This window comes from Mytilus californianus, unplaced genomic scaffold, assembly GCF_021869535.1.
Source record: "Mytilus californianus isolate M0D057914Y unplaced genomic scaffold, xbMytCali1.0.p SCAF_1, whole genome shotgun sequence".
Lineage (NCBI taxonomy): Eukaryota > Metazoa > Mollusca > Bivalvia > Mytilida > Mytilidae > Mytilus > Mytilus californianus.
Genome location: NW_026262581.1, coordinates 122437564 through 122557056, shown reverse-complemented (window position 1 = coordinate 122557056; position 119493 = coordinate 122437564). Strand labels below are relative to the sequence as shown.

Sequence of the window (119493 nt, the reverse complement as noted above, 5' to 3'; positions counted from 1 at the left end):
TGAACTTTAGAATTTTGGCCTAAATATACTACTGCAACAGTTTGTCATCACAACTCCTCTGAAAACCACACAACAGAATTTCATGAAACTTTGTAGATAGTAAGGACATACTATGTAGATGTGCATATAAACAGGAAATTATGATTCAATTTTTTATCTAGGAGTTATGCCCCTTTTAACTTCGAATATTCGCCTAAATATACTACAACAACAGTTTGTCATCACAACTTCTCTGAAACCACACAACAGAATTTCATGAAACTTTATAGATAATTAGGACATTTTATGTAGATCTGCATATCAACAGAAAATTATGATCCAATATTTTTACTAGGAGTAATGCCCATTTAAAATTTCAATAGAATTTTTACCTAAATATACTACTGCAACAGTTGGGTATGCGAGCGCGCTCACAAAGGTTCACTAATTGGCTTTGAACTAGCTTTCAGTAACTGTGAGTACTCTTTATTTCAATGCTTTGTGTCTACTGTTTTTATGTAAGTTGTTTTTGTGCCTCATAGTTGTGTATCTTTTTATTTATTTTACAGTTTTCCCTTTATTTGTCTTTGTGCTATTATGTTTATTTTGGTTGTATGACTTTTGGCGTATACTTGATATTTATGTATCCATCAGGTTTGTGACTTTAGGCATTCCTGGTGTAGCTGGGTCTTGGGGTTTGGACACAGGAGGTTTTTCATTGTTGTTTCCATTTTTTTTTACCTTGTATTTTACTTAATTCAAACTTTATTGAGAAAGTGTATACCATATACAGTATTTACTACTACAAAAACTTTTTCATCAGTGTATTTGTCAATATGCCATCAATTGCAAAAACTTTTTACTATCAACTACAGCAACGTTTTTGTTAGATTTATTTATATGTTTTTATGCTGTCGTATATTGGTATGACGTCGGCGTCGTCGTCCGAAGACACATTGGTTTTCGCACAATAACTTTAGTTTAAGTGAAAGATCTCTATGAAATTTTACCATAAGGTGCAATACCACAAATGGAAGGTTGGGATTGATTTTGGGGGTTATGGTACCAACAGTTAAGGAATTAGGGGCCAAAAATAAGCATTTTTGTAACTTCCAGACAATAACTTGTGTGTTAGTGTATGGATCTTTCTGAAATTGTACTACAAGGTTCCATATCACGAAGGGAAAGCTTGAATTGAGTTTGGGGGTAATTGCCCACAACGTTAAGGAATAAGGGGCCAAAAATAAGCATTTTTCTAGTTTCCAGACAATAACTTGTGTTCAAGTGTATGGATCTCTCTAAAATTGTACTGCAAGGTACCATACCACAAAGGGAAGGCTGGGATTGATTTTGGGGGTAATTGCCTCAAAATTTTAGGAATTCGTGGCCAAAAAGGGGCAAAAAACAAGCATTTTTCTAGTTTCAGGACAATAACTTCTGTGTAAGTGTATGGATCTTTATAAAATTGTACTACAAGATTCCATATCACAAAGGGAAAGCTGGGTTTGAGTTTGGGGGTAATTGCCCTAAACGTTTAGGAATTTGGGGCCAAAAAACAAGCATTTTTACAGTTTCCAGACAATAACTTGTGTTCAAGTGTATGGATCTCTCTGAAATTGTACTGCAAGGTACCATACCACAAAGGGAAGACTGGGATTGAGTTTGGGGGTGATGAATCATTAGGGGGTACCAAAAATTGGGGGAGGGGGGGTTTCCCCTTTTTTTCCTTTTTTTTTTTTTCTTTAAAATTTTCCATTTTAAATTGGTTATTTTTTATTTATATATAAAAGCAAATAATAATGATATGGTTTGATTTCATCAAAAATTGAAATATTGGGGTTCTTTGATATGCTGAATCTAACCGTGTATTTAGATTCTTAATTTTTGGTCCCGTTTTCAAATTGGTCTACATTAAGGTCCAAAGGGTCCAAAATTAAACTTAGTTTGATTTTAACAAAAATTGAATTATTGGGGTTCTTTGATATGCTGAATCTAACCGTGTATTTATTTAGATTTTGGATATTGGACCATAATAGGTAAATTAAAAAAATTTAAGTTCTTAGACCACATTCATTCTGTGTCAGAAACCTATGCTGTGTTAAATATTTAATCAAAATCCAAATTCAGAGCTGTATCAAGCTTGAATGTTGTGTCCATACTTGACCCAACTGTTCAGGATTTGACCTCTGCTGTCGTATCAAGCTGCGCCCAGCGGAGCATTTTATTTTAATTTTTTAGTCAGTTGTGTTGCATGTCTGCAATGTAATTTTGTCAATATAACAGAACTATAAACAACTGTCATAAAAGGGGAGGGTTAGCTAGCTATAAAACCAGGTTTAACCTGCCAATTTATTTGAAAAATGCCTGTACGAAGTTAGGAATATGAGTTATATTTCACTCGTTTGGTTGGTTGATAACTCTTGGTTTTGTCAGTTTTTATGGACTTCCCCCTTTTTTCAAATTTACCTTGGAGCTCATTATTTTTATTTTACTTTTTATTCACGTACTGATCTTTTGAGTTAAGCCAAATGCATTTTTACAGTTTGTTCTTATGTTGTGCTGTTACACTACTGTCCCAGGTTAGGGGAGGTTTGTGTTCTCACGAACATGTTTAAGCACACCACATTCTTTATGAGCCTATACAGTTTAGTGGTTGTCTTGGTTCATATCTGTCTATATTATTATTCGTTGGATACCAATTTTCATGGATTTCGTGTGTACAGGGGAACTGGAAAAATTCAAATGCTCAATGAATGGCATATTTTCTATAGGTTGTTTGCAGACTTTGTCAATACACGAAAGTGAATATCCATAAAAAGTCCACTTTTTCTCAATCCACGAAAATTGACACCCAAAAAAATAAATGAATCCACAGTATACTGTATGGGATTTTCTCATTGTTGGTCTGTATGGTTGTCTGTAATTGCTTACATTTACTTCTTTTGAACTCAGGGCCCGGTTGTTCAAAAGGCTGGATAAAGTTATCCACTGGATAAATTCTGTATCCACTGGATAACTTTTGTCCACTGGACAAATTCGGTTGTTCAAAAGTTGTCCAGTGGATAAAATAGCTTAACCATGGACAAATTTTGTCCAGTGTCTGGGGGTTCGGATAAGTTCTTATCCAGAGGTTAAATATGGCTGCCCGCTTGCTGTATGATGTACAGCAAAGGTATAAACCACGTATTTATAGGGAATTTCTTGGTGCAGAACCATACACAGAGTCTGAATTTCAGGCAAGGTATAGGTTTTCGAAAGAAAGCATTCAAATTCTAACAAACTTGCTTAATGATGATCTTAAAAGACCTACCCACAGAAGTCATGCAATTCCGCTAGAAACTCAGATTAAAATTGCATTAAGATATTATGCTTCTGGCAGCTTTATGCAAGTCATTGGAGATACGTTCGGGTACAATAATTCAACCGTTTCAAGGATTATTCAGGCAGTGACGGGTGCAATATGCTCTCATGGGGCAGATTTTCTTCGTTGGCCTGAGGAGACTTCCAAACCAGCCATTATAAATGGATTCTATGACATTGCCAGATTCCCATGTGTTATAGGAGCAGTGGATGAAACTCACATTCGCAAACAAGCACCCAGTGATAATGAGTATGCATTCGTCAACAGGAAAAACTTCCATTCCATCAATGTTCAGGGTATCTGTGACCACGAAGGTAAACAAATGAAATGTTAACTTAGCTATTTTCAATAAAATGCTTCGCTGGGGCGCTGCTTGATACGACCGCAGAGGTCGAAACCTGAACAGTTGGGGCAAATATGGACACAACATTCAAGCTTGATACAGCTCTGAATTTGGATTGTTATTAAATATTTGACACAGCATAGGTTTCTGACACAGAAAGAATGTGGTCTAAGAACTTGATTTTTTTTAATTTACCTATTATGGTCCAATGTCCAAAATCAAAATACATGGTTAGATTCAGCATATCAAAGAACCCCATATATTCAATTTTTGTTAAAATCAAACTAAGTTTAATTTTGGACCCTTTGGACCTTAATGTAGACCAATTTAAAAACAGGACTTAAAATTAAAAATCTAAATACACAGTTAGATTTGGCATATCAAAGAACCCCAATAATTCAATTTTTGATGAAATCAAACAAAGTTTAATTTTGGACCCTTTTGACCTCAATATGAACCAATTTGATAGCGGGGCCCACAAGTAAAAAAACTAAATTCATGGTTAGATTCAGCATATCAAAGAACCCCATATATTCAATTTTTGTTGAAATCAAAAAAAGTTTAATTTTGGACCCCAACTTGGACCAACTTGAAAACTGGGCCCATAATCAAAAATCTAAACACATGTTTAGATTCAGCATATCAAAGAAACCCAAGAATTCAATTTTTGCTAAAATCAAACTAAGTTTAATTTTGGACCCTTTGGACCTTAATGTAGACCAATTTAAAAACAGGACTTAAAATTAAAAATCTAAATACACAGTTAGATTTGGCATATCAAAGAACCCCAATAATTCAATTTTTGATGAAATCAAACAAAGTTTAATTTTGGACCCTTTTGACCTCAATATGAACCAATTTGATAGCGGGGCCCACAAATAAAAAATCTAAATTCATGGTTAGATTCAGCATATCAAAGAACCCCATATATTCAATTTTTGTTGAAATCAAAAAAAGTTTAATTTTGGACCCCAACTTGGACCAACTTGAAAACTGGGCCCATAATCAAAAATCTAAACACATGTTTAGATTCAGCATATCAAAGAACCCCAAGAATTCAATTTTTGTTAAAATCAAACTAAGTTTAATTTTGGACCCTTTGGACCTCAATGAAGACCAATTTAAAAAACGGGACCCAAATTAAAAATCTAAAAACACGGTTAGATTTGGCATATCAAAGAACCCCAATAATTCAATTTTTGATGAAATCAAACAAAGTTTAATTTTGGACCCTTTTGACCTCAATATGAACCAATTTGAAAGCGGGGCCTACAAATAGAAAATCTAAATACATGGTTAGATTCTGCATATCAAAGAACCTCATATATTCAATTTTTGTTGAAATCAAACAAAGTTTAATTTTGGACCCCAATTTGGACCAACTTGAAAACTGGGCCCATAATCAAAAATCTAAATACATGTTTAGATTCAGCATATCAAAGAACCCCATATATTCAATTTTTGTTGAAATCAAACAAAGTTTAAATACTGGACCCTATCTTGGACCAACTTGAAAACTGGGCCCATAATCAAAAATCTAAACACATGTTTAGATTCAGCATATCAAAGAACCCCAAGAATTCAATTTTTGTTAAAATCAAACTAAGTTTCATTTTGGACCCTTTGGACCTTAATGTAGACCAATTTAAAAAACGGGACCCAAAATTAAAAATCTAAATACACGGTTAGATTTGGAATATCAAAGAACCCCAATAATTCAATTTTTGATGAAATCAAACAAAGTTTAATTTTGGACCCTTTTGACCTCAATATGAACCAATTTGATAACGGGGTCCACAAATAAAAAATCTAAATACATGGTTAGATTCAGCATATCAAAGAACCCCATATATTCAATTTTTGTTGAAATCAAACAAAGTTTAATTTTGGACCCCAATTTGGACCAACTTGAAAACTGGGCCAAAAATCAAAAATCTAAATACATGCTTAGATTCAGCATATCAAAGAACCTCATATATTCAATTTTTGCTAAAATCAAACAAAGTTAAATTTTGGACCCTTTGGACCTTAATGTAGACCAATTTGAAAACTGGACCCAAAATTAAAAATCTAAATACACTGTTAGATTCGGCATAACAAATAAATAAATGTGATCAAAGATTTTACAAATCTAATGCGCCATACTGTGCAATTAAAGACTTCTTGAAATTTTCCAATATTTGAAATTTGAAAAAAAAATAATTTTTGAAGAATAATTCTTTTTAATTTCTGAAATCTGAAATGAGAAAAAATTGACCCCCCACAATTTCTTTTTATCCCCCCCCCCTTTTTTCCCCAAAAAAATTCTTTCCCTCAAGATATGGTCATAATCTCAATTCAAATTTCCAATGGAGTTGGCAACCATAATTACCCATTTAAATTTACCATAGTGCTAACTTAATCTATTTTATAATAGAATAAAAAATATAGTGTCAAATCTTTCATATGGATTTTTTTGTAAAAAAAAAGATGCAACATTTGCAGATATTTTTACTGGTCTTCCTTTATAAATATGCATTTCTTTAAACATAATTTAAAAGCAGTATAAGGGAAGTAACCAAAACGTTGTATTTGGATTACCTCCCTTACACTGTTTTAAATTATCTTTATTGTTCATTAACCATTACTTTATACATAATTTAAAAGCAGTGTAAGGGAGATAATTTCAATGATGTATTTGATTTATCTCCCTTACACTGCTTTAAATTATGTTTTGTACTTAATTAATTGTCCATTAACCAGGACAACCCTGTTTTTCCCCCTTTTTTGCCCTAATTCCTAAACAGTTTGAGCCATAACCCCCCAAAGCAAATCCTAACCATCCCTTTGTGGTATGGAAACTTGTAGTATAATTTCAGAGAGATCCATACACCGTTCCACAGTTATTGTCTGGAAACTAGAAAATGCTTATTTTTGGCCCCTTTTTGGCCCCTAATTCCTTTACTGTTGGTACCATAACCCCCAAAATCAATCCCAACCTTCCTTTTGTGGTATTTAACCTTATGGTAAAATTTCAAAAAGATCCACTCACTTAAACTAAAGTTAGAGTGCGAAAACCAATGTGTCTTCGGACGACGACGCCGGACGACGACGACGACGACGACGACGCCAACGTCATACCAATATACGACCACAAAATTTTTTTGCGGTCGTATAAAAAGGAGAGTTTATACAGACAAGAAAAAAAAAATTGTTAGTCGATGTACAAAATAGAAAAGAATATTTTCGACCATAATTAATTTGTTACTGTTTGGTTTATTTCTTTTTAAAATTAAAGTGTCATTCATTTTTGACAAATCTCAAGAACGTTGTTTTTATAGGACGTAAAAAAAGCAATTAACTAAGAGATGCTTGGTCAGCGCAATTATAATTTGGTGATGATTAATTACGTTCGAGTTGTCTCTCTTATACTAGTATAACCTTTCTAGGCACAAGCTATAGTTACGTTGAAAACTAATTGCCGTAATGCAAGATCGGATTGGGACCCGATAAAATATGAGCCATCGAAAGTTTTATCCGACAATATTATATATAAGTGAAATAAAATATTCTTAGTTGGTTTATTCATGCATGCATCCGGCATGGAGGACAGAAATTTACTTCAGTTGATGAAATTATAAGGGTAAATGTATGTATGTCAAATAATTTTTGACATCAATAACATAGCAGGTCGTACATTAACCTTTAACTGCTGTGTTTTGGAAGGATTGGGACTCGTACCAAATCTTCTTATTTTTATATTTACAGCTGATTTAATGATATATTATTGACATTTTAAATTTCGTGTTTCAAGGGCGACTACATTCATTTTTAAAATGGGGGTTCCAACATTTGCATATTGTTATTATATTTAAACGGGGTCCAACCACATCACCTCAAACAAAAGCATACACAAGCGGTTGTTAATCCACCACTGAGTTTCATTTAAATGCGAATGTTTTCAAAGTTTTGTCATATTTGTAGAATAAATCATATCTAAGCAAACTATCAAACCACGTCATGAGTTCAATGGGAACACAAATAGAAAATTCATGGATATAACTGTGTCGCATTTGATAGCTGAGGACCCCATAATAAGATTTTGCGTGTGGGAATGAGTTTCTTGCAACGGTTAATTGCGATAGTAAAAATGTAATAGTTTTGTAGGAAAGTACTCAGATTCAATATACTTCTCTAACTGAATTACAAGATTATATATATCAATTTCAGGAAAATTCACCAACATTGTTGCCAAGTGGCCAGGGTCAACACATGACAGCTTCATTTTCCGAAATTCTGATGTTGGGATACACTTGGATCAAAACCACAGAGGATTTGATGTTGATGGACTGTTGTTAGGAGATAGTGGTTATGCCTGTAAACCTTATCTCATGACTCCTTATTTAAGGCCTTCAACACGGTAAATTGTTTTTTTACCTTATTTTTCACAAAATCATCAACTCGCTATATATATATCTTTAAATATTGCGTCTTTGCAATGTACGTGTATATATGCGAAATTGTATTGCGTAATCGAAACATCTTGAGTATCTTTGAAGTACTGCAAATCATCAAAATGGCTTCATAAGGGAGCGAATCTAATGTGAAACCAGTGTACATTACATTAAACTAATTGTAAATATGTTTACTGTACATGACGTTTGGTGTGAACAAGGCCTTACTTGACAATAATTTGTCGTTTAAAAAAGAGTTGTCTCATTGACACTAATGTCGCATATGTTTATAATTAAATTTACTTGTAGCTTCCATGTTATATAGCAACTGCGTTTTTATCTTATAATCAAATTGTGTCATGAATCTAAGTTATTAGGGTCGCCCTATAGTGGTCAGTTTGTCCGTCCGTCAGTTACACAATTATGTTTGCCATATATCTTGATTACCGTTATGATTTATTTCACAGTGTTTGCTTTACATGTACATTAACCACTACCAGAGCGTACATCAAAACGTTTGTAGGTCAAAAGTCAATGTTAAAAACTATTTTAGTATAGAACCCCATGTTCTATGGTAAAGATCTCTTCTGCTATTTTTCATAAAAAACATTCTGATTTTAAAGTTTATATTTGACATTTGTATGAACCAACTTTGTAGTGCCAAACAAAACTAGTCTTCTGAATTACATAGAACGAAAATATTATCAACTTTAGAACACATCTAAAAATCAAATTACAAATTCAAGATAATTAGTGAATTAATTATTTGAAAATATTTGTATATAAATTTTCTAAATGAGTTACCATAGCAATACCTTTTTCAGACAACAAGAGAGATATAACAGTGCTCAATCCAGGACAAGGTCCGTGATTGAAAGGACTTTCGGACGCTGGAAAAGACGGTTTCATCTGCTGCATTCAGAAATCAGGTTGACCCCGGACAGAGTCTGTAAAGTTATTGTTGCCTGTGCCATTTTATTTAATTTTGCTATTTTGCAAAAAGAGCCAATGGTAGATGACCGGGAAATAGAAGATGTTGATGTTGGACAAGATTTGGGACATCAAAACGGAATGAATATCCGTAACTTAATTGCCACAACTTATTTCTAGTGTAATATAAATTGAATCAAACAAACTGATGAAATAACATTTATTTTTATTTTCATGATGCTGGTCATTTCTAGCACTGATTTCAATTTGTAAATCTCTTTGTTTTGTTACAGTTTATTCATACAAATAATTTTTGGAAAGCTTTAAAATGTACATGTGCAATATGGTTTAATGCTACATTTTCTTAACGTAGATAGTACAAAATTACAATTGTTTCCCTAATATAATGAGGATAAATCTTTTAGCTTCATGCAGACTGTACTTGTATATAAATTGTTTTCACAGAATATAGTTTTTTTTTTTTGCAGCAGATTAGAAAAAGACTCAAAAAATCAGTCCACACTGATTTTACAAAGAGAAATATTAAAATTTTCACAAATTATTTTTTTATAATCACTAATTTGTTAATCACACAATTAATTGAAGATCTAACAATTGATACTGGAATGTAAAGTCTCACTGTTCATTATCATTTAATTCCTGTTTCAATTTCTTGATCTTTAATTTCAGGAGAGTTTTTTTCTAGCTCTAGCTTTTCTCGTTCAGATATAATTTTTCTTTTCTCTTGAAGGATTCTTGTTTTGTCCAGCTTCAGAACTTCAATTTGAAGCTCCTGGTAGGTTTGCTTTTTCTTTGGCTGGGTCACTGATACCGGTTAAGTTATTGAAGATTTAGCCTTTGTTGTTATTGGTGCTACAACGGAACTTACAGAAGCTTGCTGCAAATACATAAAAAAAAATGTTTTTTTTAATTATTATGTTCATCCTTCATATGAAATATTAATCGTTTGCACCCCGTTATTGCTGAGAAATATATCTGAGTAACATGAACTGACACAGCATAGAGTTTTAAAGGCAAATATAATAACAATAATAGGACATTATGTAAACTTCAACAATAACAATAAAATGCTCCGCTGGGACGCAGCTTGATACGAACGCAGAGGTCGAACCCCGTACAGTTGGGGCAAGTATGGACACAAAATTCAAGCTTGATACAGCACTGAATTTGGATTGTAATTAAATATTTGACACAGCATAGGTTTCTGACACATAATGAAAGTGGTCTAAGAACTTAAAAAATTTTAATTTACCTATTCAAACCATATCATTATTATTTGCTTTTATACATAAATCAGAAATAACCAATTTAAAATGGAAAATTTTAAAGAAAAAAAAGGAAAAAAAAATCCCCCCCCCCAAATATTTTGAACCCCCTTATGATTCATCACCCCCAAACTCAATCCCAGCTTTCACTTTGTGGTATGGTACCTTGCAGTACAATTTCAGAGAGATCCATACACTTGAACACAAGTTATTGTCTGGAAACTAGAAAAATGCTTGTTTTTTGGCTCTTTTTGGCCCCAAATTCCTAAACGTTTAGGGCAATTACCCCCAAACTCAAACCCAGCTTTCCCTTTGTGATATGGAACCTTGTAGGTTCTGGGAAATGCGCAGAATGCATGATTTTGCATACATTTTTCTATAGCTTCTTCGGGCCTTCAGCGGCCCCAAAACAATGCGCACGAAATTTGTTTAGTTTTTTTTTAATATACTTTATATTACTTTTAAACCAGGCTAGTGCCATTGTTTTACATAGATATAAGAAGATGTGGTATGAGTGCCAATGAGACAACTCTCCATCCAAGTCAAAATTTATAAAAGTAAACCATTATAGGTCACAGTACGGTCTTCAACACGGAGCCTTGGCTCACACCGAACAGTAAGCTATAAAGGGCCCCAAAAAATTACTAGTGTAAAACCATTCAAACGGGAAAACCAACGGTCTAATCTATATAAAAAACGAGAAACGAGAAACACTTATGAACCACATCAACAAACGACAACTACTGAACATCAGATTCCTGACTTAGGACAGGTGCAAACAAATGCAGCGGGTTTAAACGTTTTAATGGTACCAAACCTTCACCCTTTTTCTGAAACAATAGTGTAACATCACAACATAGAAAGACACACTATAACTGAATATCAACTGAAATAGCTTAACTCAATCAAAGGACATATTAACACCATTGAACATACACTGAACAAATAAATTTGACCTATGACACAATGTATGTTAAATTATTGAGAGAAAAAATATATAATTTATTTATAATTTATCTATACATTTATGAAAATGGAATTACAAAATAAAAAATACCTGAATATATATAGAAAACACTGATAAACTATATACCTAAGTTGGAACAGACTATATAATTGTGCGCTCATTAAACCTTTTGTCTTTTTTGTTTTCTTTACTAATAAATAATAGGTGTAATTAAAAGTGGGCAAACCAGGAGTAAACCCCTCCGGATATAGTTACCTTTTCCTGGTTCGCTGTTCATTTCGAAAGAAAAACAACATTACTGTACGATTACCAGAAGCTTATTTTGATTTAATTCTCTATGATTTGATTTAAAGGAAAAATTAATTGAAAAAAGGTTATATCCATATATTTCTGTATACTGGTATTACTGATACATGAACTTAGTCTTTCAGAGTTCACAAGTTTTTATATGAGTGCTAACAAATTGAGTTCGTATACTGTGAAAGTACTTTTATTCGTGGGGTACCAATTTTCGTGGTTTTCGTGGATGGCTTTATCCACGAATTTAACTGTCCAACGAATATAATAACTGTTGTCCAATTCCAGACACGGAAAGATCCCCATGTAGGTTTGATTACATGGATACGGTCATATAAACCAACGTACTATGAACTAAATATAAATTTTTTTTTGTACAACTTCAGACCGGATTTTACCCATTTAATCTTTAAAAAATCTAAAATTTACGACTGTTAACATTTTAATTCTCACGAGAAATATTTTTTTATCGATGAAAGTCAGATGTCCGGTGATGATATGCGATAATGAAATGTTCCGTTTTTCATAATTCTCATACGAAAAAAAATACTGATTTCATTTTGGGCTTGCTTTTTTATGTCATAATAATTGATTCCACAATTCAAGATATTATGAATTTGTTATCTATGAAGGACGAACAAGTTAGTGAAAATGAACACCTTATTTAACAATGCCCCACAAATCATTATAAAACAACATATGATTAATATCACGAAGATCCGATTCTGAAGTCTTCAAATTCATCACTCGATTTTTTTTTTCAGAAAACTAAAATCCACGAATTTAAGAACCCACGAACATGTAACTTTTGCTGAAACCACGAAAATTGATACCCACGAATAAAAATACTTTCACAGTATTGCTATCACGTCGTCTTCGGCGGCATCCGTGGAAAGATTGGTTTCCGGACAATAACTTTAGTTAAAGTGTATGGATCTTTGTGGAATTTACCAAAAGTTTTAATACCACAAAATATATATATATTTATCCCCACTGTTAAGAAATTAGAGGCCAAAAAAGGGGACAACAAACAAGTGTTTTACGGACGATTAATGTACTTCAGACATAGTCTACCTCATAGGCGGCAAGACACTGTAACACTGAAAACATAAACAACAGCATAGGAGGCAAGACACTGGCATGAAGAAATACGTACACAACTTGGGGATTCTTGTCCTAACACACCTTTCACCCGAAGTGTTGGCAAATCGACAGTGGCAATAATCTCTCTTTGCTCTGTGTTGCAGGCAACATAATTACTTGGGTAATTTAGGACCACGAATTCAGAAGCATCATTTTCTGCAATAAACAAGAAATATTAGCAAAGTTATTTTGTTATTGATGCGTGGGATAGTTTCTATATACAATTATATTTATATTGCATTTTTCTATAACAACTTATTTACTGTTTTATCTTCCAGTTACGTCATGATATGTGTCTGTTGTACGTCCTCTGTTGTGCACAGTGTATCCCAAACTCTGTCTGACCGACAAAATGTCAGACAAAAAATCATTCGGACAGACAAAAATTTAAAAATATTTTGGTTGAATATATAGTAGAAAAGTCCAATTTCTCTTTCGGTCAGACAAACCCTAAAACAGTTTAGCACAGACTGTGTGCAGTACAATACAAATTTCTGTTACTCTGTTAAATTAATGACATTGGTTTATAAACATAAACGACCGGCTTATCATTTTTGTCTCGCCTTGACGGAGTCAAAAAGCGAGACATAGGTATGCTGTTTCCGGCGACGGCGTCAACAATGTATTAGTTTGTGATTAGGTCTAGTTCATGGTGAACCACTAGTGGTAGGTCAATGATATTTGGTATGCAGTTGTATTAGCATTGGCACATCTCATTACCATGGAGATTATTTGGCCCCGCCCCCTCAGTCAAGGTCTATTGACTTTGAAACTTTTCATAGTTTACATGTATTAGTTTGTGATTAGGTCAATTTATGGGGAACCACTAGTGGTAGGTCAATGATATTTGGTATGCAGTTGTATTAGCATTGGCACATCTCATTACCATGGAGATTATTTGGCCACGCCCCCTCAGTCAAGGTCTATAGACTTTGAAAATTTTGCTAAGTTAACATGTATTAGTTTGTGATTAGGTCAGTTCAAGGGGAACCATTAGTGGTAGGCCAATGTTAATTTGTGTTCAGTTGTATAAGCATTAGCACATCTCATTTCCATGGAGAATATTTGGCCCCGCCCCCTCAGTCATGGTCTATTGACTTTGAAACTTTTGCTTAGTTTACATGTATTAGTTTGTGGTTAGATCAGTTTAAGATGAACTGCTAATGTTAAGTCAATGATATTTGGTATGCAAATGTATTGGCATTTGCAAATATCGTTTCCATGGAGATTACATAGCCCCACCCCAGATCATGATTCATTGACTTTGAAACTTTTACATAGTTTACAAGTTAATGTTTGTGTTTAGGTTTGTTTAAAGGGAACAACTTATAATAAGTCAGTGGTATTTGGTATGCAGTTGTATTAGCATTGGCACATCTCATTCCATGGAGATTGTTTAGCCATGTACCTTCAGTCATGGTTCATCGACTTTGAATATTTGCATAACTTACATGATAAAGTATTGCTATTTTAATTTCAACATTTGCATTATCAAAATTACAAAAAGGCGAGACATATCTCTGTGATAACAGTTTATTTTGTAATATAGAAAATGTTACAGATTTCTGATTAAGTTAGCATTTTGTTCCAGTACAATGAATTTTTAACCGGTAGGGGACTATGTACTGGTATTGCCATGCCATACTCTCAGAATGCTTGGTAGATTTAATCATCCTAGTACCTGTTTGAAGCTTCTTTTGATAAATAACAAACGTTTTCTATTGCATTAAGGTCTGGAGACTGTGCAGGCCAGCTCATACAGTTAATTCCGTTCTGGGCTACAAAAACTTGAGTGGACAATGCATGATTGACAGAGGCATTGTCATCCTGGAAAAAATAATTACCTCTGGTAAAAAGACGAACTTTCACTGGCCACAAATATTCTTGATAACCTTAAGTGCATTAAAATTGCCCTCTATAGGAGCAAGTGTACTGACACCATTCCTGCAAATACACCCCAAATCAATTTTGTTTGTGATGTCTGCAGTTGAACAAGGCCCGGTCTCCACCCATCGTTTGTTTTTTCGCTATCGTAAACATGTTGATCATGTTTTAAAGGGACTCACTAAAAAGAGTCACTCAATGGTTACAGTCAAATTGGCATTTTTATAGATCTTTTATTGCTTATCAATTTTGCTACTTACAGTTTCTACCTACTCTATCTATTACACTTTTTGAGATAAAAGGCAAAAAGACAAAAGAAGGTATGATAAAAAGGCCAATTTTTTAGTTCTCTATAATTTGAAAATCAAACAGTATTATAAATCTATTTAATCACATCCTTCAGATGTTCATAAATCATTAGTCTGACATACATACATCAGCATTCATAGTTCAAGGGATCCCTGTCTGACAGACACATATACGTTGCAATTATTCAATATACCTAATGTAGTTGTACTATTACTAATAATAACTGAATAAAATCAAGTCATAAATAGGTTTTCAGCAGTCAGTGAACCATGAAAATGATTTCACATTTGCCAGAGATATATTTAAGACCATAGTATACAAGTTGCGAATTATTCAGCTATTCTACTTGCTGTAATATGAAGCATTATACATGCAGCTACTTCTGGATTATCATTCCTTTGTATCACATCCTTCTACATTCTTTATAGGTGAAACAAAAAATCCTGATATCTGTCTGAATTTGGAATATATGTAGGAAGTGATTAACGATATATGCTCTGTCCATTGGTGCATGAAAAAGACAATTTTAAATTAAACAAATTTGCTATGTCATAGGAAAATGTCCCCTGTACAGTAAAAATGACCATTAAAATTGAGTGTCCCAATGTGTCAATTTGGTATGATAGTCAAAATATGGTAAAAGTCCAATAATTACCATAATCAAAGAGCTTGTGAGCAACCTGTTAGTCAAATGCGTTTTGTTTAAATATACTTTTTCACTCTTGGTCTTTTGGAAAATGTTGTTTGTGCTGTATTTAGACCCCTCTACCAAGAAATTTGTTTTGTATAAAAACTGTGGTTCTTATCCAACGCAATCATAGGTTTGAACATTGTTTTCAATTTAGACTTATTTATATATATATATGTACTTAACTAAACAACAAAAGAAACACACCACCTCCATTAATTTCTTTAGAGTAAAAATTTCTTTTGTACCAAACTTTTAAAAAAATGATTGAAATGAGTCCAAATTTTTATACATTTCTGAGGTCATAAGCATTAAATTCTTAGAAAAAGAAAATTTTCTTTATTTTGACATCTCAAAAAACTTTTTTAACAACAAAAAAATGTTGCCAAATTTGTGAAAACTCAAGTCAAATGTTTCTTTTGATTTTCAGATTCTTTATTAAATTATTGTCCAGTGATGATTTTCAGTTTCTTTATTAAATTATTGTCCAGTGATGATTTTCAGTTTCTTTATTAAATTATTGTCCAGTGACCAATTGAAATTCACTTATCTTGGACTTTATTTTTGACTTTAGTTTTATTCCTGGATAGAATGTATATAATGTGCTCAATGCACTGTTAACTAATCTCTCAAAAGTAGTGTGTCTGAAAAAATGATAACTATCAAGCCAGCTACATAAGGGATTGATGAATGCATGAATGCAAACTTGACCACAAAAATGGTCAAATCAAAATGATGTATAATATGATCAACTACGCAATGACATGATGGCAAACAGTCCTAAGTATAAGAGCTTTCTTTCAAATTTGTCTTAGATGAGTGGCGTTCACAAGGTGACACTTACAACACTCCATATAATAGTCAAATAACTCCAGTTCAAATGGTCAGATCAAAATGAAGGTAAAAATATGGTGTAGACCAATCAAAATGAAGGTAAAATATGGTCCACACCAATCAAAATAAAGGTAAAATATGGTCCACACCAATCAAAATGAAAGAAAAATATGGTCTGCTACATATGATTGCAAACAATATACCAAGTATGAAGGCTTTCTGTCAAATGGTGTCAGAGGAGTTGCATTCACAAGGATACACTATTAGTAGTCAATGTGCAATAACTGCATTAAAATGGTTTGATCAAAATGATTGTAAAATATGAACAACTACACATGATGGCAAACAATACTGAGAGCTTTCAAGAAAAGGTCACAGAGGAGTTGAGTTCACAAGGTGCTGTTGTCACAATACTAAATAAAAGAAAGTGTCCATGGGACACAAATACCCCTGCTTGTAAACAGGGCTTCCAAAATTTTTTTGAGCCAACCGGACATTTCATATCTTATTCCGATTTTTTATCCCTTTAGACTTAGTAAATTAGGCAACTATGATAATCAATTGGCCATCATATATGATATAACCAATGATTGACATTAAAACGATATTAAACTTTACTTTGATATAAATTCGATGTTCTGACGTAAAGTGTTAAATTGAAAGTGCAGCATTTGAAGTGTGCAACATCAGCGTACTAATTCTGCTTTATTCTGCTTTACTCTTTATTTGTGCAAAATAAAGCTGTCAAAAGCTTTATTTTCGTTTTTAAAATCACATTTTCCTAATGCCGGATGTTGACTTGATAATGGTAAATCACGGCTCAGAGACGGATACGAAATATCCGTGTAAGTGTACGATTGAGTTAAGTAGCCTTTTCAAGTTATTTCTTCAAGAAAATACTCAAAATGAACGTTAGATAAAGGTATCAATGATAATTTTAGCAAGTTGTAAATACATGCATTAATTTTCCATAACTCTAGAACACTATATGTTACCCCACCCAAAATCTAACTTGATCTGTGGTTGATGGTAATAAGCATTCTGTATAAGTTTCATAACATTTTGTTGAGGCAAACTAAAGTGAGAATGCAGAAACGGCAAACTTGACAATTTTTCCATTTATAAAGGGACATCAATCGAGAAAGGTGAAGACAACGCCACCCATATTCAAACTTATCTGTTTTTGGTGGTAATAAGTATTGTATATTAGTTTCATAACATTTGGTTGAGGCAACTAAAAATAGAGTGCGGAAATGCCAAATTTAGCAATTTTTCCATTTATAAAGGGACACCACCCAATTTTGAACTTGATCTGTGTTTGGTGATAAAAAGCAATGTGTATATAAAGTTTTTAACATTTGACTGAGGCAAACTTAATTTAGAGAATGTAAACTAATTTTGGGGCGTACTGACAGACAAATAAGGGTAAAACTTAATGCCCCCTCTGCTAGAGCAGGGCATAAAAAAATTTTCAAAGTCCAATAACTCTTGTAACATTGGTTGAATCAAACTGGTGAAACAGCACGATCAAGAGAATATGACGACAAATAATCCTACCAAGTATTAAACCTTTATCTCAAATGGTCTGGAGTATTGATGTGTATGGACGGACGATGATGTAGACCATTACTATATCCCTGCAACACAATGCTCTGTGGACAATTATGTGATGCAGGGTTTAATTGCATAAGAAAATAAAAAGACAATATGGTTGAATATTTTTTTTATATTTCTAATCATAACAATTTGACATTCGTCAATTGACAGGATGTTGAATGGATAGATAGGATCTGCGACATGACGAACACATATCATTTTTCATTTGTGTACATTTCATGCCACTTTCACATAAAAACAAACATATACTTTAAATCATGTTTCACCAATTTTTTTTTTTGTCAAATTTTTCAGATTTCCCCCCCAATCTAGATCAAAAGTTAATATTTCTTCTCTATCATTTTTATTATAGGATAGTTTTGTGGTACAACTATATTATCGTTTCCTCACAGAAATCTTGAAAAGTTCGAAAACAAGTTTACGTAGAGGAATAATCCATTACTTTGTCACATTTTTCACAAATATATAGATTGGTGCAACATATTTATAGCAATGCTGATTTATCAATAAATTAACAACTATACTGTTAAAAAGCCTTATTGCTTTTTCACAACAGTTGATATTACATCTCTGAAATGACAAAAAAGAGAAATAATTGACATTGTATAATATTTAAAGGATTAATCTTTTCTATAAAAAATGTTTTACTTAAAACTTTCATCTATGTAAATAAGTCTACTCTAGCCATTTGGTAAATAATTGCCAAATAATTATTCAAAACTCAAAACTTAAAAAAATTCCCTTATCAAGGCCAAATTGTGTATTTGAAAAATTTTCAAAATATAAACAATTACATTTCACATCATTGTATTTGAAAAATTACATTTGATCTTCAACCATTTGAAAATAGAAATCCAATCTATTTATCTATCAATACATTCTTTTTTTTTTTCTTCACTTTTATAATATTCAATTACAGTTTGAACATAATTTAATCTTAACTGTGTCAGAATTTTAATTTTGTACCATTATTTTCATGAAAAGCATTAGCCCAGTAAATATTTTAAAATTCAACAAAATGTATCTATATATATAAAATGTATCAAATATAACATATATAATCAGGATTCTACAGATGTCAACTAAGTATAAAAAGTGAATCAACATAAAAAGGAAGGTGAATAATATAAAAGCCATTGTAGCATGCAAGCGCTCAACACGTCATTAATCAGAAATAAAGTAAGCTAATCTTAAAATTCCTAAAAATTCATTTTAATATATAAATAAGAGCTTAACCTGAGCTCTATGCAAATATAAATATTAAATAAAAGACTTAAGGATTAATACAAAATTTAAAACAAAGCAAGAAGTAAATATTTTCTTCTATTCAACGCCTGTTGGTTATGGTATGCACTATGAAGCAGGAATCAGCAAAACTATTCAATGATCTACAAATTAACAGATGAAACTGTACAAAGTAGCAACTTTGGTATATTTAATGCTTTCTATTTTGGAATAACATGAAATAATTTATTTCAGTATGCAAGTTTTCAGTTTTGGGTTTTTTTCAACAAAATCTAAACTTACCAGTTAGCAAAAGATAAAATACTACTTTAACAAACTCTCCAAGATGCTTTAGTTATTTGCTAAAACAGATACAATGTGCGTGATAAAAGGCACAATGATGAATGTATATTGTTAACAATCTGATTTAAAACAAGGTGATTATAACACTTTTAAAAATTCCTTTTTTTGTTTTAAAAACTGTTGGAATTAAATATACAACTTGGGTCCTTCAAAACTGCACATCAACAACAAATAATAAAATAAACTTTTCTCAAAACATCATGTAAAAAAACATTATTCATTTTAAAGATAACCTACGAATCTCACACCTCTCAACAATACAGACTATACAAATATTTCAACACTTTACAAAAATGTTGTAAAGTTAATAAATAAAATATGTATTTATATTAATAGGCCTGATATGGTCATCATAAAAGTCTGTTAAATGTCAAAAATATAAAACTTGCTTTGATTAATACATTATTCTAAAAGGAGAGAGTTTAAGAAGAAGACTAGAGACAAACATTTGTGTGACCATGATCAGTTATGTACAATTACAAAAGGAGATCACTCTCCAGTATATTACAATTTGGTTTCATAAGCAGGTTGTGCTATATTACAAACTGTACACAATCAATTAACTCCAGTTAAAACAACACTAAAAAGTCTGCATAGGTAGACATTTATCACAGTTACCACCATTCTCATTCACCTTATTAGCGTGGCTTTAGTACTTCGAGTAAGAGGAACCGACCTGCAAAGATAAAATATATTTGTCAATAAAAAGAATCTTGGTTTTAAGAAATGATGCCATAGTACCTGAATACTCCATTCTCTATTCTCTTCTGTGATCCAATCAAATACTGAATTGTTCTTTCAGATGAGCCCACTAGAGTTACTACAGAAAGTATGATTTAATACATTACCATCAACATGATTATAAACAAGTTACAACAGCTGTTATATAGATAACACTGTATTACTGTATCAACACACACCCATTCTAGCATGCATATACTAAATCACTGCTCAATAGAAATAATAACATTATACATGATATACTGATACCATCCTGTTTTTCATTGTTTACCACCTTTCTCACAAGAATAATGAACAACTAATCTTTGCCAGCTTCAACTCTTATGTCTGTGCTGAGATATTGTACAGGTACTCTATACATATTTTAATATTTAGATGTAGCATACAAGAGAATAAATAATTCTGGCAGTATTTGGCATCCATCATCGTGGTAAAAATACTTAAGCCTAAATTATACATTTCCTTAAACACCTGACCAATATTTCCCTAAAGCAGTTACAAAGATGAAGACTAAAATGAGAGATGAAATTTGTCCAAGGTCATTCTCCCATTTTAAAGGATGGCATCAGTAGCCCATGATATATTACTTGACACTATTGTTACATTGCCTAAATGGCAAAATGATTTTAGATGTTTTACTGAATATAAATGGTACAATTACCTTTTACAATGTCAAACAAACACTTACAGAGATTGTACGATAGTTTTCAAAATCAAAAGGCAGCTAATATTTCATACAAGTTAAATTCACTAATCAAAGCTATATCTATTCTAAAGTAACATCATTTGTAAAGTTAATTTTTCCTTCTGAAAAAGATTTGCCACACCCTTCGACTTAAATGAATTTGTTATAAAATGATGCATATGGGTGAGATACACATCTTAGCAAAACACATGGTGGTCCATCATGTGACCAATGTCAACTGACCCAAAAACTATCTATTTTAACAAGACAATAAGTAAAGATAATTATTTCAATCTTATAAGTGCACAATTATGACATCATTTCTGTTTTAATTCATCAGAACTTATTGTTTTTGTATTTGTCAGACATTTTTACTAAACTTTTCATCAAAAGTTTTCTATTTTTATTGAAATTAATATTCAAAGAAATTTTAAGACCAATATCAAACCTTAATGTACCTTGCATTGCAATCATAAAACCAACTAAAATTATAATAAAACTAAGTAAATGAGCAAATTAAAACTGATCAAAAAGTTAGACTAATTTAATCGATGTAACACGTCAGACAGACATGAACACCTTACAACGATTCTATAAACCAAATATTGTACTTGAATTAAAACACCTCCATCACAAATACATTAACTTAAATAAGTGAACTAGGACATTTGTTTGTGACATAATAGGAATGGCCTCTGTCAAATTTACTACTGTTTCTCAAAATTATCAAGTGCTCTACAACAAGTACCCAACAAAGCCAACTTTTCCTTGCAACCATGTCAACCAAAATGTGCTTTCTATTATGGGAAATAATCATCTTTAAAAATTAACACCTCACTCCATCTGCAATAGAATTCTGGTTCTCTTCAGGGTGAATTTGTATACTAAGTTTGAAAAAAATCGTAAGGGTTCCACAGAACCCAGTGTCTCGCCTACTTTTGCGACAAAAATGGGGAAAAAATTATTAAACTTTTTCCTCTAGATACTATCTTTTGATTGTAAGAAGCTTCTCCAAGTTTGGTAAAAATCCAGGCTGGTTTATGAATCTAATAAATGATTTAAAAACTTTAACTGCAGACTGTATGTAATGTTAACTGGAAGAAAAACTAAGTCCATTTATAAGTATATATACGGAAAAACAGGAAATAAATTTTTACAAAATTTCCTTCTAGATACTAGCTTTTGATCATAAACAAGCTTCTGTCCAAGTTTGATACAAATCCAGGATAGTAAGAAAGTTATTAAAATTTTTAAAACTTTAACCAGAGTGAATGGAATGTTAACTGGCAGAAGTCCATTTATAAGTAAAATACGGATAAACAGGATTTTTTTTTTTTACAAAACTTATTTCTGGATACTATCTTATGATCATAAACAAGCTTCTGTCCAAGTTTGGTAGAAATCCAGGATAGTTTAAGAAAGTTATTAAAATTTCAAAAACTTTAACCACAGAGTGAATATTTGTGGCCGCCGCCGACAACAGAATGTAGGATCACTATATCTTGCTTTTGCGACAAAAGTCGCAGGCTCTACAAAAAAAAAGAACTGTATTACAACAATCTTTTATCATGGACCCTTGACCCCTAAAAATTAATATGGCCCATCTTCCACTCATGAAAATTATGATAAACTAAGTGTTATTTAACAACCTTTTGATATAGACGTGACCTCAGATTAACCCTATTTCCCTGACCTTGGAAATAATAAAGGGTCATTTTCTTTTTATGAAGAGTTGATAAAGCTACATCAAACTGTTCCGCTTGTATCTTTTTGACAAGATTTTGACCATAAAAATCAACTCAGTTGTACTTTCTGATACAGGATTATAAGTAAAACGTTTGGAGAAGATTGATCAAGGTTTTTGGTCTCTTTCATCATGACTACTCAAGGACTAACTGATGCACACAACACAAATGTATCAAGACAGTAAAGCTTGCTTTTACAGAAAATACTGTCATACTATAGCTATGCATCAAGTTAATAATATCTCTTTATAAAAAAAAGTTAAAAATAACAATTATCACTATTAAGTTTTTTTAAATAAATAAATTGAGCATGTTAAATTCAGTCAGGTATTAGAAGAAAATATAACACTAAAAAAGCACCATCAGAAGTCCCCAATTAAACAAGACAGTTATAGACTCATTATGGAAGTTATATACATTTTGTCCAGGTTACAACATTTACGATAACCACACAAGTATATATATATATAATACATGCAATAGAAGATCAGCAGTGTTACAACAGAAAACAGTTATTAAACATCACGTTCATGACTTCTAAGAGTCCAATGGAATCATTTTCCTTGTCACTTTGTCACTTTGTATTCATATTCAAAATGGAATCAATAAAAATGCACAATAGTATAGAACAATGTGTGAAAAACACACAAAAAGAGAAATATTTTATTTCAAACCTGTGAAGCGAACATGTCTTAACCATGGGCTTTCTTTAACTACATATACACAGTTATTGTTCAGTTAAGATTGTCTACAATGACTGACTTTAAAAGGGAACTGACCTCTATCTTGAAATCCTTTTGAAAAAAAAAAAAATAAATGCATTTACATCACACTTCTGTATTCAGTTTCAAAGATACTTTTTACAGAATTTGAACCTTTCAAAAAAGCTGAACATCAAAGAGAACAAGCAGCTGAGAGATGAAATAAGACCTGTACAGTGTTTGTTAATAAATTTGGTGTTTTTATTTCAATGCTTCAAATAATAAGTATGTTATGACCTATTAATAAATTAATAAGTTTTTTTTTCTTTTTGTTTGTTTCCTTTCCTATATAATTATTAATTTTAATTTATTCATTCATTTATTTGAGAAAAAAAAATTCTAAATCAATTGAACATTTTGTATTTCCTTCAAAAAAAAAAGAAAAAAAAGCAACATATATTATTCAATGCTTCAAAGTTAACAAAAATATATCTATACATGTACTTCATATAAGGAAGTTTGTTACATGCATTTCATGCAAATCTGATTTTTTCCCCTTTGAATTTCAAATCAGTTTCATAACCATACTGATAATAGACATCTAAATACTCAAAAATGTGTCCAAAAAATTCACATATCCATTAAATTTACACATAAAACTTTTAAAAGACTGCGATTGTACCACTTGGCTTTTATCAAAGTACCATTTTTTTCATTTCTTCTCACTTCCATTATATAGTAAATCAGTACAACAATTTGGGTATAAAATGGATTGTTTTTGTTAACATACACTATACAGGTCTAATGTGGATGGTGAAGGGTTAAACATGTTAGTGAAACTTACTGTATTCATAAACTGATATTTGTAGGGCCAACCTCGACTGCTCGTCAGGCCCAAGTTGTCACTGGATGTCTTATTACGAAGGAGGTAGTCGAAGGAGCTAAAGCACAAAAGTGACATCAGAAATTAAAGGAAGAGAAACATTCATTGTTATAACTCTGACAAAGACACAATTACTCAACAACTTAGTATGCCTTTAAAGTGTTCAGCATGATATTGCACATATCTATAATGAGAAAATCTAATTATTGCATGCTTAAAAACTAAGATCATACAAAATGCATATTCCTTATGTCACTTAATTTGTCTTGTTGATGTAAGTGAAGCAAATAACAAATGAATTAAAAAAAAAAACTAAGTCAATTAGGATGTCTTTTTTTCACGTGTTGTAAGATTACTTCCAAACATTCATACCACATCTCTTTTTGACAATATGATTTTTAATATCATAAACAGTCAGATAAAATGGTGAGTAGACCAATTAATCAATAGAGGTATGCTGAACACCCTATTGTCATACAGGTCGGTTAGTCCCTAATCTTTTCTCTCAAAGTTGTGAAAATGCATTTCTAATTTTTAAAAACAGTGTTATAAAAATCATGTGAAAAATATTTAATATTAAGCATAGCCATGCAGCTAAGAAAAAGAAAGAGAAACAAGTAAAAGCAATCTGTGTACTCCTATCAAATAATTATCTATCAACCTAATGGAACAAAACTAAATCTTGAGAATGGTTGGTTTTAATTATCACAGTAAGACGAAACATTCACCCAACCAGTCAAAAAACATATCAAATATTAACTCCCTGGTTTATTCACCCATCACTTCACATATAAACAATTGTTAATATTAATTACACATCAAACAATTAGCTTACAAATGTTGTTTACCATGAATCTGTAAGGGGAGGTAACTAGGGAACAAAATAAAGTAAATCTTGGAAATATACACATTTTGCTAAAGACATTGTATATATATAATGCAACCACTTAACTTGAAGAAGACCATGTTTAATTGGCCATTAAATATGGTAACTAATTATCATAATAGGTCTGCATTATTTACAGTATTTATGGTTCAAACAGGATTATACTTTTTTAATAATAAAAGATAATGCAAAACCTTGTATTTAATAACCAGAAATTTCAAGTAAAAACACATTGAAATATGTGATTTAGGGGTAACATGTGGATTTTTTTTTGCAGATTTTTATTTTTCGCAGTTCATAACAAACATTTAAAAAAAAAAAGATAATTAACAAAATATAAACTGATAAAAAAAAGCACAAAACAAGAAGGCCATACAGCAGTTGAATTGTTACAATTGATCAAGTGAAAATAAATAGAACTGAATGAATAAATTGACATATTTATTAAAAAACTAAAATATTGAATGATAATCATTAACAAGTAGATTTTTAATACAAATTTTTAACAACAAAATTGCTATGTTTTAGTCCCCTTTCCCTCATAAAAATGCACTCCGCCTGGAGCAGCTGGATACGACCGCAGAGGTCGAACTCTGAACAGTTGGGCCAAGTATGGACACAATATTCAAACTTGATACAGCTCTGAATTTGGATAGTGATTAAATATTTGACTTATTACAGATTTCTGACACAGAATAAATGTGGTCAGATAACTTTAAAATTTGAAATGGGACATTTAATCTACTAAATGGTCCAATATCCAAAATCTAATTCCATGGTTAGATTCAGCATATAAAAAAAAAAAACATGAATTCAAACAAAGTTTAATTTTGGACCCTTTAAACCTTAATATGGACTAATTTGACAAAAAATCTGAATGCACAGTTAGATTCAGCATATCATAGAACCATTAAGAATTCAGTTTTTGATAAAATCAAACAAAGTCAAATTTTGGACCCTTTGGACCTCAATGTAGACCTATTTAAAAATGTCAAAATATCCAATATAGTAATACATGGTAAAAACCTCAAACAATTCAAGACTTTAAATTAATCCTCATTGAAATTGGTTAAAAGATTTGTATTTATTTTCAATTGAAGATTTCTTGCTTTTGTGCAATACACTGTGCTGTTGCGCAATACTTAGTAAATCTGTTTTCAGACTATATACAAAGAATTAGGAAAATAAATTGTGACCCCCAATTTTTCTTTGGAAAATTGATAATTTCTTAAATCTTGAGAAAAATATATTGACCCCCCCCCCCCCCCCCCCTTTTCCAAAAAAATTAATTATTTAAGAAATTTTCTTTCTAATTTCTTAATTCTTGAGGAAAAAAATTGCCCCCCCCCCCAAAAAAAAATTTTTTTTTACCTCCCCTCCAGAAAATTTTAATTACCCCCCCCCCCCCCCCCACTTTTTCCAAAAAAAAAAACATTTGAAGAAATTTTCTTTTGGTAAAATGTGGTACCATTCAAGAGACATCAATACACTAAAACATAAGTTATTGTGTGAAAACTAGAAAAATTCTTGTTTTAAACCCTTTTTGGCCCCTAATTCCTGAACGGTTTGGGCAATTACCCCCAAAATGAATCCCAACATTCTACGACAACGTGATAGCAATATACTACCCCAAAATTTTTTTTGCGCTCGTATAAAAAGAACAGATAACCTGAAATAATGATTTAAGTACTAATAAATTATGTATTTATTTCGCTTTCCCCATACTTTCTAAACTTATTTAATACCATAAAGGATATTTCATTGCAGATTTAAATTTGCCCTGTGGTATTATATGAAAATATAATAACAGGCAATGGCTGAAAAGTATAACTGTAATGTCAATAACTTGAACCTTCAGTCCATGTAAGCTAAATACATAATAATCAAACCTTGTAGCACTTAAAAGTCTGCTACTGCAGAAAAACAATTTGTTCAAAGGAAGAACTGCGAGTTATTTTGTTCATTCAAGGTTTAGATTTTCCCTCATTCAAATCAAATTTTGTAGACAACTGAATAGACATGTTCATGTTATCCTGCAATTTACTATTTTAATATACAAATAGGGATACATAAACAAAAATGTTTCCTGTTATCTGACTCAAGTTATGAAAGATGTTAAAAGGGGCATTTACATTTAACTGCAAATATAAAAGTGTCATTTTGTTACCCTGTGGTATAGGTGGAGGCAATGTTCATTTCTTTGAAAGTGGGGTACAATACTTTTTATGTTTTCAAATCTAAATAATTGCAGGAAAAAAAATTTTGGTACATTGTCAGAAAACATATCATTTATTCACAATCTGCAAAACCTCTGAAAAGGTTTACTTTTCTTACAAATGATTCATACATTTTCTATCAATATACAACTATGGTATATTCAATACTTCATTTACTCTGTGATAATTTTAAATCATGAGTATGATAATATTACACTTCATTCAACAAAAGAAAAAAAACCTAGCAACATCTCATAACAACAGTTATCAAAGCTCCAATTATAAATTATAAAGCAAACTTAATCCAAACTGAAGAGTTAGCATGCGCTGGTGAAATAAATCAGCTTGACCAAAATTAGCAAACATAAATTTACAGAAACTGTTGCCCATTAATGACTATACTGGATCATACCTAGGGCCTACAGCTTTCCTCAGACTATATGTATGCGAGTTGAATTTTCTACAAAAAGGATTCATTCTTTTATAATATGTAACAGTTTGGGGGACATAACGATTAGTTTGACATTAAAAAAATACCATACATATCATCTGTAATCTAGCCTAAAAAAAAATTCATTATTTTCATGTTATGATTTTGCATCTGATCAGAATGAAAATGATCTGAGGTGTTGATTAGTAAAAGAAATGTGAAAGGAAAGTGCAGCCATTTATAAAACTAGACTCTTACTGTATATATACTTTTTTTAACAGACTGGCTGCTATGAATAGGATTTTTTTTTTTTTTAATTTTAAGTCCACAAGTGCATAAAACCCAATTAATATGATACCACACAAAAATTAGAAAACCCAAATGTGATTTAGTGATGATAAGGGAGGTAACTCAGTTATATTGTTAATTTGTATTTACCCTGTTGTGCCTTCTGACATACAAATAAAACTAAAAATATCATCTTACAAGATTTTAATAAACTGATGGATTACCTCCCTTTTATCAATGCATGATGACTGATGAGTGATGTCTGAGAAACCTACCTTTTGGCACTAGGTGTAGAGCCAGTAGTATGCCGTGTACCACGTTTCATACTTGAAGTATTTGTATGGTGGGTATTACTTGTACTGGTTTTGGAGGCTTTTAGTGGCGATGAAGGAGTAGTGTGAGCACTTTTTGAGCCGCCTGAACGATATGACTGTGTTGTGCCTCTCTTGTGACTCTTCAAATCATCATGCCTATTGTACAGAATATCATAGTAACTCACCCAAATTTTGAAAAACCAATTACCCTGACACCTGTTTTATTTCATACATCACTTGAGAACAAAATAATACCTTATATTTCTTCAATATATTCAGCGTTGTTATATTTGTTCTAAATATTATAAATTTACTTTAAAATGAAAAAAAAAGTCTTGATTGTAACATATAAAATATTTCCTTTAAGGTAAATAAAGGAATTTCTAAGACAGAAATATAGAAAAAAGAAATGAGAGTTAGATGCATCCTCTTCAAAATATAGAGAAACAATTAAATATATTTCAAACTATTGTTCTTTTGGAATGTTGAAAAGAAGTTTTCCTCACCATCTGGGGTTAAATGAAATACCATTTTTGGTACTATTCTTGTTAACATATATTTTTACTCATTCTTGGAAACAATAATGTTGGTTGAGTTGAAATATGTATTGTGTGCAACTGCTCTACTGAAATACTCAACATGTATCCATTTTTTTAAATTGTAAGAAAGAGGTTTAACACTACTGCAATGACCTTTTCTTCAACAATAGCATACAGCATTCAGTAATAGCACTAAAACTATTCAATATGCAAATCTGTTCAAATGATTTATATTAGACATTTTTTTTTTTGTAAATTGAAGTACTAATAAGGTATATGTACATATCTTTCCACACTATTATTGTCAGGTTGGTGCTAATTATATTCCAAACTGGATGGTTGAAGGGTTAAGCAGCATGTGACATGCCTAGCCACACCCATAACATGCAGTGTCTTAATACTTACCCAAATGCACCAGTCGTAGCAGATCTGGCATGGTTTCTTCTCAGAACCTTTAACTGGTTTAATTTGTCTCCCTGAGTCTCTATCATACTACCACGTGTTAGTGGGCCAGTGTACATCTAAAATTTACACAGTATTATCTTGTAATTAAATCAAAAGTGGTAGATATAAAGGCAAACTTCATTGATGTCTTGCTTAATCACTCAAAAACTAATACTACATTCTTGCTTCTTTTTTTACAGAATTATTTAAATGAACTTTTAGATTTGTATACAATCCATTCTGATTTTATTTCAAGCTAAATGGGCTCTACTTGCAATATATCTGATGCACACTGAGGTGATGGTAAGCAGTAATTAATCAATCTATGAAACTAAATTAAAACACTGAGGAATTTGAAACTATGATAACCATACTCTACTATCATATACAAAGTCAGGTGGCCTTTTCAGCCTGAATTCCGAGGGCGTATATTTGACCCTGATATGGTTATAATGTTATAAAACTGTAGTTAATAAAAGTTAATAAATATAATTACATCATCATCTGACTGATAATGATAATCAAATGCATCCTGTATCCTCATATCATCTACACCTGACAAAATCTTTGACACACTGTGATGACGATGTCTCGTACGATCTTTATCATTTGACTTAGCTCTGTGTAAATCACCTTGCATCCACATCCAGGATTGCTTCCTACAATAGGTTTAGTGTAAAGTTATACAGTTCATATTCTAATTCAGATTATCTGATGTAAAATCAGTGCTGTAGATATGGTTAGTTCGATGAGAAACAAGTGAACAGGAATAGCTCACTCTTTTTGAAGCACCAGCAATTGGTGTTATAAAACAATATTTTATCTGTTTGTGTAATACTTATTCTTTGTTTTTTTTGTTTGTTTTTTTTTTTATATCTAAAGAAAGGTATTTTTTGTCTTTCAGACGTTATCTTATTGTTTAAATGCTTTTTTGAACCTTGAAATCTTTAATTATCATTGAAATAATATCATAGTTCATAATGCACTTGCCTTACAGTTAAAATAAATTCTATTTAAAGAACTTGGTGTATCTCGCATGACAAAGAAACATCCACTCTGCCTCAATGATACTGAACTTAACACAACAAAGTTCTTTTGGTTATAAGATGTATTTTACAAAGTGTAATAAGTACCAATTATCAGGTTGTCTGCATAATGATATCGTAAAATATCAGCTGCGAGACACAATATAAAGCTTTTTGTCGAGTGAGCGCACCAAATGAGATCAAAAAGGCTTCATATTGTGTTGAGCAGCTGATATTTTACAATATGAATATGCATACAACCAGATAATCGATTTATGGGGTTGTATTTCATATTTTGCATGATAGAAACAAGCGTTTTCTTTATTTCACCAGCAAACCAGAAGATGACGTGATAAGTTCGGGTCAAACTTATCAACATCGGTTCATATATTATGACGTCGGTGATATGTCCGGGTCAAAGTTATTAAGGCAGGGTCAACGTATTTGACGTCACAAAGCTGTGATATGCAATTTTATTAAGAGCTGAGCAAAGTGATACAGAGAGGGACGACCGATAAATATTTATTTCAGTGCTTTCAAACCCACAGCCCACAACTACAACCTTTTTCTATATCATCTATATAGTGAAGGACATTTTTTTATATGAATATACTAGACTTACTCCTCTAAGAAATTTTGTTGTGGTCCTATCACGGATCCCGGTCGACATGTTCTACACCAAGCTATACATTCTGCTGCTGTGAATTTATAATGCTTCATCATATAACATGCAATTAAAGTTCCAGTTCTACCTAGGCCAGCTGAAATTTAAAGAGAAGTTCATAAAATTAGATAATAATCAAATCATTTATAACACTCTACAAATAATTCTTTGAAGTTATTTACTCAGAAAACACAGTTTGAACTTCAACCGCTGAATAACCATGTGGTGTTTTAATGTCAATATTAAATTATGTATTCATGCCCAATATATATCTTTTATTACAGAACCATAAATTTGACATTTAAATGCATAAAAGATATAACTTTTGAACAACAGATACATTTTTAGTGACTGCAAATTATAACCATTAAATTTTAAAAACATATAAAAAGAATGTTTTACTTGAACAGGTCTACGGGGCAAATAAAATGATTAGATGCTCAAAATTGTACAAAACTTATTAATCAATATCATGAATTTATACACCTAGTTTAAACTTTATCATGATAAGTTGTTTGATGTATGTCATTTAAAAGACATTGCGTTAGAAACAAAGATAGCATATATTGGAAATGATCTTTGCCTTAACATTTATATTGCCAAATAATTGTATTAACCTAATATTTTTTCTGACCATCTGGGCTTTTGTCCAAATGTCAAACTTGTAAAATGACTAAAAAGTCATGAAAAAAGAAAATGAAACCTTCATCAAAACATTTTCAACATTTTCAACCTTTATTCAGTTCTTATGGACAAATTAAAAGTTAACTCTATGTGACATTAAGCATATGCTTTACCACTGCCTGCACCAAGGATACTGTATAAATACATGTAGATAGTTGTTTAACTAAATACAAATGTTAACATGTCTTACCTTTACAATGAACTGCAATAGCACCATCAGCATTCTCAGATAAAATCTATAAACTGTTAACATGTCAATCTTACCTTTACAATGAACTGCAAAAGCACCATCAGCATTCTCAGATAAATCTATAAACTGTTAACATGTCAATCTTACCTTACAATGAACTGCAATATCACCATCAGCATTCTCAGATAAATCTATAAACTGTTAACATGTCTTACCTTTACAATGAACTGCAATAGTACCATCAGCATTTAGATAAATCTATAAACTGTTAACATGTCAATCTTACCTTTACAATGAACTGCAATAGCACCATCAGCATTCTCAGATAAATCTATAAACTGCCGTACTATATTATCTGTAGGACAACTACCATCAGTGAAAAACAGATCGAAATGATCAAAACCAGCATCTGTAAATCTTCTAGCATCATATATCTTCTTATTTAATCGAACTATTGTTGATACATTGTGCTTCCGAAAATAAGGAAAATATGCCTCTGGAGCATGTAGTGGATAGCCTGAAATGATACACAATTCAAAGTTATCAAGTTACATAAAACTAGTTGAGAATATATTTAGTTGATACTATGTTAAAAAGGCTCCTTTGTCTTAATAAGTGTAGAAAACTTGTATACTGTTTTCATGACACTTTTTTAAAAATAAAAATTGCAATTCAGTCCCATAAAATATAGTTCTGACACAGTTCTTCATACATCTAATGAGACAGTCTTACAAAATACATGAACAACTCAATGTGTTTATTTTCCTTACAAAATTTTGATATTTCAATTACTTTGATTAATTTTACGTTAGTTATAATGCAAAAACCAATTTAGGAATGAATGGATAAGATTAATAAATAATGTCTAACATGCCTTTTGACAGGAGCAGAAAATTACTATAAAATGGAAATAATATTTTATTTGTAAACCATGGAAACCTCATGAAAGAGTTTAATTTGATCTTACTTAATTCATACTTTTGACTAAATCTAGACTACACACACATTAATATATTTAATTAATCAATAGGCAGGTAGTGTACAAGATTTACCAAATACAGATGACAAGGAGTTATACTTGTAATACTTATTAAGATTAAAGAGATTAAAAATTATATATGTAAAAAGATCAAGGAGAAGAAAAGAATCTTGTTGGAAGCTTGCACTCTTACCAAAATCCATCTGATACCTATTCTAAATATCTCTTTTCTGGTGTAAAAAGTTTGTTTCCCTTATATCCCAAATATGGCCTCCTTCGTAATGTGCAGAGTAATAAATCAACCTATAAATGTACTAGTTTAACTTGTTGTGTGTAAAGAATAATTTCTGAAAATTTCATCATCAGAATCTCAAAAGGTAGAGATAACATGAAAATGATAAGTCTAGGACTACATAGAATATTAACTGTTGACACAGATATCTCTGGCCTGTCAGCATAAAATTCAGAAAAAGACAATCTGATGGACAGCAACATGGTTTATTAATTCAGTCGCTGGACCATTATCTAGTGGGCAGGGCCTGGAAATAGTCACCAAACTGATATGAATAAATAGTAATGCAAATTCATACAAAATATCATTGATCTATCACAAGTACATCCTATCAAACTAACTCAAGCAGAAAATTTAACATTGAAAATTGCTAATTAATTCAAAGTCACTGGACCATGACCTAGGGGGCAGGGCCTCGAAATAATCGTCAAACTGATATGTACAGATGTTAATGCAACTTTATATTAAATATAAATGATCTATCACAAGTAGTTCCTATCAAACCAACATAAGCAGAAAACTTAACAATTGTTGACGCCGTCGTTGCAGTCACAGTCATCACCAGAAAAGCAATCCTGATGTCTCGCTTTCCGCGACAGGCAAGACAATAAAAATAAGGAAATTTGGTTTGTAAACCTTGAGATGGTATTCCCCCTTAGTGAGTGCCAAAAAGAGGTCAAAATGTTAATTTCCCAGACATTGGAATTCTAAATTTTGACAAGCACTGAAGATGACACAGCATTGTATCTTCTTATTCCAAACATGCCAAAGTGAGATATCTAGACATCAGCAAGTAATATTATATAATTTCGGAATTCACTTTTATCCTCAAATATTAGCTGTCAAGGTTTTCTGTTGAAAATGCATTGATGCTGTTCATTATGTGTAATATGCTACTTCATAAACAAATAAACCACTATATATATACAAAAGAGTAAACCATTTAAGAATAATAGTATTGTATGATTTACACTACATGTACAGTATATTAGCATGCACACAGTTTGATATAAAAAAAACTGAAACAGAAGACTACAGTTTGGATAAAAGTCTTGTCTAAAATGCATGCACATTTAGCAAGATGTTTTCACAGCACAACTAGTGAAAAAAAAATCTTTTAATGCTGCCATGAACACCATTGAAAAAGCTCAGCCAATGATCTCTTTCAATTGAAATGGTTAAAAATGTGCATATATATGTTCATGAAAAAATATAGCACTGAAAAATACTACTGAAAAGTGACCAAAGAAGCTACAATTTTATTCCTAAGTGAAGATTACAATTTTTTCTTCAATTTTCAGACATGAATGAAAAGCAAGCATTTCAGACTAGCAGTTTTGATGCATTTCATACCATTCTCAATCTTGCTCTTGGAATGTGGACCACTAAAAGCCAACATTTTATTGGGAATGATCCAATTGAAATCCCCATTTTCTACCCGCTGTAGGAGAAACAAACATAAAATAAAAAAACACCAGTAAAAATTTCAATCTATTACTTTAAATAACATGTACATGTCACATGATTTGAAGGTAGGTTAACTAGTCATCATTTTTGGACTGCATCCATCAATATCTTGAAGAATCAAATTTGAAAAAAAATAATCATTGCACTAAAAATACCAAAACAGTATTAAAAGATACACTTCCTCAAACCCCATCAGATTTTTTCTGTCATAATCCCCAAATCTGTCTTAAAAATGAATACTGATGAACAGACAAATATGTATTACCATACCTTCAAATATGATGTACACTTATATCAATCAATGTCAAACTGAAGTCTGAGTTACCCCAAACTGCAGTTTATAGAACATGCTGTCAATCTTTTAACCACTGCCAACCACATGCAAGCATTCACCAAATACTTCAATTATCATGATTATGACAGCATGTTCAAACACAAAAACACATTTCAAGCCTACCATTTTCTATCTTGGTTTTAGGATGAGGTCCACAGAAAGCTAAAAATTTATTTGGCACTATCCAGTTGAAATCTCCATTTTCTACTTTCTGTAACATACAAATTCCGTGGTAAAAAATTTGCAATTTTATTCAAATACATTCAAAGCTGATAGCCTCGTTTTGTTTGTGATGAACTATATGGTCTTCAATGTTACTATCTATATCCTTGTGAAGGCATAATGCAACTATAACAATATACTGAGGTCAATAACAGTAGTAAATTACTTTCTTTTATTGTGGACATTTCCTTATACTTGGGGTTGACATTTTTAACAGTTTAGTTCTGCAATTAGGTAACAGTATATTCAATGTCACTACTTAGCAACAATATTGTGATCTATGTAGTATAGATAAAGATTTCCTTATAATTGATAGAAATGACCTTATGCTAAATATTTACATTTTCTCATAAACAAACAACTTCGGTGGTCACATGGTAGCGTGTTCACCTCGAGTGTGGGATGTCGTGTGTTCAAACCAAAGACTACTTCTCCGCTAAGCATGCGACATTAAGGAGTAAGAGTAAAGACTGGTCGGCTCGGAGAAATGTGATGTGTCTTCCTGCAGACTGTTACCTTGTGAACTAGCACGTTAAAAATCCAGCTCAGCCTGTCGATCTAGTACAATGCAGGGTTAATATTCATATTACATTAGCATGTTCTCGTCCTGAATATGCATATTAATTTGTCGCTGGACGTTAAGCAGTCATCCGTCATCATCATCTCATAAACAAACTGTATTTATTGCGGTGGTGTATCCATTTATTGAACATAGTTAAACTGTGTCAGTGTGTTGTCAACTTTGAACATGCATTTTACAAATGTAATTAAATTCAGTTCACTTATATACCTTTGATAAGGACTAAGGGAGCAAAATGTAAGTATATCCATTCAAATAATATTCACTATCCAATTTCACAAAACTTCCTTTACATTATGAGTGATTATTTTTTCAGTTTTGTGATATACATTAGATTGTTTACATGATAAATGATTTAACATGATGGTACTGAGAGTTACAAACTTACCTCATAATGTTCATACTCATCCACATCAAAGGTATCGAAATTAAAGAATCCATTTGCTAGTGCTTTACTTAAACCATGTAAACAGTCTAATAAAGTCAAGTTATATGTACATGCACCAAATGAGGCATCTCTGTAATATAAAACATTTATTTGAAATGATATAAGCCTGTATAATGATTTAAATACGGATGTTGAGAAAGCAAATATTCAATTAATGTTTCTTGGTTTTGTTTGTATTAAGAAACAATAAAAAGATCTACATATTCTGAATACTGTTTTTTCAAAAAGTTATTTCATTTTAGAAAAGTTCATGTTCATTAAAACAGAAGCATGTAACAAAGACCTATCTGCCTGGTTTTGGTGGATAATTGTCGCTTTGGTAATTAAAATACATCTCATTATTTCTATATCCAGTGATGCTTTAACTATTCACTTGAAATGTTGTAATCACTGTAAAGAACCTAGTTCTGTTAATGTCTTAAAAATTGAAAATGTCTAATATTATAGTCAATTGCTTTCATGTACATTTTTGTCAAATACTTTCATAGGTATCAACACATACTTTTTAATGTAGCAATTGTATCTTTTTTTTATTTTAATGAATCCTATTGTATGACTTACCTAAAAGGAAGAAATGGCGGATTTGAACCAGCAACTAACGGCCTATAAGCTTCTTCTGGTGTTTTCTTTAAATAAATAACCTGAAACAACCAAAGCCATTAATTCATGGGATGTTTTTTCTATATCTCAGTATAGACACATCACAAAGGCCATGTAGGTGAGTTGAAGTCAAAATTTACCTGTTCTTTTACAATCCCCTTAATTAAACTGTTCAATAATAAACATTCAAACACATCACAATTACCTGTAAAGCCTTATGATGAAATAAAAAAAAGTCTTTGTTCATTTTTGTCGAGCCTGCGACTTTTGTCACAAAAGCGAGACATAGCGATCCTACATTCTGTCGGTGTCAGCGGCATCCACATATATTCACTCTGTGGTTAAAGTTTTCGAAATTTTAATAACTTTCTTATATCCTGGATTTGTACCAAACTTGGACAGAAGCTTGTTTATGATCAAAAGCTAGTACCGGTATCTAGAAGGAAATTTTGTAAAAATTTATTTCCTGTTTTTCCGTATATTACTTATAAATGGACTTAGTTTTTCTTCAAGTTAACATTACATACAGTCTGCAGTTAAAAGTTTTAAAAACATTTATTAGATTCATAAACCATCCTGGATTTTTACCAAACTTGGATAGAAGCTTCTTACAATCAAAAGATAGCATCTAGAGGAAAATTTTTAATAATTTTTTCCCCATTTTTGTTGAGCCTGCAACTAACAGCACAAGTAGACGATACACTGGGTTCAGCGGAACCCTTACAAATTTTTTAAAATATATATTTACAATGTTGAATGCCTGTTCTCTCTCTATAATAAACAGCTGCCCATCCAGCCCAAGATACAAGAATCCCCTTATTTCAAACAGCATGGTAACATAGCTTTATAATATCATACTATATAACAAATATCAAGTCAATATCTTAAAGCATGATGAAAAAAAGTGTGGAAAACTGATTAAGTAAATTTCTATGTCCAAGGACCATAACTCTGCACAAAATCATCAGACCAGAACAAAATTCAAACTTGATCTGTAACTTGTCATGATAAAACTAAAACTATATACCAATTATCAATTCAATATCTTCAAGCATGACGAAAAAAGTGCGGAAAACTGATTATTTTAGTGAATTTTCTAAGTCCAAGGATCATAACTCTGCACAAAATCATCAGACCGGAACAAAATTTGAACTTGATCTGTAATTTGTCATGATAAAACAATACACCAAATATCAAATCAATATCTTCAAGGACGAAGGAAAAAAGTGTGGAAAACAGATTTGCCGGACTGACGGATGGATGGACAGACAGACAGATGCAGTGCAAACTTAAAGTCCCCTTCGACTTCGTCAGTGGGGACTAAAAATTGAAATGGATGTAGTTATAAACAGGTTGTAAGATAGATATCAAATTTCATAGGATTTAGTATTGAAATATGTTTTTATTTAACCCTTAGACTGCTGCATTCATTTCTATTGTACTTTAGTGTATTGCTGATGAAATTGTTAATCACTGATGAAATAAAATTGCTATATCTTTGTATTTTTTATTTCTTTTTATTTTTTGCGTGTCTTTGGACATTTTTTACCTGTACAGGTGCAAATAGAGGTAAACAAAGGTAATTATTTAAAATTTTATGTTTTATTAACGAATCCATCAATGTTATAACTTTACAAAAGTATCCATTACTTCAGAATTGAACCAATATTGTTGAAAATCTCTTTTATGAACTAGTTCCATTGTGATTATCAAAAGAAAAAACTTTCATCTCGGACCAGCAGGATTTTTTATGCGACTATTTTCCTTCCGACTTTCACTGCGCCAACTTTTACTTCCAAGTACAAATAAGTTTAACCAACAAGTTCATTGATAAAGGTTTTGTCAATAAATAATCTTAAATGAACACAAAGTTCGGAAGTATCAATGTCAGTGATCAAATATGTTTCACAGTTGACAGTGCAATGATAAACATCACAATCCTGTTTAATGTCCATCCGTTTCGTTCATTGTCTGGGAAATCCCTGTGGTTTTCACATGAAAAGTCTTCTGCTGGCAGATTTGCTATAATGTTTCTATTTCCATCCATCATATCTTCTGTTACGGTCCAAATCCTTCAAATCGGCTGCCGCTACGACGTCATTATCATTGAAATAATTCTGAACTTGTTGGCCATCACTCCAAACAATATCCGCCATTTTGTTACTTTTTCATTAAAAATTTTTCACCCTTGCTTTTATTGCTTATAGCTGATTTAAAGTCAAGAGAAACTCGAAAATAAGCTGAATTTTAACCTATCGAAATCAATACAAGTCTAAAATGCCAAATTTCATGAATATTGACGTAGCCCATTCCATGGTACAAAATGTAACTGTGTAAGCAAACAAGTTACGGAAACAATTGTTGCACGCAGCAATGGCGGACTGTTTTATCAAAATGACAATAGTCGCGAAGAGCGGTCTAAGGGTTAAGGCAAGTGTTTTTAGACACATGAACAAAATAAATCAGTCTACATGTACAGATGGTCTTTAAACAATGAAGTCATATACAAAACTATGAATTTCTTTTCTTTTGTAGCTTCTTTTTAAGAAACTGATGTTCAATCTTAATGTATAACACTATACTCTAACATTACTTTTTTGTGGCAATCTGTAAAATACTTACTGAATATGCAGAGATCAGGAATGCTGCATTTGCTCTCTTTCTTGCATCATAACTTGTATAATGTATTATTCTCTTCTTAGCTAATGAAAAAGACTGCAATAAAAGGTAATTAAATGAATGATGAGAATAGTCATTTCTTGCCTCATAAAAGTAAAATTTTGTGCTGCAAGTGTTTACCAACATTACTTGTAAAAGACACAGGAAGCAAATTAATGCTTTTGGTGAAAACTGTTTTTTTATTCGTTCTTGACAATAAAAGTCACTTTAAGACCTCATAAACATTACTGTCCCATTAAAATCGTTAAAAAAGTTTTATCAATTCAAAAGGGGTCAACATATTTTCTTTTTGGTTATGTCCTAAAATGTGCACAGGTAAATGGAATGTAATATTCTTTTTCTAGTGTTCATGTTAAAAATTTGTGGTCTGTCATTCATTTGTTTGTTAGTTTAAATTGTTTGTATTGTTCACACATAAGTTTAGTTTTCCCCCTTTTTATGCTTCATAGATATCCTTATCTTACACATACACAAAATCAAGTTTATCATGTCCAATTTGAAATTAGTGACAAATCTCTATTCATTCTTCAACACCTGTTTTTCTTATTGCAAATGACAAAGTAACAAATATTTGGCAACAGACTAAAGAACACCTAGGTTAATCATTTGTACCCGAGGCAGGTAAAAGCCAAAGGTTACCTGGAACACAGCCAAACAGAGTTTTAATACTATATGATTTAAATTTCTTTACTGTAAACTACAGTCTTAGGTCAAAAGTGTATCACCTATTGGAAATTCCCCTATTATTTATCATAAATGTGTACAATTTTTGTATGGTTATTATGAAATATTTTTATGACGTCATTTCTGAGAAATCATTATCTGTATACAAATATTGAAATGAAGTGTCATTTTTTTCCTATCTAGCCCTATGATTTTTTCGAGCAGAAATTCATATTTCTCTTTGAGCAGCGATTTCCCTTAAAATATATAATTGATATAATAGATTTCATAACTATTGCAGGAAAGTACAGACATTTCTGTATTTAATGAAGAAGAAAAAAAATCATTCAATTCGGACAAGAAATATCTCCAGTAGAATTTTGATTAAAAATGTGTTTCTATATAATAGGAAAACTTCTAATAGGTGAAACACTTTTGACCTAGTACTGTATTTTTAATATAGATGATATGAGCAAAAGTTTGTACACTGTATAGGTTTGAACTTTACCCCCATTTTAAGAACAAAATACTACAGCGCACTGCTGTAATAGTACAATTTCATATAAACATGTAGTACATCCTGATTCAAAATAAGTTTACCTTTAACTTCTTGTTCAGCTTACAGCAGTATCTATATAGTTGTGCCAAGTTCAATGGCCCAAAATCTGCATAAAAACTGAAATATTCAAAGAATAAAATGTAATTTGTAATCATCTGTTGATTTTACAAATGTATTTAAAATTGTGAAGACAAAAGAGCCAGAAATTGTGTACCTGTAGTCATGTAACATTTTTTTTCCATCAGAGAACAGATGAGTCAATATGGTTTTTTAACTTGTTAAAGGCCATTGTTAAGATATTTGAGAGCCTCAATTTACAATGCACTTGAAGAAACTGTAGGTTTACATAAAAGCGAATTTGTTTAAGAGTTTAATTTCAGGGTTTACATTCCATGTTTACAATATAACAAGATTGATTTTCCTTCCTCATCTTTTCTAAATATATCAATTCATCAAGACAAGGAAATAGTGTTCATTTCAAACTATTTGTTTGAAAAAAGATAAATTTTCATCTCAGATAAACATTTTGTTCATTGATGACTGGTATTTTGCTTGCTAAGCTTGGTCTGATAATAAGGCATATAACTGCAATGTTATATTACACCAATTGTACAGCACATATGTACAATCTTTTATATTACATACTGTTGATTCATTATTTGTGGATACCAATTTTCTTGGATTTTGTGAGTAAAGGTGAACTACGAAATTGAAATGTACAACAAGGTACACGTTTTCTATTTGCAAAATAAACTGTTATCACAGAGATATGTCTCGCGTTTTTGTAATTTTGATAATGCAAATGTTGAAATTAAAATAGCAATACTTTATCATGTAAGTTATGCAAATATTCAAAGTCGATAAACCATGACTGATGGTACATGGCTAAACAATCTCCATGGAATGAGATGTGCCAATGCTAATACAACTGCATACCAAACACCACTGACTTATTATAAGTTGTTCCCTTTAAACAAACCTAAACACAAACATTAACTTGTAAACTATGTAAAAGTTTCAAAGTCAATGAATCATGATCAGGGGTGGGGCTATATAATCTCCATGGAGATGATATTTGCAAATGCCAATACATTTGCATACCAAATATCATTGACTTAACATTAGCAGTTCATCTTAAACTGATCTAATCACAAACTAATACATGTAAACTAATTAAGCAAAAGTTTCAAAGTCAATAGAACATGACTAAGGGGGCTGGGCCAAATATTCTCCATGGAAATGAGATGTGCTAATGCTTATACAACTGAACACAAATTAACATTGGCCTACCACTAATGGTTCCCCTTGAACTTACCTAATCAAAAACTAATTCATGTTAACTTAGCAAAATTTTCAAAGTCTATAGACCATGACTAAGGGGGCAGAGCCAAATAATCTCCATGGAAATGAGATATGCCAATGCTTATACAACTGCATACCAAATATCATTGACCTACCACTAGTGGTTCCCCATAAATTGACCTAATCACAAACTAATACATGTAAACTATGAAAAGTTTCAAAGTCAATAGACCTTGACTGAGGGGGCAGGGCCAAATAATCTCCATGGTAATGAGATGTGCCAATGCTAATACAACTGCATACCAAATACCATTGACCTACCACATTATTGGATCACCATGAACTAAACCTAATCACAAACTAATACATTGTTGACGCCGTCACCAGCATACCTATGTCTTGCTTTTTGACTCCGTCAAGGTGAGACAAAAATTGATGGGCTTGTATGCAGACTTTTATAAAACCATGAAATCTAACATACAGGAAAATCCAATTTTCCTCAATCCACAAAAATGTGTACCCGTGAAATTAAATGAATCCAAAGTATATGCAAAACAGGTGCACTTATAGTACTGTGATACTGTATTAAAGACCATTCATTTACCTGTGGGCTATGGTGGAATAGGTGGATACTATGTTCAGTTAACAATGCTAAATGTAATTATTAATAACAACACACATGATCGAATACTTACTTTTCATAAATCAATTCATCATCCACACAGAAGTAATGTGTATGTGCTGTAGATCTTGGTTTGGCACGTAATGTTGCAAAATACAGTCGGTCTGAAAAAAATATTACAAATATCACAAATGGTTCATAGTTATAAGTCCGAGCAGCACCATTAAATGCGATAAAAATAGCTTAAAGAGTGTTCCAAGAAAGACATGAGTCCCATCACCTGAAATCTCCAAATTCAATGGCTTCCCCCAAGGCCTTCATGGCCTTATAATTATAGCAAAATGATACCATTGTACTATCTTATAGATATGAACTGTAACACAAAAAGAAATATTCACAATGTTTTGAACTATTTATTTATAAAATTTATTTAGGATAGAAGTTTTCTGTTAATCTAGCAGTGTTCATGTCTGAACAAGGAATTATTTGAATCTGGAATAATTTTGAATTCTGGAAAATTTACAAGAAATGTATGATGAAAACTAACCTACTAAATATGGCTAGCGCACATGGCTAATGTTCACATTACTTTTACTGATATTTCAGTATGAACTAACTAACCCCCTTAGCCATGCATGCATGCATGGGTAAGTTTTCATCATAGATTTCAAATCACTTTTCCAGAATTCAAAATTATTCCAGATTCATATTATTCCTTGTTTCTGCCATAATTGAAAGGTTGCCTGTCCCTAATGCACTTACACCCTCTAATTTGGCATTAAAATTCGAAAGATCATATCATAGGGAACATGTGTACTAAGTTTCAAGTTGATTGGACTTCAACTTCATCAAAAACTACCTTGACCAAAAACTTTAACCTGAAGCGGGACAGACGGACGGACGCACAGACCACAAAAACATAATGCTGCTTCTACTACCGTAGGTGGGGCATAAAAATGTATTCTTAAATCAAGTACAGCACTTATATAATTTTTTGTTTCAAATCATTTTTTAATGATCATTTGGCATAATAGATGTGGGGGAATATATTTTCGAGACTTCAATCTACTGATAATAATAAAATAATAGAATTTAAACTTTTTTTTTCTGCCGACTGTGACATTTTCTAAGTCTAATCACATATAAAGAATATTTACTTATGGTCAGATCATGTTTCGTATGTCATATGAATTCGTACTATGAATGTTTTTTTAATGGAAATTGTGACGTCACAATGCATTCTTAATAGCAGGAAAACCCATGAGACGAGGATACCTCTTTTTATTTATAAAAAAACATTGATGAGTATGCACTGACATTACGAAAAAAGGCATAATGGTCCAAACAACCAAGGCCAATGTGGTGTGTGGCTGAAACGACATATGGCCGAAACGTCTCGTAAACACGTCAATCACGTGCAACCCATGTTCTATTGTAATTAGAACATGGCATTGTTTCCAAAGCGAAAGATGAATATAAACTTCCCTGTCACTAAATTTTTACTCTTGTCGCTAGTTAGTGAGACCGATTAAAAAGACCTTTACTCACAAGTACCCATTTTATTTTTCATTTGTATCTCTCTTTCAAACGGTTACCAGTGGCATACAAATTAAACCAGATGGAAGGCTTAATCTCAGTATTGTTGTGTTGGAATAATACAGAACCCTCCCCCTTTTTTTTTAAAATCTTTTCAGTTTTATATTAGCAATCATTTAGAAACAGTTAGTCCAGAAAATGATGGATGAGGTCAAATATTTATTTCAGGAAGAACAATAAGGACATCATGATATTCTGAATGACCCCTTTGTTGAAGCATGCAGGTACATAAACGAGAGGGAAATCGCCATTTCGTTGTAACCTTGTCAAGACTTGTTCTGGTGTTTCTGTTTTCTAAGTTGCAGCAAAGAGAATGATACAGGACTTTATTACTAACCTTTTATAAATTCCGATGCACTGCCAATTATCTCATTTTCTTCGGCCATAGTTAATCTGAATTGGTTTTATTAAAAGTAAATAAAACCCCCAATCGATGGTAAAATTTCCCCAACGAAATCAATGTTGACTCTTCCGTCTCGAAAATATGTTAAAATAAATAAGTCTATACAAATAAAAACAATAAAAGTACGTTTCGGGGACTACCAATCCATGAATGGTAAGATCTTAGACCATTTATCTGCCTCAATTCACTGTAATTTAACAAGAAAATATAACACCCCCCTAGTTGATTCCGTAGTCGACGGCCATGTTTGAAATAGACGATTAGCTTGCAATAAGTCACGTGACAGAAAATAGCCAATCGTAATAATGCCAACAATTGTTGTCATAGCAATTTAAAAATTTAACCAATGAACTATTTGTTTATCCATCAAATGGAAACATTGACATGTGCCCGATGTCAAATTCTGTTGACATGACAGCTGCGGTCATAAGGCTTATTGTCATCAATCTCATTTTAACTAATTGTACATAATTTAATCGATTAAGATAGTAATTATATAACATGCATTTAACGTGTATATAACCTATTTCTATTATGGTCCACAGTCATATTTTATGTATTATAAATATATTATGATATGTAAATATAATCTGGGAATATATGAGTGAATACTTTATTTGCAAGAAACATATATATGGGTCATTATAAAAAAAACATGCAAATATATGTTAGTTGGTCTTTTTAAGTCACAGACATGAAAATATATAAAAATAACACTTGTATATGTTAGATATGAATGTTTTGTGATACACTATATATACAGTTAACAGTATGAAATGTTATAAAAACATCCTTAATGTTTTCTGAAACCCTTGGATATAGCCAGAATTAACTGTTATTTTTTTCTATAGTACCTTTCAGACCTGAAATAGGACCATTATTCATATTCTTTGTTATTAGGACTGATTTATCACTATTTATTGCATTTTGATATATACAAACATTTTTTAATGATTTGGAAAGTGAATGTTGGTTTTATAATAAAAATTTTCAACAAAAAGAAGAGTCTCATTTTTTTAAGTCACTGGTGTAACCAAAAGACAAATTGGTTGGGTAAGAGTTATCTTTCTCAAGATTTCAGCATTTACAATAGTTTCTCCCCTAGCAATGTTACCTGTAAGCATGTAATGCAGACGACAAAAAAAATCTATGTTGGAAATTAGTGAAAAAATCTTAAAAGTAAGTAATAGCTGTATCGTAAATGAAATTAGTGTCCATGGTGTACCCCTAGAAAAATCATTTTCCGAAAGATTTCCTAAACTTTGATTTATGAAAAGATATTGATCATTCACGAGGAACAACATATAAAATTATGGTGGCCGGTTAAGGCCATTTCGCGTTTTCGCCCTTCATATTCTATCTATTCTAGCACTTATTTTGCAACTAAATCTAAAAATACACCTGTACGTCATTGGTGTTACTGTCAATGATGAGACCACTTTAATAAAATAACACCATTGCCCAGTTTAGTAACACCACTGAATATATTATGACAATCAGCAATTTTTTTTTCTGTTTTTATCATGTTTAACAACCGAAACATCATATTATGAAATATAATACTTATTTAACAATGTTTTAACAATATAATGTATTACCTATGCCAAGTTTTCACAAACTGGTGTATGCTGGTAACACAAATGACACTATTTAGTAACACTTATTGACATTTTTAGTTATTGATGTTATGTTATATAATTAGTGGGATTTTTTAGCCTAAGAATTATTTTTTTTCTTTTTCTTTTGCTTAGTCAAGTTAGTGTTCTTTGTTTTGTGTTCAGTACTTAATTAAAGTAAATTTGAACTTTGTTGTCAATGGTGATACTTTTTTATCATTGTAGTTACTGAAGGGTCAGTGGTGTTACTATATACAAATGCAATAATTTTTATTTTTTATTCACAAATGAAAGTTTTTTGAGGCCGTATATATACGAAGGATTAGGCATTAACTTATCATTCAGTCTTACACATTTTACAAAAAAATTATATTCAGTTTTAGTGTATACTTTGATATTAACAACAGCCACAATTAGGACAGCTATATATATGTTTTTTACAACAATTTATTCTGAAATTTATGTTCAAATAGAATGCATACCTATAAAAATAATGTCAATAAGTAGTAATTTACCCTTAACAACAAATTGGAACAGTTGTTTGGTATTTAAAAATATATTTTAATAACTAAATGCATGTTTTATATTGGTAACACCATTGACATGATTCTATCAAAGGATGACCTAAAATTGTTAAAATTGAAGGAACTCCTAATTTTCCCCATTGCATATTTCTGAATATAGTTGCTACCACATTTCAGAATAGCAGGACATATTTTAATTTTTAAAACAATGACATCAGTTTCCCGAAATTTCCCCCATCGAGATATGCATGTTTTTTTTATAATGACCCATATGCTATGTGTGGCAAACGAAGATACATACAATACATGACAAACAAACAAACAAAACACGGACAGCAAAGAACAGTGGTTACAGAGAATACAATAATCAGAGAAGTATTATATATGTCTCTGCAAAATATTATGACAATATATGTGATCTTATTTTCACAAGCTGCTTTTAAATATTTTCATAGTTTTACTGTCAGAGATTTACAATAAGCAAGGATTTGTATAGAAATTCTCGCAATGAGCTTTTACTAAACTTGTACAGATTTGGCCATGAATATTCAACTTGAATTCTTACCGATCTATATGCTGCATGGACATGATAAAACAACATGATATTCGTCCTCTTAAACATTCATATTGCAACATGTTCTCTTTGTGTATTTTGATAACGACCAATTAACTCCAACATTTAAATGTACAGCTACACAATTTAGTTATCATAGATACATTACAATGAAAATCTCAGTATTTTTCAATACCAATTACTAGTTTATATCGTCTATAAATAAGTTGTGAATGTTCTACTTTCAAAATGTGGACTTTTTGTATCTTTTTACAATATTTTGGATCACATCAAGTAATCTATCCTACATCTTTTGTCACTTTATAAATACAAAAGAAGACCTTTTGGGATCAACATACCATATGATTATGGTCTTTTGTTCTATGAAATAGCAGATCTGTAACAAACCTTTTGTCATCTTTTTTTCTTCTGGTATATGAACTTTTATTATCTTTTGAATACAAAAGATTATATTTTACATATAAAAGGTTATATTTTGTCTTTCACCTTTCAAACACATTTTAGCTATTTAAAGATCGACTTTTGAACACCTTTTGTAAAATCAAAAGTGGGTCATTTCGACTAACTTTTGAAATAAAAAAATTATACAAAAAGATGATCTTTTAGATCTTTTGTATTTTTTTTAAAATGTATTAAAAAGCCATCAAAATGTAGTCAAAATTGGGCATTTAGACACCTTTTGGATATCTTAAAAGATATTTTTCATGCAGTGTACATAGTTTTTAACAATCTCCTAAACTGTGGTCCAACTTTGTGTACAAAGTAACCTTTAATACGTGTTTTAACACAATCTTGAAAATGATAATGTACCAGGATCTTGTGAAATCCATACATCGTTAAATACAAGATTACATAACAATTTTTTGACGTTAGAATTTTAGCATAATTGCATCTCCATATAAAAGGTACATAAACTTCATATACAATATGAGGTTTATTATTTACATTATGAATCCAATATTTCAGGATTTTATATTTTCTCCAAATATGCAATTGCAAATGTCCAAGTTCATCGTATACAAAATTTGAGGAACATTCTTGCCAAGTGTTAGAACAAATCTACAAAAGCGATTATGTATTATCTCTGTATCACCAGCACGAATGAAAATGCATACTGACTTAAAACGGACTCAACTATGCAATCAACAGAGACATATATAATACAATTTATTATATGTCTCTGCTATAAAATAGAAATATCTGTTGTTCAGTAGTCACAAACATTTGTTTAAGTGAATTCATTAGTGAAGACAAAAATTAACACTCTTGATCCTTGTTGAGATAAACGTTTCTGAGTTTGCAAAAAAAAATCCATCATAGTGGAGCAACACACCGAGGTATACATTAGGAGTTCACTTCACTATCGTTGGAATAAAAACGATTCATTCATTCATTCATTCATTCATTCATTCAATGTAATGCATTCATTCATTCATTCATTTAATTCGTTCGTTCATTCGTTCACAGTTGCTGCTGGAATGTTGCTACATAGAAACGGAAAGCTCACAATTGGGAAGATGAAATCATCTCTTTTGTCGTAAAGTTTTGTTTTCAACCGACCCTCATTGTCAATTTCTAGATGTAAGTCAAGATATGAGGCAGACTTAACTGTGTGAGTTGTATCCTTTATCTCAAGTTCGATAGGATAGATGCGTTCAACATAATCACCAAATTTTGAATTTATTTATAGTGAGAGAACATCACCTATATATAGCGGATTGTGAAGTTAAAGGATACTGCTAACTTCTTTTCTTTCTTCCCAAGAAGTTCCTGTATAAAGTCAGCCTCGTATGAATATAGGATCAAGCAACTCTTTCAATTAGTCTTTTAGTTTGGAATGGGGAATACTTGTGTAAAGTATAGAAAAGTAAAATGTGTTAATACTATTGCAAGATGAAAGAGTCTAAGATTGTATGTACTCTAAAAGATCTTTTGATTTTTTTTAGTATCCACATCTGATTCACGCCACCTCTAAAATAGGTAGTTTCACAATACCTTTGAAGCCCGGCTTTGATAGCTGATAACAATAATTTAGAAAAGGTTTTGTGGAGCACTTGGAAGACCCAGCAGTATAACGTTGTTTGTAAGGGCACTTATGTAGTTTAATTAGGTATCCAGTATAGTGAAGGAAGATCCAGTTCTTCATCTTTGGTTGAAATTTCAAAGGAACATAGAACAGGCCTATGCTAATCCAGGATTTCCTTCTTGGTAAGTGTCGTGGGGTATATGTTGAGTTTCCAAGTGAATTGTCAATACCTAATTCATTTATCAAGCAGTTTATGTAATGTGACACAAAAACCGTCGATGTTGTTTGGGGCTTTATCTGCCGTGACAACAACATATTTGTCATGGAGGTAGGTGTTTTGCAAAAGATTGATGGAGCATGGGTATTCATAGACCCATTCAGATTTTTAATTCTGATTTGTATCAACGACCCCACAGCCTTAATCCATTCGGAAAGAGTATCTACGTCCTCTCTCGCGTTTAACCCATTTCCTCGACTGAATTCATCAGTATTTTGAAGTTGTGTTTCCAACTGATGGATTTAGGCTCACGATAATTCGGACCTTTGGATAACACATTTCGCAGAGAAGTGTTATTGACAATGTTGAGGTCACACGTAATAACGTGGCCAGCTAGATCATATATGAATTGGGAACTTTAGAAAAAGTTATAGAAACAACTTAATTTATACGGAGTGGCTATTTGTCTAACTTATATATAATTACTTCAGCTGGAATCAACTGCATGAAGGATTTCCAGGATTTTTTAACCTATACAACTATATATCTCTAATTCAATTTTTTTTGTGTATTGGTTTGTGAATTGTTGTTTGTGTGTTTGTCTGTTCCCTGCTTTGGCACATGTATCTTACTTTCTTCTACTTCGGGGTTCAAGTTGCCCCCTTCGAATATCTTCTCCCCTAAGAAAAATCATACGAAAGTGAGCATGCAAGCAAGGATTTTAACTGTATGCCTTACTAAAATTAATATCATTGATGCTACTAAATGCTTACAAAACGTTGGGAGCATATGTTAGTGCTTTTGTGTAGCAAACAGACGATATTGGGCCAAGAACTGAGCCCTGAGGTACTCATGAAGCCACAGGAACTGGTGTTGAATTGTTCCTTTCTAATACCAAAGTTCGTATTCTTCCACTCAGCCAGTTTTCCCCACACACATTGGTATATATTGCCTCCAACTCCATAAGCTTGTAATTTGTGTACAAGTAAGCTATGTTTCACTTTATCGAAGACCGTGCCGAAACACTAGTTCCGCATTCATGTTTTTCGCTAATCATCGACGACTTCAATGAGTTGAGATTCATAGGATCTGCCTTTCCTGAAGCCATCTACTTATTTGTACAGAATGTTGTTGTTCTCATAATGAGTCATAATTGATGATACAATTATATGCTCCATAACTTTACAGCATAATGACGCCAGGGAGGCTAGCCTGTAGTTTTCTGCATTATACTTTTGACCCTTCTAGAAGACCGCGGAGATACATTTGCTGAGCACCAGTCGTTTGAAATAACTTTTAAGGATTTTGCAAACAGTAACTACAGAGGCTGTGATGTCTCACTGTGTAATACTTTGAGGATTCGTGGTGATACTCTATTGGGCTCTGGGGATATGTTTGGGTGTAGGTTCCTCAGCAGTTTGTCTATGTCGTCTGTTTATTTCATAAGGGGTAGCTTCAAGTTATTCATTACTTTTTTTGCGTTTTGATGATCTAAACTGGTCTTGTGTTAATGTACTTCTTTCAGAAAATGCAGATTTGAATTGTGAATTGACGATGTGATGTCATGCCAATATTTTCTTTTCTTTCGTGTTTGACAAAAGTCCAAAAATTCTTAGATAAAAATGGGTGTTCATCTGTTTGAGGAGTCACGATGTCTTTTTTCCAGTATGCATTTCGTTGTTTTCTTTTTAACTCTTTTTTTAAGGCCTTATACAGATCAGTACAGATTAATCAATGTGCTCTTTGAAGCGGGGCATATAAATTACAATGTACGTAATTATCCATAACATAATAAACAAAATAAACAATAAACAAATAAGACAATAATGGTTCATTAGAATAATAATTGTATTGAATGGATAAAAACTTTTAACTTGATCATAAATTATAAATTTCAAATTTAACGTATTGAGTATTCAATTTGAGGATACCCAGCTAGATTTGGACAAAGAGAAACAACTAACTCCACCATTCTCATATTTCAGATGTGATTAAAGTGATGAATCCTGTTAGTTGGGATATCATATTTAATATAAGTTTTATTTCATAACCATCTTCACTAGTCATTAACTATAAAAATGTATTCTCTGAAGAAACCTTGATAACATTTATAATTCAGATCATTGATGAATGGCTTTCTACAGCTTTCCAGAATAGGACAGTCTAATAAAAATGCCTTTCATCTTCTACTGTTTTCTTACATAAGCTGCATTTTCTGTCTTTAATGTCTAAATTCAAGTATCTACCCATTTCTATATTCATGTCATGATCACTAAGACTAAATTTGGCAAATAATCTTCTTCTGCTCCTCTGAGCCTGTATAGTTAAATAATTGGAACTAGTTCATATATACATTTAAATTTTTCCAGCTTTGGCTCTTGTTTCTATTTAGTTCTTATTGCCAAAGACTCATAAACTTTCATTGTTTTTAAACTACATTTCTCTTTATTTATTTAATATTACTTAACTCTGTTTATGTTTTGATATATTCATATATAAATGATCGAGATCAAAAAGTCAATTATACCAGAGTGTCTCTAATTATATCTTAGCCTATATAGGAATATAGTTAGTCCTCTTTCTTTACGTTAGAATCCTGAATTTTCTTCATTCTTTTATATATTTGTTGTTGTCGTTTTGTATGCTTCTTGATGGTTAAGTTTATACACGGGTGTTTAATCCTACTGGAATTTCTTCACAAGATATGTTTCTGTAAAGGTCCCTAACAGTGTTGTTACTTTGATGCAAATTAATATTTCAAAATGATGGGTGACAGTTGTGGTCAATTGATTGATTGTTGATTGCTTTACGCCGCATCAGCACAAAAAAGGATATATCGTTGTTTAAAGAACTAAAGAACTGATGATGTAATATGAAAACAATTCCTGCATAAATAGAATGTACTTAGGGAGCAACCATTTATTTTCAAGGGGGGGGGGGGGGGGGGGCGGGGGGGGTATGGTTTTTTGTCAGAGTCAGAATTTTTTTTTCGACGCTACCAATCAAATTATTTTTTTTCAAAATATAACACTATAAAGTATTGTGAAAATCTGGATTCACAATATTTTTTTTTGCCATCTGCTTGACGGCAATATTTTTTTTTCATCAAATTGGGGATCAGAATATTTTTTAGGAAAAAACCATAACCCCCTTTGAAGTTAAATGGTCGTTCCCTTACCATATGTTGTTTCTTTCACCATACTGCAAATGGGAATTTCAAAATGGCCAGAATCTGAGTTAAAAGTTTAAATTGAAACCCTCAGCGGAAAAACATTTTGATTTTCTTTACTTGAGCAGATGAATAAAAATGAAAACAAGATTGCACACGCTGAAATATCTCGCCTGCTTTTCTGATCATGATTTTAATATTTTATGTTAAAAGTATTTTAAGATAAAAGATTGACTACAAGTATCACATACCTAAACTTAAGGTTCATGTGGACCCTTTGGCTAAAATGGCTGCATTTTCACCTCAAAATTTACTCTGAGTACAGACAAACCTGCGCATCTGGAAAAGTTTTAAGGCATAGCATGCCCTAGATAAATAAACTTCTAATGCATGGTATGTTTTAGAAAATTAAAAACTTAACTGGATTTAGCAGTACACTTTTTTTCGTCCCTGCAGAAGATGATAAAATTAACAAACAGTTGAGTTTCACTTGATATGGTCCACTCAGATACACAGTTTAAATCACCAATTATTGTCAGGTATCTATTGTCCATCTATTGTCCATGTCAATAAAAACAGTTCACTTCAATTATTACCTGTGGGGAAGTTCTCAAACCTCTTTCCCAACTTAGTTTATTTTGGCACCTTCTGGAGGAATGAAAAAAAGTGCACTGCAAAATCCGGTTAAGTTTTTAATTTTCTAAAACATAAAATATATTTGAATTTTATTTATCTAGGGCATGCTATGCCTTAAAACTTTTCCAGATGCACAGGTTTGTCTGTACTCAGAGTAAATTTTGAGGTGAAAATGCAGCCATTTTAGACGAAGGGTCCACATGAACCTTAACATTATCAATGATCCATGTATAAAATGAGGTCAAGGTCAGATGAACCCTGTTAGACAGATACACTGAACTGCGGTCAAGCTTAGCGAAAGGTCGTGCAACATAATCAATCAAACACACTTTATTAGATTAACTCGTTAAGGAACGATCGTTTTCATTGGTCAATTCAAACTTTCGACCTCACACCTGCAAAAATAGAACACGCGTACTATAAAGCTGAATGGACTGATCAGTATTCACGTAGCCGGTCAAGGTCGTTAAAAACTTCCATCGTCGTATTCCCGAACATGATTGTGTTCTTGATTATCGCATGGCAATTCTAGCTTTTATACATGTGCATGTAAAATTTTAAACTTTAATCTTAACAGTCACGTCGAAATATTTAATTCAACTGTCTCCTTTCAATTGGTCCTGGATTAAGGGAGCTACCATTTTATTTTGATTGGGGGTGAAGGACTTGGATGAAACATTTTGTCCTGCATTTTTTTTAGTTGTTATCTCTGTCCTGTCTTTCTATTTTTCAGTCTGTTAGGTCCTGACTATATTTATTCGTTTATCCTGATTTTTTACATAAATCGTCATCCTGCCTTTTTTTTGTCAAGTTGCTCACCCTGCCTTATCTTTTATTCAATGGACTTGATGAATTAACGTTGTACTTGAAATGAAACCGTACTTAACTACAAAAATAACCAAATTACATACTAAAGATATTGCTCGATTTTTATAGTAAATGGGTTTGTGTTATAAACTGTCATGTTCATTATTCATATTCTTTCATAAGTTTTAGGATAGTGTGATTTTTTTTCTGATTTAGTTTACTTGATTTTGAAAAAAAAATCCCGAAATTCTAAGTAAATTCAGAACATGTAACCAGCCATGCTTTGTTTAGAGAAAAAATGGAGATGGCAAACCATGGCACAGTGGAAGGAAATGTACTTTATAAACTCCAGCGATATACTTTCTTAATTTATAATTAACTGTTTTGCTATCCTCGGTTGAAAATTATATATTGTAAATATTTAAATAGTTGCATAGAAAACAATCAGTTTTAAACAGTGTGGTTATTCACTAAATGTATTGATAAAAGGTGACTCCATTTTTGTACATACTTTTACAGTAGTCATCCTTAATTTCTTAATATTTCGTATATAAGTTTATCATACATGTATGATTTTGTATTTCATTTTAATACGCACGCATGCCACACGTTACTTTGGCGGATTGTTCAACAATGTTATGCAAAGCTCTATTCTTACGGTATGAAATTAAAGGATAAATTTTCAACCAATCAAAATCGAAAACAGTACATTTATATAGTTCCTTATAAACTACGACATTTCTCACAAGTATTTATTTATTTTTTAGTTCCACACATGCAAAAATAAAATCTTCGCCGATGAAACATTTCAAACCTTTTTACACCAACATACCTTCACTGAATTCATTTGAATTTCGTGGTGACCATGATAGTACATTGCATAGTACATCTATATTCACGTGCAAACATGGTACGATCTTTCGGGGACAATTTGCTCGTTTATGACACGTCATTTCTGAATGACCAAACGCTTAGCTTCTTTATTTTCGTTTTATAGCATGAAAACAATAAAAGAGGAATGTGCAACCCATCATAAATTTGAAAAGGATCAGTATTATGAGATCCTTATTATAAGTAACTACGACATTGTCAGGATAATAACCTAGCGTCAATATGAAAGAAATTAAAGTGGTTCATACATTCATCCGTATAAAAGCGGCACATGTATTTTATTTTATCCTTATATTTTTCATAGTGCGGTACAAGTGCTGCATGCATAAAGAATATTACTTAACACAAATTATTAGTATAGTATTTCGACCCCACTATTTGAAATTCACAAAATACTTATTTAATCATTTCGACCAAAAATCATTGTTTTTTACGTTCGTAGTAACGTAGTACATTCCATTGTCGGTCACCTGTGTCAATTCACGTGCACACAACAATTGTTGTTGTATTTAAATCTTTCGGCCAATGACGTTACAAGTTGTTTGTTTGTGATACGCCAGAATGTTATCAATGAATTATCAATCGCTAAACTTGACTGCATTTCAGTGTATGTACACATTAAAATGCTATTTTGTAGCGATCAGTTTTTATTGGTAGAGGAAGCCGGAGTGCCCTGAGAGAACCACCAACCTTCGTTAGGAAAATTGCCAATTCTAGTCAATTAAGATTGGAGTCGAGTTCACCTGCCACGTGCGGGATTCAAACTCACAACCTCAGTGTTGACAGGCTAGTGATACAGTAGATGGAATACTTAGACCACTCGGCCACCGATCTAGTATCTGAGAAAGAGACCAAAATACAAAAACTTAACATTGACCTATGGACCATGAAAATGAGGTCAAAAGGTCAGATACATGCCAGACCAACATGTACACTTGACAATCATTACATACACCACATATAGTTGATCTACTGCTTATAGTATATGAAAAATGGATATAATCACGATAATTCAACAGACATATCCATGAAAATTTAACTTTGACCAGTGAAAGAGAAATTAGGTCAAGGTCAGATGAACCCTGTTAGACAGATATATACACCTTACAATCATATAATATATCAAATATACTTTAGTTGACCTATTGCTTCTAGTATCGGAGAAAGGGCAAGGCCGTAACTAGGCATATTATTTTAGTGAGGCAGAACTGATCACCGAGCGGATCGAGGCGAAAAATTTCTGCAGGGGGTCTGGGATAAATGGTGTAAAATCCTGCATTCTGGGCATTTCCAGAGAGCTTGACATCGTTGAGACAAGCTGTCCGGAGTTTTTATTTTTGGACACTTTTTATATATTTTTCATATTTTAAGACATGTACTAACATCAAATTTTTAACAAATTTATCTAAATTTATATGTCAGATAAATATTTAAATATCAATTTTAGTCTGCCGCCAGAACACAGAACAAACATCAACTCAGTAGCAATTGTTATTCAAATTGGAGTTTGCCAATTTTTCTTTGGCCGGTTTCGTCAAATCGTTACAGAATATTTAGTCTGCTGACATCCTTATCGCAATGAACATGGAGCATGGCAAGACCGCACAGTCTCTCACCACTCATGCATGAAATCCCGTTGTCCCGAATTAGAAAAACACGAAATCCCCTGTTTTTAAGGTCCTACCGTCCCTAAATAATGTCAAAAATGAATTACGATGTTCTTTCAAATTTTAAGGTAAAAGAAACATGGATCAAACCTAACCCATGCAGGTTTCATATTATTTATATTTTGTTTATCTGTAAAGAGAACGAATAAAGTTGGGGAAAACGGGGAAAGGAATACTCATACAGGAGTGTTCCCGTGCGGTGCCCCAGTACTTGCTTCGTCAGTCTATTCAAAGTTTTTGGATTAGTTACAATGAAAATATATTCAATACTGGAACTTTTAACACCTGATCACAAATAACATCCATTAGTTTACTAGAATTATTCCTTCCTCACCTTCAGTCGGCTTTTCCTTTTTCTACAAGAGCCTGTTTTTAACCAGAGATCCATGATGATTACCGTTTACTGGGTTAATGTAATCGAGAAACATCACCTGGTGAGATGCTGAGTTATATCCAGGAAGAATAATTTAACAGGAACGATGTCAAGTTATAGAAATTAAGGTTGAGACAGAAAAAACAAATGATAAATATTGAGAATGGAAATGGGGAATATGTCAAAGAGACAACAACCCGACCAAAGAGCAGACAACAGCCGAAGGCCACCAATGGGTCTTCAATGCAGCGAGAAAATCCCGCACCCGGAGGTGGTCCTCAGCTGGCCCCTAACTAAAATTGTGTGCTAATTCAGTGAAAATGGACGTCACACTAAACTCCAAAACATATAAATGAACTAAAATTAAAAAACATACTAGACTAACAAAGGCCAGAGGCTCCTGACTTGGGACAGGCGCAAAATTGCTATATTTCGTATTTTTTACCATAAACAAATACACTAAAAAAAAATCAGTGTCGAAATTTTAGTGAGGCAATTGCCTCACTTGCCTCAATGGTAGTTACGGCCTTGAAGGGACTAAAATACAAAAAACTTCACATTGACCATTGAACCATGAAAATGAGGTCAATATCAGATGAAATTTGCCAAACAGACATGTACACCTTACAATTAATCCATGCACTAAATATAGTTAGCCTATTGTTTATAGTATATGAAAAATTGATAAAATCATTATAACTTTTTCCTTGATCACTGATCCATGAAATGAGATCAAGGTCAGGTGAACCCTGTTGGACGGACATGTAACCATATATTAGATATCATTACCTTATTACTCACAAAAATTGAGAAATAATTTATATTTGATACATGCTTTATATGAATTATAAATAGAATTTACTGTCCGATGTCCTTGGCTGATTTAACATGAAATAAAAATCTCCACTGGGCGCAGCTTGATACGACCGAGCAGTTGTGGCAAGTCCTGGTATGGACACTACATTCAAGCTTGATACAGCTCTGAATTTGGATTGTGATTAAATATTTGACACAGCATAGGTTTCTGACACAGAATGAATGTAGTCAAAGAATTGAAAATTTTGAAATTGGACTTTTACCTATAATGGTCCAATATCCAAAATGTAAATACACGTTAGATTCAACATATCAAAGTACACCAAGAATTTTATTTATTTATCTATAAAATGGACAATATTAGCTAAGTTCTTAAAGAGAGTCGCTTCATAAAAAAAAGTATATATATAGCATTCTGAAAATTAATTTATACAGAATTACAAACAAACCTAACATGAAGTTCTAATGAACAGTAAATTTTAAACTATATTTATACATATTTTACAGATTTGATGCTGTATCTATTTTTAACAATGACTCTGCTTACAATTTCTATTATTATTAATTGTGCATTACAGCTCTGAATTTAGGTTGTGATTAAATATTTGACATAACATAGTTTCTGACACAGAATGAATGTGGTCTAAGAACTAAAAACTTTGAAATTGGACATTTAACTATTCATCCAAAATCTAAATACATGGTTAGAATCAGCATATCAAAGAACCCCAAGAATTCAATTTTTGATGAAATCAAACAAAGTTTAATTTTGGACCCTCTACCTCAATGTGGACCAATTTGCAAATGGGGCCCAAAATCCAAAATCCAAATACATGTACATGGTTAGATTCAGCATATGTAAGAACCCAACATATTCAATTTTAGTTGAATCAGACAAAGTTTAGTTTTTGACCCCAATTTGGGCCAACTTGAAAACTTGGCCCCAAAAAAAAATCTAAATACATGTACATGTTTAGATTCAGCATATCAAAGAACCCCTTGAATTAAGTTTTTGATGAAATCAAGTAAAGTTTAATTTGTACCCTTTGGACCTCAATGTGGACCAATTTGATAATGGGGCTCAAAATAAAAAATCTAAATATGCGGTTAGATTCAGCATATCAAAGAACCCTGTATATTCAATTTTTGTTGAAATCAAACAAAGTTCAATATTGGATCCTTTGGACCTTAAAGTGGACCAATTTGAAAACAGATCCTGCAATTAATAAACTAATAACACAAAGATAGGTCTCACCTTTTTGTAATTTTGATAATGCAAATGTTGAAATTAAAATAGCAATACTTAAACATGTAAGTTATGCAAATATTCAAGGTCAATGAACCATGACTGAAGGTACATGGCTAAATAATCACCATGGAAATGAGATGTGCCAATGCTAATACAACTGCATACCAAATACCATTGACTTATCATATGTCGTTCCCTTTTAACAAACATAAACACAAACATTAACTATGTAAAAGTTTCAAAGTCAATGAACCATGATGAGGGGGTGGGGCTATATAATCTGCATGGAATCGAGACTTAAAAATGCCAATAAATTTGCATACCAAATATCATTGACTTAACATTAGCGGTTCATCTTAAACTGATCTAATCACAAACTAATACATGTAAACTAAGCAAAAGTTTCAAAGTCAATAGACCATGACTGAGGGGGCGGGGCCAATATTCTTCATGAAAATGATATGTGCTAATGCTTATACAACTGCATACCAATTAACATTGGCCTACCACAAATGGTTCCCCTAAAACTGACCTAATCACAAACTAATACATGTAAACTAAACAAAAGTTTCAAAGTCAATAGACCATGACTGAGGGGGCAGGGTTAAATAATCTCCATGGAAATGAGATATGTCAATGCTAATACAACTGCATACCAAATATCATTGACCTACCACTAGTGGTTCACCATAAACTAGACCTAAGGCGAGACAAAAATCTAAATACATGGTTAGATTCGGCGTATCAAAGAACCCCAATAATTAAATTTTTAATGAAACAAAATTTTATTTTGGACCTCAATGTGAACCAATTTAAAACAGAGCCCAAAATTCAATATCTAAAATACACTGTAAGATTCAGCATATTAAAGAACCTGAAGAATTCTCGACTCAGAATTAAACCACATTGAAATTGGTCAAGATATAAATATATAAAGTATTAGTAAAGTATTGTTTTTGGTCCCTTTATCCTAAATGGGGTTAGGGCCATAAACCCCAAAATCAATCAAATTTTAAGGTATGGAACCTTTTGGTACAATTTCATAGAGATCCATTTTGCGTTTGTATAAAAAAATATACAAAAATTTCAAAATTTATTTGAAAGCTGCACTCCCATGTTTTAAAACTTTTTAAAGAACAATTGCTTATAATTTGCTTACTTATCCTGTCCATTGTTAAAATGTCACAACACATTGCTGGAATGACGGCCAAGAACTTATATTGATTCTGACTTGAGGTGGGGTGGTCATGGACAAGGGAAGGAAAACTATAAAAACAGCATTCCAATGTCCAGCATTGATGCAATTCTTTTAACTGTCCTAGATCAACAACTTAAAAACATTTTTTTTGTGGTTCTTTTAAACTTTTTCATAAAAATCCTACAAGAAATGTAGGCTTTGTAGCTTAACAATATTATTTCCCATATAATTCTATTTCCTTCACAAATATTTGATTGACAATGGTTATCGAACTGTTCAAAGATCTTGCTGATACAAACCTTTGATGTAAATTTTATATAATGTCCATCACAAAATTCCTGTTGAAAACGGTTGATCAGCACTTAATTTTTTAACTCTTCCAAGACATTACTGATATTAACCTTCGATATGAGTTTCATCAAAATCTGACAAGAAATGTAGGCTTGAGAGCGCCAACAATGCAATTACCTTTAGACAGGTAATACCACCATTGTTTTTCCCCTAGTCTTTGTTAAATTGGCATCTTTCAAAAATATGTGCAGAATTTATCTTGGCTTCAAATAAAGAAATACTTGGCATGAATAAAGTTTTGTTCTGTCCATTACAACAGTAAAAATTTCACACAACATTTTATTGCATACAAGAAATTTAATAACCATGTCACCTCAAGTTTCCAAAATATTTGATAGAAACACCAAATAAAATAAAAGAACAGAGTTCCAATGTTCCCCGCGTTGCACATATTTTATATTTCCAAGGGGCATAACTCTTTTAAAAAAAGTCGATCGTCCACTATTATAGAACTTGTCCGAGATATTGCTGATATTAACCTATAGTATAAGTTTTATAAAAATCTGGCAAGAATTGTACCGGTGAGAGCGCTAACGAGGCCATTTTCCATAAATTTAATATTTTCAAGGGGCATAACACTTTTAAAAGAAGTCGATCAGCCACCATTATAGAACTTGTCTGAGATATAGCTGATATTAACCTATAGTATATGTTTTATAAAAATCTGGCAAGAATTGTATCTATGAGAGCTAACAAGACCGGACGGATGGACGGACAGACACACGGACGCACAGTATTTCCATGTCCCCCGCAACGCATTACGCAGGGGACAAAAATAGTGGTGCTTTGAATCACCCAAGACATATGTTTATGACCCAGAAACAATTTTTCTGCAGGGTTAATTTCCTACAACTGTCAAATTCAAGGGGACATTTTTTCAACCCTTTTTAGCATGAAACAGGATGTGACATACTATGTTTTACTGGTATTACACCTATAGAATTAACATTTCTAAGGGACAGAACTCCTGTATTGATTTTCAAACTCGTCCTTGACATTGCTGATTTAGACCTTCAATTTAAATTTCTCAGCAATCCTACAAGAAATGTAGACTTGAGAGCACTTACACTGCAATAGTCCTTATAATTTATATTTCCTTTTAAAATAGTTGATCTGCACTGATTTTTTTACTTGTCCGAGACATAGCGGATATAAATTTCAAAACAATCTGGCCATAATTGTATAATTATATAAATGTGCATGTGAGAGCCCATACAAGACCAGATGGACGGTCGCAGGATCTCCACCGCAATGTGTTGCTTGGGGGACAATAACAGATTATTTTGTGTGAATCTTGTGAGGTGAAAAAGCAGCAAGTACATATTTTAAAGTCTTAGGTTTGACTTGGCCAAAATTTGGCCCATATAGTTTAAAACCTTACAACAAAAACATCAATGCAGTGATTTGTGTGCAGAAAATCATCACAGCATTTATTCACATGAATAGCTGATCATTTTTGCATTTTTAAGTTTCTCTCTATCTATTATAGTTTTCAAGATAAAAGGCAAAAGTAAAAAAAATGGTAAAATTTGTCATTTAAATGCAGTAAACTGTTTACACAGAGAAATGTCCTGCCTTTTTGTAATTTTGATAATGCAAATGTTGAAATTAAAATAGCAATACTTTAACATGTAAGTTATGCAAATAATCAAAGTCAATGAACCATGACTGAATGTACAGGGCTAAACAATCTTAATGGAAATGAGATGTGCCAACACTAATACAACTGAATACCAAATACCATTGACTTATCATAAGTCATTCCCTTTAAACAAACCTAAACACAAACATTGACATGTAAAAGTTTCAAAGTCAATGAACCATGATGAGGGGATGGGGCTATATAATCTCCATGGAAACGAGACTAGCAAATGCCGATAAATTGGCATACCAAATATTATTGACTTAACATTAGCAGGTTCGTCTTAAACTGAACTGATCACAAACTAATACATGTAAACTAAGCAAAAGTTTCAAAGTCATGACTGAGGGGGCGGGCCAAATATTCTCCATCGAAATGAGATGTGCTAATGCTTATACAACTGCATAACAATTAACATTGGCCTTCCACTAATGATTCCCCTTGAACTGACCTAATCACAAACTAATACATGTAAACTAAGCAAAAGTTTCAAAGTTCAAGTCAATAGACCATGACTGAAGGGGCAGGGCCAAATCATCTCCATGGAAATGAGATGTGCCAATGATAATATAACTGCATACCAAATATTATTGACCTACAACTAGTGGTTCACCATAAACTAGACCTAATCACAAACTAATACATTGTTGACGCCGCCACCCGAAACAGCATACCTATGTCTCGCTTTTTGACTCTGTCAAGGTGAGACATTAATCCCTATAAGAAATCGTCGGACAGTTTTGACTTAAATTGGACAATAGGTTGAGCTCAATATTCTGAACATTTCTGCCCTTGTCAGATTTTCTTTATTCACAACAGTTTTCAAAATAATAGACAAAACTTGCATTTTACCCCTTTGTTCTATTTTTAGCAATGTAGGCCATCTTGGTTGGCATTTTGTAAACAAGATACCTCAATGATGATTGTGGCCAAGTTTGGTTAAATTTGGCCCAGTAGTTTCAGAGGAGAAGATTTTTGTAAAAGTTAACAGATGACGACGACGGATAACAGACGCCAAGTGATGAGAAAAGCTCACATGAAAGAGCCAGGAGAAGTTCTTCTTCGTTCTCAAAAATTTAAACCAGAAAAGAAAAGCAAATTACCTTTATATTAAATTTATTTATCACATTTTCAGCATCATACAAAACATAACAAAAACATATTTATACCTCAAAATCACAGCATTCAATCCTTCCTCAATCACTCTCTTTTGTTTTCCTTTTTAAGTAAAATGTTCCAATCATGCAATTATTTCAACTTGGAATTATTTTTAATTATGGAATTTGCATAATTTCTTGTGCTTGAAATTTTTAATAAATTCCATGTTTATTCTGTATTTTAATGTTCTGTGCAGCACACAACACTTTCTATTAAAAAGAAGATAGCACATTTTCAATAGAATGTACTGTGCGGCGCACAACACTTTCTATACAAAATACATTGTATGGAAAGTGTTATGCACCCCTCAAAACATTATAATAAAGAATAAACATGGAATTTATTAAAAATTTCAAGCACAAGAAATTATGGAAATTCCATAATTCAAAATAATTCCAAGTTGAAATAATAGCCTGTTTCCAAATGTTACAGATTTATATGTGGCCCATTTAGTATATTCAGAATAATTATTTGATCCCTGTGACAAATTTTCACCACTAACATTTTTCAAGAAATTTTTAATACCGGTAACTGGAAATACAATCCTACAAATTTTGTGTTTACCAAAAAAAAACAACCTAGTTTTTCATATTTACCTTATCTTAACCAAAACTAGCATGATACCCAAACATGGGATAATAAGTATTTAACCTGTTAAATGTATTTTTTTTGCATTTCAAAGATAGGAACAAAATGAAGTAAGGTTCAAAATGAAATTAAATGCCTCACAAATCAAGAGTACAATATTAGCCACCAATCCATACCACATTTTTACAATCCCGGACATGATTTCAATATTACACATGCAATCTACAATGCAAACTAATTTTTCGCCTGATTCAATTTTTTTCTTAGGTTAAACAAATCTGATAAGTAACATGTTTTAAGCTTTTAAAATTAACGAAACAATGTCTTTATATAAACAAAGCATAGCACAATAACACTCATAAACATTCATCCAATCATACAAAAACAATACAAAAAACCAAGGCTACATCAATTCCTTTCTATTAATCACATTCTTAACTGCATCAAGACAAATCTAAGAACATTTTCTGCATGAAGATAATAGCACCAAACAAAATTCCTGATGAATATTATGTATTGTGCAACCCAGTATGGATTGTCTCTGGAAATTATGAGTTTGGACTACAATTTAATTTAGGTTTCGAATGTAATAGGTATTTGGATACTAAGATTGAGAAATATGATTTAACACTGGTTCTGTCTTAATTTAGGTAAAAAAGTAAGCTGTCTTCAATGACATTTTAAAGAATTTTTAAACTTAAGATTTGATAATCTTCAGAGTATCACAGAGAATAGAAAGCTGCCGAAAGATGGATTATATTTTTTCATTTACTTTTATTGGTAACATATTAAACAAGCATCAATACAACCCTAATTGTTACAATTTATAACATCTAAATACATTTGATAATTATTTTTTGAAGGAAAAAAAATACTGATGTAGCAAGCAAATCCACTGAAATACCTAGGAGAATCTTGTACCATTTCGACCAAACTTGGATAAGAATGACCAATGAAACCTCTAGGAATTGGTTGACAAATAAGGGCTGTGTTTATTTGAATTATTGTATAGCATACACTTAACATTATCAAATCAATGCTAAATGATTCCATAAATTTTTGCCATTGGCACCCTTGTCACTCAGGGTGTTCTGTAGCTGTTTAACAGGAGATTCTTCACAATGATAATAATAAATTGTCATCTTCAAGATGCTTAGCTTGAGATTTTTCACAGTGATAAAAATAAATTCACATGTTCAATGAAACAACAATAATTTCAATGATTTCAAGAATTATATAAAATACTGAGTTATCCTTCTTGTTGTTTTTTTAATTATAATAAAATATTTTAACCATTCAAAATAATATATGTAATAAATAGGAGTCTATTAAAATCAACCTATAAAGTGTATTGCTACTTCTTCTCTTAAATTTATCACAGTCTTTATCCAAAATGATAAAGTGTAAACATCTTTAAAACCTATAACAAACTTTGGTGTTAAACACCTTAAAGACAAATGACTATTTCAATATATGAGGGGGAGGAGGTAAAATACAGTAAATTCCAATTAAGAACTCGATAAACAATGTGTATTATTGAGGTAAAAAGATTTTGATAAAACATTGAAATATGGAGATTAGACACTACATTCCTCACAATATATTCTCAGTATGTAGAAAAAGTTAACTCTACGGATTGGCAGAGAAAAGTAGCTATCTTCTGTTTATATTCTCCTTCCTCCCTCCCTTCTATTAGAAAGAGAGGAATCTCCTATCATCTCCAAACCTCCTCTTCCATATGTCTATCCCCATCATTTTTCCATCCTCCCTAACACTCCTCTCTCCAACACCTGCATGATTCATTTCTGGAGAAAATTGCCTGATTTTAGTTATACTTCAAAACATTGCGAATGCTCTTAAAAAAAGACAAGTTACTTAAAGCAACACATGCTCTAAAACATGTTGTGTATATTTGATGTTATTTAGAAGAGAAAATTCCTGTAACAATAATAATAAATAATCTGGGTTTTTTACACTCTTCTTATACTTTCTGTATATTATACTTATTATTATAAAATGTTTCACCCATCTAGGGAATATTTGAAAAATGTTAATTTCTTCTGGTTCTTCAGGTAGAATTAAGACTCTATATATATAATAACCAGTATTCAATAACTTTTCACACATCTAGGGAATTCTTGAACATTAATAAACTGTTGTATATTTTTAAAGCAGGTCCCAGTTTTAAATTTAAAATCTTCAGCAGATCTGTCTGGTCCATCAGAAGAAAAGCTTCACCATCAATTTGCTGAAAAGACAATAATTTGATTTACACTAAATGTATGAGTAAAGCAACTAAGATGCTGACTCCACCTATAGGTCTGTGGCCTGGTCATACAATACTACTGTGTAATTGTCCACACTTGTTTCTTTGCCTACAAACATTCAGCTGTTTTTTGTTTACTTTTAATTGTGAGTTACAGAACAACTTAGATGATGATGATGATGATGGATGACTGTTGAACATACAGTGGCAAAATCAATGATATTTAGGAGAACATGTTAATGTGATATGAATATGAATCCTGCATTGTACTAAAATCACAGGCTGAGTCAGATATTTAAAAGGGGGAAGTCATGTCGAACTAGCCAGACACATTATTATGACTAGCCAGACACAATATTATGACTCAAAGCTGACCAGTCTCTGCTCTAACTCCTAAATGCATCCTGCTTATCAAAGAAGCAGCAAACTCGATAACTTACTTTTCAAGGAATTACTGCCATTGGAATTTGTCATAAAGTTGGGATATTCATGTTATCTGGATACATGACATTTGTTTTTTAGTTATTTTTTTTCAATCAGTTTTGTGTCTCATCATCATAGCCCTGTGTTAGTAGGTTATGGTACTAAAAATTTGCATACCAAAATATGGTTTACAAACTACCATGGCCTAGAACTAATGTTGTATTTTTAAAGACATTGAATTTTTTCTTGCATTAAGTGAGATCGCTAATTTCCAAAATATCTTTCATATGTTCTGGTTGTGTTTTTGACTTAAATTTGTTTGGATATTTCTTTCTCTTTTGGGTAATAAGACCTAAGCAGGAGCATATTTTGACAACAAAACCTGAAAATTTAGAATAAATTAAAAAAAAAAAACATTTTGTCATCAAGCTATAAAGGTCCCTTCCAACAAGAATTTCTGAAAACAATATCCATTTAATTTTGTTATAATTTTCTTTTCATTATTTTAAAATGACATATTGTATAGACTTGTAAAATATAATTACCTCCTCCTTGAAAGTTCGGACATAGTCAAGACATCCAGGTAAATTGCGTACAAAATGGCAGACATCTTCAACAGACCAGCTGCTGATATCTGTCCCTCGATTAACACCGGGTAAAAGTTTGGAATGTTGTTCCCAACCTAAAGGAAGATCCTTAGATGGTTTGATGATGGAAGAAGAAAACACAGATTTGTGAATTGACGATTCAACTTTTCTCTCAGCTAGATTCTGACCTGTTAAAAAACAAACAGTTAAAATGAAAGAACAACATATTTTTACTGCTCAATTATATTTATCCTCGTTAAAGTTGAAAAAAAACAATTGGTAATTTTCAATATAAGTATTGGAGTAAAAGAAGAAAAAGAATTTCACCCATAATGTAAGAAAAAATATATGTAGTCTTAAGAAAATAGGTTTAATACAGCTTGACTTAATTATTAAAGCAAAATAATTATCTAAGAAAATGAAGGTAGCACACTTCTATATAGTACCTTAAAGTTTTAAATCATTTAAAAAATGTGATAATTTCAATGAAATACTCATGGTAAATAGTGAATGATTGATGTCCTTCACTGACAATTTGGTGTGTTATGTAGTTTGTCTTGTGAATTTTACAAATGTTTACCTTCTTTATATTCCTTTTCCTTTTTCGTGGTAAGATGTGATTTAAATGGCCCTCTGTCACCCATATTCAAGTAATAACTTCTACAATACAAATATCTCTTTATTAAGGAATCAGGATGACAATCATCATAGGTCTTATTACAACATCTGTACAATAAGAGTTAAATTTCAAATCAGCAGAATTAACATTATTTTAAAATTCTAGTTGATTTTTTTTTAAATATATAAACACAATTTTTAGCTTTTATTTTTAGTATTCTGTCATATTTAAAGTACATTTCTTGACAAGCTGAGTACACAACTCATTGTAATTAATTAGTTAATCAAGAAATAAAATGTCAATGATTAATTGGAACTTGTGAATATCTATGCATGTGTTGATTACTTAATAATTAACTGTCAATCATAAAGTAAGTATCATGTGTGTCTGTAACAGAAATGTACATGTAGAAACCCTTTCTGCATTGAAAGATACATCTTATCAGATATTTTACCAAAACTGTAATTTTTTTTCAATTCTCTGGTAAATATGCAATATAAATTGTAGAGCTGTAGCATGAATATCTTCGAGAAACGTAGGCTTGAGAGCACTCAATACAATGTAATTTTCCATACATTTAATATTTCAAAGTGGCATAACTCTTTTAAGATAAGTTGATCTGCACAGTTTTTCGAACTTGTTAGAGACATTGCTGATATAAACCTTAGATATAAATTTGATAATAATCTTGCAAGAATTGTACACTTTACAACACTTACAATGCAATTTTTCATTGATAATTAAAATTTCGAAGGGGCATAACTCTTTTTTTCAAAAAGTTGATCGGCACTGATTTTTTTAACTTGTCAGAGACATTGCTAATATCAACCTTTAATATCAATTTGATAAAAATCTGGCAAGAATTGTACACTTCAGAGTGCAAACAATGCAATTTTCCAGTCTTTGAAAAAAAGTTGATTGGCACTCTATGAACTTGTCCAAGACATTGCTGATATAACCCTTGATATAAATTTGATAAAAATTGGGGAAGTATTGTACATCTGAGAGCGCCTACAAGACTGGACAGACAGACGCATAGACAAACACTTAGGATTTCTGTGTCCTGCTCTGCATCATGCAGGGAACAAACTGTTTTCCAATCCCTTTATAACATATTTTTAATAAGAATAAACCAATCATGTGTTTTCAGGTGTTTTAAAAAATATAAATTATCTCCCTTTCCTACAAACCTAGGTTTTCTTCCTCTAGTGGATTTCACTTTAAAACCAGGTTTGACTTCTAACTGTTGTCTGTACTGTTGCATCTGTTTTTCTATGAGATTTTCCTGGGCAAGGGGACAACCTGACTTTCTGTGATGAGATGTAAATCTACCAGTCACATGACCTGATCCATCACATCCAGGGGTCTCACATTTCCTAAAAACAGAAATATCTGTACTGATAATACTGATTTTATAATTATATTTCAACTGCCGAAGAAATAATTAAAGACAGAGAAAAGACTGAATTTTCAACAAGTTTTTGATGGAAAAGACATTCTTCATTCAAAGAAAGGGAAACAATGCACTGGTTAGCAGTTATTTCAGGGCTACAAAGTATGTTTGTTTGATTTTAAACTACAAGTCCAGCACATCTTTACCCTCCATGTAACAATCAAGTACTAACAATCCTCTCAGGAAACTAGATCAAATACTTGTGAAAGGAAATACCATTAAGAAAATTCCAGAAGTAAAATATTTTATTGAACAACTATTTTGTTTGTATTTTCCAATATTTTACAGATGAAACAAAAAAATGTAATCATATTTAATATGACATAGTATCAGTTTACAAAAAATTATCAGTCAGTTATTTGAAAGATGTCTATGACATTATTATGGGATAAATGATGCAGATCGGATAATTTTTGAAGCTAGGAAAGGTTAATGCATACAAAATGTTCTTTAAAAATTATTTTGTTTTTATGCCTCTTTTCCAAATGGAAACATTTACCATAAAATTATTTCGAAAGACAACAAAATCTCATTGTAATTCCCTCATTTCATCAAAGGTCTTGGTAAATGCTTACTAGCCATACTTGAATGTTCTCTTTTGCAATTTTTTCTTTTAATTTCATTACGAAGCTGCTGCAATTTAAAATACTTCCTTTTATTAGTAAAAATACTGCTGGGTAAAACAAGTTTTGCTGTTCATGTAATAACAAGGAACTACTTTTTTAAAAGCTGTTAATCTTACGTATTTTCTTGGGATGAAGGAGATTGTGCCTCTGCTGTTTGTGTATCTGTTCCTGTTCCATCTAACGACTGATCGTCTCCAGATCCTGGCATAGGCGTCGACTGTCCTTCCTCAGCACGTGTTGACCCTAACCGATCTTGGAGTGTTGTTTCTCTATTCATATTCAATGCTGAATATGGACAACCAAAAGCACTGGGAAATAAAATTCATAATTCAAAATAAATGAAGTGACAACGTCATAATCATTTCATAATCAGGCATTTATAAGTGTATCTTTTAGCCCTCATATCAATTTTTTTAGTCATCCTTGGGGACATGAATTGATTTGGATTTCAATAATCAGAGGTTTTAATAATGTTTGTGCTAGTTACATTTCTGATTATCTATTCAATGATATTTTTTCATAGAGATTATATATAAACAACTATGATGGAATAATTTGAACCAGGTGAGGTAAACACAGTTTAAATCTATGGGAAATCTTAAATGTACAAATTGCCTTTAATGTTTCCAGACAGTCAAATTTTACAGAGCAGCAATTGTCTATTTTTAAACAAGCTATCAATAAACCATAACATTACAATTCAAGACCTCCAGAAAATATTCAGCTCAAGTCGGTCTACACTTAATTTCATCAGTAGCTTGTGGCAAATAATGTTAAAACTTCTTTCATATGATGATTAAATAACAATGTTAAATAATACCTATGATGTCCTATATATTTGGCCCCTTTAATATGTCCTATTCCTTTACAACCAGGTGTGGGACATCCAGACTGTCCAGGGGAATGGATAATGTCTTCTGGAGCTAAAAAAATATAAAACTGTTTGATTATACGATCCTGGGAGATGAATCACATCTTCTAGAGCTAAAGAACATAAAATTGACTACCTACTCACCCATATCAGAAAAAAAGAGCATTCTCATCACAGGTTTTACCGTCTGATGGTAAAAAGACTGGTTTGTGAATTTTGAATAACTAACAATAAAATTAGTGTGCTTTAATGCTTTTGTTCATGCACAGATGGGTGTAAAATTTTATGGTTTAATTAATCATTTTGGAAATTTAGAGATATTATCTCTCTTCGAAACATGCAAGCATAGTCATCTCATAGCATAGGGTTTGCTGCCAAATTACTTACACAGGAAAGGATACTGACATAGTTTGAATTTAAATTTCTGGAAATATCCTGTACAGGATTTTCAGAAATTATGGAAACTAATATAAAGTTACAATAGATTTCAAAAGGTATCTGTACAAGATGGAATTCTACATAAACGAAGTGTATACTAATTCAGTTTTGCCGACTCATCAGTATAAGTACTTCACATACACAATATGACAATGAACACTTACATATAGGTGCTGTGAGAGGATGTCCTGTTTTAGCACACCAGCCTGGCGGATGAATGTCCAAAGAATCGTCATCCATCCAGTAGTCATAACTGTCAGCCCATCCATCAAAATGTATCTTTATCAGATGTCCATCAGTATCAACAACAGAGGCTACTCTTATTAGGATAGGATTTCTCTTGTCAACAACTTCTAACTTCATACTAACTTCAAATCCAAGTGGGGCTCTCTGTTAATTGTTATGTATGAAAGTGGTCATAGATATTAAATTTAAGAACATGAAAATATATAAACCTTCACATAATAATACCCTATAACTTATATAAATGGAGTTAAAATAAGCTTAATTTATATTATTTCCATTACCAGAATAACTCCTTTACTTTTCACTGCTTTTTACATCATTTACATGTTTTATCGACTGACTAGATCTCTGCATCCTTTAACTGAGAGTAATTGTGCCTGCTTGATATTGTAGTATCTTTGTATTCTTATGATCATTATTTAACCCTGCTAACTAATGGAATCAAGCATATTGACCATTATTTACCAACATAATTCATGTCTCTTATACTACAACACAAAAGCTTATTAAATGTTATAATCTTACAGGTTTAAATGCTCTGGCTGGGACTGCCGCTGACTTTGTGTTTACCAGGTATTCATCCCATCTAAATGTTGCACCTTTCCATTCTAAAAAAAAAAAAAAAAAAAAAAAAAAAAAAAAAAATTGACGTTGTTGATAAAAAACATACTACATTTGAGATTTCACTTTAAATTCAGAAACAAATCAAATATTATTTTATCAACATTCAACTAAATCTTATATTATTAACTAACAAAATCAGCATTATAATGTATTCAATTCTACAATGGCACACTTGAAAAAAAAATAATTGTTATTTGAAAAGAATATTGGTGTTATTTCTAACCGTATAAGAAAATTTTACCACATGGGGGATTTAATGGTAACCCTTGCTCCTCACACCAGCCAACAGGAAGTATGTTCGGGGAGGTAATGTCACACCAATAGTCATATGTATCTTCCCATCCATCAAAATGTATCAAAACTCTGTCTCCCATAGTATCTACTACTGTAGACACACACACTAAATTATTGTTTTTCTTGTCAACAGACTCCAATTTACTGCCTATTCTAAACAAACTTGGAGTCACAGGCTGAAATAATATAAGTATTCAATGCAAACCTCTCAAATATGATCTCAAAACATTTTGTTTCTTACACAAAACTCATTAAACTATCAATTTTTTAAGTTACAGGCTCAATTATTTTTCATGGATACAATCACTATGGTTACAATATTGGTTTTGAAAAATAGTGAAATACAATAGATATAGTTTTGATCAGTACAAATGTTACTAGTCTTACAATTCCCTAGTTTTGTAGATCCAAATCTTGTCTCTGATTTCTTGTATACACCTTTCAGGAAGGTATTTTGTGTATATTAATAATGGGAATTTATATATGCTTCTTTCAGACCATATAAAAATACTTAAATATTGTCATATATGGTGAAATTATTATTGTGGAATATTATAAGTTTAATGTGATAACCAAATATACTTACTGTGTTAGGTTGGTTGTGGAACATTTGCTTTGGAGCAGATATAGCTTTAGCTAGTTTTAAATATGTTGCCCAATTAAAAGTATCTTTGTTGAATCCTGAAAATGAAATACATTTTTCTTTTAATACAGATGTAGATTGATCTTATCAAGTTAATATCAAGAAAACCTCTAATGTTTTTGTTTTTCTTATTATGTGTTGTTTGTTAGCTGTATAACAGCTGTTTACTTCACAACTCTGTTTTTCATATTAGATCTAAACTGAGGAGTTGTGTAAACAAAGATTTGATTAGCAAATACATGATGATAAGCAAAATATCAGCTCACTCTGGGCATAGAGGTATAATATTGAGTGAAGTTCATGAGGTTTTTTATTCCTACCTTTAGGAGGCTGCAAGGTTTTTCCATTTTTCTCACACCATCCAACAGGGAATATATAGGGTGAATCTGCATTGGTCCAGAAATCGTAACATTCTGAGTAACCATCAAAATGTAGTCTTACACGGTATCCACAGACTTCTGCAACACTTAATACACATAGCAGTGTCTGATGCTTTGGATCAATGCCTTCCATTCTCATACCTAATTTAAATCCATTCTTGTGAGACGGGAATGCCTAAAAATAAAGATGATTTTCATAAGTTAGATGAGAGAAAACTATTACAAATGATGTGATCTTAGGTTTTCAGCTACACTTATAAGTAAGAAGTATGAATTTGATTAAAAAGACACTAGCAATATGGTCTTTAAACCATTTTAATACATGTATCAGCTTTGACAATGACCTTTAAGATGGCAATGGTGTTGATTTCATACAGCCTTAAGACAATATATCAACAACTGAGCAGACTCCGGATGAACTAAGTGGTTCTTTTTGCTATGGGTATAAATAGGTGTTCAATGAATATGTTAATGTCTTAATAAGTACTCCAATGAGCCACTCACTTGGCATTCTTGCATAAAACTGACACAATGTATCAAGAATATTTGAGTTGAATGGAAACTGTGTAAGCTCAAATCTTGTCTTTCTGATCACTTTTGCCAGACAGCGTTTTTGTTTATCCATTATGGTTTTCATGGAATTAGAAATATGCAAAAATGTAAAAAAACATAAAAAACAAAAACAAAATATAGTTATAAAGGGACATAACTGAAGAACGGTAAAAATGACGCTATCCAAATTTGAACTTAATCTGATTTTTGTGGTAATAAGCATTGTGTGTAAGTCTCATAACATTTGGTTGAGGCTAACTTAAGTAGAGAACAGAAACTAAAAATTCAGCAATTTTTCTATTTGTAAACACACATAACTCTAGAACGGTTGTGTATAAGTTTTATAACATTTGGTTGAGACAAACTAAAGTTAGAGAACGGAAACGAAAAATTCAGCAATTTTTATGTTTATAAAGGGACATAACTCAAGAATGGTAAAAGTGTCGCCACCAAATTTCGTACTTAATCTGTATTATGTAGTAAGCATTGTGTATAAGTTTCATAACATTTGGTTGAGGCAAACTAAAGTTAGAAAACAGAAACAAAAATTTGTACTTGATCTTAGTTTTGTGGTAATGAATATTGTGTATAGGTTTCATAATGTTTGGTTGGGGCAAACTTAAGTTACAGAATGGAAAATAAAATTTTGCAATCTTTCGATTCATAAAGGGGCATAACTCAATAATGGTTAAAGTGACACTACCCAAATTCAACTTGATCTGTGTTTTGTCAGTGGAAGTCAAAGTTAAACATTGCATCGTATAAAGCATTGATTGTAGTTGATTCAACTATAAGGAAGATAACTCCAAATTTAAAAAATAACTTGATATTTAGAAGAAAATAAAAATTTAGCAATTTTTCCATTTATAAAGGGGCATTACTCTAGAACGGTTACAGTGACGCAACCAAAATTCAAACTTGATCTGTGTTTTGTGGTAATAAGCATTGTGTATAAGTTTCATAACATTTGGTTTAGGCAAACTTAAGTAAGAGAACGGAAACTAAAAATTTTGCAATTTTTCAATTTATAAAGGGGCATAACTCTAGAACGGTTAAAGTGACGCCACCAAAATTCAATCTTGATCTGTGTTTTGTGGTAATAAGCATTGTGTATAAGTTTCATGACATTTGGTTGAGGCAAACTTAAGTTAGAGAACGGAAACAAATTTTTGGAATTTTTCCATTTATAAAGGGGCATAATTCTAGAACGGTTAAAGTGACGCCACCAAAATTCAAATTTGATCTGTGTTTTGTGGTGATAAGCATTGTGTATAAGTTTCATAACATTTGGTTGAGGCAAACTCAAGTTAGAGAACGGAAACCAATTTTGGGACGTACAGACAAGGGTAAAACTTAATGCCCCCACCGCTATGCGGGGGCATAAAAAACAAAACAGGTTTAATCATGATTTTGGGCCACAACTCTAGTCTGGGGTTGATTGATGGGTCAATCAAAGAACATTTATGTAGATTTTGTGCTGCTCATTACTTTTGATGTTCAAACCAATCTAACCTAAATTAGTGTGAAAGACATTTTGTCCATCAGCATGGAACAAAATCTAAAACAAGAATGTGTCCATATTAAACAGATGCCCCACTCGCACTATCATTTTCTAATGTTCATGGACCATGAAAATTTAGTATAAATCATCATTGAAGAACAATTGACTATAAGGAGTCAATGGCAACAGTTCACACTGGCCCTTTAGGCTAGGTAAGCTACAAAAGGCACAGTATACTACTTGAGAGTAGTACTTCTGTTTTGTTCCATTTCAATAATAAATCAGAATACTAACATTTTTAAACAATCTTGGAGGTGCTGCTGGACATTTCTCTTCAGATATATAGGTTGTCCAGGAAAAGGTTTTGGATTTTCTCCCTACAAATAGAATTACATAAATAAAGAAACATTTTTAAAAAACAACTTCTAATAAACCATGTAAAATTAAAATTTACAATCAGTGCTCAAAGAATACATGATGAAACTAGAGGCTCTTAAGAGCCTTTGTCACTCACTTGCATCTTCAACAATGGCCATTTTTAGTAAAAATCAGTATTAAAGGGAAACAACTCTATTGAGTTAACTGACAATTTCAGTAATGTTGACATATTAGTAGATCTTATCCTGCTGATAATTTTTGCTTTTCAAAGTTTCTATTTACCTATTACAGTTTTCAAGATAATAAGTAAACAATGCTAAAAAATGTAAAAAATATCATTAAAGGGCAATAACTCCAAAACGAGTCTACTTAAGGGGGTACAGAACACCTAAGGGAGTTTACTCTTTCAAAATCAGCTAAATGTATTAGAAAAGAGAAATCAAGCTTCTCACAGAACAAAATTAGTGTTTGTCAAACTGCTATATATCCAATGAAATTATTCCTGTAAATTGTGTGGTTTAAATTTTTGAAACATTTTATGTGTTTGTCAACTGGTCAAAGTAAATATTTTTTCAAAATTTTATCAAAATTGAGTGTTAGGTACCCCCTTAAGATTTCAGCCATTTTGGCTCATTAGTAGATCTTGTCTTGCTGATCATTTGTGCTGTGTTATGTTTCTATCTATCTATAACAGTTTTCAATATAATAGGCAATAATGGGAAAAATTGTCATAAAAGGGCAATAACTTCAATAAGGTGTCAACTAATGATTATGGTTGTGTTGACTTATTTTTAAATCTTGTCTTGTTGATCATATTTGTTTAGTATATTTTCTATCTATCTATTATAGTTTTTAAGATATAAGGCAAAAATGCAAATAATGGGTGAAAATTGTCATTAAAGGGCAACAACTCTAAAAAGGAGTCATCTGACAATTTTGGTTATGTTTGACTTATTTGTAGATCTTGTATTGCTGATCATTTTTCCCCTTTAAAGTTTCTGTCTATCTATTATAATTTTCGGGATAGTAGAATTTTTTTTTAAATGGTAAATTTGTCATTTAAGGGCAATAACTCCTACAAGAAGTCATCTGACAGTTTTGACACAAATAGGCAATAGGTAGAGCTCAACATTCTGAACATTTAAGCTTTGTCAGAATTTCTCTATTCATAGTGGTTTTCAAAATAATAGGCAAAACTTGCATTTTACCCCTATGTTCTATTTTTAGCCATGTCGGCCATCTTGGTTGGCAGGCGTGGTCATCAGACTCATTTTTTAAACTAGATATCCCGATGATGATTGTGGCCAAGTTTGGTTAAATTTGGCTCTGTAGTTTCAGAGGGGAAGATTTTTTGTAAAAGTTAACAGACGACGGACAACAAGTGATGAGAAAAGCTCACTTGGCAATTGCCAGATTAATCCTTTTATCAACAGCCGTCAATATTAAAGTTACACTATCAATTACATGACTTTTGTTATCTTTTTACAATGTATATAGTTCTGCCTATGGTTTTTCCATCAGTCTAATTTGGTATTAAATTTTTAGAAAATAAATGAAAACTACCCTTTTCAATTAATTGGTAAGTTTACCCTCTTTAAATAAAGAATTTATTAAAAAATTGGGTAATTTTTACTGAAAAGTTGTGAGAATATTTCCTAATAATTTAAACTTTCAAAGAAAAAAGAAGTAATTTTTAGACAAAATCCTAATATATACATTCAACTTGTTATAAGAAAGAAAATTGTATCTAAACTTTAAACTCTATAGACTCATTCATCACAATTAGTTATTTTGTGTGTATTAGTCTATTCCAACTTTGATAAAACATTCATATTAACTTTAATACACACACACACACTCATTCAACATCTCCCTACTATTTCTTGCATTAACTAATCCCTTTCAGATATGAAGGTAATATTATATGTATGCATGTACATATATAAGACTTTGATTGATTTTGGAACACTCAAATAGGAAATAAAAGATGAATTTTGGTCTGTTTTGTAGGGCCCTTTTACCAACTCAATTTTTAAACAGTTACAGACTTTACACAGAGATTTTTTTAACCCGAAATAAGTTAACAGATGTATTGATATTCATTTGCATAAGGTCAATTTCTATCCGACACAGCTCATATATAATCCATTCAGGATTATTCTAACCTGGTGCTGTTTTTATATCATCTTCTCCCTTCATCAGAAGTAGTTTCTTTCTTTTCTTCTTCATGCCGAGTACCATCTTAGATACCAAATTATTTTTCTTTACCTCTCGTTCTCTTCTGTAAAATTAAGGTAAAAAAATGATTTTTGTATTATTCAGATACAATGCAGTTAAATTTTACCAAACACCTTATTTTTCTAAGTGTGTTCATAGAATAAATCTAAATTTGTTTGTTTGGTAGTCGCACATAGAAATCATTATCACCTTTTTTAGGAGTAACTATAATTCAGCCAATCAAATAAGGATACAGATAACAAATCGATTCATTGACAAGTTACTGTTTCTTTATTTATCAATGCTAATTCCATCGTTCAACTTACAACTACGAACATTCAAAATCTTTGCACTGACTGCACATCCACAATCAATTTGAGCTTAATTTATAAATAAAAGAAGAATGTGTTTATGGGACACAGTTGCTCCCTATTGTGAATAAACGGCAAATTCAGCAATTCTTCCATTTATAAAGGGACATAACTCAAGAACGGTGACAGCGACTCCACCCGAATTCAAAATTGATCTGTGTTTGGTGGTAATAAGCATTGTGTACAAGTTTCATATCATTTGGTTGAGGCAAACTTAAGTTTTAGTGTGGAAACAGGATATTCAGCCATTATTCCATATATAAAGGACATAATTTAAGAACAGTGAAAGTGACACCACCCAAATTCAAACATGCTCTGTGTTTTGTGGTTATAAGCATTGTGTACAAGTTTAATAACTTTCGATTGAGGCAAACTAACGTTAGAAAACGAAAATTGCTGCTGTCAGTGTTAAAAGAGTAATGTTGACTGCCAAAAACTAAGCTCATTCTTCAGTTAACAGGAAAATGCTCAAACACAAGTCTGACAAACAGTCACTGTAATAACTTTGACTGATATGCTACCACACAAGTCTGACTACACAACTGTCCATTCTGACAGAATTCACTGTAATAACTTACTTTGACCGATTTGCTCCCACACAAGTCTGACTACAGAACTGTCCATTCTGACAGAATTCACTGTAATAACTTACTTTGACTGATATGCTCCCACACAAGTCTGACTATACAACTGTCCATTCTGACAGAATTCACTATAATAATTTACTTTGACCGATATGCTCCCACACAAGTCTGTCTACAGAACTGTCCATTCTGACAGAATTCACTGTAATAACTTACTTTGACTGATATGCTCCCACACAAGTCTGACTACAGAACTGTCCATTCTGACAGAATTCACTGTAATAACTTACTTTGACTGATATGCTCCCACACAAGTCTGACTATACAACTGTCCATTCTGACAGAATTCACTGTAATAACTTACTTTGACTGATAAGCTCCCACACAAGTCTGACTATACAACTGTCCATTCTGACAGAATTCACTGTAATAACTTACTTTGACTGATATGCTCCCACACAAGTCTGACACAGAACTGTCCATTCTGACAGAATTCACTGTAATAACTTACTTTGACCGATATGCTTCCACACAAGTCTGACTACAGTACTGTCCATTCTGACAGAATTCACTGTAATAACTTACTTTGACTGATATGCTCCCACACAATTCTGACTACAGAACTGTCCATTCTGACAGAATTCACTGTAATAATTTACTTTGACTGATATGCTCCCACACAAGTCTAACTACACAACTGTCCATTCTGACAGAATTCACTGTAATAACTTACTTTGACTGATATGCTCCCACACAAGTCTGACTACAGAACTGTCCATTCTGACAGAATTCACTGTAAAATCCATATTCTCCACAATGATTACACTGACACACTAAATCTTTCTTGTCACCACTTTCATCTGCTTTTTCTAAGATAATATAATCATATTTAATCACATTTTAAAATATATAAGATGACAAAATATAAATAAATTGCATTAAGCTTCAATAATAAGCTATTGAATACGTCCTTACCAATTAACCATGTTTAATATAAAACTACTGTGGATTCATTATTATTCGTGGGATACCAATTTTCGTCTTTTTCGCGGGTACAGGTGAACTACGAATTCAAATGTGCAATGAATTACAAATTTTCTATAGGCTTTGTATGCAGAGATTGGCAAAACCAAGAAATCAAATATCCAGGAAAGTGCAAGTTTTCCTCAATCCACGAAAATAAATGAATCCACAGTAATTCATAAGTCAAATAATTTTTTTTTATTTTTCACTTTAATATTTTATGCTCTTTAATTTCAAATCTGTTTCATATTCCTCGTCAAACATATTATCTATTTTAATTTCAAGATCTGTTTAACATTCCTCTTCAGACATATTATCTATGTATTCTGTTACATCCAGATCTTTCTATACCTTTCCTAGGGTGGGACTTGTCAGCAAAGGGACATAACAAATAACATGAACTCTGTACCATCATACCTTCTTTCATTTCTGTATCCTCTTTAAACACATTATCTCCAGCCTCTGTAACATCCCTACTCTGTTCAGTCTCACTACTGGTATTCAATGTCTCATCACATTCTAATTCTTCAGTTATTACTTCAACACAACCAAACTCATTCAGAGTAAACTGCAAATAAAGTCTTCAAATGTAGTCTTTATAAAACATGCTATTATAAAGATAACAATAATCATGGATATGACATATATTGTTTCATTTATTAATTAGGCCTCTGATTATCTTTTAGATTCAATTGGATACTTTACCATTAAGTTTAAAATGTGTTAACCAACTTAAAATTAGTCGACTGTGCTAAATAGAGTTGATAATGCAAAGAAAAATGAATAAGTCTAATAATTCTGGACTGACATCAGTGAAAATCATTAAACATCAAGGAGTGCTTACACAAATAAATCCTAAGACTGTTATTTCACTAAAATATGTGAAAGTGAAACTGTTAATTTTAATGCTAAATGACCTGTGACACCACTTTTCATTAGATGACTTCTGCCATCAATTCAACAGTTCATGGCAACAGTGTTGTGTAACAGATGTTTGCAGGATATTCATGTTTTACTTTGACCCCATTATTGCAATAGAAGAGAAATAACAGCAATATGTTGGAAGCAGTGCTTGTGCCAATTACAGATTAGACAATTTGAAAATGAAGTTTTATCAGGATCAGTCATAGCAAATTAGATTATCAGAGATAAAAAATTCCCATCACTGATTAGCTTTATACATGTAATTTACCTTTAGTTCACTCCCCTCCAATGTCCCTACTCCATCTTTCCATGTTAACGCTTCATAATCTGCTACATCTTTACTTTCTTCTTTTTTCTCTTCTTCCAAAGTTTGTTTTTCATTCTTTACTTCATCAATTTCCATCACATTATCGTTTGGTTCTTGTTTCACAGATTCTGAGGAATTTTCACCAGGCTCATTTTTTACTGACATTTTAGTTTCCATTTTAACTTCTGTCATTTCATTTTCTATTGTGATTTTGTTTTCTTTTAAAAGCTTCTCAAAGTCTCCTTTTTCACTTTTAAATTGTTTGACAGGTTCTACTGTTTTTTCATCTTTTACTGTAGTACCAATAGATTCCTCCACATTAGATGGTTCCTCCTTTACAGTAGAATCAACAACTGGCAAACATTCCGGTTTATCTTCTACAATCATCTGAACAATACCAGATGAATTCATATTTCCAGAAGCCATTTCATTTAACTTAATAATATCTTTCAATTGATTAGCCATATTCTGATTTTCAAGAAGATTTTTTTCAACATTACCAAGAGATGTAACAACTTGCGGCAAGGTTGTATTTTCGTTAGCAGCTAAAGTAGCTGAGTTTTTTCGAGTTGTTTTTTGTTTTGTTTCTACTACTGGTAAATCTGTTTTCTTTGTCAGTTCTGGCATTAATCCATCTAGTTCCGAAACAGGAGTTGGAATCTGATGTGATGTATCCTGTTGCATAACAGGCATTGGAACCAAATTTTTATTTTGGGACAAAATCATATATTGTGTTGCCTGTTGATTTTTCTTTGAATTTTCAATGATGTGAGCTTTCATACCTGGTGACTGGAATCTATTGACAGGGGACTGAACTATAATACTAGACTGAGCTACACTTTGCTGATTAATATTCAATTTAGGTGGGATTTGCTGAGTGGTTTGACGGATAGGTGGTCGGATTAAAACAGTAGATGGATTACGGTTAGGAAGTGCCTTATTACTCTGGATAACTGGATTGAGCCTCACCTGGCCAGCAGCCTGTGTATTTATAGTAAAAGTAACTTGTGAGTGTCCTTTTGCATTTTGTAGCTGTATCTGACTAACCAATGGTTGTTGTTGTCCTTTAAGTGCCTGGGATTTTCCAGTCTGTTGAAGCAGACTAGCCTGTTGTTGAACAGTCATAATATTAGAAGGCTGGGCATTTGTGTCTGTTTTACTATTAGCACCTGTAACTAATGGTATTTGAGCAATTGGTCTGACAGAAAATATTGGCTGGTTTGTTGTCTGCACTGTTGATAATTTAGCTTGTTGTCCACTTATAGCCGGTTGTGGCCGGATATATCTGGTTGTCTGAAAATTTGGTATGATCAGTTGTTGCTGCTGTTGATTTAGAACTGCAGCATTAGGAATCTGTTGGGCAACAATTCCACCTGACAACTGTGACAAAGAAACTTGACCTTGGATCTACAAAATAAAAGTCACTGGTCAAAATTCTAGGCATTAAATTAGAAAAATCTCCCTTTTTCATCAATGACAAAAAAATTAGAAGCTTTTGATATTACAATTTGTAACCTACATCTCACAATCCACCATTGTAATAGTTTATACATGGAAAGCAGCCCTGCTGCATACATATATACGTTTAATGATATCTTGTCAAGGATATTAAAATATGTAGAAATGTACTCATAACAACAGTTTAACAGACTAGTGCTTACTGGTTGTTGTGAAGGAATTTAATTCAGATATTTTACTGATCTCTGTGATGAAAACATAAGCTTACCACTTTCTGTGTGGTAATGCCTTGTGTTGTTTGTGGTCCAACTTGAAACTGAACCTGTCCTCCTGGTGCCTGTTTCTGTTGTACAGCTCCTTGCATTGTCTGGACACCTCCTGGTCTGGCAACAGTAAAAGCTAGATTTCCAGGTCTAACTGTTACCATACCACTAGAACCAACATTCTGTATTTGGGACTGGTTTAGAAAGGATATATTGCCCCTAGGGCTTGGAGTAGAAAATCTCATCGGTCCAGACTGAACTGTCCTTCCTACAATACCAATTTATAATTCATTGAAGAACATTTTGTTATCAGTAAATTAAAACCATACTAAATATCACACATATTTACTTTCATGGTACTACAATCTGTCGATACCTACAGTTTGGCATTGTACAAGGTCATGTTTTTCCCTGACTGTTAATGACGTCTTTACACTAAATCCATTGGATGTTGGATGTGTACTGATTGATAGTTTAGTCTTAGATACATGATTTTTTTTTAGTTGTTATTGGCTCTGAACTAGCTGTCAGTAACTGCCATTATTCTCAGATCTGTACTTAAGTGTCTTTTTGTTGTGGGGATGTATAAGTACCCGTCCATGTCCACTCTCGTGTTTTTGTTAGATTTATTTCTATTTGTATCCATCTGATGAGTTAAGCCATTTTCAACTGATTTTTATAGTTTGTTCTTATGTTGTACTGTTACACCACTGTCCCAGGTTAGAGGGAGGGTTGAGCGCTCACAAACATGTTTAACCCCACCACATTCTTTATGTGCCTGTCCCAAGTCAGGAGTCTGTAGTTCAGAGGTTGACGTTGGTTCATGTCTGTCATATTTGTTTTGTTATAAATTAGGCCGTTAGTTTTCTCAACTGAATTGTTTCATATTTTTCATGTCCGGGCCTTTTATAGCCGACTATACGGTATGTGTTTTTCTCATTGTTGTTGCTTACATTCACTTCATTTTAACTTTGGTGGATAGTTGTCTCATCGGTAATCATACCACATCTCCTTATTTTTAAATTTATCAAATGCCATTGTACTGATTTACAGTTGAACTATCTAAGTGTGTATTTAGAACATTATGTATCAGGTTTTTTTTGTTAGGCAAAAAATGTATTCCTTATAAGCAATTATAGAAACAAACTAATTCAGAAAAGTCTTATGTTACCCGTTCCATTATTTGATACGCTAAATATTGATTGATTGATGTTTACATACTAAGAGGTAAATACTGCATGCAATTTCAGGACAAAAACAAATTAACAATAAATACAAAATTATACAATAGGTAGGTCCTGTAATAAAGGCCGTCCTGGATGAAGGTTGGATAGGGACAGAAATTTTGCCTTTCAACTAACCACCTACAGACCGCTCAAAGAGTTGTTGGAATGGTTCTTAACATGCAGTGAGCATGGCACTTTCTCTATACGAGACATCAGATATAACGTCCCAATTCTGACCAGATGTGGCTGCGTACTTATACATCCTGCACAGTAAAAAATTGCCCCATGTTGGCAAGGGTTTCAAAGCTGGTCGGAAGAACACCAAAGCGATCATATTTTTATTCCCTAGTTGCCCTTAGGGAGACAGGCTTAATATAACTGTAACTTTTTCAACAGGAAGTAAACAAACTCACTTAATGGTTAATCTAACAAACAAACAAATTTAATTTAATTGTTTTATTTGCACACTCAAATAGCTAAGTTTTCAAAAAACTAATCATTACGGTTTGATAATATATATTTATATATAGTACATTATATATAATATATAATTCAGAGATTTATGTGATGTACTTATTTGATATTGCATAAACTGTGACAAATTGGTATCACACTAATCTATCAATTTATCTTTCCATCACATAATTTGTATGTAGCATTTCCTGATATCCAAATGAATCTCTCATTTTTTTTCTGCTGAACAACAATCATATTATTGGATTAAACAACTTTATTCTAGAGGTTATTCATATGTAAACTGGACTTTTATGTATAGTTTGTGAGTCAGTGACTAAGTTTACACATCAATAACCACTACTAAAAAAGTGTTTGATCCTTATAATTCTCAATCCAAACATTTATTTTTTTCCTTTAATTTCAACTTTCCTGGAACCCCAGGTTCCATTTGTATGCATGAATACATCACAGTGAAATCAACATGGTGTTTACATAGGTTAGGAAAGTTGTTTCGGTCTATAGAAGTGTAAACCAAAAAATCATATGTTTTTTTTACCTTATTGCAATAATATCAGTGATAATTGGATTTTTTTAACCATTTTATAATATCCCATTGTATCATATTTCATCATTTTCAAATTCTATGTATGGCCTAAAAAGTTCATATATTTACAAATTTCCAATTACTGGTATATATGATACAAAACTGATTTCAAAGTGCATATTAAAACACGGATAAAGAATCAGTTGGACTTTACATGACAGAGAAATGATAACTAGATTGAAAGCCCACTAATGTCAAATTGTAAGTATATCATATTTCCTGCATTTCATATAATACCAATTAATACCATTACCAAATTGTTTATTATCATGGCATGTGCTTTAAAACATTACTCAATATATCAAAATAAAAACATAAAGAGACAGTGATGACAGTTTTAAGGCAATAACTTGGCCCTATAATGAATAACAAAAAAATCACAGCATTTTAAAAATATATGTCAAATTCGTCTTTGCCAAACTTTGTGCAGCAAAAAACTGGAATAACATGTGCAATATAAATCTTTGTTTTAAAGATTATTTCTAAAGAACAAAAAAATTGTTTTGAAATCATCCTCAACCAATTGTTTGATTGGAAATGTTTTAAATGACTAAGTCTTGAAGTTAATGAAAAAAAACGTGAATAAAATGCTCCTGTGGGGCACAGCTTGATACAAGGTTGAACCATGAACAGTTGGGGAAAGTATATATGGACACAACATTCAAGCTTGATACAGCTATGAATTTGGATTATGTATAAACAATAATCACTCAAATTAATATATCTGAATCAGCAAAATTTTAAGTAAAAGTTAAAAATAAAATGACAGCTTCTCATTTGCATATCACCTCAAGGTTAAGACATAATTTACAAGCTAAAACATTGTAAGGGTGGTAACTCTTTGTGTAAAAAAAAAACACCAAACAAATGAAATTGATCAAATATAAGCAATTCAGTATAGCAAAAAAACCTACCATTCAATTTTTGTTAAAACAAACAAAGTTTAATTTTGGATCCTTTCGACCCTGGTGTGGACCAATTTGAAAAATTGGCCCAAAATCCAAAGTCTAGATACATTATTAGATTCAGCATATTGAAATCAATCAAAATCTAATTTTGCACCCTAATTTGGACCCACTTGAATAAACAGGCCAAAATAAAAATTCTAAATACACAGTAAGATCAAGCATATCAAAGAACCCCCAATATTTCAAGATTTTTTAAACCCCAGTGAAATTGGTCTGAAATAAGCATTTCAAACAAAGTTTAAAATTGCTTGTTTTTTATCCCTTTTTGGCCCTAAACTTTGGCGGTCTTACAAAAATGCCTATTTCTAGATAATAAGGTGGACAATTAAGGAACCATTTACTTGATATATCTCAATGTTGAAATATAAATTCAAAAGATTTTAAACCAAGGAGATCACAAATTGGTTAATTCATTTGTTCAGATAGCTAAAGCAAATCAGTTACTTTCAAATAGTCGCCTCAAATCAATTAAAAACATGCTGTTTATTATACATGACATTTACATATATTTTTCAATAATTATATAATGTATAAAATGAAGAATATGAATCCTTGAAACCTGAGCGAATCACCTGTTGCACAAATTTTTAAACTAATAATTGGAAATTTCATTTTTTTACTTCTGGGAAACATATGCTGAATTTCTTCTTTTACATTCAATGATTTCTTATATATATATACATAAACTGTTAACACAGAGACAGTGTTCTCCCCAGGCCGTTTTAGCGTCGCGGTACCGCGACGCTATATTTTTTCCCGTGATGCTATAATAATTTCCGCGACGCTATAATTATTTTGAGGATGCTATTTTTCTTGTTTCTATATCGTAAATCCATGTCCTAAATTTTGAACTTTCATCTAATTACCGCGTATGATCATAAAAATTATATCACCTTTAAGTGCAATCCCTTCAAATCGGACAATAGAGGCATTTAAGAGTGATTAAATAGGTGTTAATTGCCCTTTGCCTTTGGGTGATAACTGTTTGGGTACGAATACCCCAAGCTGACATGATTAATACCACGTGGTCTGTCTGCAATCGCAAATTAAGACATGGACAAAATTTAGTCATAAAACAATTCGAAATCTACGTTTTGCATTACGGAAATTCAAAGATACAAACGATTTTTCTCTTTAAAAATGAGGTTTGGTCGTTTATTTTTACAACTTTCATAAAATTACTTTCTTTCTCTTCCGCCGGTACTACTTGTTAATCGAGAGCGAACATATCGGTTTTGGGCTAAATAAGTTGGCTTAAGTTTATGTTTCATCCATTTAATACATCAAAAGCGTCACATTCGTTCCCAATCTCTTATCAAACATTGTTTATTTTCGTTAATTTTTCTTCGGCCGCCATTGACTACTTTTGTGTAAACTACCGATCGGAACCGGACCAGATATGACAAAAATCCGCATTTTTACGATAATAACTACAGATGCACAAATGGCACAGCAGACAGAAAAAAATATACCAAAAAGAGAAAACTATGCATTAACAGACTATTTGTTAGATAACTTTGTTAAAAATATCTATCACCTTGATATAAAGAAACAACTGGGACTAATTCATTTAGTACCATGAAACAATGAATTTTTAGACATGAAAATTTTTTTTTAATTGAAATTTTATTGCTATATGATACTTTCTCTTTTTTTACTTGATATTTAGTATTGTATATATATAAAGGTTGCACTATAATAAACCATTCACTCATTCATTTAGTAGGGTAGGTAGGGTAACTAGAACCAGAGCCATATATTGTATTATATGTCTCTGCTAGAACCACACATATATTGTTATATGGCCCAAGAGGAAAACAATAATTCTGTACATTAACTATAAATGAATATAGAAAACATAAACTGAAACAACTGTTATCATGGTTATATTTTAATTGTATTCTCAGTTATGAATTGAACAATATAAACATATATACCATAAAGGAAATAGAGCATCACCGCGACGCGACAAATGACATTGAAAAAAATACAGTTTATTTTTTTTACGCCAAATGTGATGCTATTCAAAATATCTGGGGAGAACACTGAGAGATATGCCTCGCCTTTTTGTAATTTTGATAATGCAAATGTTGAAATTAAAACAGCAATACTTTAACATGCAAGTTATGCAAATATTCAAAGTCATTAGACCATGACTGAAGGTACATGGCTAAACAATCTCCATGGAAATGAGATGTGCCAATGCTAATACAACTGCATACCAAATACCATTGACTTATATTATGACGTTCCCTTTAAACACAAACATTAACTTGTAAACTATGTAAAAGTTTCAAAGTCAATGAACCCTGATGAGGGGGTGGAAATGAGTCTTGAAAATGCCAATAAATTTACATACCAAATATCACTGACTTAACATTAGCGCTTCATCTTAAACTGATCTAATCACAAACTAATACATGTAAACTAAGCAAAAGTTTCAAAGTCAATAGACCATGACTGAGGGGACAGGGCCAAATAATCTCCATGGAAATGAGATGTGCCAATGCTGATATAAGTGCATACCATATATCACTGACCTGCCACTAGTGGTTCACCATAAACTAGACCTAATCACAAACGAATACATTGTTGATGCCGCCTACGCCGGAAACAGCATACCTATGTCTCGTTTTTTTACTCTGTCAAGGCGAGACAATAAACTGTTGACAGAGAAATGTCTCGCCTTTATGTAATTTTGATAGTATAATGCAAACTGAGATCAAAATAGCAATATTTTGTCATGAGAACTACCAAAACATTCAAAGTCAATGAAACATCACTTGAGGTACAGTGCCAAATAAACTTTGAAGAAATGAGAAATGCCAATATACAACTGCATACAAAATACCATATATTTATCACGAGAGGTTTCCTTTAAAATGCCCTAAGGATAAACTTTAACATGTAAACTATGGAAAAGATGAATAGTTAATAGGGCCATATAATCCTCATGGAATTGTAGGGATTTTCTCGAGGGGTCAACTGGGCTCCAAATATTTTTTAAAGGGACCCAATCAGTTTTTATATTGATACATTAGTTTTCATATACTAATAAAGGTATGTATTTTGAAGTTTTTTCTAAACATGTAGTTACAGTGCGCAAAGTTTGGATACAGAATTTTATATATCTTTCACAACTTGTATAACAAAATTAATATTTATACAGCCGGAAATAAACGATAAATTTTGGCATGGCTACATGGTTTTACTACTGTACACTTCCCACAAAAATTGTCTCCCATCAGGACTTACAAAATGTATATAATCACTCAACCGAAAAATCTGGTCGATTCCGGTCTGGGAAATCGTCAAGTTTAGTCCCTGAATTGAGACCTTCAAATACTAGTATTAAGTTCTCGCACACAAATATGAACATGAATATAAAAATAAGAAGATGTGGTATGATTGCCAATCAGACAACTCTCAACAAGAGACCAAATGACACAGAAATTAACAACTATAGGTCACCATACGGCCTTCAACAATGAGCAAAGCCCATACCGCATAGTCATCTATAAATGGCCACAAAATAACAAATGTAAAACTATTCAAACGACTAACGGCCTGATTTATGTACAGAATAATGAACGAAAAACAAATATGATATACAGCAACAAACGACAACCACTGAATTACAGGCTCCTGACTTGGGACAGGCACATACAGAATGTGGCGGGGTTAAACATGTTAGTGGGCGCCCAACCCGCCCCCTAACCTGGGACAGTGGTGTAACAGTACAATATATGAACAAACTATAAAAATCAGGTGAAAAGGGCTTAAGTCACCAGATAAGATACAAAGCTTTGTACTAGACTGATACTCTGAACTGGAATTTTAATGCACTAGTTCACATGGTTACAGTCCACAGGAGGACAAGTCACCCTACTAAGCTAACTAGTTTTTGCTCTTACTCTTAACCTTTCTACAATAATGACGTCTCTCTCTCTCCTCCACAATGATGCTTTGAGATGATCCCCCTTTACTCCATAATAATGATGCCTATCCTTTACTCCATAATAATGCCCTTTGACACTTCAATATGGTAACTCAGTTGATCCATTTTGCCTTAAAAAATCTGTATCAAACTGCATAAAACTTGTATACAAGTATAAAAGTTTATACTACGGAATTACGAATATCTGATATGAATTTTCTGGATGAAAATTTTTGAAATAATTTATTTCGCCATGCATTATTATTTTACATATGATGATTTATTTTTTTATCGAGATCACCATGTTTTTCAAAGTTCTATTTCATTAAAGTTAGATTATTCCCAACATTTTATTGAAATATCCTATGCAAAATAAGAATATAAAAATTCTTCAGGGAAAAAAGGGTGTTTAGCAGAGATGCAGCAAATACAAATTTTCAAGTCTTGGTTTAACCCAGTCAAGATTGAATCCATGACCACCAGCACTCAAGGTGAGCATGCAAAAAAATGTAATACCTCCATCATCTATCAGTGGGACCATACAAATTGAATTGCTCTAAATATTTGTCGAAATAGAAATATGACAATTCATTTATTTTGTCAAACAATAAACAATTATGTGTCTTTTCTGTGGTATCATATTTTACCAACTTGTCTAAAATTTCATTTGGAAGTTATCAACCTAATACTATAACATCTAGTTAAGCACTGTGACTGTAGATGAGGGATGATATCAAAATTTGAGCAATATCTAACATTACAGATGCTGTACATAAACAAGTCTTATAGTTAATAATTATAAGAAAAATAAAAGAACATAATTATGACCACATCCCACAAAACCACATAATTTTAAAGGAGTCAATCAAATAAAGAAAAGAAACAGAAATGAAGTGTTGTCATCAAAATGTCAAAATGAATAACTGAATAACACCAACCAGCATGCTTTACAGCAGTTATATGCCAAGTTGAAGTTTACATCAAAATTGTTTCCCTATGCACTATATAAACGTACATCTCTTTTCTAACAAGAATAAATTATATGTGTCTTTAGTTGAGGGGTTTTTAATTTGTTAGTTTACACCGACCTGACACTACTTTCCCCATTTTCAGAAAAAATAATTGACATTTCCTGATTTTTCCTGCCAACCCTAACAAATAATCATCCCCAAAATATGAATAAAAATATCTGAGTAGGAGCATTTAACAGAAATTAAAAATGTAGCTGATAATTTTGGTTTGTGAAATGATAATTTATTTCCTGATGGTCCATGATCACACCCCCTTTTAACAAAACTTATACTGAGGTTGACATGCATTGTATGTTTAAAACAGCTGAGAAATAATGTTTGGAATTCTTGAAAGATAGTTTTTTACCACCCGACCAACTTATTCACATGAAAAAATCTGTCAACCAAAACTTTAACCCAATCAATGAACTGAGAAATCTGGGTCAAAACCCTAATTTGGCATATAATTTAGAAAGTTTGCATCATGTTTGTGTCTTAAGTCTTTAGTTGTTTTCTTAGATTGTTTTGTGTTGATATAATGAGTCAAGCCTTTTCAAAATGTTCAACTGATTTTTTACAAATTTCTAAAATTTCTGTCAATTATATATTTAAGGAAGAGAATTGTCTTTGAACTATAACTTGGCATAAAACTGCATACAGGGGTGTGATAAAATAATTTGTTTCAATCTTAACTAAATATACAGAAAAATATAAAAAAGAGGTTTACCCTTCACCATGGAAACAGGAATAGCAGCATGCTCTGTTGTTGTCTTCCAGTTTATCATTCCTGTAAACATGCATATGAGTATGTATTTATGGAGATACCATAGAAGTGCAGTTATGGACTCATATAAAAGAATGAAACTCGTCATGATTTTTTTTCCCCCCAGATTAAGTATTTTCAGCATCAATGGATATAAATATGGATGAGTTAAATCTAGTTCATGCATGTATTCACTTGTCCAAAGTGGATGGAAACAAAAAAGAAGAAACTTTGATTGATCATTACTTGAAAGACTGAATCTGTGCCATAACCATGAAAACTGAAACTAAGATATCTGAGATACAAGGCTATAACAAAATGAATTATGTGATATGAAGTGAAATAATTATATAAAGTTCAGAAGTGGCAATGCAGCTACTATATTATAGCAGTTAAAAATAACAATAGTTATATCGGGGTATATATTTTTGCATGATAAGCATATAAATATATTTTCTGTCAATACAGTAAACATTTATAATAAACAGGACAGTTTTTCAATTTCTGTTATATCCACTGTTTATATTCCTTTCCTTAATGTGATGTTCTGTTGGCTTTGGTTTAGACAAACATTTATCAGATGGTTTGATATGCATACATTTACAGTGACATCTCAGATTTTAATGGAGGCAATGTTTGCATTACTAAAAACTTTTTCAAATGGGGTCCAGATATGAAGTAGTCATTTTCAAATAATAAACTGTTATCTCTGTTTGGTAATTTTGATAGCATAATGCAAATATTTAATCCAAATGGCAATATTTTAATATCATGTAAACTATGCAAAACATTTAAAGTAAATGAACTATGATTTATGGTGAAGGAACAAATAACCCAATGGAAATAAGAAATGCCAATGCTTATAAAACTGCATACCAAATACCATTGACTTATCATAAGTGGTTCCCTTTACAATAAATATAACCTAAACACAAACTTTAATTTGTAAACAATGTAAAAGTTTCAAAGTCAATGAACCATGCTGATGGGGTGGGGTCATATAATCACCATGAATAAAATACTTGCAAATGCTAAAACAACTACATACCAAATATCATTGACTTAACATTAGTAGTTCCTCTTATACTAATATAATCACAAACTTAACATGTAAACCATGCAATACATTCAAAGTCAATAAACCATGACTGAAGGGGGTGCCAATGAGATGTGCCAATGCTAATGCTTCTACATACCAAATATCATTGAGCTACCACTAGTGGTTCCCCTTAACCTGACCTAATCACAAACTAATATTATTGACTCTGATGACACCGCTGACGATGTCAGAAATAGCATACCTAAGTCTCACTTTTGACTCTGTCAAGGCGATACAAAAACTTAAGGGATATTGCAGAAGTTCAATTCAATTTGGAGGTTATTTAAAAACAAAATTGATTTAACACTTATTTCAAAACTACATTGCATATTATTCAAAGACCAATAAAAAAAGTATTACAGTTGTCCTTCTTTTTGGCCAAAATGCACTTATAATTTTTGATTGATTGATTGATTAATTGATTGTTTGTTCCACTCCACTTATTGTTAAAATAATAACAATTCTACTGCTGTGACTTCATTATCTATTGTGTTTGTTTTTATTTAATATTGTTTAATGTTTCATAATTTATTTTACTTATTCAAATTAAAACAAGTCTACTTTAAGTATTTCACCAAATACTTTTTTCCGCATTGTTTATGGCAAAGCTTTATGATATCTTCTTGACATGATAGTCAAACAGAAAGTAGAAAATGTATTTAAAGCAATAGTGGAAAAAATAAAGTCTACATAATATTACCCATAGTATGACTGGAGTGAATATACATATTGAGAGGGTTGATACCCCTTGTTAACACTTACCATTGGCTATAGTAAGACTGATATGTCTGGACTATAAACAGGTGGTGGGTGGAATGATACCCATTGTTAACACTTACCATTGGCTATAGTAAGACTGATATGTCTGGACTGCAAACAGGTGGTGGGTGGAATGATACCCATTGTCGACATTGTAAACACTTACCATTGGCTATAGTAAGACTGATAGGTCTGGACTGTAAACAGGTGGTGGGTGGAATGATACCCTTTGTTAACACTTACCATTGGCTATAGTAAGACTGATAGGTCTGGACTGTAAACAGGTCTTGGGTGGAATGATACCCATTGTTAACACTTACCATTAGCTACAGTAAGACTGATAGGTCTGGACTATAAACAGGTGGTGGGTGGAATGATACCCCTTGTTATCACTTACCATTGGCTATAGTAGAACTGATAGGTCTGGACTATAAACAGGTGGTGGGTGGAATGATACCCCTAGTTAACACTTACCATTGGCTATAGTAAGACTGATAGGTCTGGATTGTAAACAGGTTGTGGTTGGAATGATACCCATTGTAGATACTGCTGCTTCATCATTACTATCTGTTCGTAACTTCTTAGCAGCAGATGGATTATCTCCCCCTGATATTGGATTCATTTTTTTTCTGCAAAGCATAACATCACAATATAAACTTAAAATATGTTAGTAGTCAACATAAGAACTTTAAAAAAACCCAATAAAAATGGGTAAAAATTGTCAATAAAGAGCAATAACTCCAGTAATGAGTCGACTGACGATTTCGGTCATTAGAATTTAGAATAGATGTGGTCTGGCCGATCATTTATGCTTATTTAAGTTTTTATTTATCTACTATAGTTAGGGGCCTCGGTGGCCAAGTGGTCTAAGTAGTTACTACTGTAATCACTAGCCAGTCAACACTGAGGTTGTGAGTTCGAACCCCGCTCGTGCAGGTGCACTCGACTCAAATCTTAATTGACTAGGATTGTCAGTTTTCCAATCGAAGGTCATGGTTTTCTCCGGGCACTCCGGCTTCCTCCACCAATAAAAACTGGCCACCACGAAATAGCCCAAAAGCTGTGCTTAAAAGTGGTGTTAAAACACCAAAAATCAAAAATCAAATCTACTATAGTTTTTAAGATATGAGGAGAAAACACAAAAATTTGTTAAAAATTGTCATTAAATGGCAATAGCTGCAATTAAAAGTTGACTGACGATTTCAGCCATGATACTCTGGTAAGATGGGCCAGGTGAGCTAAAAGTCATGTATCTTAGACTAAAATATCAATCAGTTCACATTAAACATCCATTGGATTTAGTGTAAAGATGTCATTAACAGTCAGGGAAAAACATGACCTTGTGCAAATTGCTAAAATATAGGAATTTGTAGGACCATGTTTAATGATCATAATTGAATTTATGTCGAACTCCTTTTACATGAAAGTTTTACTATGAGTAATAGTATCTAATAATATGGACCTAACCCTGAAACATTAACCTTGAAACTGATCAATGATATAAGATCAAGGTCAGGTAACCTGTGTCTGACATACATGAAGACCGTGTCAGCATCCAATATACCAAATAAAGTTATCCTTTACTCATAAATGAAAAATTCATTCACATGATAGTATAATATTACAATAAAAAATTAAGATGTGAAGTTTTAATATTTTAACATTCATGCTTAGTGAGAAAGCAGTTGATACCAATATTTTTTTAATTGGTTTGAAATTTGGTCAGGGATCAACCAATGACCTCTCTTCATTCAAGGCAAACATGCTAAGATGTTGAGACAACAACAGCAGTCTTAATAAAATGCTTCGCTGAGCGCAGCCTGATACGACCGCAGAGGTCGAACCCTGAACAGTTTGGGCAAATTTGGACACAATATTCAAGCTTGATATTGTCTGAATTTGGATTGTGATCAAATTTTTGACATAACATAGGTTTCCGACACAAATAAATGTGGTCAAAAATCATACAAATCTATTGCGCAATACTGTGCAACTGAAGATTTCTTCTTGAAACTTTTCAAAAATTTGCAATTTGAAAAATTTTGAAAAAAAAATATGAATCCCTTAAAAAATTGGAAACCCCCCCCCCCCTTTGGAGCAATAACCCCAAAACTCAATCCCAGCCTTTCCTTTGTAGTAAGGAACATTGTAGTACAATTTCAGAGAGATCCATACACTTAAACACAAGTTATTGTCTGGAAACTAGAATAATGCTTGTTTTTGGCCCCTAATTCCTACTTGTTTGGGGCAATTAACCCCACACTCAATCACAGCCTTCCCTTTGTTATATGGAACCTTGTGGTACAATGTCAGAGAGATCCATACACTTACACACAAGTTAATGTCTGGAAACTAAAAAAATGCTTGTTTTTGCCTCTTTTTGGCCCTTAATTCCTTAACTGTTGGCCCCGTAACCCCTACAATGAATCCCAACCTTCTACTTGTGGTATTAAACATTGTGGTACAATTTCAGAGCAATCGAAATACTTATACACAAGTTATTATCCTGAAACTAGAAAAATGCTTCTTTTGGCCCCTTTTGGGCCCCTAATTCCTAAACGGTTGGGACCATCATCCCCAAAAATCAATCCCAACCTTCCTTTTGTGGTATTGAACCTTCTTAAAAAATATCATAGAGATCCATTCACTTAAACTAAAGTTATTGTCTGGAAACCAATGTGACTTCGGAAGACGACGCAGACGATGACGACATCATACCATTATACGATCCCAAAAAATTTTTTGCGGTCGTATAAAAATTAAAAGCATGTATGTCATAGCATGTAAAGCTCAGTCCCTTTAGGTAGAAAAATTTAAACTAACTGAGCAAAAATGACAATTTTTGACATCAAACTATTTTTGTAAGTACACATGTACTTGTAAAAATTAGAAAAGGGTAAATAATTTATTTAAAAGATATTTTGCACACATTTTAGGAACAAGGAAACAACATAGATGAAAGATTTTTTCCTATGTAGGTAGAAAATTAAACAAAAAAAAAAAAAATTTCGAACCAATGTGCATTAATTTTATATGAGAGAAGATATTTAATTTAATTTGCCGCAACAGTCCTTTTTTCAGTGTGATTGAATTGACAATTCATCAGAAAGCATAAATTTTAACATGTTTAACATAAAGGAAATATAAAAACATATCTATCTAATTTGGTTAATTAATTTTTGCAATTACACCAGCCTTTAACAGAGGTTTTGAGCTTTGAAACGTACAAATTGTATTATTCCATATTATTTAGTAGGTTATTCTATATTGTTGAATTTTGAATAAAACAGAGTATTTCACCTGAAGAAAATGTCAACATTGAGATTTAACATGCAAAAATACCAAACATAATCTAAACATGCTAAAATCAATATTCACTGCAATAAATGTATGTTGCAAGGATGAAACAATGATTTTACATTAACTACATTGTATGAGCTATTTGTGGACCAGTTTGATGATAATCTGTTCACAAGAAAACATTGAATATGCAAGAATATTTGATATTTATAAACACAATTTCAAATATTTTCCTTTCTATAAAATTTTTCTTAGCCTTCTAGTAAGCATATTACTTGAGTATCAAAATAACTTCAATGTTTTACACAATTATTTTTAGAGCTTGATAATCCTCTTTTCAGAAATAATAAAAAAAAAAAAAAAAAAAAATGCACAAAGAACTCAATTGGTTTTCAGATTTAAAAGGAAGGACCAAACTGTTTAAATGTATAATTCATTATATATTATTGTATGCTGCTTTACTATTTGAGTATCTAAATTAATTAGTTTTAAAGATTTATTTTAGAACTTGATAATCCTTATTTTCAGATGTAATGAAAACTCATGTGCGAAAGAACTGTTGTTGCAATTGTTTTTCATATCAAAAAGGGAAGAAAAGACCACTTTTTGGCATATCAAACATTGTATTTGATTGGTTTTAGTTTAATTATGCTTCAAACAAGAACATAAAGTTGAAAAATATTTTTCAATGTCTCAGCCTCGTTTTCGCTTAAAAATTTATGTTCCGCCGGAGACCCAAAAACATGAAAACAACCGACAAAAGTAAAAGAATCAGCGCATAACCCATCTTCACACAATTCTGCTTGAAAACAAACATTGAAATATACATGCTTTTCAGTGCAATATTTCAGATATCAATTTAATTAGCGCATTAACGTTTTTTAAAAGCACTTTGGAAGCGAAAATGTCATCGAAAACTAAAAGTAGCGACGCAAACACATATTAATTTGAAATAAACAATTAATTAGTACTTCCATTTTCATTAAATGAAAGAAATTATCTTTAAATTTTGCGTTAACAATTTTTGCGTAGTAAATTTCTTTTTTCGTAAAGTTTTGTGTGTTTTTTAACACAAATTTGTCTTACCATCCAACAGGAAGTTCAATATTCTACCAATAACGGGAGTAAAACCGAATATCCTCCAATTAGTTTTCGTTGCTGTTCTTTCTAACTCCCTATATTTTGAAATGTCCGTGTTTTCCGGATATTTCCGCCATTTTCCGTCCTTCATTTTAGACGAAAAAGCTTGATGTCTTCCGAAAAAAACCCAGATCGTAATATCTTTAGACTTTACCTATTCCACTATCACTGTAAATGTTCTACTTTCTCTTTGAATTGAAAATAATAAATAAACGTTTACTCTCATTAATATTACGTTTTAATAAGAAATTTGTGCCCGAATTATCTTATCTCTCTTTTTTTTTATTATGTTAGATTAGTTCAAAGGTTATAAAAAGAAACATTTAGAAACCTCAAGATTTATCCTGCAAATTAACAGTGAAAACCATTGATATCCGAAGAAACATCAGTAAAAAATGTATGACGTCACACTTTACTTTGTTGTTGTTTTGATCTAGCAATGGCTTCCTGATATTCTTTAAAATACATCTTTTATTGCAAAGAGGTAAATGCATTATAATTATTCGATTATTTATGCACTTCTTCTGGTGTCTCATAATTAACATTTTGAATTGGAAATTTGCTGTCAGGTAGTATAGGTCATGTTCTAATAGAACAGCTGATCACTTGAAGATGTCATCATTGTTTAATGAGTTCATGCATTCCTTGAAGACGTCAAAATAAAGGTGTCAGTAATTGTCAAGTTTAGCATTTATATTTCCAAGCAAACATAATGGTAAAGCTGAAAAGTTTCACTTTTTTCAAAATTAAGAAGACAAAAATGTACATTGTTATGGTTATAGCCATAGAAAAATATTTAGGGTGAGGGAAGAAAGCTGCAGATGCAGTTGACAAGTGTTATCAATGAATTTTGCAGTGGCTGGACACTTGCTCATTTCTGTTTTGCAATGACCAAGTTGCAGAGGTCAGACTTGGAGGTTGTTTCTGATCAGGCCGGTGGCATCCGCAGCACCAACAATCTGTTTAAGTTTGTGATTTAAAGTAACCACTAATGGTATTTGGTATGCAGTTTTATTAGCATTGGCACATCTCATTTCCATGAGGATTATTTGGTCCCTTCCCTGCAGTTATGGTCTATTGACTTTGAAACTTTAATATGCATAGATTACACGTCAAAGTGTGTGATTAGGTCAGTCTAAGGGAAACCACTTATGCTACAATCATGTAAGTCAATGATATTTGGTATGCTGTTGTATAAGTATTATCACATCTCATTTCCATTAATATTACTAGAACACACCAGCGACATCCCGGGTCAGTGACTGAATTAAAGTACCTACGCCTTATTTTTAGCCTGGATCATCATGTTTAGTATTCCTATTGTCATCTGATAAAATCATGCCAATTATAAGGCTGGGACTATCTGTATGGGTACATCGTAGTTACCAATACTGGCTTTTATAATTATAGTATAGTATTAGTATTATAGTCCTAGTATAAGGTGAACAGTTTCTCTGCTATCAAAATCTTTCTGTTTGAACCCATCCTGGTTTTCTAACTACAACCGGAAACTACATGTGACTGGTAGTAAAACCCGTCATGGCCAGACTGGGAAACTGGGTAGGAAAATGCTCACATTTAATCTGTACCAATACAGTGTGTTAAATGTTCTCCTTTACACCCTAACCCATGGTGGTGCTTTTCATAAAGGAGGAAGATACATACTGTGGATTCATTATTATTCGTTGGATACCAATTTTCGTGGGTCTTGTGGGTACAGGTGAACCACGAATTTAAATGTTCAACGAATAGCAAATGTTCTATAGGCTTTATATGCAGAGATTGGCAAAACCACGAAATCGAATATCCACGTAAATACAAGTTTTCCACAATCCACGAAAATTGATACCCACGAAAATAAATGAATCCACAGTAACATACAGACATACATACATACATATACTAAAATTGAGAATGGAAATGGGGAATGTGTCAAAGAGACAACAACCCGACCATAGAACAGACAACAGCAGAAGGTCACTAACAGGTCATTGGTATCACAATCAGATTCGACCCGGAACTTGTTAGTTATTGATAATATAAATTATGTGGAAAACAAAAGGGCCTGGAATGGTGTAATTTTTAATCAACACCATTGTCCTATACTAGTTATATATAAAGTTCTATTCTTTGATTCATTGTTTTTACCTCATGCCGGCTAACAAATTGGACTTTGTTTTTTAGTAGTATAGATATGGCCTTACACCCCTCGATCATGGTTCATTGACTTTGAAACTTTTGCATAGTTTACATGTTAAAATTTGTTATTAGGTCAGTTTAGGAAAACTGTCCGTCTTAGAACCTCTTTACCCTGATATTTCTAAATTTTCTCAGATGGATGACACAGTAAAACACAATTAGTCTAGCAAATCATGGGTACACACTTTGCTTTCAAGCCTTGTAATGAAGAGTGGACACACGGTCTGTATTTTAATCAATTGAGTAAAATCATAACGTATGTAATACAAAGTGGAATGACAATAATTATTCAAATTCCCAAGCAGGTATGGATTTTGGGGGTTGGTTCATTGACTTTGAAAGTTTTGCATATATAGTTAACATGATGAAGTGTATCATGTGTATGGAAGGGAATATCCGCCATAATTATACATTTTTTAATTTGTAACATGTATTTTTTCCATACGTTACATGAATTTCTACATTTCTTGATTTGTGAAATGCAACTTCTTAATGTGTAAATGCAATTTCTTAATTTGTTAAAATATTTTCTTCATTCGTTGTATGAAATTCAACATTTCTTAATTTGTGAAATAATATTTCTTTATTTGTTTAATTAAATTTCTTCATTCTTAATTGTAACTATGAAATTATAAATTTCTTAATTTGTAAAATGGAATTTCTAGGTTTGTCATGTTTATATGGGACATATATTTGTTTTTCAATCAAAATGTTTAAACTCTATCTGTGAGATGTAAATGCAAGTTACAAATCAAGAATGAAATAGTTCCACAATATTCTGCAAGAGGTTGCTGTTATCGTTACCGGAAGTAGCACATTTAAATTGAAAAGGTAAATATCGCCATTTTCTCTTTCATGCTGCTACCTGTATTACGTATTCCTATCAATCCTCAAAGGGTAATTTGACTTTGAACGATAGTGGGGGTCATTGATTTATTACCTGAATACATTAAAACAGATGTTGATGACGGGCACTTGGTTCTATCAAAAGGGGGGGGGTTTGACTATCAATATAAATAGAATATTTCTATACACCACTTTCTAATTTGTTCATCAATTAGAATCAGGGTCATGGGGGTCAATTGGTGTAAGATCATCGTCTGCTCAACGTTGAGCAATTGAGCAATGTGTAGACAATTTAGAAAGTTGCTAGTTACTTTATTAAGCCTAGTGTAGGTATTTTTAAAATATATTACTTTTATCATTTAGTCCATGGACAACATTTTAATGTACTTATGGGGTCACATAACTTTTATAGTAAAACATTTATTAACTTCTTTGGTACAAATCAATGGCAGCGAACCAGTTTTCAGTAAAATCAGTGCAAAATGGTGAACAAGAAAGTGGTCTATTTATAATGATAGTTGGACCCCCCTTTTTGATAGCAACTAGTGCCTGTTATCAACATTGGTTTTAATGTATTCAGGAAATAAATCAGTGGCCCCCCACTCCCGTTCAAAATCAAATTACCCTTTGAGGATTGATAGGCATACGTAATACAGGTAGCAGCATGAAAGAGGAAATGGCGATACTTACCTTTCAATTTAAATGTGCTACTTCCGGTAGCGATAACAGCGACCTTGTGCAGAATATTGTGGGACTATTTCATTCTTGATTTGTAACTTGGTAGTTTTTCTTGAGAAATGGATCTTATCATTGTATGTCAGCGATAACAATTACATTGACACAATTTACAAAAACGTGACTCAAAACAAGAATTTACATTTCATAGATGGAGAGTTTTAATATTTCAATTGAAAAACAAATATACATCTTATGCAAACCTAGAAATTCCATTTTACAAATTAAGAAATTTATAATTTCATACATGTAGTTACGATTTAGAATGAAGAAATTTAATTAAACAAATAAAGAAATATCATTTCATAAATTAAGTAATGTAGACTTTCATGTAACAAACGAAGAAAATATGTTAAAATCAAGAAATTGCATTTGCACATTAAGAAGTTACATTTCACAAATCAAGAAATATAGAAATTCATGTAACGTATAGAAAAAATACATTTTACAAATTAAGAAATTAAATTTTACAAATTAAGAAATATATAATTATGGCGGATATTCCCTTCCATAGAAGCGTAGCCATTATTTTTCAACATTTGCATTATACTATCAAAATTACATACATGTACAGACTAGACATATCTCTGTGTCAACAGTTTATTTTATTATCTGTTGATATCTGTATGTAAAATGAGAACAAAGGATAAATATGTGAACAATTACAGGTCTACATGTACAATGAGCAAATCCCTACCATGATCTTTTAGTTTTTTGTATGTCTCAACCACAGCTTATTTGCCTGACATGATTCCTTATAGACTATTAGTGAAAGCTTATAATTATCAAGTTGTCCATCTGTCTGTCAGTAATGGTTACTAATTAGAAAACTATTGAACTACTGGTTGTAGAATCATCATATTTTGTAGGATGATTTTGAATAATTTAAAAATATCATTTTTAAGGGTAAAAAAATAAACAAGTTGAAAAACCAAAAGTGAATGTTAAGACCTACATCTTGATGTTTTTATTTGTCTTTCAGTTGAACCGACATACAATGGGAGGAGCTGTGAGTCGTGGAGAGGATAATGATGAATTGATTGACAACTTAGTAGAAGCAGATTACATAAAGACACCATTAGTGGAGAGAGTGTTCCGTGCAGTAGATAGAGCACACTATTACACTGAAGATCACAAAGGCAGTGCTTACAAAGACTTGGCATGGAAATTTGGCCATTTGCATATGTCTGCTCCATGTATCTACTCAGAAGTGATGGAGTCATTGTCATTAGAACCAGGGCTATCTTTTCTGAATCTGGGAAGTGGAACTGGTTATCTAAGCTCAATGGTTGGACTGATATTAGGTAAAAGCTGCTACTTTTTGTCCCCCGCGTGACACATTGTTGGGGGGGCATAGAAATACCAGGCGTCCATCAATCTGTCCATCCGGTCTTGTTAGGGCTCTCATGTGTACCATTCTTTCTAGATTTTTATAAAATTTATATCATAGATTTATATCAGCAATGTCTCTGATGAGTGTAAAAATTAGTGCCGATGAACTATTTTTAAAAAGAGTTATGCCCCTTGGAAATATTAATTATATAGAAAATTTCATCGTTAGCACACTCATGTGTACAATTCTTGCCAGATTTTTAGGAAATTTATATCAGCAATGTCTGGGACAAGCTTGAAAATCAGTGCTGATCAATTATTTGAAAAGAGTTATGCCCCTTGGAAATATTGATTATATGAAAAATTGCATTGTGAGCGCTCTCATGTGTACAATTCTTGCCAGATTTTTATGAAATTTATATCAAAGGTTTATATAAGCAATATCTTGGACTAGTTCAAAAATCAAGGCTGATCAATTATTTTTGAAAGAGTTATGCCACTTGGAAATACTCATTATATGGAAAATTGTATTGTTAGCAAGCACTCTGATGGGTACAATTCTTGCCAGATTTTTATGAAGCTTATATCAGAGGTTTATATCTGCATTGTCTCTTGACAATTTTCGAAAATCAGTGCTGATCAAATATTTTTAATATTATGCCCCTTGGAAATATTAATTATATGGAAAATTGCATTCCAATTGCTCTCAAGCCTTCATTGCTCTAAGACATTTATAAAAAGATTTAAAGAACAAAAAAAAACTTTTTTTTTTCAGTTATCGCAGACAAAATATTTGCAATGCAGGGGGACATTGGAACTCTGTTTTCTTATTCATTTAATGTTGTTATACAACCGCAAAAAATTTTGCGGTCGTATATTGGTATCACGTCCTCGTCGTCAGCATCGTCCAAAGACATTTGGTTTCCTGACAATAACTTTAGTAAATGTAAATAGAAATCTATGAAATTCAAACACAAGGTTTATAACCACAAAAGGAAGGTTGGGATTGATTTTGGGGGTTATAGTCCTAACAGTTTCGGAATAAGGGGCCAAAAAGGGGCCCAAATAAGCATTTTTATACGCCCGTTTACGGGACGTATTATGGTATACCGTTGTGTTCGTCCGTCTGTCTGTCCGTCGTCAACATGTCGGACATTCACTCAAAAACGCTTTAACCAATTTGCATAAAACTTTTGTGAATTGTTTATATCTATTGACATGAGCTTCCTTTCATTTTTTATAAATTTTAGATTTTACGTTTCCAAGTTATGGGGTTTTATTCATTAAAAAAAGGGGGATTTTCCAGTTTTCGGACAATAACTCAAGAATGCTTTCACCAACTTGCAAGAAATTTTGTTTAATTGTTTATATCTATTGAAGTGAGCCCCCTTTTGATTTTTATAAATTTTAGATTTTACGTTTCCAAGTTATGGGGTTTTATTCATAAAAAAAAGGGGGATTTTCCAGTTTTTGGACAATAACTCAAAAATGCTTTCAGCAGTTCTCATGAAACTTTAATGAATTGTTGATATCTATTGATGTAAGCTCCCTTTAGAATTTTATAAATTTTAGATTTTACATTTCCGAGTTATGGGGTTTTATTCATTAAAAAAGGGGGGATTTTCCAGTTTTCAGACAATAACTCAAAAATGCTTTCAGCAATTCTTATGAAACTTTGGTGAATCGATTATATCTATTGATGTAAGCTCCCTTTAGAATTTTATAAATTTTATTTGTTTATAGTCTGACAACAGATTTACTAAGTATTGCGCAACAGCACAGTGTATTGCACAACAGCAAAAAAATCTTTAATTGAATATAAATTCACTTCATATAACCAATTTCAAGTTCTTTGACTACATTTATTCAGAAACCTATAATTTGTCAAATATTTAATTACAATCCAAATTCAGACCTGTATCAAGCTTGAATATTGTGTCCATTTTTGCCCCAACTGTTCAGGGTTGGACCTCTGCGGGCGTATCCAGCTGCGCTCAGCGAAGCAGTTTATTCTAGTTTCCCGACAATAACTTGTGGAACGGTGTATGGATCTCTCTGAAATTATACCACAAGTTTCCATACCACAAAGGGATGGTTAGGATTGTGGCTTTGGGGTGTTATGGCTCAAACTGTTTAGGAATTAGGGGGAAAAACAAGGGTTTCCTGGTTAATGTACAATTTTATGTTTGGATTACCTCCCTTACACTGTTTTTAAATCATGTATAAAGAAATGTTGTATTGTCTTGAGGTGATTAGCTGTCAATTTATTTTAAGAAGTTACTATTTAAAAATGCTGATTAAGGAATATTAATTTTAGCCATGATTATGAATGTCATTTTCTATTTTAAGACTTTTATGATGTATTTAAATGGGTAATTGCAAACTCCATTGGAAATTTGAATTGAGATTATGACCATATCTTGAAGGAAAGAATTTTTTTTTTGGAAAAAGGGGGGGTCAATTTGCAACAGCATAGTGTATTGCACAAAAGCAAAACATTGAATATAAATTCAAATCATATAACCAATTCTAAGTTCTTTGACTACAGTTATTCTGTGTTAGAAACCTATAATTTGTCAAATATTTAATTACAATCCAAATTCAGACCTGTATCAAGCGCGAATATTGTGTCCATTTTTGCCCCAACTGTTCAGGGTTGGACCTCTGCCGTCGTATCCAGCTGCGCTCGGCAAAGCAATTTATTTTATATGTGTACATCTGGTCAGTGAAGTGTTATTTGTATTTACACCAATTTTAGGTGTACCACATTTTTGCCAGGTTTGTCCTCAGTACGCAAAAAAAATTTGCGGTCGTATATTGGTATGACGTTGGCGTCGTCGTCGTCCGAAGACACTTTGGTTTTCGCACTCTAACTTTAGTTTAAGTGAATGGATCTCTATGAAATTTTACCATAAGGTTCAATACCACAAAAGGAAGGTTGGGATTGATTTTTGGGGTTATGGTACCAACAGTTAAGGAATTAGGGGCCAAAAATAAGCATTTTTGTAACTTCCAGACATAACTTGTGTGTTAGTGTATTGATCTCTCTGACATTGTACCACAAGGTTTCATATCACAAAGGGAATGCTGGGATTGATTTTGGGGGTAATTGCCACAAAATTTTAGGAATTAGGGGCCAAAAAAGGGGCAAAAAACAAGCATTTTTCTAGTTTCATGACAATAACTTGTGTGTACGTGTATGGATCTTTCTGAAATTGTACTACAAGCTTCCATATCACAAAGGGAAAGCTGGAATTGAGTTTGGGGGTAATTGCCCAAAAATGTTTAGGAATAAGGGGCCAAAAAGGGGCCAAAAATAAGCATTTTTCTAGTTTCCAGACAATAACTTGTGTTCAAGTGTATGCATCTCTCTGAAATTGTACTGCAAGGTATCATACCACAAAGGGAAGGCTGGGATTGATTTATGGGGTAATTGCCTCAAAATTTTAGGAATAAGGGGCAAAAAAGGGGCAAAAAACAAGCATTTTTCTAGTTTCAGGACAATATCTTGTGTGTAAGTGTATGGATCTTTATGAAATTGTACTATAAGGTTCCATATCACAAAGGGAAAGCTGGGTTTGAGTTTGGGGGTAAATGCCCTAAACGTTTAGGAATTTGGGGCCAAAAAGGGGCCAAAAAACAAGCATTTTTCTAGTTTCCAGACAATAACTTGTGTTCAAGTGTATGGATATCTCTGAAATTGTACTGAAAGGTACCATGCCACAAAGGGAAGGCTGGGATTGAGTTTGGGGGTGATGAATCATAAGGGGGTTCAAAAAAATTTTTTTTGGGGGGGGGGGTTTCCTTTTTTTTTTCTTGAAAATTTTCCATTTTAAATTGGTTACTTCTGATTTATATATAAAAGCAAATAATAATGATATGGTTTGAATAGGTAAATTAAAAAATTTTAAGTTCTTAGACCACATTCATTCTGTGTCAGAAACCTATGCTGTGTCAAATATTTAATCACAATCCAAATTCAGTGCTGTATCAAGCTTGAATATTGTGTCCATACTTGCCCCAACTGTTCAGGGTTCGACCTCTGCGGTCGTATAAAGCTGCGCCCAGTGGAAAAAGAAAAAAAAATAGGGTAACCATTCTTTTTGTCTTTATATTTTACAAAGCAGTGTAAAAATTTGTAGATTAGCAGTTATTACCATGTTAAATAGCTCACTAAATTGATCCTATTTATTCTTAAGTTATCTCCCCTGCCCAATTAACAGATTCTTTGATTTATGAATAAATTTACAATGGTTTTGTGTTTCTGAGATATCTGTAAAGGAATAAGATAAGTTGTAGACTTTTCATAAGTATATGAGGTATTGGTTAACATATATATTCCACAGTCATTATAGTGTTAAAATAGACTATAACCAAAGAGTTCTCGTAACTGAGTTTTAAAATAAGTTCAAAGTTGCATATAACTCTGAGTCTTTACCATATATAAATAAGAATCAGACAGGTAACATTTCAGGGGAGATCTTAAAACAATAAAAATCATTACATACTAAGCACATTTTTATGCCCCTGTCAGCGGGGGCATTAAGTTTTACCCTTGTACGTCCGTACGTCCCAAAGTTGGTTTCCATTCTCTAACTTTAGTTTGCCTAAACCAAATGTTATGAAACTTATACACAATGCTTATTTCCACAAAACACAGATCAAGTATGAATTTTGGTGGCGTCACTTTAACCGTTCTAGAGTTATGCCCCTTTACAAATGGAAAAAATGCTGAATTTTTCGTTTCCGTTCTCTAACTTAAGTTTGCCTCAACCAAATGTTATGAAACTTGTACACAATACTGATTACCACAAAACTCAGATCAAGTACAAATTTGGGTAGTGTCACTTTTACCGTTCTTCAGTTATGTCCCTTTATAACTTTATATGATATGCAAGCGGGGGCATCATATGTGTCCCATGGACACATTCCCTATTTATTTGATCATTAAAGTATTAATTGAATAAGTGTTTTCAGCAATAGACAAAACTACCAAAAACTTTAACTATGGCTTCCCATCATTCCCATAGCTAATGATGCTTTCTTACTGACTGAATATTGAAATCATTGTTGATTATAGAAATCAATATGAACAGTAAATAAGCAAGAAGTTCACTAGTAGCTACAGGTAGAAAACAAATGTTCTGAACTCCAAAAAATAGAATTCACAATTATTGTATATTCAAATAATACAATTTCTCTAATTCTTCGTCAATTTATCCCTTTCTGCACCCATTGTATAAAAAAAATTTAATCAACGTGTGGTTCGTTTGATCTCAGTTCTTCATTGGTTAAAATCCGATTATGACGTCGAATTTTCTTGCTTTCTTCTGAATTTCCTATTGTGACGGCATGAAAAAAGGCGACCATGCCTGATGACGTCACATAGAAAGAGCACATCTTTTTGCAGATCATTCGAAAAGAAGGAATAAATTTGCCTGCGTATTGTTTGAAAATCATTAGAGAAACAGATTCCACCACCAAATCTCGTGTAATACGATATTTATCCACTCTCGACAGTTAAATTTTAAATATTTAAAACGCTTGGCGAGCCTCGCGTTTTAAATTTGAAAATTTAACTGTCTCGAGTGGATAAATATCGTATCACACTCGATGCAGTGGTAGAATCTATATTTATCCCTTCCTTCAACAATAGATTATATAGAGAATATCATATGGCTTTTTCAGTATCACACCTGTATCAACCCGAGACACCAATATAATCCCAAGAGCTCTGCTCGGGGGATTATATTGGTTGAGGGTTGATACAGTGTTTGATATTGAAAAAGCCATATCATATACATGTACCTCAAGTACAACTAATCTCTCTTGTGTCTTTTTCATGAGACATGACGTAATACATATTAGTGGTTTGATAAAGCTCTTGTAACCGTGACTGTATCAACCATCCGTGATGATATAGATTACGTGACGTCATACAGATTAGGGGTTTGATAAAGCCTTTGCAACCGTGACTGATATCGATATCATCACGGATGGTTGATACAGCATCATTGTCATCATTTGTATTACACATACATATACAGTTTACCTGTATTTACTACTAAGTATATAATAAATACAATAAAAAAACCAACAATGACATACAAACAAAATTGTTAGCAAAGTCTGAAGATGTAAGCCAACAGTCACCTTTGAGAAGTGACATTTTGGTCACATTCTTCACATTCTTCACTTCATGCTAAAACTGTTCCTGTCCTGGATTAGAAATTCCAAGGTTAGTTGCAATACATATGTATAGGCTTTCTTGTATTTTAATATATTTACTTTTTTATGTTTCATGTAATAAATAAAAAATGATAATAAAAATAAAAATAAAACTTGTTTATTATCATTTTAGGCCCATATGGCATAAATCATGGAGTTGAATATTATGAAGATGTTGTGGAGTATGCCCAGGATCGAGTGGAAGATTTTAAACAGAAATCAAAATTATTTGATGACTTTGAATTCTGTGAACCATATTTTGTGAATGGGAATTGTCTTCAGCTACCAACAGATGTGATGTTGTATGACCGTGTGTACTGTGGAGCAGCATGTCCACCAGAACATGAAAATTATGTCAAAAATTTGTTAAAAGTTGGTGGAATTCTTGTGATGCCCCTGAATGATCAGGTCTGATTAAATTTACATGTAGTCCTAAGAGTGGTTTTATACATGCAGTTAAGGTCACGATAAACAGCATATTAGTGATTAAACATTTAAGAATAGGATCTTAAAACAGGTGGAAATTTAATAGAAGTTGGATATTTGGTACATGTCGCAAGGAAATAAATTGTGTCCTGTTTATTATTAAACTGGAAATCATCTAAAATGTTTGATGTTGAAAATAAATGCTTTAAAGAAGTAATTACTCTAGCTAAAGAAGGTTTCTTGATTTTAAACACTGGCAATTGTATGAAAAATAGCCATCAGTAGAATTCACTAACATGACTTTTATTTATAGTTATATAAAAAGGATCAACGAATTCATATTAATAAAAAAACCCATGTTAAATCATAACAACTTGCAATGTTATCTACACATGACAAAACTACATATAACTTCATTTTGGGTTTTGGGAGAAAAAAATTAGGATTTTAGAAAACACTGTTAGAATTTAAAGGGTCATAGATACATGGTTTCTCTTATGTGTAGTGACATATATAATAGGTATACTCAGAAATTCAGAATGTAAACATATTGAATGCAATTATATATATGTTCTGAAAGTATGAAACACAAGAATGGATTGTTGATTCCAAATAGACTGTCATGCTAACCTTTAATACAGTTATATATGTGAGAATGGATTGTTGATTCCAAATAGACTATCATGCTAAACTTTAATACGGTTATACATGTGCTCTAAAAGTATGGATAAAACACGAGAATGGATTGTTGATTCCAGATAGACTATCATGCTAACCTTTAATACAGTTATATATGTGCTCTGAAAGTATGGATAAAACATGAGAATGGATTGTTGATTCCAAATAGACTCTCATGCTAACCTTTAATACAGTTATACATGTGCTCTGAAAGTATGGATAAAACATGAGAATGGATTGTTGATTCCAAATAGACTCATGCTAACCTTTAATACAGTTATACATGTGCTCTGAAAGTATGGATAAAACATGAGAATGGATTGTTGATTCCAAATAGACTCATGCTAACCTTTAATACAGTTATACATGTGCTCTGAAAGTATGGATAAAACATGAGAATGTATTGTTGATTCATAATAGACTCTCATGTTTATCCAACAACACATGTTGTATTGGTTCTACAGTGACAGTCTACACCCTGCACAAGATTAACACATAAATTATCTGAAGAATGATATTTAAAATTTTAAGAAATTTATGCAGCAATAGGTCATGCTTATGTGACAGTATTTATGTTCAATAATTTGATCTTTATATTTCAGTTGTTACAAGTTAAGAGGGTGGATGAGGCCAAATGGGAATCCAAGAATGTGATGTCAGTATCATTTGCAACTCTTATAGCCCCCACAGAAGAGGAAGCTAATAATGTTGTAGAATTACGTTAGTATCAAATACATTGCATGATGCTTTTGAATTATGCTAGTATTTAGTAATTACAGGATCAATAATTCTGTATGCATTTCAATCAGTTCTGACAAGTTTGATAAAAAATTTAATAAACCACACATTGTTTGAATTTTAATGTATAATTTCCCACCGTATCTATAATGAATATTTCAACCTGCATTTTTCAAAAAATCGTTGGCGACATACCTGCCAACTTTCACGATTTAGGCGTGTACTACACGATTTTGACCCTTTGTCACGATTGCACGATCAGGATCGTGAAAAAACCTATAAAACACGATTTGGTGAAAATCTACACGAAAAATACGATTGTTCCCGTTTTTGAACTGTTTCCGAGGGAAGACAATCATGATCAGCCAATCAAATTCTGTGTTTCTCATGATCTAATTAATAAGCCAATCAAAAACGTTTTCTCTTAAGATTATTTTAACATGCTAGATTTTGAACTTGTGTTGTATTCCTCCTCTGTGTGTTAGTCAGAATTGTAAAATCGTGAACATGGAAGGTTAATTTTCATCTGCAAGGAGGTTCTTAAACAGCTTAAGAATAAAAGCATGGCTGATTGACAAAATTCAATGATGCAGTACTACCATAAAGATAATAAATAGTAGTTTATTCACTAATTTATTGACATTACACTTGCTGTAACATATGTCATTTTTGTATTCAATTAAATTACCAAATGGGGCAAAATATTTAAAGTACAATGTACTATACATTTTGTACTTCATTTTTCACAAGGACCAAACAAACAGGTTCGAAACAAATGCCCAAATGAGGGGTATCTCCCTTAAATGAGGGACTGTCACCAAGACATTAAGACAAGGGGGTCATTTTACTGTTGTAAAAAACAAGGATTTGTAAATCCTTGTAAAAAAGAAAAAAAGAAAAATTTAGATTTTTTAACTTAAAAGTGGGAAAATTCATTATATTTGGAAACAACTAAAAAGTCTTTTCTAAATGAGGGGTCCAATTATTTTTAATAATAAACATGATAAAGAAGATAAAAATCCAGGAACATTACAAAATTCTTGGACATGTTTTGACCATATAATACCAGATAGATGTATAATTCTTTAGGAAAAGTTTCTTCAAATAATATAGATATATGCTCATTTGTACTTAAAATTGGTTTTTAATGTCCTTACATTGAGGGGTAACCCCTCATTTGGGGTGTTGTTCCCAACCTGATAAAAGTCCTTCTTTGTGCATAATTTTAAATTTTAAATGCAACAATCATTTAATATCCCAACACAAGAAAATAAATTCTGGTCTTCTAGCTACAGATTCATCTATTCTACTGAATCAGTAAACTTAAGAAAAAGGCTTGTAATCTCAACATACAAATATGACACTTTTTCTAGACCACAAAACAGCACATGCAAAATATGTCGCAAAGAATTGTTGTCGCGCACTAAAACCCCCATTGGGACTTTCAAAAGTTGGCAGGTATGTGGAGAAATAGATTCTACAATATTTATCAAATTTGAAATGCTTGATAAACCTCATTTTAAAGTTTGGAAAATCAACTTTTTTGGGTGAATAACTTTTGTAATCAATAATATTATAATGTAATTTTTATGTAGCTGTAGGAAAAAAGTTGTCAACAAAAATAAAGAAAACTGTTTGAATATTAATGATGCTTTTAAAATGAAATCAAGAACTGTTATGGATTTTCTTTTAATATTTTATAGCTGCAGTTGATCTTCCGTGTCTACAAAACATGTGTAGAATAACTGTACGCAGGATATTGAGATCTAACATATACAAGCAACATCCAAAATTACGTTCAGTTAGAAAAAGAGCTCCGAAAAAACCAAAGAAAACTGCTCCACCAGCAAATAGACGAAGAATAAATATTGTGCCAACAAACGTTGGAATGATCATGTTAAGTAATTTTGATGAGAGTACTGGAAGTGGTGAAGATGACGAAGAAGGAAGTAATACCAGAGCTATAAGATCACCACATCTCGACAGTGATTTTGATGACAGTGAAATGGAAGATGATGAGGTAACAATTCCATCAAGAGATCTGAAAGCTGACAATGATAGTGAGGGTGTCATACCAGAAGATTTCTTTGATTATGATGAGGATTCTGATGATGGGTTGAAAAATGAAAAACAAAATGGAGCAAATTGTGATAAAAATATTGATGGAAATAATGAAACTAGGGAAAATGATGAGGAAAATATCGAGGACGATGATGATGAAACTATTCCAATCCCATCCTCAGCAAATCCACGGTTAGGTTTGAGACTAAGCCAACTAAGTTCACGCATTGAACAAATGCGTGCACTTTTGCGCGCTCAGAGATGCATGGATTTGTTAAATGGAGCAGACGCCTCAGCTGATGAGGATGAAAATGAAGAAGATAAGGAAATGGAAAATGATGAAACAATTAGTAAGAAGATAAAAACAGAAGACAAAACAGAAAGTAGTACGGAAAATTCAGAAGAGGATCATGAAGAAGAAGGTATGGACATAGCTGATGTGATTGATTTCCATAACAGAGTGAAGAAAACGTCACGGTGTATGTCAAACAATAGTGCTGATACATCTGAAACTTCAGGTATTGGTTCATTCTCTGATGCCTCTGCATTTGGATCTTTTATAGACGATCACTTACCAGAAATGGGAAATGGACGGTCATTAAGTCAGAAAAGTTCTCCGGATGAAAGTAGTCCTGAGCGAAGCTGCTGTGATCAAATTGTTGAAGAAGATGAAACGGACATTAAACAACCAGAAAATAATAATGACGAGGATGAAGGTATTGTGAATGACAAAGACATTGTTGATACTGAGACAGATGATGACAGTGAACCACGTGAAAATATTAAAACTTATATGCAGGACAAAATTTATGTACTGCCGCTTCCTGAAGCTATGAAAGCTTACATTAACTACTATAGAAAATGCTAGAAAAAAGTTTGGTGTATGTACAATTATTCCACAATGTTAAGCTAAGAGTTGTACACATAAAATTTTTGCACACTAACAGAATACAATTTACACCAATTTGTTAGAATTCTTTGGTAAAGAGAAGCATGAAATACTGACAAGGAAAAGGGGAAGTTCACAAGAACTCTATTTAGACCCTGAAAATTAAATTATGCTGTAGTTCACCATAGAAGCAGTCATACGGTTTCAGTCTTAATGTATTTAGTTAATTAAACCATACTGATATCTAAAGTTCAATGTATACAGAGCTGTTTGTTCTAAAAAAAAGCATAATTATTTTGCGAGACAAAGGGATGCTAATCAGTCAGCAGGAGCAACAGCATAACATAATAATGTAAAGTTTAATATTCAGAAGGTAGAAGAACTAGTTACGTTACTTGTACACATTTGCCTTACATTACAAAGTTTCTGTCTGCAGTCTGTTCATTTTCCTTGACGTCATTTTCATGGTTCAGTGACTGCTTCAAAAACTGTATAGTTTATTATCATATGACGTATTCACTTATTATGAATGATAAGACAACTTTTTTTTGCTTGGTATATGGAATCATTGCAACATCTAAATGTCTTTCAGGCAGGGTAACCTGACCTTGAACTCATTTCATGGATCAATGGTAAATTTTTGTTGTCAATTCCTTATCTCAGTTACTATAAGCAAAACAAAATGAAGGTCAACTATATTTGGTGTATGGAATGATTGAAAGGAGGACATACATGTCTAGCAGGGTTCATCTGACCTTGAACTTATTTGAAATGTTCATTTGTCAATGTTGAGTTTATGTGATACCTGTAATGGAACTTTTATCTTCAAGACTTTCAACATAAAATCTAATCATGATCAGTAAAGCAGTGTGTGCATTCTTGTTTTTTTCTTTTCATGAGAAAACTCCTTTTTACCCATTTATAAGTTTACAACATTTTCTGACCATAACAAATTAATGATCAATAGTTGTAAAAAGAAAAGATATATTTTATTACAAGAAAGTAATTTATGTGGGAATATGGGTCAAGTTTTTCCAGAGTTATAAACTGAAATAGGCCAAATCGCTCTTAAATTTTTTTTTTCAGAATGAAAGATCATAATTAGAGTTATTGTTGTAATATCATGAGTTAAAAACCGTATTTAAACACTATATTTAAGTGTGATATATCCAAATATTTTGTTATGTGAATGGTGATGTAATCATAGTTAAAATTTGCATGGATTTTAAAGGGCATTATTATCTCTTTGTAAACCTACTATTCTCCATTGTTTGTTTCTTTTTCCTGTATAGGGAATTTTTTTAAAGTAAAATCATGAACAATATCAAAAGTTCAATAGTCCGATGTTCCAACAGATTGAGAGAAACTATATCAAAAAAGATTTAACAAAAAATACTGAACTCCAAGGAAAATTCCAAAATTCATACAAAATTTGACAGATATACAGCAGCTGGATAACATAGATCATTTGTATTTTATATATCTATTAGATAATTTGTATCTTGGCATTGTAGAAAATCAGGCTAATGCTGTGATTTCTTGTTTTAAACTTTAGTCACATAAAAGGTTTAAAGGATAATATTTTACTAAAATTTATTGTTCAGTTTGCTTAATTTCTCAATTTTATTTTGAGTGTGCCAACCAGTATGCTACTTTAAATGGGGATAACTTTTCTTTAACATTTGACTAGACACAAAAGTCCATATTGATATGGACTATTCCCAGCATCTTTGGAACTTGTTCATAGAGAGAGTTCACGAAATAGGTTTTGATATCAAAAGCATAACCATCTAAAACTCTACTTCTGATTGTAGCTGGCATTCAACAGTTTTGTTAACAGTACATACAAGGTGATTTTGTAAAAAATCACTTTTGCTGAGGATAAGTGAATCCCAATGAAACAAGGTGATTGTTGGTGATAAAGAGTGAACACATTGTCAAATTGCATGTGTTGTCCCACAATTGACCAACTTTGTTTTAAAAATAAAATTTGGATATTAGCATTTTGTAGATTACTCATTAAATTCTTACGATATTGTTAATGTTTTTTGTAGCTCTAGACTGGGTTTTGATACATTTTGTAGGTCTAGACTGGGTTTTGATACATTTTGTAGCTCTAGACTAGGTTTTGATACAAGTTTTTCATTATTATTCTTTACAACATGAAGCAAATAATTTGTGGAAAATGAAGTGTGATGGCAAACACTGACAATAGTATACCGTTCCTAGTCTGTGATATGAACAAATACATTTGTACTATAAAATGTATTAATTTATTGTAAATAATTGTTGTGTTCAGTTGGACAAGTTTTATTGAATGTTTATTTTGGTTTCTATGGCTACATAGTACTATTTGTTTGAGAGAGAACATGAAGGTATGAATTGGAATGTACAAATGCTTCATTATTGAAAGAAAAAGTCACTTTATGATGACACAGATATCTCAAGTTAATGTTTGGAATTGGAAATAAATGACTGGTAGAAAGTGTGAAAGAGAAAGAGAGAAACAGATGACATCAATGAGATAGAGAAAATTAAGCTTTATTTCAATAGTGGTAATTCTTGTAAAATAGTTTTGACTCATTCATCAGGAAATTTTCATGGCTTTAATAATGAAATGTAAAATGTTAACCCTGGCAGTAATGTAATTTTTTTGTCTTATGCATTTGAAACTGCACATTTAGGATTTAGCATTTTGCTTCAGTTAAAATCTTTGTTTATGCTGTTTTTGTTTTTATTAATGAGTTAATATATTGTTTTAAGAGTCTTTAAGAAAGGATTCAGCATTCTTCACATGGAAATTTGTATGACATTGACCTTTGATCTGTTTTTAAGAAATCAATGAAAAATGGTTTGCATATTAGAGAGGCATCAGAATATTTTTGTATGACTGATTGTGTAATACTGTTATGAAAGGATATTTTTCAAAATTGCATGTTTTATAATTTGTATTATCAAAGACAAGACTAGAAGAGTGCTGATTTCCCTATTAGTTTGACTATGAAAGAATTTATATTCCTCATGTTTTGTGAAAAACATTCACTGATGAAGGTAATAACAAATACAGTTATCATAAACAGATATACCATTTAGTGTTTTGTTCATTTTTGTCTGGAGTAAAAACATTTCAGAAAAGTAAGGCAACTCTAAGATGAAATTGCAGTAGCCTTGAATCTTGGCTTAGTTTACCTTTCATTACTAGGATGGAATCTACTGGTTGATATAAAATCCATCTGAAAGAGGCCAATATTTCACAAAAAAGAATCTATATATATCTCCCATTAGTTCTTTTGGAAAGATGATTAATTTAGAATAGTGAAGAAAATGTTTTTTGACTGTTTAACATATCAGCTGTATGTAGCTTAAATGATGCAGTTGTTAGATTTAGCACTTTGGAAGCAAATGTTTCACGTCTGTCACATGGTCATCACTTGGCCGTCATTACAGTAAAATCATTAAATTTAGATGTCCATTTCTGTAGGTTTCTGTGGTTTATTACTTACACTATATAACAGAACAAAATAGAACAGTCATTTTCAAAGTATAAATATGCCAATAAATTTTGTACAGAATTAAAAATTGATTGTTTTTTGTTCAGAACTTTGAATTATGTTTTTTGGTTAGATTTTTCATGAGATGTTTTTGGTTCATTTTGAATCAGTTTTCATATTGTTTGTTGCTATATATTTGTGTGTTATCAAGAGATGTTAATGTATTCTGAAATAAATTGGAGCACACTTGTTTTCCTTCTCTATTTACTCATAAATGTATAACCACATGTATATGTGAAATTGGGTAATTTTAAAAGATAGCAAAAATATTTTCAATAACTATTAAATTGCAACTGCCATATTCATTGCAGGGCATAATGACCACCTTTTGATTTTCAATGTCAGAGGTCAAGGGTCTGTCAAGTCTTGTTAACAGACTAAACAACATGATAAATCTTTTAGAACAAGTTACCGGGTACACTTAAGCAACACTAGAGAGAATGCCAACTTATGATTTTCTAGATCAGTTGTTAACAGGTTGAGCCAAGAATTTTGTTTTCTGGGTAATTATTAAAATTTTATGACTGAAAGGCCAGTTCTAAAACACGTCATCATACAGACTTTACACTTTGTTCATTTTTCATCAAGCTTTAATCTTTATAACCAATATGAAGATAGGAAGATTGCTACTGCAATGGAAATTTCAAATTAAGTTAATTAATGTATTGGAAATCCTCAACTAGTCTATAGTCTCAGGAACCATAAAGGATACACAACAGAGACTTTATAAAGAAAACATAGAATAAAAAAATATTCAAAATAAGATTGAAACTGAATGCTGTCCAATCTAATTGAAATACAGATCAGGCTACTCTTACAAGGGTCTGACAACATTCCGTTCTACTTTGAATGAAATTTCTGCCTTTAAATTTATGAAGATGTGTATCATTACTACAAAACCAGAGGATCCAGAAGCTCTTTAAAACAGAAAGTAGACTGAATCATTGTTAGATCCTTGTAAGTGTAGCTTGGACACAGAATCTGTATTTCAAACACATTGAATGCTGTCATCATCAATAGTAATGGCATTGTAATACAGCCTTCATTTTGGGCTATTAGTAAGGAGAATGACAATATTTCATACAGACATGTCTAATCTAATTGAAGTAATTGTAGATATTTGGCATACAGTTATTGCATTTTTGAAACTCACTCTGTT

At 32.0% G+C, this 119493-nt stretch overlaps 4 protein-coding genes across 25 annotated transcripts; 2 read left to right on the top strand and 2 right to left on the bottom strand.

Moving 5' to 3' along the window:
- Nucleotides 1-3199: 3199 nt before the first annotated feature.
- On the top strand, nucleotides 3200-9942 carry LOC127712760 (putative nuclease HARBI1). Its single transcript, XM_052219380.1, has 3 exons — nucleotides 3200-3654; nucleotides 7893-8082; nucleotides 8941-9942. Exons 1-3 carry the CDS (start codon nucleotides 3363-3365, stop codon nucleotides 9224-9226), a joined length of 768 nt encoding a protein of 255 aa, XP_052075340.1. The 5' UTR covers nucleotides 3200-3362; the 3' UTR covers nucleotides 9227-9942.
- Nucleotides 9943-18162: 8220 nt separating this feature from the next.
- Nucleotides 18163-45118, bottom strand: LOC127712110 (dual specificity protein phosphatase CDC14A-like). Of its 10 annotated transcripts, XM_052218357.1 has the most exons (16): nucleotides 44774-45117; nucleotides 42914-43004; nucleotides 40958-41033; nucleotides 39638-39730; nucleotides 36977-37056; nucleotides 36356-36485; nucleotides 35289-35376; nucleotides 32380-32610; nucleotides 31178-31316; nucleotides 30027-30189; nucleotides 29492-29607; nucleotides 28509-28703; nucleotides 27928-27975; nucleotides 25262-25284; nucleotides 24375-24471; nucleotides 18163-20334 (listed from the first exon to the last, which is right to left on the bottom strand). In XM_052218357.1, the coding sequence occupies exons 1-15, from the start codon at nucleotides 44820-44822 to the stop codon at nucleotides 24419-24421; spliced, it is 1575 nt and encodes a 524-aa protein (XP_052074317.1). In that variant the 5' UTR covers nucleotides 44823-45117; the 3' UTR covers nucleotides 18163-20334; nucleotides 24375-24418. The 10 variants fall into 10 exon arrangements, with proteins under 10 accessions (XP_052074317.1, XP_052074306.1, XP_052074336.1 ...); XM_052218346.1 differs by lacking the exons at nucleotides 25262-25284; nucleotides 35289-35376 and adding an exon at nucleotides 34718-34805 and having other exon boundaries at nucleotides 44774-45118; XM_052218376.1 differs by lacking the exon at nucleotides 24375-24471.
- An 18576-nt stretch (nucleotides 45119-63694) lies between these two features.
- LOC127711554 (lethal(3)malignant brain tumor-like protein 3) lies at nucleotides 63695-98635 on the bottom strand. Of its 10 annotated transcripts, XM_052217644.1 has the most exons (20): nucleotides 98598-98635; nucleotides 94686-94840; nucleotides 92318-92377; nucleotides 83395-83657; nucleotides 81630-83075; nucleotides 80855-81005; nucleotides 80148-80283; nucleotides 78408-78523; nucleotides 76159-76241; nucleotides 73752-73986; nucleotides 73375-73469; nucleotides 72736-72964; nucleotides 72396-72478; nucleotides 71789-72014; nucleotides 71136-71238; nucleotides 70432-70623; nucleotides 69427-69612; nucleotides 68198-68277; nucleotides 67576-67805; nucleotides 63695-66589 (listed from the first exon to the last, which is right to left on the bottom strand). In XM_052217644.1, exons 2-20 carry the CDS (start codon nucleotides 94831-94833, stop codon nucleotides 66461-66463), a joined length of 4191 nt encoding a protein of 1396 aa, XP_052073604.1. In that variant the 5' UTR covers nucleotides 94834-94840; nucleotides 98598-98635; the 3' UTR covers nucleotides 63695-66460. The 10 variants fall into 10 exon arrangements, with proteins under 10 accessions (XP_052073604.1, XP_052073613.1, XP_052073621.1 ...); XM_052217653.1 differs by lacking the exon at nucleotides 92318-92377; XM_052217661.1 differs by lacking the exons at nucleotides 94686-94840; nucleotides 98598-98635 and adding an exon at nucleotides 94455-94479.
- A 405-nt stretch (nucleotides 98636-99040) lies between these two features.
- LOC127712086 (protein-L-isoaspartate O-methyltransferase domain-containing protein 2-like) lies at nucleotides 99041-118525 on the top strand. Of its 4 annotated transcripts, none has more exons than XR_007986937.1 (6): nucleotides 99041-99135; nucleotides 103414-103735; nucleotides 110125-110399; nucleotides 111698-111815; nucleotides 113537-116848; nucleotides 116909-118525. XR_007986937.1 is itself a non-coding variant. In XM_052218294.1 (5 exons), the coding sequence occupies exons 2-5, from the start codon at nucleotides 103429-103431 to the stop codon at nucleotides 114760-114762; spliced, it is 1926 nt and encodes a 641-aa protein (XP_052074254.1). In that variant the 5' UTR covers nucleotides 99041-99135; nucleotides 103414-103428; the 3' UTR covers nucleotides 114763-118525. The 4 variants fall into 4 exon arrangements, 1 of the variants encoding a protein (XP_052074254.1); XR_007986930.1 differs by having other exon boundaries at nucleotides 113537-116867; nucleotides 116898-118525; XR_007986928.1 differs by having other exon boundaries at nucleotides 113537-116878.
- Nucleotides 118526-119493: the final 968 nt, after the last annotated feature.

Bases quoted from the DNA above. Each gene is read 5' to 3' on its own strand.
- LOC127712760 (XM_052219380.1), top strand. From the start codon at position 3,363: ATGCAAGTCATTGGAGATACGTTCGGGTACAATAATTCAACCGTTTCA. The intron at 3,655-7,892 runs GTAAACAAATGA...TATCAATTTCAG, and splicing joins GGGTATCTGTGACCACGAAG to GAAAATTCACCAACATTGTT. The intron at 8,083-8,940 runs GTAAATTGTTTT...TACCTTTTTCAG, and splicing joins TATTTAAGGCCTTCAACACG to ACAACAAGAGAGATATAACA.
- LOC127712110 (XM_052218346.1), bottom strand. From the start codon at position 44,822: ATGGCCGAAGAAAATGAGATAATTGGCAGTGCATCGGAATTTATAAAA. The intron at 36,486-36,976 runs GTAAGTCATACA...TTTATATTACAG, and splicing joins CCGCCATTTCTTCCTTTTAG to AGATGCCTCATTTGGTGCAT. The intron at 32,611-34,717 runs GTATGAAATGCA...GTATCATTTCAG, and splicing joins CAAGAGCAAGATTGAGAATG to GCTATCCACTACATGCTCCA.
- LOC127711554 (XM_052217644.1), bottom strand. From the start codon at position 94,833: ATGAATCCAATATCAGGGGGAGATAATCCATCTGCTGCTAAGAAGTTA. The intron at 73,987-76,158 runs GTTAGTATTCTG...CTTTATTTTTAG, and splicing joins CTCCAAGATTGTTTAAAAAT to GCATTCCCGTCTCACAAGAA. The intron at 72,479-72,735 runs GTAAAATTTTCT...TTTTTTTTTTAG, and splicing joins ACCATTAAATCCCCCATGTG to AATGGAAAGGTGCAACATTT.
- LOC127712086 (XM_052218294.1), top strand. From the start codon at position 103,429: ATGGGAGGAGCTGTGAGTCGTGGAGAGGATAATGATGAATTGATTGAC. The intron at 110,400-111,697 runs GTCTGATTAAAT...TTTATATTTCAG, and splicing joins TGATGCCCCTGAATGATCAG to TTGTTACAAGTTAAGAGGGT. The intron at 111,816-113,536 runs GTTAGTATCAAA...AATATTTTATAG, and splicing joins TAATAATGTTGTAGAATTAC to CTGCAGTTGATCTTCCGTGT.